This window comes from Micropterus salmoides, unplaced genomic scaffold, assembly GCF_014851395.1.
Source record: "Micropterus salmoides isolate LMB-PRFRI ecotype aquatic unplaced genomic scaffold, ASM1485139v1 Ms_hic_scaffold_7, whole genome shotgun sequence".
NCBI classification, from domain to species: domain Eukaryota; kingdom Metazoa; phylum Chordata; class Actinopteri; order Centrarchiformes; family Centrarchidae; genus Micropterus; species Micropterus salmoides.
Window position 1 is genome coordinate 9,382,510 of NW_024044459.1, and position 144,179 is coordinate 9,526,688.

At 39.2% G+C, this 144,179-nt stretch overlaps 4 protein-coding genes across 10 annotated transcripts in view; 3 read left to right on the top strand and 1 right to left on the bottom strand.

Moving 5' to 3' along the window:
* Positions 1–569: 569 nt before the first annotated feature.
* Positions 570–35,195, top strand: LOC119892024 (interleukin-8). Of its 6 annotated transcripts, none has more exons than XM_038704090.1 (5): positions 32,451–32,572; positions 33,527–33,644; positions 33,809–33,889; positions 34,423–34,482; positions 34,642–35,195. In XM_038704090.1, the coding sequence occupies exons 1-4, from the start codon at positions 32,509–32,511 to the stop codon at positions 34,478–34,480; spliced, it is 321 nt and encodes a 106-aa protein (XP_038560018.1). In that variant the 5' UTR covers positions 32,451–32,508; the 3' UTR covers positions 34,481–34,482; positions 34,642–35,195. The 6 variants fall into 6 exon arrangements, with proteins under 6 accessions (XP_038560017.1, XP_038560022.1, XP_038560018.1 ...); XM_038704092.1 differs by having other exon boundaries at positions 34,645–35,195; XM_038704089.1 differs by lacking the exons at positions 32,451–32,572; positions 34,423–34,482 and adding an exon at positions 570–701.
* A 2,491-nt stretch (positions 35,196–37,686) lies between these two features.
* cnot6l (CCR4-NOT transcription complex, subunit 6-like) lies at positions 37,687–60,794 on the bottom strand. Its single transcript, XM_038704083.1, has 12 exons — positions 60,684–60,794; positions 56,474–56,595; positions 54,895–55,081; positions 52,411–52,496; positions 52,117–52,206; positions 51,873–51,941; positions 50,230–50,387; positions 48,346–48,500; positions 47,953–48,104; positions 45,152–45,382; positions 44,619–44,821; positions 37,687–40,892 (listed from the first exon to the last, which is right to left on the bottom strand). The coding sequence occupies exons 2-12, from the start codon at positions 56,583–56,585 to the stop codon at positions 40,671–40,673; spliced, it is 1,665 nt and encodes a 554-aa protein (XP_038560011.1). The 5' UTR covers positions 56,586–56,595; positions 60,684–60,794; the 3' UTR covers positions 37,687–40,670.
* Positions 60,795–61,221: 427 nt separating this feature from the next.
* On the top strand, positions 61,222–75,304 carry mrpl1 (mitochondrial ribosomal protein L1). 2 transcript variants are annotated; one of them, XM_038704085.1, is made up of 9 exons: positions 61,222–61,361; positions 62,538–62,646; positions 62,856–63,123; positions 64,560–64,643; positions 65,767–65,838; positions 69,684–69,795; positions 69,946–70,046; positions 70,666–70,747; positions 75,144–75,304. In XM_038704085.1, the coding sequence occupies exons 1-9, from the start codon at positions 61,331–61,333 to the stop codon at positions 75,242–75,244; spliced, it is 960 nt and encodes a 319-aa protein (XP_038560013.1). In that variant the 5' UTR covers positions 61,222–61,330; the 3' UTR covers positions 75,245–75,304. The 2 variants fall into 2 exon arrangements, with proteins under 2 accessions (XP_038560013.1, XP_038560012.1); XM_038704084.1 differs by having other exon boundaries at positions 61,289–61,361; positions 62,520–62,646.
* Positions 75,305–81,484: 6,180 nt separating this feature from the next.
* The window catches only part of fras1 (Fraser extracellular matrix complex subunit 1), a 246,426-nt gene continuing 183,731 nt past the window's right edge, over positions 81,485–144,179 (top strand). Inside the window, 2 exon segments of the mRNA XM_038703512.1 lie at positions 81,485–82,058; positions 87,811–87,842. Coding sequence (XP_038559440.1) covers positions 81,971–82,058; positions 87,811–87,842 — 120 coding nt within the window. The 5' untranslated portion in view covers positions 81,485–81,970.

Consider the following 144,179-nt stretch of genomic DNA (forward strand, 5'->3'; position numbering starts at 1 on the left):
CTCAATACGTTCAACCTTAACCAAAGAGGTGTTTTAGCATTAACACTTAACACTTCTATATTTGTTGGAATACACTGACAAACGTGCCAGATGAGAAGATGTTCACATGGGTTGTTTTGCAAGGCAATGATAAAAAACTTGTTTTGTCATTTACGTTGGAGGACAAGTTGCTTGAATCGAGCCACATTTATGTCATATAAAAATGAACACTTTTGAATTGTGAATATATTGTTTACATCAACATCCATATTGTAATTTGTAATGGGAATTAAGTTTTATTTATAAGATGATGTGGATTACAATATAGACATATCTGAAAAGGAATTAATATTAGCATAAGTCAATGCAAGACAGTTCACTCAGTGTGTGCAGACAAAGAAATTAATAGATTATCAGAACAGATGTGTAGAAATAGACCCTCAGAGGGGAAGCCAAATTTAGCTCACTCAGCTGAAACCCCCTCCCAAAAATTAAGATGCTAGAATTTTTACATTTTGATGTGTTAAGACAGGAAAAGTGCAGAGTGCTTCCTACACACACTTCCTTATTTGCCGCTTTATAAACCCAGACTTGACTCCATTCACTTTCAAAGACATCACATCCTCATTGGCGCTGAAAGATCAAAACAACCGCCAACATGACAACTAAACCACTTCTCCTGGCTGCTCTGGCTCTCTGCTGCTGCATCGCCACTCTGCATGGTAAGAGATTTCCGTTACTCCAAAACAGTAAATTACATAAATAGAGTTTTCTTAAAATCAACTTGTATTTTTCTCAACTCAGTAATCCACTCGGTCGTAATTTTTCTTCTCAGTTTAGTACTTTTGTAATTTGTGCAATTAAAGTTAACGAAACAATAAGGTGTCAACTGCATTCAATGGTATTTTAGAAATTTTCAAGCTGTGCAAATATTTTTAGGCACCTTATACTGTAGTTTATATTGTTGTAACAACAGATTTTTTTACATATTAATTTTGATATCTTGGAGCAGGCAGGCAATTTGACAAAAAACCATATTATTTTCATATTCACTGTGTTCACTGACTATTTGTTTAACCTTTAATTATGTTATCTTGTTTTGTTTGACTTGGATTTATACTTTTCCTTATCCTGTCATAAAACACATCAAATTACACTACTTTTACACTACTACGCTGCTACATGTATATTAATATTAAAGTACAAAGCTTTATTAAACTTTGGTTTCATAGTTGAAAGTAAATACTGGTAGTTACATTCTGTTAAGTATTGGAGTTCTTTTTTGAACTTGGAAACCGTCATTTGACAAATATTTTTAAATCGTTTTGTCCACTTTTTTTGGAGCAATCAATCACATTTTATGGTCTTTAACAGCTAGTGAAGTTTGCTGTAAGACCACCCATTATCACATGAGCAAAGTTCCATACCCAGCTTATGCAAGCCATTTCCTTCACAACTAAGCAACGTGGTTGAAAACTCCAGAAAAAGCTACTGACTAGACCTTGAATAAAGTCAGTTGAGCCAAACTTCATTCTAATTTTCAGGGTTTCACAGGTGTAAAATGTCATGTGTTCTGAGGCTTAACAAAGTCAGACTGTTATTAAGCACCACAGACTGAGATCATAATTAAAATTTATATTTAATTTAAAATGTTCTCAGCTTCTCCCAGGCAGTGGTGTCGCTGCATACGGACGTCCTCTTCTCCCATTAACAGGCGTGTCATCCAGAAAATTGAAGTGATTCCTATTTCAGGACAATGTCGCCAGACTGAAATCATGTGAGTAGTCATAAATTATTCAAAGCACTATTTTGCTGTCAGGTTGATGTACAGTAGTTCTGAACTTTCTGCACCTCTGATGTGAGTAGAGGTGAAAGAGGTTTTGGGATCCTGAATTAAATTATACTGAATTAAAAATAGCAATATGTACAAAGTACTCCATTAATAGCAAAAACACAAGTACCATATTAAAAGCCAAATAAACCAGTGGTAGAAGAAGTACTCAGATCCTCTTTTTCAACAAGTAGCACTAACACAATGCAAAAATACTCAACTACAAGTAAAAGTATGCCCTCTGTTGGCATTATGTACTTGATATGGAGTACTTAATAATGCATAGTTTTTATATTTGGTGTGTAGTATCCTAATCTGCAATGTAACTATAACTGTTGCAGTGCAGTAAAAATGGCTATATTTCCCTCTGAATGAAGTGAAGTAGAAGTATAAAGTAGCAGAAAATGGAATAACTCAAGTTATCAACTTCAAAATGCACAGTACCACTTCAGTAAACTTGATTTAAGTTCCATTTCTGTTAAGCTTAAACATATTTTACTATAACTCTTGTTGTCAGTGGCTCTGAATGGGTGTAGCATCTAAATAGTAACTGTGAAAAAGAAAACAACTTTCCTATCACTTACCTGTGACACAAGTTTGCTCAATCATTGAGTCCAGGGTGACAATGTCTCCACTCTTATACATACAAAATGTAATCCCTCTCTTTCTCCACAGAATCACCAGGAGAAACGGCTCTAAAGTTTGTGTCAAACCAAACGAGAAGTGGATTATCGACCTGCTCTGCAATTTGCAAACGTAATTACTTGCTTTTCTTTCTATGAGTGATTGTATTCTTATACTTGATATGAACCTTTTATAGAACCAAAATTATTTCACTTGTAACAATGTCTTGTTTAGATTGGAAAAATAGTGCAGAAATGATCTGCAGAGTTATTGATTAATCAGTTAACTAAAAGGTTGTCATTAAATATCTTTGCATTTTAGACTGTATGTCAGAGAAAACCAATTTAAATAAGTCACGTTTGGCTCTTGAAATGAATTTAAATTTTTTTTCACAAGTTTCTGACATTTTAAAAATTTAGACCAAAAAATCAATGTCAATGATGGCCGGATAGTTTTTTTAGAATTCCCAAGAGCTTCATACCTAAACAATTTTGTTACATCTCTGATGTGTGACGGGATGTCACGACCCTGCGTCAAAATCTTTACTAGAATTGTCTTATATTATATATTTCCCGCTTGGATATTATCATCCCTGATCACCATACTGCACTTATGTACTGTATAATATGTTGCTTTGTGAAATATTGTTATTAATTTCATTCTTTAATGGATTTTTTTGTTTTAATTACAGGAACAATTTCACATCCAACTCAACCACTGTATCACCCACTGCTTCCACAATCAACTGATCACATTTTATAGTAACATTTGACATAGGAATGGCTTAATTTAAGTTTATCAAGCTGTGAATTTAATGTAGGAGGGCTGAGCTGCTGTCCAGCCCTTTTATTTCAAACTTTATACTATTCAACACCTTCAGTTGACAGTTTTTTTCATTACTATTAGCCTTTCTGGTGCCAGCCTTTTGGAAAAATGCTAATAATTACACAACAAGTGTAATCAGTGCTTCATCATATGCCTGAGGTAATGGCATTTAACTTTGCTGTTTTAGATGTATAATGTTTTGTTGGGGAATTCATTAAAAATACATTGTGGTACTGATACACTGATTCTACTTTAAAATAAAACACTTTAAATGTGTTTATCTTGGCATTTTTTGAAAAACCATATATGTAAATGTGATTAAATAATCAAATCAAATCCTGCTGTCCACATTGTGTTTTGATTATATTTTGGATGGTATGGAACCCCTGACGTGCTTGTGTTGTATGCTTGACTTGTATAAGAATAAATTACAAGAAGACTCAAAAATTAAGATGCTTATTTCCTCAGGAGGTGCAGAGAGTCGGCGCTTTGTGTGGAGAGATGATACAAGTGCTGCTGAGCATGTTTGGTTTCAACTAAGGTATTAAATATTAAATACATTTGTAACCTTTGTCCTCCATTCATTCATGTAAATATTATTGCTTCAATATGGCAAGAAATTCTTTTTATACATACAAATGTTGAGCTAAGTTATGGTTGAAGCCTACTTAGGGCCCTCAGGAACCACTGAGGCTGAATAAAAACCTCCTACATTCCAAATGTCAGCTGACAAAAAACCCCATCATGCTTTAAGTTGGTTGAAAATATATTTAATTTAAAAGCTCCAAAACAACGCAAAGAATTAACACGGGAAAAACACAGGAGCGACTATTGTTGAGTGAAGCAGGGTAAGCCTACGTATCGAGGAAGACCTGCGCGTCGTGAAAAGCCCAACAGGACTGTGTCATTCATCCATATTTGTATTCTCCCTATGCATCTAAAAAATATTGTTTCCTGAATATATTGCCTAGAAACTACTGGGTGAAAGCCAAGATTTGTAGTATTGCAACATTCTGTTTAAAATATTCACCATTGGGCATCGCTAAACAAAATTAGAGAGAAGAAATCATTTCCATCAAAAGAAAGTCGTGCTCTGCACAATGAAGGGACTCTGTTAATGTGGCTATGTGTAGTTTTTCAATTAAATAACTCAAATAAATCAATAAATCAAATTTTCACTGCCTTATTGTCAATGTGCTGTGGCCTCACTTAAAAAAGAACCACAAGCCTGTTTTCCTCTGCTGCTGGGAACAGCCACTATTCTCTTAATAATATGAAGGCACTGGGTCTGCATGTATCTGCATCATCATCATGCATCTCCCGAGCCTCTCTTTAAACAACAGCAACAGCACCACAGCTTCTTATCTGGCGTAAGTCTTGAATTTTTTACATGACAGGCTAACGCGGACCAGATGCTAACGTTCAAAACGTGCAAAATACTATAGTTGTAACATCATGACTTCCACATTACTTCACCAGCTGATGTGGTCCATATTACTATCCTGTGTACCACTGGTATAATGTCTCTAAGTGTTGATTTTAGCCTGCAAGAAATATAGTGGTGCAATGCTTGCCTGAAGTGAAGCAAGGCAGGTCAGCCAGCTAGGTTAGCACTGCTTATGGACTTATGGACATTTTACTGATACTCATGTATACAGCTTCTCTACTGTCTCACTCGCTGTAACTTACAGGACCCACGTAACATCCAATATGTCATGATCCTGAGCTCTGTTCTTGTTTTTTTTTGTTATTGAGTGGGGTTTGGTGTGTGCTGAATGTTAGTTCTGATCACTGCCTGTCTTCTTGTTAGTTATTTGATTATGATCGTTCTGTTTTCTGACTGTTTTGTGTTACTTTGCCTTTGTCTGTCTGTCTGTGTTGGTTATGAACCATGGTTGTCATTCTGTGGTGTTTGGTCTGGTCTGTTCTGTCTTCTTTGGAGTGTGTCTGTATCATCAGTTATTTTGTCTGCTTGGTTTGTTCTGTGCTTTGAGTATTGTTTCTGTTGGTTTCCCGTCTTAATTTTGGGTATGTGCTTGTATTAGTTATGCCCTGTTCTGTGTTGTGTTTTTGGGTTTTCACTCTGTATGCCTGTGTTACATGATTCTGACTGTTTGCCCTGTTGGCCCTGTATTTGAGTTTGGCCTGCTTGGTACCTGTCCGTGTTTCTGTCTGTTCACCATTCTGCCTGCCTGACGTAACATAGCCTTAACAATCGGCATACTGGTGTTTCTGCATTTATTGTGGGATTTCTGTATGAAAGCGGTTGTGTTGTGGATTATGCTCGCTCATGAGTTCAAGCGAGCACGCGAACGAGCACATACCTGGTTGCAATCTTAAAACCACACCGCTAGTAGCCGCTGAAAACTACATTTTTCCCCTTTAACAAATAAGATTGACTGAAAATATTCACGATACATCATGCATTTTAAAGGTTTTATCGGATTGTGCAAAATCAAATTTTCACCACACTTATTTGGCGTTTGTGATGTTTCTATAATTCCCTTTCCACATCATTATTTACAGGTTAATACGCTGAAAATATTCATGCAGCATCCTTAAGAGTTAATGTTTCCTGGGTTTGGATGCAGCGACCTGGCCTAGTTAGAAGCCGTCTAATTCAACTTATAAAGGCAGATGCAGATTTAAGTCAACAACCCTTTGTCCAAATGCTAAATGCTTTATCAGATAATCAACTGGGTGTCCTGGCCACCAAAGATTAATACCCTCATATAGCGACCACATAGCTGTAAAAATCACCTTGAATGAAAAAAAACCCCAAATGAAATCAAAACCGGTGTCAGGATGCGTGGTTGGGTGAGCAAGTTGGAGGACCCAAATGCAGAACACAAGGCTGACAGGTTCAGTTCAAGTTTAAAGAGGCAGGCAGAGAGACAGCAGGGAAAACAGAGAGACAGGCAGGCAGAGACAACAGGGGGCAAAATTAATAACCACAAACAAATACTATGACATGAACTAAGGCAAAGGACTAGGAACCAAGACATGGAACAAAAATCCAGACTCCCCAACAAGACACACAGACAGGATCCTGACAACCTGGCCAGATATTGAAAAACAGGATTTTTACATTTAGAAATCCTATGCGATGACAGCTGCACAGCAACCTCTTTGCAGAGACTGCCAAAAACTCACCATGGAAACTACAAACTCAATTTGTGTTTAACAAATAATTGAGTAATCAGTTGGACGTTATTTTTATTATCATTATTATTATTATTATTATTATTTTTGTTCCTTTTTTTTGTCTGGAGGTTGGTTATGAGCTATGCACACAATTCACCTCCTTGAGCTTTTGTTTTCTCTAGTAATCATTATAAATCATTTTATTTTAATAAAGCCAGTATAACCTAAATTTATTGATTTAAGTAACTGTTGTTCCAATCACCATGTAGTTATTACAATCTTTCTCTTTTTTGTGTTATTTCTGCAGAAATTACAATGAATAAAGCTAATCTGAGTTTGTTTCTGTCTCATTTTTTTATTTTGTTGTGATGACATGAACCTCTGTGAAATAGTTAGGACCTAGTTTGTATCCTGTGATTAAAACAAGAAAACACTTTGCTTAAACCTACATAATTTTAAATTATAATTGAGACCTCAGAGTCCAAAGATAACAAATCTGTGCAGCTGGATTTTGGGGAAAATTTGTATGAAATGCATCCCACATTATCAAACATGAGATATTTGTGATTCTCTTCCTCCAGCAGAAGTGGGCGCTCTGCACAACATTATTATATCTGTGCGGAGATGCTCTGTAGATGGCAGCATAGACTTTACAAAGAGCAGATGAAGGCAATGTAGGGATATACATTTTGACCTTTTGTGTCTTGTATCTTAGTGTTAAAATGTGTTTTAAACACATTATTAATATATAATATTTCCCCCAGGCAAAGCTGAATAAGGTATAGGCTTAAAAAAAGCAGTATACACACAGAGGTACAGACAGTGAAGGTAATGTTGGTACAGATGTTTATAGTAATAGTATAGTTTATGATAATAATCATAATAATAATTACAATATGACTAGTAACAATAATTGCAGCAGAGGGTGTCGAGCAGGAAAATGGGGGTATCAGGTGACCTGCAACTACAGGTCCAGACTCCACAGCTCTAGAGCCAGAAACACCTGCAGAAAGTGATAGGAGGAGAGAGGAGAGGGACGAGAAAGCACAAGACTACGGGAAAGGGAAGAAGTCAAGTTAGGAACATGCATTAATGGGATGACGTTGCATACAGAGGGAGAGAAAGAAGAGGAGAGAGGAGCTCAGTGCATCATGGGAAGTCCCCTGGCAGTCTAGGCCTATAGCAGCATAACTAAGGGATGGTTCAGGACTCACCTGAGCCAGCCCTAACTATAAGCTTTATCAAAGAGGAAAGTCTTAAGCCTACTCTTAAATGTGGAGATGGTGTCTGCCTCCTGAACCCAAACTGGAACCTGGTTCCACAGGAGAGGAGCTTGATAGCTGAACGCTCTGGCTCCTTTCTACTTTTGGAGACTCTAGGAACCACAAGTAACCCTGCATTCTGGGAGCGCAGTGCTCTGGTGGGGTAGTAAGGTACTATGAGCTCTTTAAGATAAGATGGTGCCTGACCATTAAGAGCTTTGTAGGTAAGAAGAATGATTTTAAATTCTGTTCTGGATTTTACTGGAAGCCAATGCAGAGAAGCTAAAACAGGAGAAATGTGATCTCTTTTCCTGGTTCCTGTCAGAACACGTGCTGCAGCATTCTGGATCAGCTAAAGAGTCTTAATGGACTTTTTCGAGCAGCCTGATAATAAGGAATTGCAGTAATCCAGCCTAGAAGTAACATATATATGGACTAGTTTTTCTGCATCATTTTTAGACAGGATGTTCCTAATTTTTGCAATATTATGAAGGTGAAAAAAGGAGGTCCTTGAAATTTGAAAGTCAAGGACCTTGCCATTTTGGTGATATAGGGGTGCCCAACATCTGATTTTACATAGAACTACCAGTTTTCTCCAAATAAGTTAATATACTGCCTATTACAATATACATTTCAACATATAAGGCTGCAAATAAACATGTAAAAAGAAAAAAGCTTTTAATAAATATGTGTGAATAAATCCAAAATCGTAACCCTAACCTTTGAGGAAATGGGGTCAGGGGGTGCGCATGTGTAGGCGCAGCGTATATGTGTAGGCTATGTTTGTGTGTAGTGGCTGGAACACTTGCTGAAGAGATGGAGTCCCAGCTGCTCTGTTTGTGCCGAGTTGTCAATATCAATGTCAATAACGATTTATTTAAATAGCACACTTAAGACAACCAAGGTTGACCAAGGTGCTTCACAGGTTAAGATACAACAATAAGACAGCAATAAAACATTATAACATACAGTATACGATATATAGTGATATTAAAATCGCCAGGAATAATAACTGACTTAACTCGAAGGAAATGCCAAAGAAAAGAGATGTGTTTTTAGCAGTGATTTAAAATTGCTCGAGATTTGGAGCAGTTCTGATGTGGACTGGCAGGTTGTTCCACAGGTTAGGGGCAGCTACACTAAAGGCTTGATTGCCTCTGGTTTTAAGTCTGCTTCTGGGTACATCCAAGAGGAGGAGACTGGCGGATCTCAGCACTCTAGCTGGAATGTGAACAGGAAGAAGCTCTGTTAAGTACAATGGAGCCAATCCATTAAGGCATTTAAAAGTTAAAAGTAAGATTTTAAAATCAATCCTGTAATGAACAGGAAGCCAGTGGAGGGAGCGCAACACAGGTCCCTCTTTTTCTTTTATGTCAGGAGGCGGGCAGCAGCATTTTGGACTAACTGCAGGCGCTGATTGGATGACTTGTCTAAGCCCACATATAAGTTACAATAGTCAAGGCAGGAAGTTCTGAAGGCATTAAACACCCTCTCTAAATCTTTATGGGGGAGATAGGCCTTTACCTTGGCTATAGTTCTCTTGGCTATAGTTCTCAACTGGAAAAAGCAAAAAGCAGTGGCGGATATCTGTTCATCAAATTTAAACGCACTATCCAATACAACACCAAGAATCCTCGCAGAGATTATTTGAACTCTAAGGGCAGCGAGAATCCACATCAAGCAGTTCAGGATGTCCAAACACTATGATCTCTGTCTTGTCTCCGTTTAGGTTGAGGAAGTTTAGGTTCATCCTTGTGTTGATGCCCTTCATACATTCAAGGATGTTTTAACATTCAGGGGCAAATAAATTTGAATATCGTCTGCAAAACAGTGGAAAGAGACCTTGTACTTCTCAAACATGGAGGACAGGGGCAGTATATATAAAGATGGGGCCTAAGACAGAACCTTGAGGGACACCACTGGTAAATGAGGCCGTCTCACCAGTACCTTTGATTCCCACACAGTTTTCCAACCGTGAAAAGAGGATTGAGTGGTCAACAGAATCAAAGGCAGCAGTGAGGTCTAAGAGCACTAGGACAGCAGAGACTCCTAAATCAACAGTAAAAATCAAGTCATTAAAAACTCTAGACCAAAGTTTCAGTGCTGTGACGGGGTTTGAAACCAGACTGGAACTTTTCATGAACAATATGATTAATTAAAAATGTTTGCAGCTGGGTAAAAAATACTTTCTCCAGGACTTTAGATAAGAAAGACAGTTTAGAGATGGGCCTGAAGTTGGAAAGGACAGAGGGATCGAGATCTTCCTTTTTTAACAGGGGCTGCACAACACCGTGTTTAAAGGCGGACGGAACATAACCAGAGACAAGACAGGTATTTATCAATGACAAAATATATGGTTTACCAGATATGTATCCAGATAGTTTCCCTCAGGAAAACCAACCCAGAGCTAACAAGTGAGTGAATATTGGACTTGAGTTTGCCAGATGGCAGAAAACATGGCTCCAAATAAATGCTAATTAAAAATTATAAAAATTAGAACATGTAAAAATGCAGTTGTTTGCTAACAAGTTCGTCAAATAAACATTCTAAGGTCAATGTGATGTTTACAGATTGTTAAATGTTAACAGAGGGCCCCAATACAAGACAATTTCGATAAAAATGATTTTGATTGGGCTTTAGTGGAGCATTTACCAAACGAATGTGTAATTAATCAAATTACAACAAGCTAATTACAACACAGACAACCTGGAGCCTTCAGGACCCTTGAGGGTCTGTGGCCCTGGGCAGTTGCTCACTTAGCCTAATTGGTAATCCATCTTCATCAGGAGCTGTGTAGCGGTCAATACCAATTATCCAGCAAGTCTAATAGGGTAAACATCGGACCTACAGATCCTTTCTCATGTACAGACAGTCCTCGATTAACAAATCTCTCTGTGTTAGTTTTCTTTCACTTTGATGGAAAAACTTCCGACTTTCTCAATCAAAAATCTAATTTTTTCAGCTGACACTTTGACACACAGAATCATGGCAGGAAAAGCACATGCGTAACAGTCCATTAATTATGGTTGCATTTCATGAGGGTGCTTCAGTTCCTGGGCCCTAGTGTGCATACAGGCTCAGTGACATGGCATACTGAGGCATGTTAATGTTGATAGTTAAACCTGTGCTTTTGTGTGAAAATGTCAACCTCCTCTTTAACCGGAGCAGAGAACTTTAAAGGTTAACTTTTAATTTAAACATGTAATTGAAATTGAAAATATTAGGATGATGAAAGCGGTGAGACTGAACCTAACAGTAAATGTGCCATAAAAAACAAAGTATCAGCTGAAATGCTGCAAAATGCTCCACAGAGCTGATGGGACTCTAAAAGTATCTTAAGAAGTGACACCTTGCATTTTGTCATATTTTTCCATTGTTAATATAAAACTACTAATTGTTGCAGATTTATTTACATTTTAAGGACTCTGCTGATCTTGGTGTGGATGCTCCAACTGTCGGTATCCAACTTCGAAATATGTTATTCCCTCTCTGCCTTCCAGCCACTCCAGTACAAAATCTACATTTTCAAACCACGGTAGGCACAATGTAGGCGGCTGCCTGCTGTACCAGTCAGCAAAAAGGGGCCCACAGTTTTTCTTTTGTTTCAGTCTAGAGACAAAACGAAATTCTGTGTTTCACACTCTTTGCCATTTGCTGTTGTATAACAGACTTGTGGTTGACACATTAAGATATTAATGATTACGTGGCATTGAAGTATAGAAGCTTTCCTGTATCTCATGAGTCAAGAATCCTGCTTGTCAACACCAACTGTAACTGACAGTTACATTGAAATAAGACAAATGACCTTTTTAGGAGCACCACAGTGTGTGGTTGGAGGTTTCCTCACAAACAAAGGAAAAGGTGGAACATTTTTAATGTAGTGAAGCCCGCTATTAACGTAAATATACAGAAACACTTAAAGTGCATCAATTGCACAATGATAAGAGCAGTTCATGGAATAACCAGGGACGTGTGGGCATGTGGAAACAGTTTCCATATTAGTGCAGTTACTGCAGGAGTTCCTCTAATGTTGTGGTATATTGCCTCAGAATCCCAATACAAAATAATAAAAAGGTTTAAGAATTAAAGTAATTTTGTCTAATGGCTTTAGACCACAAAGAAAAGTTGAGAGACATTTTTACATCCAGTGTTGCACTAAAAACATTTTGTACATCCTCAAGGTCTAACACACGTGTTGTATGCATTTTCTCCCTCATAAGATATTTGCAAATCCAATTTTTAAAAGTATTTTAATCCAGCATTGTTTACATTCATGTTAACTTGCTAGCAGTCTTCTTCTTCTTCCCTGCCTTTGCTGACAGATTGCTGTGAGTGATTGGAATGTGTATCACGTCACAGGTGGATGTGCATCTTTGTGAGTGGGCACGAGACAAGCAAAACACAAACCTATTTGCTTGTCAAAAACTCCACAGGGTCCCTTTAAACAACCTGTTTTATGTACACTTCAATTAATAGCCCTTCAATTAATAGAGTCCCAAATAGCCGGCTACCCTGTTTACTGGCCTGGTGTGGGAACACATTTTGACAAATAACCGCAGGTCTCCATTAGATGCCTGGTCTGTTTCTTGGATGTTCTTTGGATGTATAAAACCTCTTAAACCCTGCCGGGTAACTCGCTTTAGCTGCTTCTAAGCTGCCAGATCATTAATACAAATATTAATGTTTCAACGTATGATGAATATGCCAATATAAACACGCTGTTGTTTTTGTTACATTGCGGCCTACAAAATAAAAGTGCACAAGCCGTCTGTCGGAGCTAGATCAAATAAATGACGTGTATTTGATAGTATTTGATTATTTTTATACAAGTAATATTCATATTGTTTGGAATAAATAAACTGTTTCATAGTAGCCTATTTCAGTTTTGTTTAAACGGAATTAAAGGCCTGTCCCATATGGACGCCTGCCCTAAATATAGGCAGGGTCAATTCAGTGATTTTAGCAAATAAAAGCCTGGTCTATTAATCAAAGTTTTATGGTAATCATACTCTGTATTACATGACTGATACTTGTTTTTGAGGCAATTATATCGATATTTCAAAGTTAAGGATATGGGTGGATAAGGACATTTTTAATGAACACATAAATTTGTTAGTATGCGTAAGAACACACTACTTATTTGAGAGGTTGTAGAAAAAACTCTAAAATGAATCGCTGAATGTTTGAGTTGATCCTTGAATACATGGACACAAATATTGGCTTTCGGCTATAGACATGAAGCAAGTTTTAAAAAACACACACAAAGGAGATCTTCAAAGAACCAGCTTAGAGAGACCCTTGACTGGTTCCTTCAGGAACACGACACAAAGAATGCAATGTGATGGAAATTTAATATATTACTGTGTTTACTGTTTTACCTTTAACTCCTCACTATAATAGGCCAGAATAGGCCCATGTTACACTGTGTGGTGTTTGATGCTTTGAGTATGTTGCAGCCCGGTGAAAGCAGTTCCCATGGGACAATTAGCTTGTTAGAAGGTTTTTTATCTGACTGTCCTTGATAGGCCTTCATCTCAGGACAGTTGGTTTCATCTCCCTTTTTCCCTAAGACAGCAGCGTAATACCCTTAGAATAGAAAGTCACCTGTTTCTTCACAGGTTATTTGTCTTACATTATGCAGACTGGTAGCACTCTGTGTGTTTGTCTGACCCTTTGCAAAGAATAAAACCCTTATAAGATGTCTGGGTTGAAGTCTTTTTTTCTTTTATTTAAGACTCACTAAAAGAAAATTCTATTACAGCAGCTAAGCAGTTATGTTTGCAGTGCCCTCCTTAGTTGTATCTCTGAGGGAGGGCTGACCTTTCTATTCTGATGTAGAAAGTCAGGAAGTTCAAATTCAGTTGTTTCCTAGTAGACAGACTGTTTTCACTTATAGCGTACCCTAGACATGCCAATACTAGAATGCAGAGTTGGTCTATTTGGTAAGGGCTGCACTGCCTGCCATGAGGAAGTGATTGCAGATTTATTTTTCTTCCTCTGCTGGATCCTTTATTTTAGCTTCTGCAGCAACACAAAGTCTCCACATAAATCCCTTAAATTTAGACTTATACTAAAAGACAATGCAAAGTCTGTTAGTTTCATTTTACAACATTTGTCTTAAGGTCAATGTAACATTAGTCCTGTGGCAGTTTTACAAAGATATTTTAGCCTGGGCTGTAGTGTTAGGTCAGTCTTAATTTTGCTTCCAGGTTACTTGTTATAAAAACAAAAATGGAAGCACATTCGCTCCAAGCTGTCAAAAGCTTTGCAGGGTCCCTTGTTTTATGTCCACTACCTAGGAAGTATTTTTGATGTTCTTACAATGGTCTAAAAATATGCAGGAAAGAATTTAGATAAATTGAAGTATTTGTGATTGATACAAAGGACCACGTTTCACATCTTGTATTTTTTTGTGTGTTTGTTTGCCAGAGGAAATAATCCTGAGCATGACTGATGAATTACTAGAAGCACTGAGCCCTGCCTCATTACAAGGCCACAGCAGCTCTTCTCTGCTACAGGTCTGCACTGCGTTCACATTTTATACTACTGGAAGTTCTTGTGATGTTACAGTGTAAAATTACCTTGTATATTCTTCCAGAGGACTGCTGGAGTGAAGGGATCTGAGCCATTTGATGCGTTTTTTTTTGGTCAGCCATGTTTCCAGAGAATTCATGACAAAATAGTTGTACTTAAACCCGCAGTGTGGAACTTTTGTCTTTCCGTTCTGACAGTGAGAGTAATTACACAACACCGTTGACCTCCTCATGACATATAGGCCCTGCCAAGCTGAGTTGCTGCTCTCACTGCAGTTGCCAATCATCAGTCACCAATCATTGCTGGTTGGCATTAAACACATCACTACAGGTTTGCAATATCGTCTTCACAGACGCCAGATATAAAAACTCTGGTTTACTGTGAATACAGAGAGATTTACTTGGCGGTGATAGGCTTTATCAGCATTGTACTTTTTTGTCAAGGACTTGAATTGAATCCTTTTTAAATTTGGACATTGATGAGCTGGTTACTTTATTTGACTCCACGTGCACAGAAATCCTTGACTCAATAGCACCGTTTATGTACAGGAGCTCAAACTCAAATGGGGGGCCATGGCACAATGACACTACTCGTGCTTTCAGAATATTTTCAGAATCTTTGAAAAATTCCAGTCTAGTTTTAAATCTTGTCACAGTACAGAAACAGCTCTTTTAAAAGTTTTCAGTGATCTTCTTTTAATTTCTGATTCTGGTAGCTCTGCTGTGCTAGTGCTTTTAGATTTGACTGCAGCGTTCGATACGGTTGACACATTTTATTGTCCAGACCCAAGTCCTGTGCAGGCATTAAAGGCAGAGCTCTGAAGTGGTTTCAGTCATATCTGACAGACAGGTCTTTTTCTGTAAATCTCGGGCCTTTTTACTCAAACAAACAGCGGGGTGCAATTTTAGGCCGAGTCTTGTTCTCGCTGTATATGCTGCCCCTGGGATCAATCTTCCAAAAATACAACATTTCCTTTCATTGTCAGAATGGATGTCACTGAATTTTTTAAACTTAAATGACAAAAAAACTGAAGTTGTAATTTTTGGGGAGCCCGATGTCTCTGGTTTTAACATTGCTCTTGGCCCAATATCCTCAAACTGCTGCCCATTTGTAAAAAGTCTTGGTGTTTTTATTGACAGATCTTTTAAACTCGGTAAACAGATTAGCTCAGTGGTAAAAACAAGCTTCTTTCAGCTCAGACTTCTTGGGAAGGTCAAGCCTTTCCTGGCCCATAGCCAACTGGAAAAAGTTGTGCATGCCCTGATCACAAATCGCCTGGACTATTGTAACTCATTGTACTATGGCCCTGATCAGTCTTCAGTTCACCGACTACAATTAGTTCAGAATGCGGCTGCACGCCTGCTGACAGGGAAAAGGCGCAGTGACCACATCACCCCTGTACTGTCGTCTCTCCACTGGCTGCCTGTCGTTTTTAGAATCCATTTTAAGATCTTATTGTTTGTTTTTAAATCTCTTAATGGGCTGGCACCATCGTATTTATCTGATATGCTGATTTTGCACACTCCAGTCAGAGCACTTAGGTCCACTGACCAGTTGCTTTTAGACTGTCCAAGGTCCAGACTGGAAACCAGAGGGGACAGAGCTTTTTATTAAGTATAGTTTTTATCTGTTGTCCGTTTTTATTGTTTTTGGCATATTCTGTTTTAGAAGGGTTTTATTCATCTATTTATTATGCTTTTCATCTTATGCTGTTCTCTGTATCTGTACAGCACTTTGGGGCAGTTGTGACTGTTTGTAAATGTGCTATGACCTTGACCTTGACCTTGAATGTAAAAGATATTCATTTATATGTAAAAGTCCTGCACGGTAGCTTTAAGATAGTCAAAAACTAGATAGCTTTGTGCAAGTGATGAATTTAGATGTTGAACAGAAATCTGACTATAGTTAGACCTAAGCCATAGTAAAAATCTATCTTTGTGATCTCAGTGCTGGGATGACTTTAAATCTCCAGCCATTTTAGTCTGAAATTTCTTCCAGATAATCCCTCATCCACATTCAGTACATAGCCCTTTTCTTTTAAAAAGCAAATCTTTTTCCTGCTGTGCTTGTGTCAGTATTGTTCATGCATGCAGCAGGACCCTGCATCAGTTACAAGTGTACCAAAGCTTTATCAGATTTCACACTTAATAATTTGATCTCCACAGTTTCCTGTTTAGTTCTGAGTTTGTGTGAGTATCGTTTCTGTGCAAATGTATGCAAATGACTCAGGAAGTAATTAATACCGTAGAATTTTCCCTCTTTCTGTCTGCCTCTCTTTTGTTTTCAGCTACTGTCAGGTCACTGTGGCTTCTTAACACTGACTTCTCAATTGGTCACTTATAAAAATGTTAATAGAATAATTTATATTGTTATCTACTCTTGTGATGATTGTGTTTCAGTCAAGTATAAAATCAAAACTTAAAATAAAAAGAAAGCAAACTTAAAGGCAATTTTTCAATCTCTAATTTAGTGTTGATGCAAATGTATGTTTGATCTTTCTGAGAACAAGAAATGATTAACGGTGCAAACTATTTTGTGTCTACAGAACTTTGGGTGGGCCCCGTGAATTTCCTCTTTCAAAGGTTCTGAAATAGCCATCAGAAAATTACATGGATTCTCCTGAATGAGAAGCGAATGAATTTCCTCTGCCTGGGAATGACACACTCTGGCACCTGCTTAATTGTGAGCATGTGAATCAGTCATCTTCATAACAACTTAGTTGGAGATGAATATGAAAAAGATAAAAAAAATTTAACTGAGCTAATCAGTGACACTGAATATGCCTTGAAATTACCATTAAGAAACGTCCTTCTCGATGGAAATTAAGGCCATGTCTGACAGTTGGGACAGCCCAGTTGTGTTCCTTGAGTAGGTTTTTATGTGCCTCTCCACAGAGGCAGTGGACACGGGGATTGTTAGGATTTACACTTGTGCAATACTTTCTTTCAGTTCTTTATTGATTAAAAATTGAGCTCCTACCCACAAAGTCAGACATGCCGTACATGACAGTAAGTTTAGTACAGAGTCGGGGCTGGTCGAAAAATGCACCAATATGCACCTTACATGCACCTTTTCAAACTTGGCATTGTAGTATTGTGGAAATGGTCACTGTAATGCTCGAACTGCTGTGGATCCAGAAGGGCCAGGAATGCCAGCTTTTTGTGGTCAATAAAGTGGCTGGCAATCTGGTTTAGGAGGCTGTCAATTACGCTGCAGTAGAGCCACCGTACCGTACGCAGAAGTCTCCATAAGCCCTAAGGCAGTGCGGATGGCCAACCAAAGCCTGGGCTTCTTTGTAGATCCTGTCGAACATCCCTTTCTAATTGTCATTTCTCCTGTGTAGCTCATCCACTCTGGCCAGGCAGAATTGAATACCTTTGTTTTGGAGAATTCCAAAGACCCCATCCAAGTATGAGAAGATGGTGTGAAAGGTTTTCAACCAAAAACAGAAATCAAAGCTGCCATGGAGGGTGATATATCCATCCGCGCAATGGACTGTCATCATCAAACTCTGTGTGGTGGTCTACGATGTGCTCGAACACATAGGAGAGAGTTACTCTCATCTTGGAGGCTTCCTATGCCATGACAAGATTCAGAATGTGGGCATAACAGTGAATGAAGAGGGCCTGTGGAATGGTTTCCTTCACTTTTGCTTGCACTCCGTTCAACAAAGATGCCATAATGGCCACTCCATCCTAGCACTCAGCGACCACTTTCTCAAAACAGCCACGACCCCGCAAGAACTCCAGCAGCCGTACAGCTATGGCCTGTATAGCTCGTCTGTCCTCTGCCACATCGTCATACTTAAAAACACGCTCTTTCACCCCATCTTCAGTGATGAAGCGAAGCACATATGACATCTGAGCCACATTGTCATGTTGGATGTTTCATATCCAATATTCAATAGATAGGCTATTAGTTTTTTACCCAAACATGATCTTGAACATGACCGCTTTTATGATGAATCTGTCTTTGATGTGTAGAGTTATCTCCGGACATTGTGGATTTATCCTCAGCACAGAATAAAATCTACACTGTCCCTCTTTATAACACAGTGACTCTGTGGACACAAGGCAACTGTCAGGTTTGCAATGGGCTAGTTGCACTGAAACACAACAGCGTGGGCTACATTACTGCAGTAATCACTGTTTAAACTAATCTGTATAAAACTGATCAATTAACAGTAGCCTAGCCTAATCTTTCATACTGTAGTCGCACTGATTGGAACATTACTATCGTAGTTATCATGTTGGATATGAATATTTCTTAGTGAGGATGACTGTGGTGTAGCTCAGACAAATGATTGTAGCCTAGTTTAAAAGTGAGTTTTTCAGTATTAGCTGCTTAAAGTCTTAATGTGTTTTGGCAGCATTTCATTGAAATATGAAATGAGCAAGATTTTCTTAATGTAAAATAGACTAAATAGAATAAATTAATAGGCTAACCTACTGAGTTTGACTGTGACTTTACAATCACAGGTACATGAGTAGCCTAAACTGTATCTGATCTGTTTGATTATTATTTTCATGTTCAGTTATTGCCACCGACATTTTGTTCCGTCAGGTTACAGCTGAATAAATATAGCCTACCTAATTCCCCTTGTTTGCAGAGAAAGAACCCCACCACCACGCAGTTAATTAGACGTTTCAAAATGTCCCGGTTCCTCCTAACCTTCCCATTATGGATAATAACATCCCAGCGTTGTTGCTCATCCAGCTGGAGCTCTATCCTGGTGCCCCCAAATGTTTTAAGGCGAATATGTTAGGATTTGGTTTTGTGCTGTTGTTTTTCCTGTGTTTATTTGATATTGTCATGGTTTGGAGTTTTGTAGTCTAGTTTATTATTTTGGCTCATTCGCTCTAAGTTTTCTTTGTAACTGTCTTATGTCTCATCTTAGTTCTTGGTCCTGTGCTTTAGTTCATGTTTAGTGTTTTTCTTATTGGTGTATTTCTGTTTTTTCTCATTATGGTCTGTCTTAGTCCTTAGTCTTATCTCCATGTTTTAGGGTAGTCTTGTCTCCTGTTTGGTCCCGTCTCTGTCTGTGCCCTGATTTTGCTGTCTTTCCATGTTTTTGCATTTTACTTTGGTAGATCTGTCCTTGTGTGTTCTTGTGAACTTTACTGTTTATTTTGGTAACCTTCTGTACCTGGTGTCCTTGTCTAGCTTTGTCTGATTACCTGATGTATCTCAGCTGTGCTTCCCTCCCTGCTCGTTTACCTGTGTATATATTGTCCCCAGTTTTCTTCAGTCTTTGTCACGTCCTTGTATTGTCTGTATTGTGTGCATTATCTGCGTCGTCCGTGTTGAGTGTTCTGTGCCTTCCCTGCCCTTTTGGATTACTTCATTGGTTTGTACTTTGTTCACGGATTCTTCCCTTTGGATTATGTTTTGTTTGGAGTTGGAGTTCCCTTTTGTTTGAACATTTGCCGCCTCCCACTTAACGCTCCCAGTGTTAGCCTGTTTGTCTTTTTGTAAATAAATCTTTGTTTGAACTGTATCCTCCTCGCCTACATCTGCATTTGGGTCCACACCTCCGCCTTCACTCCGCCAATCATGACAGAATAGTAGCTTTCAGATGACTTAAACCATTCTGACTGTGATTGGCGGACTTAGATAAACTTCCTGAATCAGAAAATCCTGGGACCCACTTCCGGTGCCAAACAGTAAAAAATCCCAGCAGTAAAGCATTATCTCCTTTGTTGATCCTGTCATCCACCAATACTGCGTGTAATTGCTAGTATTGAAATGCCTCTCAAAAGCTTTTGTTTTCTACACCAAATTAAGCTCTGCCTGGCCTTCCTTTGCTGATTAACTCCAACTTCTCATTAAAAGTTGAAAACTTGAAAATGGCATGTGTAATAAATCTGAAAATTGTCATAAAGTTAGCAGTAACAAAGCCCACCCATTTAGAGGGAAGATATGATTGGTCAATTTTACTGTCAATTTAAATTAGTCTCTCATTGAATTACTATCACTGGGCCCTCTGTAATTTCATAGTTGGAACACTGATCTGGGAGCTGCATAGCATTTTCTTCCCAACAGCTGCAGAGTCATCAATATTCTGATTAGGTGGCAGGTTATGAGGGTGACAAAAGGCACAACTTTCATTTAACCCTTCACATTCCAACACAAACTTAATATGCAGGATTCAAGGATTTATTTCAGAAATGTTAATTTTAGATTGTCAACCTGAATCATTTTAAGGTAATAATGAATTAATAATTCTAGGTGATGATTTAAGTACTAATTACTTAATGCAGGGAATGAAATAAGTATTTGTGCTCACAAATGACCAATTAAAGGGAATGACATATCACACATCACCTACCTGCCTAGTCTGGGACATCTGACACTGCATAAAGAATATGTCTTAGGTGTCAAATGCATTTCCTACCATTACATGTCCCCTCACGCTTCTTCTTTCCGCTACTCTCCGTAGGAGGTTGCTACAGCGGATCATCAGTTTCCATCTCGTTGGAAACCTGGGCGATCTCATAATCCTCATATTTTGCCTAAATTGCACATCCCCCCTCTCTGTCCCCATATTTGTTGTTGGCCTGTACTGTCACTTATTAAATGATAAAATCTGAAACAACATATACTTAAAAATTCTTTAAAAATATTCCAGGTAGGTCTGACTTTTAGGACATCGACTGCCAGAACACCCCATGCATTATCAGTTTTTAAGCCTCGTTAACTTGATTCATGTAAAATTCAACCTTGAGCTTTTAGTGTCCTCTTTTGACCCACTAGGACCAGGATTTCAACACCAACCTGATTCCAGGGGAGTTCAGGATTTAGTGTACATGACTCAACTTATCTAAATTTAATCTTAGAATATACACCTCATTTGCATAAACGGGAACTAGAGTCTAATTAAAGGGGGGGATAAGAATCCCCTCAATAAATACTTACCAGAAAAGGATGTGGTTATCAGTCAGAGACCTCTGAGGCAAATACAGAAGTAGAGCTCTGCTCGAGTTTAGTTCTTGGTACTCTCCAGTGTCCTCCTTTTCTGTTTTCTGTTCCTGATTCTGGCTGGGTTGAACCCAAACTGTTATAATTATAGTTAGTTAGTCAAAATGTCCATTAAACTGCTTTGAAGTTGCAGCCGAACAATATTGGAGTTTTAGAGTTCTCCTATTGTGGGCTGATGCTCCATCCAGACACAACTAAAACAAGTTTTTTTTTCTCTTAAACATGATACTTTAAAAATAGTGCTTCTTACCCAGTCACCTGACTGTTTATGTAACTTTTAACTCAAGGTAAAATGCAGCAGCAGTTCCAATCAGCTACCCTACAGCAAAATGTGTAGCTTTGGCACTTTCTGCATCTGCAAGCAATTCTCAGCTTCAGATGGATGCACTATTGTGTATCAGCTTGCTGAGTTGGATACTTAACAATACTCTAGAAGACAATCAGACCTGTAAAATCCTGTTCAGTCTTTAATTAAAATATATTAGCTCAATAATTAGCTTGCCTGCAAGGCTCATTTGTCTACACCAATGTAGTGTCAATGATGTCTGAATAGGTTTTTTAGATTCCCCACGAGCTTCCTACCTGAACAACACATTTACATCTCTCATGTGCGCCAGATGTCTCAGAGACGTGGTGTAATTTTTGGGCCTGCATGGAACCTTCCATGCAAGCTATGGTCTGCTTTACTATTCAAACTCTTGCTTACCCCCTTAGAACATTTCTGAAAAAAGGAATTATTTTCTCTGCCTTTTGCCATGTGTATTTACTAGTATTTGTTGTGTCAAAAGGACGGGCTAAATGAAAGGAAGGGCTTCCTCTTGTGTAGTCAAAAACTTTACTAGAAATGTCTCATATTATATCTTTCCCACTTGGTTATTATGTAATCCCTGATCACCATAGAGCACTTATCTACTGTATCTTTTATAGCTTTCTGAAATATTGTTTTTCATTTCAGTTTTTTTTTTTGTTTTAATTACAGGAACGATTTCACATCCAACTCAACCACTGCATCAGCCACTGCTTCCACAGTCAACTTCTGATCACATTTTATAGTAACATTTGACATAGGAATGGCTTTTATGGAATTTAAAGTTTATCAAGCTGTGAATTAGCTGTAGGAGGGCTGAGCCGCTGTCCAGTTTTTTTAAACAGCCTTTGCAATCAAAATATTATACTATTCAACACCTTCAGTTGACAGTTTTGTTCCATTACTATTGACCTTTCTGATGCTATCCTTTTGGAAAATGATAATTACACAATAATTGTCTTAGTGCTTCATCATATCCATGAGGTGCTGGCTTTTAATAATAATGTACTCAAACTGTGCTGTTTTATATGTAGAATATGTTATTGCGGAATTCAGTAAGCAAGCAAAAACCCCCAAAACATTGCTGTACAGATACACTGATTCACTCTGAACTAAAATGTTTTAGATGTGTCTATGTTGGTATTTTATAAAAAAAACACAAATCTGTACTTTGAAGAAAAAACTATACCTCAGGACAGGATTGTGACAAGCTCATTTCACCATCACCATCTGGGCCAGTAATCACACGCTACAGGCCAGCCTATCAAGGCACATACCAATCGATTTTCAGCTGCAGTTTTTTGGTCTCTATTTTAAAACTGTGTTATTGGCCCAATTATCCAGCGGCCCACCAGGAAAACTCCAGGGACCCTGGAGAGCCAGTCCGCCCTTGTGGCCAGTCTGCCCTTCCAGGAATAACATCCTTGCATTCCTTGTTCTTGTCACTTTAAGATGACAGATGCCAATTACAGTTTTGAAGGACTGAATGTTGTTTTCTGTCTGTCAAACCAACTGACCTCATTCCAGCAACTTAAAAGGGCAACGGGACTTGGTTAAAAGATACTAGAAGATGTTTTGTCTCTCATCCGAGACGCCTTCGGGTATCTTTTAACCAGATCCAGTTGCACTTGATTTTAACCTTCTTTCGATATCTATGACCTGCATGACTGAAAGCCTTCACAGACTTGTGCATTAACCTTTGGTCAATATTGTAAATTAACAAAGAAGACTGACTAAAAATATTGTCACATCACCATTATCATATCAAATCATGATCATATCGTGATCATATCACCATGCATGTGAAGGTTTTATCGGATTGTGCTTATTTTCATCAGACTTATATGGAGTTTGTTGTGTTTTTGAATTCCTTTTCCACATCATTATTTACAGGTTAATACCATATACTGTTTAGGTTAATACGCTGAAAATATTCATGCAGCATCCTTAAGAGTTAATGCTTTCCAGGTTTGGTTGCAGTGACCTGGCCTACTTAGAACCCATCAAATTTAACTTGTAAAGGCAGATGCAGATTTGAATCAACAAACCCTTTGTCCAAATGCTAAAATGTTTTATCAGATACTCGTCATTTTCCCCAAAGAACATAGTTGGGTGTCTAACTGGCCATCAAAGACTAATAACCTCATGTAGCGCCCACATTGCTGTAAAATCAGCTTGAATAAAAAACACAAACAAAAACAAAACAGGGCCAGATAATTAAAAAAACAGGACCTTTACATTCAGAAATCATATGAGTTGACTAAATTTACAGTTCAAGTGGTAACTATTCGTCATCGTAATCTCTGTTGTCACATAGTTAGAACATTAATTACTGTAACTGACAGCAGCTCATGTGTGTTACCAAGATGTTTGTGCATGTGGTGTTGTACTGTTAGTGATGTCCTCTGTAATATTTCTCAGAATTTGGGGGGTTATTGACATGAAAAGTTTACATTGTAGAATAATACACATTTTCTAAAGAGTGATTCTAGTATTTAGACTAACATAACTATAAAAAGGTCCCTCAGAAATATGTTTCAGTTGTGATGGTGTCTTGGAGAAGTTAAGAGTGATGGAAGAAGAATTTAGATCCTTCACTTAAGTAAAGGTACTGATACAGCAATGTAAAAATATTCCATTACAAATAAAAGTACTGCATGAGAAATCCTACTCAAGTAAAAGTACAGAAGTATCAGTAGCAACATGTACTTAAAGTGTCAGAGTAAAAGTAATTGTTTTGTCCCTGTGACTGATTGTTAATACTGATGCAACACTGTGTACTTAAGTAGTGTAGTTACTGTTGTAGCTGGTCATGGTGTAGCTAGTTTAAACTACTTTATATTCAACTAAGTTAAATTTTGTTATTTATTTAAAGATTTTATTGGCTTCTTGTCAAAGCCAGAGAGAGTGTTTCTAAAATCCTATTTATGAAGACCAGGTAAGAGCGATTGAGAACATTTTTGGAAAAGTGAGGACAGTTCCACTTTTTCAAAGGGCTGTTTAAGGGCTGATTTTAGGGTTATGGTTATGCCAAAGAGGGCCATCACAAATACAGAAGAACAAAGGCATGTAAAAAGGGAGGATGACTAAAAGTAGGAAAATGTTTAGAATCGTGAAGAAATTGTACCTGAACTCTACCGACGACCACTTTAGTTTGTATCTTGTCAATAAAGCAAGAAAACACTTAGCTTAAACTTACAACATTTAAAATTCTACTTAAGACCTCAGAGTCTCCAAAAATAACAAATTGGTGAGGCTGAATTTAGCGGAATTTTTTAATGAAATGCATCTGGCATTATCAAACATGGGATATTTGTGATTCTTTTCCTCCAGCAGAAGAGGGCGTTCTGCATAACTTTATTATATCTGTGTGGAGATGTTCTGTAGATGGCAGCATAGACTTTACAAGCAGCAGCTGTGTAATTAATCAAATTATGACAAGCTAATTACAACACAGATGACGCCTTTAGGGCCCCGGATGGCTGTAAATGGAGGAATTTTGGAACCACCAGGACTCTTCCTAGAACTGGCCGCCCGACCCAACTGAGTGATCGGGGGAGAAACAAAATCCTCCGGTCTGATGAAACAAAGAACTCTTTGGCCTGAATGGCAAGCGTCATGTCTGGAGGAAACCAGGCACCGCTCATCACCTGGCCAATACTATCTCTACAGTGAAGCATGGTGGTGGCAGCATCATGTTGTTTGGGATGTTTTTCAGCGGCAGGTACTGGGACACTTGTCAGGATCAAGAGAAAGATGAATGTAGCAATGTACAGAGACATCCTTGATGTAAACCTGCTCCAGAGCGCTTTGGACCTCAGACTGGTGCGAAGGTTCATCTTCCAACAGGACAATGACCCTAAGCACACAGTCAAGATAAGAAAGGAGTGGCTGCAGCAGAACTCAATGAATGTCCTTGAGTGGCCAAGCCACTCAGAACAGACAGAACCTGGTTAAACATCTCTGGAGAGATCTGAAAATGGCTGTGCACTAACACACACCATTCAACCTGATGGAGCTTGAGAGGTCCTGCAAAGAAGAATGCTGTGCCAAGCTTGCAGCATCACCATTAGATTAAGTAGGCCATCCTAACTATAAACCACTGTGAATGGAGATACTCAACAGCGGCATCTGAACTCTGTAAATCAGAGACAGAGGCATGAGGTAAGAGAGCAGGGAGTGTATGTAATAAGCCTAACCCTCTAGCATCTGAAAGTGTTAATCCAAAGCTGCCTAAATTCTAAGAAGTTGCATGTTTACTTTGCACAGACTAAAGGGCAGGTTTATGTGCCTTCGGGCATTGTACAATAGGCTATGTGTGTGCAGGTTGCCTAGAGGAACTTTCAGTTCATACTTTCATTTTCTGATATTCACTGCGTTGTCTGCATCATGCAATTTGATTGATTTCAGGCAGCATCTTGGGTTTGCTTTGATGTATAGTAAAGCTGTAGTGTTGTAGAGATTGCAAGTATTACTTTGTCTCATCGTGACTTATAAGCGCCGTCTGGTGTGAGTAACATTAATCAATAAGACTTATAGTCACTCCACTACAATATCCAGATTTTCAAATCATGGTAGCACAGCGTAGGCAGCTGCCTGGTGCACCAGTCAGCAAAAAGCGGCCCACAGTTTTTCTTTTGTTTCAGTCTAGTGACAAAACGAAATTCAATGTTTCACACTGCCATTTGCTGTATAACAGACTTGTGGTTGACACATTAAGATATCAGCGATAGCTTCATCATCTCAGTCTTAACAGCTCTGGTCTATGTACAGTGGCATTGAAGTATAGAAGCTTTCCTGTATCTCATGAGTCAAGAATCCTGCTTGTCAACACCAACTGTAACTGACAGTTACATTGAAATAAGACAAATGACCTTTTTAGGAGCACCACAGTGTGTGGTTGGAGGTTTCCTCACAAACAAAGGAGAAGGTGGAACATTTTTAATGTAGTGAAGCCCGCTATTAACGTAAATATACAGAAACACTTAAAGTGCATCAATTGCACAATGAAAAGAGCAGTTCATGGAATAACCAGGGACGTGTGGGCATGTGGAAACAGTTTCCATATTAGTGCAGTTACTGCAGGAGTTCCTCTAATGTTCCCAATATAATACAAATAAATAGTACTTAAAGTTTCTGAAGTAAAGTAATTTTGTCTAATGGCTTTAGACCACAAAGTTGAGAGACACAATAACATTGATTTTGTTGAAAAAGTTATGGTGTCTTGTATTCAACTGAAAGTTGTATTTATATTCAGTGTTGCCCTTAAACACATTTTTTATATTCCCAAAGACTAACATATGCTGAATGCATTTGCTCCCTCATAAGATATTTGCAAATCTAATTTTTAAAAGTATTTTAATCCAGTATTGTTTACATTCAGGTTAACTTCTTCTTCTTCTTCCCTGCCTTTGCTGACAGATTGCTGTGAATGAAAACATTGATTGGAATATGTATCACGTCACAGATGCATGTGCATCTTTGTGAGTCGGCACGAGACAAGCAAAACACAAACCTATTTGCCCCAAGCTTGTCAAAAACTTCACAGGGTCCCTTTAAACAACCTGTTTCATGTGCACTAACTAAGTGGGTTTTAGTTTCATGTTCTCACACCTTATTTAACACTAAGCAATTAAAGTGACACACTAACCAAATAATTGCGATTGCAGTTGCCTAACACTTAATCGTACTCTGTATTACCTGACTGATACTTGTTTTTTGAGGCAAGTTTACAAAATTTGATAAGGATATATTGACTGAAGGCCATTTTTCATAAACATAATATAAACATTTAAGATAAGGATCCCTTAAATCTGTTGGTATGTGTCAATTTGGAAGGCACACACTAATTTGTCATTTAGGTATAAGAGGGAGTTTGCAAGTTCTGCGTGGGTTCACTCCAGGTGCTTCATCTTCCTCCCACCGTCCCCAGACTAGGTTAATTGGTGATTCTAAATTAACCTTAGGGGTGAGTGTGATATGTGTGGCCCTGCAATGGACTGGCGAACTGTCCATGGTGTACCCCGCTTTTTGTCTGATGTCAGCTGGGATATCTCTATTAGGTAGTTATTTATTGTGTCACACACACACTCAGCCAACAGGCACAAGAAATACTGTTGCAGCTTCTTACATTACAGTGCAAACAAATAACTTTGCCTGCTGTCCCAGGCTCTACAAATAAAATCAGCCACAGTAAATGCTCCTTCCTAAAACACAGATCAAGCTTATTACAATCATTTATCCGCAATAATTAATCAGGAATTATGGACATTTAATTGCCATTGAGGTGGCGTGGTGGTGCAGTGGTTAGCACTGTTGCCTCACAGCAAGAAAGTCGTGGGTTCAAACCGCAGTTGCACCGGCCTTTCTGTTCGGAGCTTGCATGTTCTCTCCAGGTGCTCCGGCTTCCTCCCACTGTCCAAAGACATGCTGGTTAGGTTAACTGGTGTCTCTAAATTGAGTGGTTGTCTGTCTATGTGTGGCCCCGCGATGGACTGGCAACCTTTCCAGGGTGTACCCCGACTTTTGCCCAATGTCAGATTGGCTCCAGCCCCCCCCCCCCCCCTACACAGGATAAGCGGTTGATGATGGATGGATGGATGGATAATTGCCATTGGACATTCTGCCAAGTAAGTATTAAAAAAGTGGCCCTTAATCACAGGTTTCTCTTCAGGGAGACCAGTAAACCTGTCAGTTTCTATAGCCAATGGTAATGTAGGTCAGTGTAACTTTCCACACAGAGAACTTCTGACTGAATTCTGTTTCACATAAGGCTCTATTTAGGTTAAAAGGCCATTTTTCTTTATACAACAGGAAATATTTGCACAGAGCATCATGAGTATTGCACTGTGTAATCAAAGCCGATGTTTAGCATCTAATTGCTGCCTGAAATGTGCTAGTTGTGTTTGATCCTGTTTTATCATTAATCTCCACTTCCAGCACCATTCAGCCAACGTTAAGCATTTTCTGTAGATATTTTTTATCCTCTGCAAGTAAAATTATTTCATAAGTTGTGTACTAACAATCAAATACTTAACCCCCAGCTTATCTATAATATTTCAACTGCTTGTGAATTATGCACTGCACTACAACAAAACAGACAGATAAAACACAAGGCTGAATGCAACTAAGCGGTTATGTTTATTGTATCTCTGAGGGAGGGCTGACCTTTCTATTCTGATGTAGAAACTCGGGAAATACAAAATCAGTGGTTTCCTTTTCTGGAAGACAGACTGTTTTCACTTACAGCGTACCCTAAACATGCCGATAATAGAATGCAGAGTTGGTTTATTTGGTAAGGGCTGCACTGCCTGCCATGAGGAAGTGATTGCAGTCCAGTGGCCGATTTTACAAAGATATTTTAGCCTGGTCTGTTGTGTTAGGTCAGTCTTAATTTTGCTCCCAGGTTACTTGTTTTTAAAAATAAAAATGACACTGCCTAGGAAGTACTTTTAATGTTCTTACATTGGTGCAACAAGATGCAGGGCAGAAGTAGGATGAAGTTCATGCACAAATCCTTTTCTTTTAAAAAGCAAATCTTTTTCCTGCTGTCAGTATTGCTCATCCATGCAGCATTACTCTGCATCAGTTCCAGGATTAAGTGTATAAAAGCTTTATCAGATTTCACACACTTGATACATTGCTCTCCACAGTTTCCTGTTTAGTTCTAAGTATTGTTTCTATGTAAATGTATGTGAATGACTCAGGAATTAATTAATACAGTATGTGATGGCCCTGCCTAGTTGGGTGTCAGGCAACGGCATCTCTCTGCGTAGTTGACATTTGCTGGGTTGCCTGTATGTAGTTTTGCGTAGTGGTGCAGTTTCCCCTTGTAGGCATAATAAATATGCGTATAAATAAATATGTCCTCTCCGTATTTGTCATGACCTTTGAGCCGGGTTATGACAAGTACGATTTTCCCTCTTTCTTTCTCTCTTTTCTTTTCAGCTACTGTCAGGTCACTGCGGCCTGTGTGTTTCAGTCAAGGATAAAATCAAAACTTAAAATGAAAAGAAAGTAAAAATCTAGGTCATATATCTTGTCATGTTGGTTGTGATCTGCTTTGTCATCAAGAATGAATATGATAAAATAAACAACATTTTATTAATTCAAGTGCACCTTTAAGTCATTTTTTTTTTTAAATCTCTAATTTAGTTTTGATGCAAATATTATTGCCACTCCATTAGTTGTGTGTCACCACAGCCAATCAGAAACGGATATGAAAAATGCTGATCATGACTAAAGATGAAAACTGTTGCAAAATTTTAAATGGTAATCTGAGGTCTCACATTTTTCATATGGAGCTTGTTTTGTTTCTACAGAACTTTGGGCGGGCACTGCAAAATCTGACTAAACTAGTAAATGTCATTGCAGAGGGTGGAAGGAGGTCATGGATCTACTTACACTTGAAAATGCTGACTGAGGTTCATTTTCCAAAATCATGCGTGAAAACTTTCTGTAGTTCATGAAATATTTTACTGTAAAACATTAATGCTGATTGAAACTGTAGTTGTATAAACTTAAACCTAATTCTAACTTTAATTTAAATCTGAACCAAAGTGACTATTTGATTTTATTGCAGAATGTTTTTTAAACGTATTGGTGGTACTAGACCTAAACTGTGACCTTAAATGACCCATGACTAGTTGTGACTGTAACAAGTTGACAGATTATGATCCTACAGGAACCCAGTACATTTTCAAATAAAACACTGTTACAAGATTAAAATGACATTCTATGAAATCTAAGTGTTCCACAGTGTAGCAATAAATTAATAGAAATAATAGCTTTATTTGTATTTTCAATGCAGGAAGAAAGTATGATTATGTCAGACTTGGTAAGGTTTAATTGGTGAAACTTGTGGCATCCAATGTTTTATTTCAGTAAGGCACTTGTGAAGGCTTGATTTGAATATAGAGCTGTGTGTCATCGGCGTAACAGTGAAACTGGACATTACATTTGCAGATGATGGCACCAACAGATGAAATAAACCACAGAATTTAACCCTGGGGGGCACCATAGAGCATGTCGCCATAGAGCATCTAGGCCAAATATCGGATACATTTCATACCCTTACATGTCCCCTCGCACATTTTCTTTTGGCTGTGTCCCATAGGGGGTAGCCACAGTGGATCGTCAGTTTCCATCTGGGTGGGAACCTGGGTGATCTCATGATTCTCATATTAGTTGCACCTCCCCCTCTCTATCCCCATATTTCTTATTGGCCTGTTCAATTATTAAATACTTACTTGACCCCAACCTGATCCCAGAGGAGTTCAGTGTACATGACTTGTCTTATCGAAATTTAATCTGAGAATATACATCTAATTTGCATAAACAGGAACTAGAGTCTAATTTGGGGGCTAATTAGTTAGTTAATTACTTACCAGAAAAGGATGTGGTTGTCAGGGACCTCCAAGGTAAATACAGAAGTAGAGCTCTGCTTGAGTTTAGTTCTTGGTCCTCCTAAATGTTTTCTGTTCCTGATTCTGGCTGGGTTGAACCCAAAGTGTTGAAATTATAGTTAGTCAAAATGTCCTTAAATCTGCTTTGGAGTTGCCTACAATATTGCAGGATTAGAGTTTCTCCTGTGCTGATGCTCCATCTAGAAAAAAAATAATATCAGTTTTGTTTTCTCTTAAACATGATACTTTAGAAATAGTGCTTCTCACACAGTAACGTGACTGTTTATGTAACTTTTAACTGAAGGTAACTGCAGCAGTTCAGTTCAGCGACGCTCCAGACAAATGTGCACTTTCTGCATCTGCAAGCAATTCTCAGATACAAAAGGATGCACTATTGTGTATCAGTTTTATCAGAGTTGGATACTTACAATACTGTAGAAGACAATTAGATCTGTAAAACCCTGTTCAGTTTTATATTAAAATATAAAACCACCTTCAGATGTAATGCATCTTGTGCCTACATTGCATTCTGGTCTGTTTGTTCAGTGTCTTATGTCTGTGTGGTGTACTCGCCAAACATGGCAGGGATAACAGGTATTTGGTCTATCTGGCAGGTACCTTGGCATCAGTTTTAGTCACCACATCAAAGATATCCACAGATGCAGATACGTTAACTCAAGACGCTTTCAGTCAAACCACACCTCCTGCTTCTCCTGTACCGTGGTATCATTGAACCCATCCTCCTGTACTGTGCTACCTGCTTCTCCCTCGCCAATAGAAACAAGCTCCTTAAAACCATTAACACTTCCTCACTTCCCAGCATGCCAGACATCATTGACACCACCGCCCTCTCAAACCATGATTCACTCAGGACGCAGATACAGACAGCCTTTCTACAAAAAAGCACGCCTTGGGAAATATTTTGTACCCTGTGCTGTAAGAGCATTAAATTCACAGACAAATCCATTATATTTTGTTGCAGCTGCCACTCCTGTGTAATATATGTTCATATGTGTATATGTATTGCATTGCATTGTATGCATGTATTATCCGTGCTGAAGGTTGCTCTCAGTGAAAACAAATTTCCTCCACTGAGGGCAATAAAGAATGAATCTGAATCTGAACTTATCAGACTCAACCACAACAAGCTAAATGTTCGGCTGATTATGCCACATTTTTGAGATATAAAAATTAACACGTTTTAATTGTGAATATGTTGTTTACGTCAATGTCCAATTTGTAATGTTATTTCTAAAAGTTAAAACATTCTAAAAGTTAAAACATATCAAAAGTGATGTATAATAATAAAGACATATGTGAAAAGCAATTATTAATCAATGCCAGAAAGTCAGTGTGTGCAGACAAAACAATGAGTAGATCAGAATATGTCTGTAATAACAGACCTTCAGAGGGGAACCCAAAATTAGCTCACTCAGCAGAACCCCCCCCCCCCCTCCCCCCCAACACCACCAAAAAAATATGATGTGTTAAGACAGGAAAAGTTTCAGTGCTTCCTACACACACTTCTTTATTTGCCGCTATATAAACCCGGGTTCGACTGCATTCACTCTCAAATACTCACATCCTCATTGGTGCTGAAAGATCAAAACAACCACCAAGATGACGACTAAACCCCTTCTCCTGGCTGCTTTGGCTCTCTGCTGCTGCATCGCCACTCTGCATGGTAACAAATTTTATTTTATATTACTCACATAATTAGATTAAAATGAAGTCTTGTTTTTTTCTCAACTCATTAATACAGTGCATTGTATTTCTTCTTCTCAGTTTAGTATTTTTGTAATTTGTGCAACTAAAGTGAACGAAACAATAAGTTATCATCTGCATACAATGATATTTTGCTCATTTTCAAGCCAGACATTAAGTGCCCAAATATTTTTAGGGACCTTATAATAACTATTTTATATTGCTTCAACACCAGATTTTTTCAATATATTCATTTAGATATCTTACGGCATCCAGGCAATTTGACAAAAACTAATTTTATTTTTCGGTAACAATTGTCTCATATTTTTCATATTCACTGTGTTCCAATTTGTTGTCCTATTTTAATGTTAAATAATTTTATCTTGTTTCATTTGACCTGTTTTATACTTACTATACTCATTATCCTGTCATGAAACACATCAAACTGCAGTACTTTAATAATAATTTAATGTATATTAATAATAAAGTATACAGCTTTATTAAACTTTTAGTTTTATAGTTGAAAGTTAATACTGGTAGTTACATTCTGCTGTGTGACAAACATTTTAAAATCTTAACCCAAGGTTCACATACTTGCTATTTCTGGAGCTTTAATCAACATGGTCTTTCTCAGTTGGTGAAGTTCGCTGTAAGACCACCCATTATCACATGAGCGAAGTTCCATACCCAGCTCATGTGAGCTGTTTCCTTGACATCTAAGCAAACTCCGTCCATTCAGGAAAACTGTGAGATGCGGTTGAAAGCTCCAGAAAAAGCTACTCACTAGACCTTGAGTTAAGTCAAACCTCATTCTAATTTTCCGGGTTTCTCACGTGTAAAATGTATGTTCATTCTGAGGATTAACAAAGTCAGACTATTATTGAACACCACAGACTGAGATCATAATTAAACATTTTATTTAAAATGTTCCCAGCTTCTCCCAGGCAGTGGTGTCGCTGCATACGGACGACCTCTTCTCCCATTAACAGGAGGGCCATCCAGAAAATTGAAGTGATTCCTATTTCAGGACAATGTCGCCAGACTGAAATCATGTGAGTAGTCTAACTAACACAATGCAAAAATACTCCTCTAGTAACTTTTCAAATCGTAACTTCTATCACTCACCTGTGACACAAGTTTACTCAATCATTAAATCCAGGGTGAGAATGTCTCCACTCTTATTCATACAATATGTAATCCCTCTCTTTCTCCACAGAGTCACCAGGAAAAATGGCTCTAAAGTTTGTGTCAAACCAAATGAGAAGTGGATCAACGTCCTGCTCACCGAATTGCAAACGTAAGTACTTGCTTTTTCTATGAGTTATTGTATTCTTATACTTCATATGAACCTTTTATAGAATCAAAACTATTTCACTTGTAACAATATCTTGTGTAGACTGGGAAAAATAGGGCAGAAATGATCTACAGAGCAATTAATTAGTCAGTTGAGTAAAAGTTTTTCATTTAATGTCTTTGCATTTAGGCTGTAGGTCAGACAAAACCATTTTATAAAAGTCAAGATTGGTTTTTTGAAATTGAAATTGTTTCCTAAGTTTCTGACATTTTAAACAATTACATAAAAAAATAAACGACAGAATTATTGATAATGAAAATAACCATGCAGACCTAAACTGAAGCTAATTTTAAGCTTTCCATCATCAACAGAGAAATGGACAAAAGTTTTGTAGTTTGGAGACACTATTATCTTTTGTCTCAGACTCTTTGTATTACCTAGTCTCATTTGTCGTGGGAAAATCTCTGAAAAAAGGAATAATTTCCTCTGCCTTGGCATGACAATGTGTATTTACTGGTATTTTATTGTGTCTGAAGGTTGGGCTGTATCAAAGGAAGGGCTTCCTCTTGTGTTGGTCGTCAGTTATTGCGATAATGGTAGTAAAACCTAGAATCGTATTATATTCTATATTTCCCACTTGGTTATTATGTCATCCCTGATCACCATACAGCACTTATCTAATGATTATTTTATTGATTTCTGAATTAGTGTTATTCATTTCAGTCTCTAATGGATTTTCTTGTTTTTTATTATAGCAGGAATTTGATCTCCAGCTCAACCACCACATCACCCACTGCTTCCACAATCAACTTCTGATCACATTTAGTAACATTTGACATAGCAATGGCTTCATTTAAGTTTAGCAAGCTGTTCATTAACTGTAGGAGTCCAGTTTTATAAACAATCTTTGTAATTCAAATGTTATACTATTTAACACCTTGAGTAGACAGTTTTCTTGAATCTGTTGGCCTTTATGGTGCTATCATTTTGGAAAAAATGCTAATAATTACACAATAATTGTCCTAGTGCTTAGGTACTGACAATTATTACAGCAATTAAACTGTACTGTGTTAGATGTATGATGTGTTATTGGAGAATTCATTAAGCAAGCAAAAAAAACAAAACATTATTGCTGTACAGAACCTTTTAAATGTGTTTATGTTGACATTTCGTTGTCAGAAACCACAAATATGTACTGTGAAGTAAAATCTGTGATGTGTTTTCCTGTAAATGTGACTAAATAATGTAAATGAAATCCTGCTGTCCACATTGTATTTTGATTAAATTTTGGATGGTATGGAACCCCAGACGTGCTTGTGTTGTATCCTTGACTTATAAGAATAAAAGCACAGACAAGACTCAAAAATTACATGTTTATTGCCTCAGGAGATGTAGAGAGTTGGGGCTTTTTGTGGAGAGATGATACAAGTGCTGTTGAGCATGTTGGATTTCAACTAAGGTGCAACCTTTCACATATTAAATACAGCTGTAGCCTTTGTAGAAGTCCTCCATTCATTGATGTAAATATCACTACTTCAATACGGCAAGAAATTCTTTTTATACATACAAGTGTTGAGCCAAGTGATTGTTGAAGCCTACGTAGGGCCCTCAGGAACCACTGAGGCTGAAAAATCTCCTACATCCCAAATGTCAGCTGAGAAAAAAACCCATCCTGCTGCAAGTTGATGGAAATGCATTTCATTTAAAAGCTCCAAAACACTGCACAAACACTGCACAAACACTGGCTCCTAGAATTTCCAACATGCTGCTCAATAGTCTTTAATTAGACCCCATCTTGTTTCAAATCCCACACCTCCAGTTTGCAAAGCAGGCTTTCTGTTAAAAATGTTGAGTCTCTTATCTTTTCTTCTCTTAGAAAAAGCTCCCTCCAGAGCCAAAGATTATTAAATTATACCGCTGATTATAAACACTGAGTAGTGTGATGAGTGTAAACTGAACTTCATATGTAAAATCAGGGTTAGAGAAAGGTGCAATATAAATATTAATAAGTAATGAGGTAATTTAGTGTTTTTCAATGATTTTAAAACTTTTTTTTTTAATCTATTAATTCTTTTCTACAGGTTTTTCGTGAGGAAAATTCCAATTGGAGAACACAAAGTGATTTTACACCTACAACGTTCAGCTGTAACTCAGTTTTTATAACACAAGTCAACAGGACCTCTACAAAGGATAGATCTGGATTTTCCTTTTTTGTCAGAGGAAAACAACAAAGTCAGCACTGCCACCTAAATTAGACAAGATGCATGCTTTGACTAATTTTAGCAGCTCTCCACCAGAATGTTTTCCTGCCAACAAAACCCTCACTGGCTGCTTCCTCCTGTCTGCGGTGGAGGCTGGTTGGATTGAAAACGAATGTGGTGAAAAGCTGCAAGTCTGTAATCTGGTAACAGAAACTCAACATTGGCGGTACATATAACAGCTTTAAGTGCAGTTGTTTAAAATCCTCTTAGGAAAAAATGTAGCACCTTTGTTGGTGACTGCTGGTGGCTGAGGATCCTCACCCAGTTTCTCTTAATTTACTAAACATGAATAAAACTAAACTGCTTAAACGTTCAAATACTTTAGATATGTATCTTTCCATCCAGGAACAACAGCCTTGCATTCCTTGTTCTCATAAGACAACAGATGCCAATTACAATTTTGAAGGAAGAACAGAAAACTGAAAATGTTTTTCAACTGTCAAACCGACTGACCACAGCAATTAACCAGTGCATTAACCTGTGGTCAGTATAGTAAATTAACAAAGAAAATTTACTGAAAATATTCACGATACAACATGCAATCTTGAAGGTTGTATCAGATTGTGCAAAATCTAGTTTTCATCAAACTTATATGGAGTTTGTTGTGTTTTTGAATTCCTTTTCCACATCATTATTTACAGGTTAATACACTGAAAAGAGTTAATGTTTCCCGGTTTGGATGCAACAACCTGCGCTAGCTAGAGCCTGTCAAATTCAACGTGTAAAGGCAGATTTCAGTCAACAAACCCTTTGTCCAAATGCTAAACGCTTTATCAGATAATCCTCATTTTCCCACAGCTGGGTGTCCTATTGGCCGCCAAAGATTATTTACCTTATGGAGTGACCACACTGCTGTAAAATCAGCTTAAATGAAAAAAACCTGAAAACAAAACGGGGCCAGATATTTAAAAACAAGACTTTGACATTCAGAAATCACATGCGATGACGGCTGTACAGCAACCTCTTTGCAGAGAAAATTTGCTAAAAACTCACCAGGGAAACCACAAACAAGTGAGCATTTTAAGATATCTGGTAGAAATGACCGATTTATCCTTGATGTTATGGATACAAAAAACAAAAAACAGATTTCTCAGTTTCATCCCCAAAAGTTGGTTCATGAAGGACTGGAGGGATGAAAGGATGGATGGATGGCTGGATGATGGCGCTGGGTTAATCTCTGAGCGTCTTGGTCTCATGGGCAGTGCTGCTGTTGGAGAAATTGTACAAACTAGGCACGTTGTTTGTAGAAAAAGTATGTGAGGAGCGCTCTACAGAGACAAAATTAACAGGTCGAGTGCTTATAGGTGGTAGTGACTTGCTGGATATTATTGTGGAAAAAGTAAAAGAAGTGGCTGTGGATACTGGATGATGTATGTGAAGAGAGATATGAAAGGGATTTTTGTGAAAACTCAGAGGGAAACATCAAGTATAAAGAGGAATAAACCAAAATAATTATGATTTAGCATCATGTCAGAACGTGAAACGCTTTGAGCGGACATGTAGATGTGCACTGGAGAAATAAAAGCCATCAAGACAAACTGCTTTTAAACCTAGAACATTTATCTTTTTTTTCTCAAAAACTTGTTAATACTGAATTGTACAAAGTACCAATTGAAAGACTGCGTGTTAGAGACAGAAAATGCCCATAGTTCAAAAACAAAGTTGGACAGAGATGTGGAGGTGGTACTGTATTCACATATGAGATCTTAGTGCACCGAAAGAAGAAAAAAGTACAAGTACAACTTAGATTTGTGAGAAAAAATACGCCCCTTTATCAGAGAAAGGTATATTCCCCTCACAGATGTGAAAGATGCCCCATCATCAAAGGCAATTTAATATCTGTACAGCTGTTGTACAAAATCAGAAAACCCAGTAAGGTGATTTTAGGAGTGAAGTATAGGCCTCAAAATGCTCATAAAGACAGACTTCATCAACTCCACCAAAACTGGAGGGGTATCCATTAGCGTTAGCGTCAAATCATGTGCAAATGAAGCAAAGCTGATGCTGCCCGTCCAGGCCGGTAAAACTGATCTGACTGCGGTTTAAAGCTGAGGTTACAGGTGCTCACAGCATTCATCCCAAAGTTATGGCTTTTCTTTTCAAATACTGAACAGAACAAATGCTTGGACTAATTTAACTAACTGAATCTCAAAAAGTCAGAGTTTACTAGACACTACAATGGGAAATGGGTCGGATATGTTGAACACTGAGTGCATGTGCAGGCAGCCATTTTTGAGTCCTCCTGCATAGAAAGGGCTGGGTATCAAACCTCAATATCAATGTGTCTGTTACACTAAGTATCGAAAAATGTCAAGCACTGAAAGTTGGCGTCAAATGTCTAATTACAATTGTAATCTTTTAAAAGAATTCTACAGTCAGATTGAACTTGACTGAAATCTAAATTTTGCCAATTACACACACACGCACATGCATTTTTTTTTTTTGAGCCTCTCAAAAACATTACAACAAAACCAAATTAAAACTCCAAAGTGTCTTTAAATAAAGTTTATCCGGACACTTTTTACACCTTGTGACGACTCAAAAATATGACAACTTTGAATTTCCCAAGTTATTCTTTTTAAGAATGGAGCAAAAGAGCAAAAGCTGTTTTATCAAAAATGCACAAAGACGAGGGACTTCTACAACAACAACATATATGTATGTCAGTACATACATTACCTGTGCTTATATAGGATTTTCAGAACAATAGCTTCCTGTTTGGTTTTGCTTATACGATGTGACTCTGAGAGTTTGAGAGGTACTGCTGGATGCATAGCATAGCCCTGAGTTACAACTTACATAAAGGGCTATTAGTTCTATCCATCTGACACAAATATACAAAGTTTACACAGGAATCTGGCTTTAAGAGGCTCCAACAACCAATTTCATAGTGAGCCTTTGGGAAATACATTCGGCTCCTGGTCACAAATCATTAGCAGATTCTTCTCAGGAGGTTTTTTTCTCTGGCACCAGTAAATAATATTATCTTCTTATTGACCGAGCATAAGTAATTCTGGGGAGATTCTTTGGCTAATCAGGTGATGGGAAACGGGACGATCAAGATTCTTTTAAGACCGTAGGTGTTCAAAAGCATGACTTCAAAAGCTAAAAGTTTAAAGCACATTGTCAATGTCAGGATTGTGTTGCAAATATATTTCATGTCTTAAAATATTTTTTCATTTAGCCTGAATTAATTGTCATAGTGCTGCAGAGAACTCACGAGTTGCATCTTTTAAACTACAGTGAGAATGAATCGTCTGAGCGGAACACCTCTGCAAGTAAAATATTTAGCAGTGATCAAAGAGAGGTACAAGACCAGTACTATGGAAAAAGAAATTCATAGGCGCGAATGCAGCAACTCAGTAACATCCGCGCAGCACCGTGAGGTGGCTTTCAGGTTGAGATTTGCAACTTGACAAGAAGGATAAGTCAGGTGACATCCTTTTCCACTATTTAAAAATAAGCCCAGTCAACATAATCCCAAATAATATGGAAATGTGATCCAGAAAAAACTTTGGTAGCACATGGGATACTATCCATTATTTTCCACTATAAATAAAGTGTCAATCTGAAAGCCCCCTAAAACAATCTGTAGTCAATATTATCAGTGCTGTTTTGTGACCCGCACCAGTGACATGAGATGATTCATGTTCTAGTTCCTTATGAAACACATCAAGTTAGTGTTAACAGTGACGTTACATTACTTTTAAAACGCCCTCTTAGTCCTTTTTAATCTTTAAAATTGCAGATAATTACTCACATGTATCTGAATTAAGTATTTTGATGTTTATTGGCTGATCAAAATAGAAAATATGGACCTGTGTTTATATAAATGACGAATGATGTAAACAAACCTTTCATATCCTCATAAAACTTTCCTAACTTAAATTCAGTTGTTTGTAGTGCTACTCCTTTTATTAAAATACCTGTCAAGTTAGTTTGGGAGTGATAGCGGTCCAGTTGTATAGATTTTAACACAACATGCATGTTGTGATGCAGCATTAACATTATGTTGTGTTTTTACTCTAAAAATATTATTTCACAGCTGTGTGAAATGAGAAAATAAACACCAAATGAAATTTAGCTAATCTGCACACATTTGTGTAGGAGATTTATCTTTAAAAAGTTGATAGTATTAGTTAAGGTTTGTTGTTGTAGGAGCAGAATCTACAAGCGGTCATCATACCTAAGGCAAAAAAAAACAACATTTGACATTGGGGGTTACCATAGCAACCTCACCCCAAGCCCAACATTTGGTATCAAGCCTTTTCAAGGGGAGAAAGAAAAAATGAAATAAAACATTTACAGTGTGCAAAAACACAAAAAGGAGCAACAAACGGGCGAATACTTCACTCCTTTTGGATAGGTGGGTCTTAGGGTTGGAGGGGTCAGATGGTGTCTGAGTTTGAACATGATCGGTAACCTGTACAGGGTCCTGTATAAAGCTGGAGGGGGGGGGGGGGGGGGGGGGGCAGTGTTTGAAGGTGGGGTAAGAAGGGTGGGTAGGGCTCTCTCAGGCTGCACTACCTGTGGACCGGCAGGTGCAGCCCGTTGAGGGGGTTGAGCGGGTGGGACAGGGGAGGCTGCAGCTCCAGCTGGGCCAACAGGGAGAAGTGGTCCGAGGGGATGTGGGGGTGGGGGCAGCCGGTGATGTTGTTGTCGATGAGCCACTGGCTGTCCAGCGGTCCCAGCAGGCCCAGGACACTCATGTGAGTCTTGGAGAAGAAGATGTAGTCGATCACACCCTGCAGATACAAAGACATCATGTGATATAAATTTGAGGGCAGGTCATTCAAATTTAATATATTCTGAGTTGCGGTGGAAATGTATTCGCATCAGTGAGTATCGCAAAACTGGTGATGAAAAGTTCTGTTAATTTCATGAAAAAAAAATGTATTTGACAAAATATGGTAAACATTTCGAATATATTTTTTAAATTTTATCTTAAGGGGAAAGTCTGGGGAAATGTGCTTATTCACATTCAGCCAATAATTAGATGAGACACCACTTTGATTTATGTACGCCAAACCTGAAACTACAGCCAGGAGACTGTGATGCGATGCGGTAAACGCGGACGGAATCGGGGGAATTTGATAATAAAAATGGAATCAGCTGTTAAACGTGACATGTCACGGAATCTGCCAAAATGCGGTTGCAATTTATAAAAATCAGGGTTTTCCCTAGAATTATATGCGTCTGATTCACAGCACGTAAAAACTATACTGCGATGTTTTGGTGTCATTTACGTGTCATTTACAAGCACCCTGATTCTCTCCTCTGCTCTCTCTGTTGATTTACCACCAAGAGAGGATACACGCACACACAGAGAGACACAGACAGACGTGGTCATATCGAGGTCAGCGTGCTAGATACCTAGAGCTCATCCCTTCAACACACTCTCAAAAGTGCAACCACATTGGAAGATGAAAGACCTTCTTTTAGACAGACTACGTGCAAGACACGGCCTTATTGAAGACTTTGTGGCTGTGTGGGCGGACTCAGATATTCCATTAGAAAAAATCGAAATCTACATCAAGTAGCTTAGGGTGGCTGTTCTGCAGAAGTTCTGTGGGAATAAATGATAATCAAGAAATAACCTATTTAATAGGGGATGATTTATTTGTCTATATAATAATTACACGTACATTTGAACATTTCTATATGCCCATTTGTTTTGATACATTGATATTTATAACATTTGTAATATTTTTTCTTATTGAGTTGTTGAAATTGTATTCATTCACCACATCATTACACACTCTTTCTGATGATAAAATCTGTTTAAATTGAAAACACACAATTCAGAAAAATTAAAAATGAACAGTATTTTGTTATTTTAACACTTTGGATTTTGTATGGATTATGCAAACGTGATATTACGTTTATTAGTGAGCTTTAGAGGCGCTGGTAGGCCGATGCCGTTGCCTTGTTTGTCAGGCTGGTATACGAAGGGTTAATGTTTACATCAAGGAATAAAACCAGGTCAGTAGTAGCTAAGTAATTTTAATCTACACCTGCTAATAATGTTGTTGACTGAAGCATAAGCCCACTGAATATTTCCATACCAGAAAACTTGGTGCTCTCTGCACTTTGGATGGTGGATGTATGCACACTGAGCTTGACTCATTTCATTTGCATCTCTTACCATTCATTAGTCATCCAATGTGTTCATTTGTTTACACTAAAGTAAACAAAAACTCATTGATGATGCATCTGTGCAACTCAGTGTAGTCAAGGAAATCAGTGTTTCTGTTAGACCGTCTATATGTTAGAGGTTTGTCTAAGACAGTTGGGGAAGTCCATTAATACTAATGTAAAAGTTCAGGTGCAGAAAAAAACAGTCAAACGCCTGCATGACTCATTTGGAACCAGAAACCACAAGGCAAATGCAGATTCAAATACCGGATAGATGTGCTTGGTTTTCTAAAGGGTAAATCATTGCTCACACACTGCAATGTTCAGAGCTTTCCATTCCCACTAGGATCACCCACAGCAAAACCACTCATAATGATATAAAACATCCCACATGTATGAAATTATGTTATGGCAATTACTGCATCACATCAGCTAGATTCGGTTTTCTGAACACTTACTGTTGAACAGTACACGTCCTTTAACTTGATGCCTTGATGATAAACTTATTTATTTACAATTACACTGGGCCTCCAAGCTTTTCCAAGCTCACATTTTTGTAAATATTTGATTATATCTTTTCATGTGACCTCACTGAAGAAATGACGCAACAATGTAAAGTATTGAGAGTCTACAGCTTGTATAAGAGTGTAAATTTGCTGTCCCCTCAAAATAACACATCACACAGCCATTAATGTCTAAACTGCTGGCAACAAAAGTGAGTACACTCCTAAGCGAAAATGTTCAAATTGGGCCCAATTAGCCATTTTCCCTCCCTGGTGTCATGTGACTCGTTAGTGTTACAAGGTCTCGGGTGTGAATGGGGAGCAGGTGTGTTAAATGTGGTGTTATCGCTCTCACACTCCCTCATACTGTTCAATGGAAGTTCAACATGGCACCTCATGGCAAAGAACTCTCTGAGGATCTGAAAAAAAGGATGGTAGCTCTGAGTGAAGATGGCCTGGGCTATAAGAAGATTGCCAAGACCCTGAAACTGAGCTTCAGCAACAGGACAGGTTCCACTCAGAACAGGCCTCGCCATGGTCGACCAAAAAAGTTGAGTGCACGTGCATGTGCTCAGCGTCATATCTAGAGGTTGTCAGTGGGAAATAGACGTATGAGTACTGCCAGCATTGCTGCATAGGTTGAAGGGGTGGTGGGTCAGCCTGTCAGTGCTCAGACCACATGCCGCACATTGCATCAAATTGGTCTGCATGGCTGTCGTCCCAGAAGGAAGCCTCTTCTAAATATGATGCACAAGAAAGCCCGCAAACAGTTTGCTGAAGACAAGCAGACTAAGGACATGGATTACTGGAACCATGTCCTGTGGTCTGATGAGACCAAGACAAACTTATTTGGTTCAGATTTTGTCAAGCGTGTGTTGCGGCAACCAGGTGAGGAGCACAAAAAGAAGTGTGTCTTGACTACATTCACGCATAGTGGTGGGAGTGTCACGGTCTGGGGCTGCATGAGTGCTGGGGAGTTCATTGAGGGAACGATGATCCCCCTCCCTTCAGAGACTGGGCCGCAGGGCAGTCTTCCAACATGATAATGACCCCAAACACACCTCCATGATGACCACTGCCTTGCTAAAGAAGCTGAGGGTAAAGGTGATGGACTGGCCAAGCATGTCTCCAGACCTAAATCGTATTGAGCATCTGGGGGACATCCTCAAACGGAAGGTGGAGGAGCGCAAGGGCTCTAACATCTACCAGCTCTGTAATGTCGTCATGGAGGAGTGGAAGAGGTCTCCAGTGGCAACCTGTGAAGCTCTGGTGAACTCCATGCCCAAGAGGATTAAGGCAGTGCTGGAAAATAATTGTGGCCACACAAAAACTTGACACTTTATGCCCAATTTGGACATTTTCACTTGGGGGTGTGCTCACTTTTGTTGCCAGCGGTTTAGACATTAATGGCTGCGTGATGTGTTGTTTTGAGGGGATGGCAAATTTACACTGTTATACAAGCTGTACACTTACTATTTTACATTGTAGCAAAGTGTCATTTCTCCAGTTTTACACTTGAAAAGATATAATCAAATATTTACAACAATGTGTGGGGTATACTCACTTTTGTGAGATACTGTATTTTTTTAATTGTTCCAGGCAGTAAAAATTTGAGAATCTATTAGTAGACTTTTTGAAAATTTCTTGAGCTGTGTAATTCACCCAAGTTGTGCAAGTTTCAAGAGTCTGTTGCTACCTTACCGAAATGGAGACCAGTAGCAGTCTATAATAGAAGGAGAAATAGATCCACGTCTAAAGTGGTACCGCCTGCATTGGAAAATAAGCAGCAAATTAGGTATTGAAAACTTGCTAACACACAGAGGAGGTTTTTACCTTAAAGTCATATGTGTAGTTGGTGTAAGGCATCAGATTGCTGTCATAGGCGCTCTTCAGCTGGAAGCTGTGTGAGATGCTTCCATCAGAGTTGCCGTTTTTGCCGTTGCAGTTGAAGTTGGTCAGACATTCATTATATCGTAGCTCCTTGAAGTCCTTGTGGTTCTCGGCCACTCCTCCGTTGCTCAGGTATTCCACCACACCTGGATCATACAAAGGTAAAATTTTGTTGTAAAGGTGCACCATGACATTAATGGAGAACATCCATCCTATTTTATAAAACCCTGTCTGTGTTTATCTTTATGCATATACAGTATAGTGTCCAGCTGCATCATTTATGAGACTAAACACTACATTAGTTTGGGAGAATCACACTGTGCAAATAACATTATTTCATACAGATTTATCCAACAATGACACCATAAAACAAACGCACAACTAAATTTGGTGCAACATAAATTGAAGAGGACTGAGAGACTGAGTGTGAGACTGAAATGTTAAAAAAAGACTCCTGGAAAGTGAGATAATCCCACCGGAGTCGGGCAGCGAGTTGAGGTCAGCACACATGACGATGGGGATGGAGGATGGGTCGGAGGAGGTCGGTGAACCATTCGCAGCAGAGCCTGAGGCCCTCTCAGCGATGCTCTTCAGCTCCGACAAGAACATCATAGTTTGGATCAACTTGACGTCCGAGTACTCTGGATCCCAGTGCATGTGGGCGTTGGCAACCAGTATCAGCTGCCTCTCCTGTGGTGGTTTCATGCCTGAAAACAAAGACGAAAAAAAAGAGGTCAAATGTTTAAAAAACTGTTTAGGTGAGATAAAATAAACCTACAAGGGATTATAGAAATGTCATAACCTAAACCACAAGCAAACAAAAAAATTACAAGAGTGAAAACTTTTTATTAAAACCCCCAAACCACCAAATTAAACCTGACCATGGACTTATTTTGGTTACAGAAAAGTACAAAGCTCTGATGTAACTTGAGAAACTAAAGAAGTGCTGAGATAGTAAAATCACATAATAAAAAGGAAGAGAGAGACTTACAGAGCATGAGTGAACTAGAGTTACTGTCCTGCAGTTACACTTCTGTCGACCAGTCAAGTTGCAGTTTACATCCATGTCTGTCCAGACTCATAAAATATGTAGTGACCACTTGCATAAAAATGTATAAAGTGTATTTTATGGCCAAATGTGTAGTTTTCACTATATTGATGATACATGACTTGAATATACATTGTTAATGATAGATAGATAGATAGATAGATAGATGGACAGATGTATTGATAGATAGATAGTTGTTGAGGAAAGCCTGTACCGTGCTAGTTATTGTTTATTCATTGTGCCGCCCCACTCAGTGACCTTAGACAAAAGCATCGCCTATTCAGTGTTTGACCAACAGTGAAATATGGTCACAATCTCCCATTTTTGTCATCACTTCATCGCGGTCTCCCATGAAACTTCTGCGTGAAATTTTGTTATAATTACTGCAATTACTGCTTGAGTTAGTTGAACGTGTATGTTAAGGTCATTTTGATATCAGTGACATTAAACCTTTGACAACTAAAATTTAATCCGTTCGTCCTTGAGCCCAAGTGGACGTTTGTGATAAATTTTAAGAATTTTTTTCAGATTCTCGGAGATTAGGTCTGGGGTGTTTCGTCAACGTAATCGATTACGTAAATACGTCGACTCGCATTACATGCCTTCAAGTATTGCTGCATGCGGTTTTAGCAGGGATTCCCCGGGATGAGGTCCAGACAAGACCGCGCTTTCGCTTTCTGTTTGGGAGTATTAATAGCTTCACTGCAGCACAACTGATGCTGATACTGATTAAGTATCCCGGAGCACTGACAAATTGTGTTTACTTTCTGTCCCCACACAAGCACGGTACATTATCAGCACGAGGACACGTGGTCCGTTAAGATGTATTTCTTTGTTGCCTTCATGTTAAAAGTAATTTCTGCCACACTGCTGCCATGGTAACGTAACATTACGCTGTGTGTCATCTAATGTTCGGCCGTTTCAGACAATCTGTGACTGTCAGCACTGTCTGTGAATCATTTTATTAATATTATTATGTTATTTTCTTTGCCCCACACTGATGCAGAAATACATTTAATTATCCTACTGTATATTACTCAATATTGAAATAAATCCATGTCAAAAACATTTAAAGTTTTAAGTAGCCTAATTAATGTCTTATTGTCATATCAGTGAGGAGGAAATTGGATTCATTTTAAGATATGTTGCTATTCTCATTATTCGAATGTGCTTCATCAGCATGATTGAATAAAATATTGATTTATTGATTAGACATGTTTTTGATATTTATTTTGGATAAATTGGTATGATAATTGAGTAAAAGGCAACTTTTTTTTCATTTAGAATACACAAAATTAGTCGTTAGATATCAACTAATCAAAAAATAATCGTTATGTACAGCCCTATCTGAGACATCACAAGAATGAGATGGAGGGACATAAAATAGAAAATCCCCGGAGGCAGTTCTACTGAACATGTACGGCCACGGTTAAATACATGGAGCAAAGCTGTGTTGCGTGTCACTAACTACAAAGTTTAATCAATGGACTGACAAATACTCATACATTCAAACCACAACAAAAGATATTCGTGAAACAGATATTATTTTAGAAGTATATTTTCATAACCAACCCATATATTCTGTACATTTATTTATATATATAACATACTGATCCCTCCACTGAATGACATCTAGTGGATTCTGTTGACTTTTAATCACAGTCACTAGTGACACCTAGTGGCAAAAATACATTTTCCTGTATTACTTTTATTTACTTGGCAAACCCATAATTTTGGATTTCTGGTTAGAAGCTGACTGCAATGTTGTTCATTTATTTTTGGCTACACTATATTGCAACAGTGCCACCGAGGATCCATATATATATTGTGCATTAATGAAAAACCTGTGTATGGTCTTTTTAATGGTTGAACTTAAGAAGTACAAATGTGTGGGGGTCGGTTCACATGTATAGTAAATATTTCCTTGATTGATAAATCTACATGTGCCGAAACTATTATTTGGTTTATTGTTCAACAGAAAACCATTTTGATTATCGATTTATCATTAATTTATCAGCTTCTGAATCGCATTTCTTGTGTTACATCATTGGAAATTGAATATGTTTTGATGGTGGGACGTTGACTGGAAAAACAAGCAATGGAGACGTTGACCCGAAGGTCTGTGAACTTTTTCACTTGTTTCTGGGAAGCTGGAAGCACTTGGAGGCCTGAAAAGTGTTGCACTGGATTACGGTACAACAAGACAAGGGAGTGTGTGTCTGTTCTTACCATCAGAGAACATGTCCTTGTTGACCTCTAGCAGCACGGCCACCCCGATGTTGTCTTTGGTCATCACTCTGTTCAGCATGACCTCTGAGCCCTCAGAGTTCGCCATGGCCACCTGGTTGAACTCCACAGTGTGTTTCTGGACCAAAGTGAACCTGCAAAAACATCCACAAAGCGGCATAAAAATCAATGCAGGACTTTGAAAACTCAGTTAAATTTATGATGTAAACACATGAATGAAAAGTCAGTTTCGCATCAACTTCTGTAAAGCTCCACCGCTCTAAATGTCACTTAGCTCAAACAGAAAACATTCTCAGAAATCCAAACAATACAACAACCTACACACAAATGTACTCAATAAGGCATGTTCTGTAAAGTGTAAAAAGTAAAACTCACTTCTCTGTCTTGAAGAACACAGCACAGCCGTCAACATGTTTCCTCTCCTGCTCAGAAACCAGTTTGGCACGAGACTTTGGACAGAAGTAGCCATCGTAGCCACGCTCCTTTAGCGTTTCCAGAAACAAGGTGTAGTACTGCTCTGTCTCCACCTCCTACAGAGACAAACAACGAAAGAAATGCAATCAAAAAAAAAGTCAATGAAATCTATGTATGAAAGTGTTACTAACTGTGACACTAGAGTGAGAGCAACTATCAGCCAAATATAAATAGCACATATAAAATCCCCAGTTCACCAGATGAGGTTACTGCATCTTGATGCCTTAACATAAAAGTAAAAAACAAACAAACTCTCTCTCATGGGAAAGACTAACCAAGGTCAACTGAGATTTGTTAAACATGAATCGCATACCAAGGATGACTGGCTGTTCTCATTTCCACATGTCAGTTCTCTCAACCGGATCTTTCTTCTTTGAATATTCATCATTTAAAAACAATGTTCCTGTTTTTTTCATACAAAAATCCACAATATCTCTATAACTTTCCATTTCAAAGATGGATTTTGGGTTTTGTCCAAGCCCATGTAGCACATGTTGTAAAGAACTTTCCATTTTGATATAGTTTAGTTAACAGCTTAATAATTCGATTTCCACTAAACCCTGCCCAAAAATAACATCTTATGAGAATAAATAGAAGTGAAGTTGTAAAATATAATAATTGGCAATACTGTTGTTATACATTCATGCCAATAAAGCAGTTTCTCTGTTTTTCTCCCTTTTCCCTGATTTTCTGAACTTCTGAAAATTCAAAAATATTCCCAAATGTCTTTGAAGCATCCTGGTAATTTGTAAGACAGTTAAAGAGACTGGTGAATTTTGGAAGTGATATTAGCAGGAAATAAGGATATTAGCGGGAAAACAAACAAACTAAACTGAGGACAGGTAATCAGTAATGTTTACCTCTTTATCTATTTGACAATGACTTGCTTGTGTTGAAGGGGAATGGTTGGATATTCTGGACTTACTTGAGGACTTGATAGCCGCTGCTCTCCACAGAGCACAAATAATTACGGCACTGACGCGACTAAACGGCTCAATAAATCAGCCTCATGCTCTACTAAAACGGACGTTCTGAGTGAATCATCCTCGCTTGGCTGTTAGAAGTCACTGTATAGGCAGGTGGTGGGTCACAAGTGAGATTGAGCAAGAATGTAAACTGCTACAATCACATCCAGTCAAAATCAAGTACATTTTAGCTTTAAAAAAAGCAAACACTCTCTCTTCTACTCTAAAAAAGTTGTAAAAGTTGTTTGGTCCAGTGACACATTCATTTAGCCATGCCAGCGTCACGGCATGGCAGAGCATCCCCGCAAAATTCGATGAAGGCCAATCAGGTAAAGTTATGTAACGTTAAACTATAATTTGAATTTAAGTTAAATAGGCTACAGCTGTTTAGCGCATGGAAGCCGTTGCCATGGTAACTATCCATAGAGCACCTGCGATTTACTCATAGAGCACCTGCGATTTACTCACAGAGCGCTTGTCTCCTGTCTATTCACCTGAGAAGAGCAGAGCAACCCCGCGGGGCCGAGCGACTACGTTGTGATTTTAAGAACATTCCTCAGATCGACATCTTCCCCATTACTGATCAGCATGCAGTGTGTAGCTATCCACTTCGCTATGGCATTTGATCGCTTGTCTTGCTTTTGTTTATCTGCTTCTCCCAGACTCTGCATCCAGCGTAGTCTGCCGAAGCCTCCCTCTGCTGCTAGTTTGGGTGGGTGATTTGCAGGCTGATCAACATCCCACCCCACCTGTGAGCCATGGTTTGAGTGTATGTGTATTCAGAGCCAGTGAGCAATGGACTTTCAAATTCATCATTTACCTGCAGGCTGATGATGTCGGCGTCACAGCTGGTGATTTCCTCCATGATGCCTTTCTTCCGATACTCCCAGTTGAGGGCCCATGATGGACAGTAGCCGTATAGCTGTCGCGTGGCGTACTTATCACACAGCACGTTGTAGCACATGACCGTGAACACAGCTGCAGGAGAGGACGGAGAGGAGAGACCACCAAACAGAATCCTCAGAAATAAGCACAGCAATAATCAAAGCCAACACAGGGAAGTTTCTACATAAATCAGTGTTTTGGAGGTACAATGGAAACCACCTCCCATCAAAAGAAAATGTCTTTTACAGGCAAGTCCAAATAATCCAATAGTCCAGAGTTCAATAAAAACACCACTCTAATGTCTGTACATTAGATGGAACTGGATTTTGTTTTAAACCCATTTTACCTACAGTGTGATATGAAAAAGAGAAAATAAAGGCTTATCCAAGAAAAAAAACATTGTTTTATTTATTAAATCATTCATTTTTGACCTTAAAAAAAAATCTTCTGCGCCATCCCCTTGTTTTAACAGCATGTTTCTCATTTTTGGCTCCGTGTAAACGTATGAATGGACTGCCCCCACAACTGAAACACACACAAGGGCCATTTTTATATTTTGGACATGCAAACAGCTTTTTGTCCGCTTTTTTCGCCTGTCGTACTGTTGTACTTCCAGGTATTTCTATTTGTAAGTATTGTGATGATGAGTGTCTCCCCTGTAATGTACAGTGCTGTGAAAAAGAGCAACATCCCAGGAACAATTAAGTCTAACTAACTAACTAACTAATTAGTGTTGTTTAAATGGGCTTTATAAATAAAGGACGAGGCTGTGAGTGAGTTTCATCCTACTTGGCAACTAAGTGAAACTCTACACCCTCTTACATCAATGCTTTTTAGCATTCTTCCCAAAAAATGGGAATATCAGACAGTCTAGTATTCGTGTTTTTAATAATAACATTTAATTCCAGTTCCCATTTTTCCTTAATATAGTCTGTGTTTTGTGGAGCGTCAGATGTCAGCCTTTTGTATATGTGAGATATGTGTGGTTTTTTTGGCAAGTGCTTCTCCAGTACAGTGAGAAAATATTCTATTTAGTATGGGCCTTTGCTGACCATCTCCTGTTCTTTATGGTTCGTGATATAGTGTCTTATCTGGAAGTACCTATAGAGGGAGGTTAAATTGTTCTTGGAAATTGGAAAAAGATTTGAATACTGTTGCTGGTGATTTTAATATTTCAGACAATCCATCTGACATTGGTAGTTGATTAGTGCTATTTCCTCTTCTACCACCTCAGGTTTCTCTTGAGTTAACTTGAGAGCCATTAGTGGTTTCTGACCACCAGGTTGGGAACCACTGGTTTAAGAGACAACATGCTTTACTAAAATTGCTATCAGTAAACAAATCACTGACCATCACAGTTTCATTTGTGCAGAAAGAGAAACAGTGTTTCAGTAAGTGGAGATACGATGCCACAATTGGAGATTTAAGTTGATGAAAGAAGTGACATTTCATATAAAAATCTAGCCTGATGCAGCTTAATTGAAAACAAATATGCATCTCACCTAGACACACACAATCTCTACTCCAACGGAAAGTTCAAGGTATAACCTGCAGTCACTCTGACCCCGATGAACGTACCTGTGGGAATCATTTGGTCTCGCTCTTTCAGAGTGATCCAAGGTCTTTGAGGGAGCTGTTCTGGGTGCACTGGAAACAGGGCAGTGCAGGGAGAAATTAAGGATAAGCTTCTTTGTGACAAAACACAATGGTACACCTGCTATGATATACCAGCGTTGCTCAGGTTTACAATAAACTGCTGTTTAAATATGCATGAGTTCCAATAAATGGTTGTGTGGTAAGGTGAAGCGACTCAGCCATTTACCTGCTAGATTGTCAAGCATGTAGTTCAAAAGCTTTCTGGTTCCGTCCGGCTCCTGGTACAGATTGAGGATGTCTTGGGACAAAGGGTTTCCTGCAAAATGACCAGATAATAAATTTTAAACTATATATAAAAATGGAAAGCTGTAAACTCACACGTTTGCCTTAATTTACCAGCCACTTCAGTTTTAAGTATCCACAATAGTGGGATAGTGGAAATCTAAAACTGTCAGAATTTAATTTAAACTAAACAACTGAGTTCTTGGTCTGAATGGTAGTAATAAAAGAAAAGCCTCACCTTTGAGCCCCAGGGTTTGTAGCTGGAAAAGCCTCCCAAGTTCATAAGGCAGAACTCGTAAAAGATTGTTGTTTAAAAGCAATTCCCTGCAAAAAAAAAATAGGACAAAAATCTCAGTATTTTGTGTCTAAGTCTTTTCTTTCTCTCACAAACTTTCTCCTACAGCGCGGTAATTCCTTGTCAAAACCTCTTCGACCACTTTGTCATTTGTTGTCACTTCAGTTACGTCTTCCCTATCGTTGCTTGTCATCTTCGACGTTGTTTGTTTTGAAGCGAGCTGCTTTTGTGAGCCTCGCAGGATAGCTATTCTCACCCACACATTTTATAATCTTCCTCTTTCTCCTGAGTGTTTGATCACCGTGTTTTAATCAAGTTTTTGAGAACTTTTCTTCTATGCTTTGGGATTGTTTGGAACGTAATCCCTTGAATGAGCCCAAAGAATAATTCATTTTTCAAAATATGCACTGTTAATTTAAGTGAAAGCTTTGTACAAATTAAGTCATAACAAGATTCAGTCCTGTGTGTAAACTTCAAACAGGTGGACAAATGTCAGCAAATAGGCTAACTGGATTATCCAAACACTGCATGCTTTCAAAGCACAGACAAATGACATAACATTTATTGTTATTATTTGTTACATTCGACCATGCACACATTTCATCTGAAATTCATACATGGTTTCAATGATACAGTCAGTGTTTACAGTTTGAATTGCATCTTTGTCATTTATTTCAAAGAATATTTGCACAAGTCTGTCTTAAAATAATGATGGCTCCTCCTGTTCATTTAGAGATCCTTTGCTAATGTGCTTGCAATGTAAGTGATCAGAGACAAAATCCAGTGTTCTTGCTCTGCAGTTTATAGCAAACTATATTGAATTTCCAGAAAATAAACTACGTAACAACATAGATCCCTACTGCGATGCAATATTACATACTGTGTACTGTGATTGTATCTTACAATAAATTTACCCATCCACTAAAGCTCTGTGACAAAACCTAATGGTATGTAAGTTTTTCTTTCCATATTTAAAAAGCCTGTTTTGAGTATCCAGGATATACCATCTCTTATTGGAGACCAGGGCTGCATGATTAATCAAATCACAATCGCGATGTTGTCATGTCATAACTGCAAAAAGTGTGCGACTTAATAAAACAGAAAAGGTGTGTGCGCTGCAGTCTGCTCATTATCTCCGCCCACACTGGGCTCTAGCATGTGCCTCTACAAACAGATAAGCCTACGAGCAATCAGAAAAATGATTTATGAGCAGAGCAACTTTTAAGACAACAACCTACCAAAACCCCCTTCCCCGCCCCGCTGCTAACCGTTCAAAACATAGTCAGACTGGTCACCGGAGCAACGAGAGAAATGCCGGTGCTCCGGTCGCTCTGTGACAGAGACAGACAGACGTCATCGGCAGCTGAAGCGGTAAGACAGAAGAAAACAGGGACAAGATAAGGAAGGCTTGGTTTTGGCTTGCTGGCCATCTAATGTTAGCTGTGGTGGTGTCTTTAGTTGTTCAACATGTTCAACTTTTCATAAAGCCGACATGCTTGTCAGTCACTTTTCGTCAACCGACCACAGCCTGGATGGGGCGGGGGGGCATTAAAAATATTTTGACATAGTACTACAGCAAACTTTCAAATGTTGAACAATATGATTATTGACAAGTTAGTACTTGGCATTAACCAATTAGATACACATGTAGTGACTTTTGCTTGCACGAGGATTTAATAAATAAAAACAACCCACAGAAATAAAACTGGATTTAATGTTCAACTAGTAGTAAAATAGTATACTATTATATGAAATTATAATGAATATAGTAATGAATATTATTGTTATACTAACAGTAAACTATTAACTGAACATTATACACTTTATTTAATGTTATAATATTATACTAATACACTCATGTACAGTTCCTCCTCCAGGTTGTGGATAGTGTTTCTGCAGTGGACAGATGTGAATTTAGCAAAAGGATGTGTGGTGTATGGTTGTGTCAGGATGTCAGTGTGCCAATACTTGCTCCTTCTAGCCGCCTCCTCCGTAGAGCAACACGCTCCCCTTGTTCTATTTTACATCTGTTTTACTACTTATTGTTATAAATATTGTTTATCGTAACTTTGTTTAAGTTGAGAAATTCACATTTCAAAATGTCAGTGTTTGTGCATTTTCCTTGAAAATTAAACAAGCAGAGTCATAATACCATTTGTTCAATATTATTGGCATGCACCTGCAAATCGCAATATTGTCCACTATAATTGCAATATGACTCTTTCTCAAAATCGTGCATTCCTAATGGAGACACAGTTAAAGGATGAACACCGTGTATTTCATGCAGGCTGCTGCTGTAATGAAGCTCGCCGTTCTAATAAATTCAGTCTGCCCATGTTTTCACTACACTGTGTGCACTGATGTTCCTAAAAGTATCTCAGGACTCTCCTGACCAGGACCAACAAAAATGATTTTTGGACAGCATACCTGAGAGAGACCATGTTGCCCAGTTCGGCGGGTAGGCTGCGGAGCTTGTTTGATGACAGGTTCAGGTAGACCAGGTTGGGCAGCTTGGCGATGTCCGGCGGGATTCGGGTCAGGTTGTTGTCATTGATGTGCAGCGCCGTCAGGTGGGTGAGCGTCCATAACGAGGTGCTCAGACTCCTCACCCGCCCTGTGTCAAAACAAACACAGGTAACAGTTACAACAGATGGTCTTTACAAAGATGTATCACTTTGAGATCACATTAGAAAAACACTTGATTGTATATCTGAGCTTTGTGATCAATCAAACCAAGGGGAAAAAAACTTTGTTAACAAGACTTCTGTTGAAAACTGATGTCAATATTGATATTTTTTGATTTGTTGTTTGCTTTAAACCATTTCTTTTCAGGCTGGAAATTCACACAAAATAGCACTTAGACCATCATGTCACACTAAAACCAGACTAACTGAATTCAACAGAATGACCCAATATTAATAGAGGACTCTGGGGCCCATTACTGCAGTGTAATAAAGAATTTACAGAAAAAAGACAGCTGAATTAAACCAGATGAAAAAACAAACCATTCATTTCTAGACTGTTCTTCTGTAGCTTCGATCAGGAAGAAACCTACATCATTTCACTGACTGACCCATATCTAATAAGTATAGATAAAAGTTTAAATAAAATAAAACAGAGACCTGATGACCACCTGGCTGCATGTTATTAACTTTTAATCAGGCAGAGAAAGTTTGTTGACCATTAACACTCTGTTTTCAGTTTCACATTCATCCAGCTATGAACTCCTAACCCAAGAAGCCCTGTGAATCTGTCCGAAGTTGTCAAGAGACATCTGAGGGTTTGGGGTCTAAAGAGTTTCAATTATGTGGTTTACAGATCACATCTTAATTATAAGTCCTTTAACCAACAGTATCATGTCAGGAAATGTGTCTTTTCAGGAAATGTGTCTTTTCAGCTGGGCAGATCAATTATTACTATTGACTAATTTTTATGATTAACTAACTAATTGTTAGATTGGTATATAAAATGTCAGAAAATAACAAAAAATGCCCATCTTTTTTTCCCTATAAATCAGTTTCGCTTGATTATCAAAACTGTTGCAGATTAATTTTCTCTTGATTAATGGCTTAATCGTTTTTAGCTCCACTTTACTAGTGCTAGTTTCTGCAACGGCAGAAATGAGAAATTACAGATCAGCTTTAGTTTAGTTTGCACACAGTGAATACAGTGCGAAACACGTAGGAGACCAGTATGAGAACTGCCATACTGGTTTTTAAACACATTTTCTGACATACTGTTCTATTTTGACTCTCACCGGGATGTTGACGTAAAGTATTTTTTCAATTGTATTATTTTCATCTGATACACTAACAGCAACAATATTTTGCTGTTTTGTTAATGTTGTAATAGTGCACAGAATGTATTGTAGTGGTTTTTAATCCTGTGGCCCAGGACTCTTCTGGTTTACTTCTATTTGTTTAGGTGCAGATTTACACCTGAGCTTCAAGGCCTCAGCTGGAGTGTTTTTATGGAAGCAGACCCAGAGGGAGTTGGTTAGACTGACCAGATATCTCCAGCTCGGCCCAGTAAGACTTTTTCCCATTGGCCGCATCCTCGGCTGACATGATGGTGTAACATCTGCGGGGATCTGGAGGATCATATTTTTCCTTTGGCATACCTGTTAATCTAAAAAACAAAGCAAAGAACAGAGATTTTACTTTAAATTCACACACCAAGAAACAGTCATTAGCTGGCACTGAGGTGGCAGCTACTTATCCTGCAAAAAGCAGGACGACTCTATAGACAAATAATCAAACAAATAATAAAAGAATGAATAAAACGCCATAAAAGGTGTTACAGTTCTCATAGTTAAGGCTTCCTTCTGGAGTTTTAGACCTGTAGCAGCCCTATGGAGCTTTTTTTTCTATGAGTGAATACCTGTTTTGTTTATCTTGCGCATCTCGCATGAGGATGCATGCAGGTGACGAGAAACACAACCCTACTGGCGGTGTCACTATTCGTGTCACTAACACGCCAGGATACGCTTCAATGTGGCAGCACAAGTAAAGAAGACAGCAGGTTAGATAACACAGATGTAAACAAGGCTGATTTTAAATACTTTCTAAAATGTTGGCTTTCCAAATGTTTTATGATGAGGGAAATGCACTCAGCGTGTTTGTTAGACCTCAATGATGCACACAGTGTGTTTCGGTGGGTAACCCTGAATGTAACAACTTCGGTTTTGTTTATGAGACATCTCCACGGGGCTCCTTTAAATAAAGGAATAAAGGTAACAAGGATCAGGTAGAAATGGTAAAATAATTCTAACCATTCTAAAGCTTAATAAAAAAAGACAATTACAATTAAAAAATACAAATACAAAGACAATTAATAAATAACTTTTAAATTCATTTAAAACTACATATAAATAAATAAAATTGTGATACTTGGTAAGTGATCAAAATATTTTTGGATTCTGTATTAAATAATATGTTTGTTTGTTTCTAGGTAAATCTTTTTTTTTGATCAATCTGCCAATTATTTTCTTGATTATTATACTGATAACTGATTTAGTCTGTAAAATGTAATAAAAATGTCCATCACAGTTTTCCAGAACCATAAACATCTTCAAATTGCCTATTTTGTCCAACTAACAGTCAAACCCCCAAATATATTTAATTTACAGTGACAGAGAAAAGCAGCAAATCCTCACATTGGAGAAGTTGGAAGTTATTAATAAAGTGTTTCTGATTAGTATTCTGTCGAACAACTAATTGAACAATCAACTAATTGTCACTTCCTCTCCTAACTGTGGTGTGTTTTAAAATATACTGTGTGTTTTAATTTGGATCTGTGCTTTTCTCTACGGCAAATACTATTCTTTGCGAGTCATCCAGCACCAAGAAATACAACTGAGTTCTTGCATAAAAAACCGAGTTCAGATGAGTGTGAAACGGACCCATGTTTCTTCTCACACAGATCAGTAACATCCACCAACAGTGATCAGTCGTGGCTTAGATGTCACATTTTTTTCTCCAAGCCCCCAAAATTCTACAGCCACATGCAAAATTCTTCCCAACGTACACATCAACCACATAAATGACTGTCTGCCTTTTCAAGTGGCTGGAGGAGTTAAGCACCTCAGCAGCCTCAGACAAAGTTTACCGGCATGCGGCTGCTGGGTGGAGGTGATTTTCCGCTCCAAAACCACAGAGAAAACACCTGGAGGACAGTTACGACACGCTGCAATGAAAACCGACGTCTATATAAAGAGCTGAGGCGCTGATGTCATACGTTTAATCATCAATATGATGGTGTTCAGCCCGTGATTTTAGGAATTCATTTGGACAGTGTAAGCTTAATCAAGGTAGAGAACTAATTCTGTGAGACGATCAGAAAAATAAACTTTTCATCTACACGGCAGCTGGTTGATTTTAAAAATTGATGCCAACACTTTCAATATTAACAAACAGCTGGAACTTTAGTGCTGAATCCAGACCTCCACTCCAAAAGCAGAGTCTCAAATAACAATCAACACTCAACACATGCTGGGCATTCATCAGGTCCTATGTGATCTCAGCCCTCAATATCTTCATGCAAAATTCATTATTCTAAATTAATTTTGTCTGTAATCTCTGAAGAGTGCTACAAGACGCGTTTCTGGTCTGAATCGGGACTTTGGCCGACTTCTCAAACTTTTTCTTGCCAAACATTTTCAGTTTTAATAATGCATGGCTGAGTTGTTTGTTTGATATATGAGTTGATACGTTGTCTTTAATAGGACTTTCAGTGAAATCATATCATGATGAGCATCAACAGATGTTACTAATTTAAAAATTCTGTCGTCTGAACTAATAATTTCAGATAGAGAATTTATTAGTCCCAATGGAAATTAAAGTGCCAATGCAGCATGACATTGTACTAATAAACCAAACTACCAAATATAAACCAACAAACTTTGGGGCTTGTACAGTGTATAACAGTGGGACTGAACATCAGTTTGACCATTTTACATGTAGCTTTGTACACATTTGGCTCACATTACTGGAGAAATATTCTTATTGAGATTGTGCTACAGATTTAAACCCTATCGCCAAGCTTAACCAGAAACAAAAACTACATAAAGAGCTTCCACCTGTATATCCCAGTTGTTGAACTTTAAAGGGCAGAGGACAGAAATAAATCTGACCAAGCAAAGCATGCGCATTTTAGCCTTCAACAGAACTTTCATCTAAAGCTTTAACTAAACGGAAGCAGGTCTGGAAACTTCTTTGCAATTTTGTCTACAGCCCTATGCTTTAAAAAACAGAAACCAAAAAAAAGGGGATGTATGTAATATTACTCTTTGGGAAAGCATGTTAAGACATTATAATAAAAGATACATTGCTGTTATTAACACACTTTGTGTAGCCTAAACATAATGAATGTATTCAAAAAGAAACATATACTGCTAAAGTGAGATAAATTTGTATAATATCTATGTTATGATATAAGACAAGCTACCACCTTAGAGTTCGATTAACGCAATCAATTAAAAGGCTTAAAAGTTCATGTTAAGTGACAAGGTGTCCTGAGTGTTCTTGCTGCATACAATGAAAAATAAATGCCTTTGGTTATCTTATCAGCTTTACTAAATTTTCCTCAGAACACCATGAGTAATGCTTGAAAGCAGTATGCACATGCGGGGAAAAAAAGTTACTCAGTCAGAGATATAAGAATTTCATATGTGGTGAACATCCCATTAGCAACCATGCAATGCTGTCCTTTAGAGGCTGCAGGAAGTCTTCTCAGAAAGCACCCAGCTTGCAGCAGGAGCGGGCAGGTTATTAAAACTCCCCTGCTGTCAGTCTGCTGCCCATACAGGTCAGCTAAACATGCATGCCTCAGGGACACATATAGTACAGGTGTATTATTGCATGACCTGTTATTATCCACTAACTTCTGAACACCATGCATCATATGAGCTAAAGAAGTGTGCAAAAGGGGAGCTGAGTGCATGATATTATGCTTCCAGCCGCCACGAGGTTAGCTGGGGGTGAACAAGTTTGGATAAGACTTACATAACCTGTTTACAAGCGACTGGGTCACAAGTAAGCGGCAACAGCGGTTGCAGACAGATACACGGCCTGCTGGCATTGGTTCATATCATAACCATATGGAGAAAGGCACGAAACGAAAGTTGCAGCGGAGACTTTCATCACATGCCTGAGATGATGTCAACATTTCTCCTGTGGTTGTCACAGATAACCTAAATATTACAGTAATCCCTGAATCTGTTGCTTTGGAAACTGTGGAGTTATTATTTTAACAAGGCGGGAGTTTTTGTAAATGGAAACAATGTGGCGATGGCAACTCCGCAAACAGCTGAGAGGCGCGTATCCAAACATAGCTTTAATGTCAAAAGTGACAAGCACGTAACGTTACACAGACGGGCCCGTTCAGGAGAAGTTCGGCCCACCGCTCCCCAGCTGTCACACCTGACGACGAGGTAAACACGCCCTCTGGATGCGTCTACTTCTGCATTTCAAAATGTCAAAACTATTAAAATATCGTCGAAATGGAGCATGGACATGTGAACCGCCCGGCGAGCTTGAAGCACGGCGCTGGATTTGTTTGGCTAGCGGCTGCAGGGCGCACGCCGCCCGGGCTCACCGAGGCGGACTGCCGGGGAGACGGAGTTTGTGCATATGGAAGCGGATTTAGCTTACGATTTAACCCGAGACAGCCTAGACAGGGTGTCCGCAGCATAAGAGCAAAGTCGGCATTGACATTACCTTCATTCGGGGGCAGTAGAAGACGATTTATAGAGGGAATTGGTAGAGACATGCAGACACGGCTGTTGAACCCGTTTAGACCCTGAACGTCTCGGAAACAGAAGGAAGAACAACAAACGCGGCTTCCGCTCGTATCCGTCCGCACACAGCAGGCACCCCCGTAGTTTTTCTGTCATCAAGTCACGGGAAAATGTTTCTAAACCGACTTTTAACATTAAAAATGAAATAAAACACAAGACGCTGTTCAAAAAAGCCGTAGTTTACTATACTATGAATCATATTGTGAATAAAGCGGTTTTTTAACAAACTACAATTAAATCGCAGTTTAGTATAATATAGAGAGCTACATAGAGTGCAGAGTATCAGTTCATGTTTAATTTAAATATTTATAAGCCTCTTGAAAATTCGGCATGCCGTTATTCCAGCAACGACATTTTCTTGTTCAATCAAATTTTAGTAATAAAACAGGGGAAGATTGGTAGTATATCAAACACGTGATTAACAATCCTATATTTAAGTAGTATTCAATGTGCGTTTAAGTATTTACTAATAGGTTAGGTAATTTATAGGTTGCAGGGTTTCATTTGCCATGTGGAACTGTTCAGTGTGGCTCGTTGTTTTCTGACGGACCGGAGGTATTCCCAGATATGGCAACTTGCACGCGGAGTGTGTGGAAAGGTCAGTTGTTTATTATAATTTCCTTTCTTCTAACTGGCAGTCAAAAAGCAGGCGATGTGTTTGTTAAGAGAAATACATGCTAATTCTCACCGTCTTCCTGTTTGGTTTCTTGTTTCGGTTAAAGAGGCTTGTTAGTTTGCCTGCGGTTCTGCTCGCTAGCCCTCAAATACATACAGCAAACCACATAGCAAATATGTGTAATTTTAATGTCCACTTGCGTATTGATTAACTCCACAGATGGAGCAGCATTATTTAAGAGTGTGTCTGCATTATTGAGATTCTCCGTTTAATTCGGCTATAATGTAATTAACAAGGAAGGTTTTAATTACGGAATTATTTTCGCTCTTTGCTGAGCGTCCTTGAACCAAAACACATCTTGGTGGGTAACGTTAGCGATGAGAAGTGCTAACGAGTTCAAAAAGTCTTAATTAAGGTAAATGAATATGTTGCTTTGTGGATCATATGTATGCCGAATCAGCTGAGTTAACGTAAATGATTCAATTAACATTTGTGCTCCTGTCTATGCTTATAAGAAAAGGCATGTTTAACTGAAAGATTTCTGAACGCAATTTCGTGCAAAAAACCCCCAAACGGTGTAAGGGACTGTATACTGTTGAACACATAAGGTGAAGGACCACAGAGCAGTAACAGAGAGAGCTGTATCTTCAAATCAGTTAAACTTTGCACACTTTGCCTGCCCGGGCCTAACCACAACACTTCTATTACAGACTACACGACTACAGACTATACGAGAATGATAATGATATTTGGTGTGCTTTTGATGGTAAAACAGAGCCTTTAATACAGGGGGAAAGTTCACACAAGCTTTACATTTGCATGAGCTCGCTGTCACCTTGATAAAATAATATTGACACTGACAGTTTTTCCTCCACAAGCAGTTAGCAAATTATTCCAGTTTCATGCAAATAACATGCGGTCTGCTTCACTTTGCCAGAGATAAGCACTGATGCATACACTTTGCAGAGCGCATAAACTACTCGGTTTATGCAAAATGCTAAATGAAAAGGTATTTTATAATGTCAGAAAACATTTTCAAACTCTGGTTCATGTTGTGTCACACAAAGAGAGAACGGTATCTGTCTGAGTTAAATGGCAGTCATCAGCTGTACCCCGTGTCTGTTTTTGTTTGTTATGCAGCTTTTTTCCCTTTTCCAGTTTTAGCAGGATGCCAGAGGCAGCTGCTGAGAGCCGGCAGCCCCGCCTACAAAGGCGTCTCACAGACTGCACCGAGGAATCTACCTGCCAGGACTTTCGCGGCTGTTAGGTGAGTTTACAAACCTTAGGAAAACCAGCGTTAAAGATCCTCATTAACAGAGGACTTTCTGACTTTTTAGAGCTGTTTGCCAACATCATTTTGCTTCACCATCCCAACAGTTGCCTACTAGAACCAATTTGTTCATGTGAACCATAAAGACTATCGAGATCGATGACCCAAATATTTCTCAGTTTAACATCTCACTTATTGTTTGTCAGGCCACTAAAGAAAGACAAGAAAGAGGACACAGGTAAGGAGGAGAAGATACAAAAGAGAGTCATCGATGACAAAGACAGACATAAGCCTTATGGCAAGACGGCGTGGGCGCCTGTGGATGACGTGTACATTATGAGGTACTACCCCAGGACGATCTATGACGCAGCAGATGCCATTGACATGCTGAAGAAGTTTCAGGCGTTGGATTTCACTCCCCACAAGCAGCCAGTTTACATCGATCTGAGGCTAAACATGAAACTGGAGAAAAAGGTAACATCACCGCAGCTGTGTTCTTCTCTAGAAAAGAAGTGGTTCTTAATACGTGTTGTCCAACCACGTCACAAATCAAAAGTATTTCCTGTTATGAGCTGCCACACTGGAACATGGAACGAATAGGGAGGAAACAAAATATCATTCAACTTAGAGCTTTCTATAGCTGAGCATTTTTGCTGCTAATATGATTCTCGCATCAAATCCTTAGTTGAGGATCCTCGCACTTGCACGTGGGTAGATTTTCTTCTTAGTAGGATGCAATTTTGTGAACATCTGCCTGTCTAAATGCAGATAAAAACTAGAGTGTGACTGATAAATTGCCAAGGCTCATATGCACTCAGTTATTATTTATTCACAGCTAGCTAAAACGAATGCAGTCTAATACAACAGTCCTGCAGTAAATCCTCCTTCCTGAAGGTGAAAATTTTCAGTTTGTGTTAAAACTGTTTTAGAGATGTCTTTATTCTGTATGGTCACTTTGGAGGATGTAAGTTGTAGTGCTGTTGAACTGTATTACATTGTACAGAGAGGTGTTTCTGTTATTTAACCTACCCTCATTGATATAAATGGGGTGGACAAAATAATAGAAACACCTGTCAGGTCAGGCTATAATTTTAATATAAGTAAATCCAGATTATAAGGCCAAGATTGAAAAATCAAACCCAAATACACCCACATTAAAAATAACAAAAGAGCTCTTCAAATTACTATGGAACATTTGGGCTGTATAGCTCAATTGTCACGTCTGTATTGCTATGAATTTTGCATCTGAACATTTGGATTCAACTTCAACGTTTTTAATCACTGCTGCATCCCAGAATTGACTGGCTGCTTTTTTTTTTTAACCATCTAGCTGGATCCTCAGAGTAGAACAGGACATCCCTGTAACGGTTGATCACCTGCCAATGTGTCTGTTAAACACTTTTTGTATTATTTATATATATTATAGCAGTCAGACTTGGCACACTTGTTTTTATTTAGTTTTTTCCCCCCGCTGTTACGCCTCACCTCCACAAATCTGAGTGATATTTAGCATCCGTCTTTGCAACATGAGCAGTTTTGGTTAATCGGCAACAACAGTGTAACACAAGGGACTGAAAACCTAATGAGTGAGTTTCTTCATTACAAGACTACAGAGCTGCTTTGGTGTCCAGACAGTCCACATGAGATAGACTTACTTACTACTTAGTCTTACTCTCATCCGTCTGTCTCCACAGAACTAAGCAGAACCAATGTTCCTATGCATAATAAATTAAGAACACTCCAGTGGAAAGTGGTGGTGGAATAGATTTAATAATAGATTATCTAAGCCTGGTGTATGATTGACATCCCTCTTTTTATATAGTGTTTTCTCCCAAATCCTTTATTTGCTGGAGCATAGTCAGTGTAGATAACGAGAGTAATTTAATCATTTTATTTTTTTCTCCTCACAGAAAAAAGTGGATCCCTTCGTCAGCACGGTGCACTTACCGCACCCCTTCAAGACACAGATGAACAAAGTTTTAGTTTTTACTGAGGTAAAAAAAACAACTTTAATTCATTTTTTAAAATCTTCCCTTTCAGCCTCACTGAATCTTAATTTAATAGGCAATTGATTGCCTCCTGTTGATGAATTGCTTTAATATTGTTGGAACATGATTCAGATGTGTAGCAGCAGAACCTTTTTAATTTGTCACGTTCGTAATGAATGGTACGGAAGCCCTAAGGCGGCCATCGATTCATATTTTTATTTTACTCCGTTTTCTCGTGATAACGGGATAATTATTTCATGATCTCGAAATAACAAACCATAGCTGAATACAGGTATCGGCAGGTGCGTTTCTTTACGATAATTATGTGTCAGTTTGCTGAGTCAGCATTTAGCTCACTTGGTAGAGTGTAGGACTTGCAACCATCTCTGCAAAGTTTTTTTATTCTTCTTTTGTGTTTGTTTTTTAATCATTCTCTTCAACAAAGTTCTTATCAAGAGATTCAGGGGAATCCAATCATTTCCCGCCCGGAAATGTGTAGTTAAATGGATTCCCCTGAATGATGGGTGAATGAAGTCCATAGGTTGATGAATGTGGACCAATCGCCGGGATGCGCACACTCCAGCACGTGATTGAGAGCATGTGAATCAGTCATCTTCATAACAACTTTGTTGAAGAGGAATATGAAAGTTTTTTTTTTTTTTTTTAAGTTGGTCTTCAATGAGGATTGAACTCACAATCTTAAGACTGAGTCGTGTACCTTACCCACTGAGCTAATCAGTGACACTAAAACCACCTTGAAATTACCATTAAGAAACATTCTTGCCAACCCCTGCGTTAAACTGCTGTTTACAGTAACCTGCTGGACTGTTTTGTTATCTCGAGATCACAAGATAATTATCTCGTTATCACGGGAAAACGGAGTAAAATAAAGATATGAATCGATGGCTGCTTAGGGCTTCCGTAGAATGGTCTCCTGTAGCGACTGCTTAGATCACAGAAACCCACAAGTGGGATTTGATTAATATTCCTGTCGAGCAGCACAGGTTGTGGGTTGTAACTTGGATGCGCATGTTAATGACCGTAATGACTGACACTGGTGGGGTCTGCCAGACTTTGCCACACCCAAATCAGATTTAAATGGGTAACGTTGCCTTTGTTTTCTCTGAAGGATGCTAATCAAGCTAAAGTTGCCCAGGAGAACGGAGCTGTGTTTGCTGGAGGAACAGAGCTCATACAGCCGGTGAGTTGGTTAAACAACCTCTGTGGAATACTAGCGACGTATTAGCTTGTTACAAAAGATGTTTTCCAAATCAACAACTCCAATCTGAGTTAAAAATGAACAAAATCAAGCATTAAAGGTTTTCTATTATAAACTCAGCAAAAAAAGAAACGTCCTCTGACTTTCAACTGTTTTTTCTTTCAGTAAACTTAATGTGTGTAAATATTTGTATGAACACTAAAAGAGTCAACACCATAAGACATAAACGAAAAATGTTTCACAGACATGTGACTAACAGAAAGAGAATAATCTGTCCCTGAATGAAGGGAGGCTCAAAATCAAAAGTGCCAGTCAGTATCTGGTGTGGCCACCAGCTGCTTGAAGTACTGCAGTGCATCTCCTCCTCATGGACTGGACCAGATTTGTCAGTTCTTGCTGTGAGATGTTACCCCACTCTTCCACCAAGGCACTTGCAAGTTCCTGGACATTTCTGGGGGGAATGGCCCTAGCCCTCACCCTGCGATCCAACAGGTCCCAGACGTGCTCAATGGGATTGAGATCCGGGCTCTTCGCTGGCCATGGCAGAACACTGACATTGCTGTCATGCAGAAACTCACGCACAGAACGAGCAGTATGGCTGGTGGCATTGTCCTGCTGGAGGATCATCTCCGGATGAGCATGCATAAAGGGTACCACATGAGGGAGGAGGATGTCTTCCCTGTACCGCAAGGCATTGAGATTGCCTGCAATGACAACAAGCTCAGTCCGATGGTGATGTGATATACCGCCCCAGACCATGACGGACCCCCCACCTCCAAATCGATCCCGCTCCAGAGTACAGGCCTCGGTGTAACGCTCATTCCTTCGACGATAAACACGAATCCGTCCATCACCCCTGGTGAGACAAAACCGTGACTCATCAGTGAAGAGCACTTTTTGCCATTCCTGTCTGGTCCAGCGAAGGTGGGTTTGTGCCCATAGGCGGCGTTGGTGCTGGTGATGTCTGGTAAGGACCTGCCTTACAACAGGCCTACAAGCCCTCAGTCCAGCCTCTCTCAGCCTATTGCGGACAGTCTGAGCACTGATGGAGGGATTGTGTGTTCCTGGTGTGACTCGGGCAGTTGTTGTGGCCATCCTGTACCTGTCACGCAGGTGTGATATTCGGATATACCGATCCTGTGCAGGTGTTGTTACACGTGGTCTTCCACTGCGAGGATGATCAGCTGTCCTTCCTGTCTCCCTGTAGCGCTGTCGTAGGCGTCTCACAGTGTGGACATGGCAATTTATTGCCCTGGCCACATCAGCAGTCCTCATGCTTCCCTGCAGCATGCCTAATGCACATTCACGCAGATGAGCAGGGACCCTGGGCATCTTTCTTTGGGTGTTTTTCACAGTCGGTAGACAAGTCTCTTTAGTGTCCTGCGTTTTTAGAACTGTGACCTTAAGTGCCTACTCTCTGTAAGCTGTTAAGGTCTTAATGACCATTCCACAGGTGCATGTTAATTAATTGATTATGGTAAATTGAACATGCATGGAAAACATTGTTTAAACCCTTTACAATGAAGATCTGTAAAGTTGTTTGGATTTTTATAACATTATTGTTGAAATACACAGTCCTGAAAAAGGGACGTTTCTTTTTTTGCTGAGTTTACATTTGAAGACTTTTCAAACAGTAGAGAATAGACCATCAGTTTGTTTAATTTTAAATGCAAACACTTGCTATTGTGTTTCACATTCACACAGGTAAACATACTGAAACGTCTGAGCTGTGCAGTTAAGGTTGTAATGCTTTGACTTAAACCTTGTCTACACCGGACTGGCTAGTTGACACTGACAGAGTGACTGCAGCTGCTGCTTTTGTTGCTTGGTCGGTATAGACCATGTAAGGCTTCATGGTGGCGATTTCTGGGGCAGTGTGTATGTTAAGGACTTTATTTTTACCTCAAGAACAATTATTCACGCACAGTGTTGGGCAAGTGTTACACAGAATTTGTAATATATTCCTTTAAAAAAGTAATAATATTACTTAATACTGTGTGATAAAAGTAAGTAGATACATTACTCATTATGTTACGTTACTACTGTTACTTTCCAGTGTTTCCCACAGAATGCAGTCATGAGAGAGAGAGAGAGAGGAGTTGCTGCACGAATATATGCACCTCAATACGGCTCCTCAATCAAATGCTATTTTAAATATGCCTAGTAAGAAAAAAAAAAAAAAAAAAAAAAAAAGACTATCCATTATCTGGTGACGTTTATAATTATGGGAAACGCTGCTCTCACTACCACACCCCCACATTTCTTTACACCTCCGGCTGAAATAAAAACAAATAAACTAGGTATCCCAACTATTGAACTACTGTTTTTCTGCACATGTAGCCTATTTATATGAGCAGTATTCAGTACTTTTACAAAACGTTACGTTAACGCCACACTCTCCCGTCGAGTCCAAGCATCAGTTGCAGTAGCTGCCGGAGTTTCATTCTGTAAGTTTCACATTTTTGTGCTGCTTCAGAAGATGCTTCAATAAATTAAATGTAGAATTGTTTGCGATTGAAAGCTTTTTGCAGGTTGCACAGTTTAAAATAGACAACAATGTTCTTTGCATCTTAGACTGTGACACAGTAATGGCAGTAACTACTCACAGCTGTGGAAAGAACGCCTCGTTCTCCTTTCTTCCTTTAACAGCTGACATGAACAACAAAGTCCGGTGCAGCATAGCTGCTGCATGAACGTGCATTCACGTCAAGGATGGTGTGTTCGGTAATGCAGTAACGCAGCCTTACTGATTAGTTAACTTATTAGTTACACTGCTAGATACTGGGAAAAGTAATAATATTACAGTAACGCGTTACTGCCCAACACTGGTCACGCAACAGTGAAACAAAAAACACCAAGCACGAAAAGACAACTTAAAAAATGTGAAAATATAAAATCTGTGGACACAATAATAGAAACATGTTGCGTCACAGTAGCTGCAATAAACTAATTTGTTGATGCTGATAGTATTTTGTTTTTGCTTAGACGGTTTAATATCTAAACATATTTCAACTTGATGTCAATTTTTAAGGCTATAAGTTTCTTTTGTTGTTAAATTAGGGCTGGACGATATGGCCAAAAATGTTATCACGATAAAAAGTTTCATATCTTTTGATATCGATAATTGGTTAATGGTAATGGTTAATTGTGGTTTAAACTCGTCTTTATGGTCAACACTTGATGCCAAACAGTGGATCACTTCACAAATCTGAGGTAGAACATTCAAAACAATTATGATAAAATCTTTTTCAACACACATGCATGAGTAAAATTAAGTAAAAGATTTTTTTTCAGTCCTTTTTCCTCAACAAAATAACCATCTTAATAAACAATTAAGTCATAATTCCTTTATGATTCAAGTGAATAAAATCAAACATTTATTGAATATTTATTGTATATTATTAGTTTATATTGTTATTGATTGAAATTTCTTTGTCTTTGAGTCACCTTCAGCTAATGGTTCACCTGCATTTATGGCAGCACCTACTGTAGATCACATTTACAAAGGCTGCTACACAATTTGTGTTTCTGCCTTAATGAAGATTTGGCAACTAAAATAGGTACAAAGAAGCCAGATAGCTGCCATGTTCCCATCCTTTGTTTTTTGGCTGCAGAACAGGATCGGAATTTTTTTTCAGAAAATCAAACAGGAAAGACAAATAAATTAGTTACCCATGGTGCACACCTGATAATGTGCACACGCATCAGCTTCAATCTGTCTGTCCATTCATTGTGTGCAGTTCAGGCTCTCTGTCTGTATTTGTATCTAAATGTCATGTCTCCCCGCAGGAGTCTTTAAAGTTTAACCAGATTTTATTCATTTCCAGATCTTAGATGACGAGATTTCAGCAGACTTCTATGTAGCAGTGCCAGATATCCTGCCGAAGCTCGTGCCGCTGAAAAACAAATTGAGGAAGAAGTTTCCTAAGAGCAAGAGAGGTAAGCTGAGGGTCAAAACAGAATGTCACCTTAGTGTGTCTTGCCAAATTAAAACTTAACTTGCAAGGTTAACTGAACTAGGTTAAATATCTAGAGTGTAAACTTACTCAAGGCTATCAGTGCTGATCACTTCTTTTCCCTGTCTCACAGGCTCAGTCGGCATCCACATTCCCAAGATGTTGGAGTTGTTTAAAACCGGTCATGAGTACATGGTGGAGAGCGACTGCTACGTCAGGACCCAGATAGCCATGGTACGTCTCAACAAATGGGTGCAGAGCCTAGCACTGAGTGGGATTATTACAGCTGATAGTGATATCTGAGAAAAGCTATGTGAAGGTGTGAATCTCTCTTTCAACAAGAGGAGGCCTTCAATGTCCAGGGAAGAGACCATTTTACATTTTAAATGCTGCAAGTTAAAGTGGTCAAAGTTAAGAATTAAATCCTGATTAAAAAAAGTTTGTATTCCTAACAGGAAACTGGAAAATAAAATCTGTGCTCCCTGTGGAAGACTGTGGGAAATGGGGTGTATTTAGGCATGAAAATCAGCGTTGGCATCTTGTTGTGTCCCCGTGTGTGTGCTTCTACAGCTTCCACCTGGCTACATTTTGAATTGCCAAAGATCATAAAGTCCTTTTTAAATGGCTGAAAATGATGAAAATACAACCTCACAAGTTCCATTTGGAGGCAGCACATCGTTGTTTTGTGTTGTAAAAATGGGGAAAAAAACAGGAGATTACAGAAACAGAAAATGTAGCTCTGAGACAAACATTTCAACAATAGAAAGAGAAAAACGAAATATTGTATAAAATACATTTTGTGTAGTTACAGTAGTAAGATTTTATCTCATCCTATTTTCTCTTCCCTGCACAGCTCGACATGCCCAAAGAACACATCTTTGCCAACCTGCAAACTATCCTGGCTGATGTTTGCTCCCACCGACCAGCCAGTACGGGTATGTTCATCAAAACCAGCCAATCATCACAACACACTAGTTCAAGCACTGACTTAAAATGATTTGACAGCTGCTCTTCTGTCAGCAGCAGCTGACAAACTCTATCCAACTGTTTTCACAACTCTTCAGGATATGATGGCACATAGTTGATTTGATTTTTTTTTTTTTTTATTAGTAAAATGGTAGTTGGAAAGAACTTTTTCAAAATGTGTCAACTTTTATCTGCTGGCTAGGTTTGATCTCCCTCCCTGGTTCAGTTTACAGCTCTGTAGTTTGTATACTAGTAGAGACTACAGCAACCTTTTTTCCAGGCGTATTGTGTTTTTAACTTTCTTGTTTGTTTTTTTTACCTCATATTTGTAGCCCTTTCCTGTAGTTACTAGACTGTATTTATACATTAGAGCAAACTGGTGGGTGGAACTCATAGCTAGCTGTGCTTCATGTGGATCCAGAGGTGGAGAATTTAGCCCGACTAACTAACTTTGCTGGTTTGACTGACTTGCACAATAAATTACTATAAACTTTACAACCATTCAAGTTAACTTGCAGGTTCCAGGTCTGGAACTTTTACCCACAATGTTTTTTAAAAACACGTGGATTGATGCATTTAAGGGAACATGTTTTATCCCATTTATTAAATTATCTCTTTGTTGACTGTTCCAGGCATCCACTGCTTTGGTTTCCATTCATTTCTGAACACATTCATCAGTGAACATAAACTACATTTGTTTGTGTCAGAATAACGTTATTGCCATGATGTTTCAAATCAATCTGCATTTAGATTGCACTACCACACATCACTAATGTAACACTGGCAAAAATAATGCAAACTTTATGATCCCCGTGATGGATCACACAACAGGAGTCTGCTAATTGATTTTCATAATGTACACAATGAATGGAAAGGTAATAGCTGCCTGCAGTGGTGGGACAAATAAATGGAACTATCTGGAACTGTATTGCTTGCATTTAAAGATGATAAGAAAAATGATACATGGTTTGTAGTCAAGAAAAACTAAAACCTTTTTAAAACATCGGTACGGCCCTTTAAACACTGAATGAAAATTACCCCGGAGTCGAAGTAAGAAATTCTGGCTGTTCAGTGTGTTTGAGTTAATTCTGATCTTCTGTACATTTGCTTCACTTTGCATACAATAATAAGATGCAGAGCATAATCATCAGCTAATGGACCCTCGTTAGAGGGAGAGGCTTAAATGATCTAAAATCTAATAGATTCTGAGCTTGCTAAATAAAATGTCATTAACAGTTCCCCCACTGAAGTAAACTGCAGAGCTTTCAGAAACACTGATTGCGGACGCTTTAAAACCAGTGGCCCTTTGTGCCCTGGAACTTATCATATCAAGAACTCTTTACTTTCCCATTTATCTTGGATTTCTCTCTTGAGGCCCATATTGCCACTCAGGCATTTGTCTCTTCAGCAGACGACTGACCACTAATTGGTTTTCTTATTAGTTTTACAGCCATCTTTCATTGCGTTTTACATAGACTGTTGAAGGCTGTTTACACACGGAGTTCATTTGTGAGTGTTTACTGCTGTTTTGTTGTGGGTTTCACTTGAATGCTCCTCATCAACAAAGTGAAGTGGCGTGTAACTTTGTTTCAACAAAATTGGTGCCCATTTTGCTGTACGCAGGAAAATTGTGTAGACCTATGTACTGTATGGGTGGGCAGAACCACGTGCTCATGGCTGAATGGGGCAAGACTTCTTCTAAGGGTCGCTAAGTTGTTACAGTTAAGTGCCAATGTTTCCAACAGCAATTGTCGTAGGAAAACAAATTCCATCAAGGCTTGAACATTGTATGAGTGTCACTAATAACTTTGTCATAACATGCACACTTTCTCTTCATGTAGAGGTACAGATTATGTTCCAACCATACACATCCATCCACACTTTGTATTAAGTCTCCTCGTACAGGTTGACGTCAGTACAGTTGCTTGCATCACGATCATATGATCACTCATGTTTGGATATTCATATCGCCAAATTTTTATCCAAATGGCTGTCAGATTTAAACTGAACCTTGTGTGTGAAAGCATACTAACACTGTATGTGGTACATTGTATCCTCCTGGCGCCTGTGAAAACAGACATTTTTTAGGCTTTAATGTGAAATGCAGCACAAACAGCAAAAAACATGAACACATTCATATCAAAAGAAGGTTAAAATCAAGGGCAACAGGACATGTTTGAAGGTACTAAAAGACGTTTTGTACCTCATCCAATCCATGCAGTTCAGAACTGAAGTCTCTTGGATGAGGGACGAAATGTCTTCCAGTACCTTCAAACATGTCCTGTTGCCCTTGATTTTACCCTTCTTTGGATTACTATGACCTGGATGACATGAGAACCTTCACAGACATCGATACATTCATGGTGATAATCTTATCTATATGTATTCTTCTGCCCGATAAAAGATCTGCTTGCAAATCACAATTTTTTTTCTGTGTACCCTGGGATTTTATGAGCCTAAATATAAATCAAAATCATAAAATTAGAAAGCACTTGGAGAGCGTGAAGCTCCACCAAGGCTGAACATTCTCCGGTTGTTTTTATATTGATAACAGATGCAATAGAGAATTTTTTATATTTATTTATTTATTTATTATTTTTTTATTATTTAAGTTCCAAAACCTCCCAAGGTTAAAAACCCTTCAGAAATGAGTCAAAAACCAATCGCCTCTTTCTTGACCTATGGCCTAAAGTCCACCAACTTTCATTAAAAAAAAATTGTTTGAGATGTCATGCTGATTATCAAACAAACAAATCAGCAGAACCAAAAAGAACTTCCTAGACAGATGTCTGAACTTTTTCACTTTGCTTTAGAGCAAAGGGAACCAGCAGCAGGTCTGTGACTGCACCCGCAGCAGATGTTTTTATTTAAAGTGCTCACTATAAACCTTTTGTGCAGTTTTGTCCTGAATGATCACTGTGGGACTAACCCTGGAAGTGTTAATGCTCTGCTGAACCCGCCCGGCTACAGAAAGCATCCTCAGTGCTACAGTAGCGGAGCGGAAACAACTTTCTCAGTGCCTCATTCCAACTCTGTAATTTTCATCACCGAGCAGCTTTCGGCGATGAAGGCGGTGCGTCGGGCCGAGCCACCTGGGCTTTTCTGAACTCTGTCAGCAAAGAGTCTTTGAGTTTATGCCAGCAAACATTATGCAGCAGTTCAACTCTCTTACAAGAGGCGCACAAGGACTCTGGGCAGAATTTAATTTCCTCTGCACCCAGAAGTCAAGGATCAGAAGATGTGAATATACTTATAGTTAACTTGAATTAGCCGCATCAGTAGCTCAAGCTTTTTCCCTTCATGTCTTTTAAAGAGTCATTTGGACCGAAGCTTATGGCCACTGCGTGGGCAGAAACAAGAAGAAACTTCACAGATAAATGCTTAAAACTCAGAAAAGAATGCGGAAATGCAACCAGTGGGTGGGGGAAAGAAAAACCCCAAGGGGCTTACAGAAATTATTCATGACAAAAGCACAACCATATGCTGATTAATAAAGACCTTACTGCAGAAAATAATGCTGAAATAACTATTCATAAGTAAGTTAAAAGTAAATTCATGAGAGAAATAAAAGACTGCAGGGAATTCATGCATGTTTTCAAATAAAAGCGAGACAGAGGATGTGTGAGAGAGATTGAAGGCAGCTGTTAGCATAATCTCCCACAAACATAAACATTTTCAAGCTTCCTTTTTTGTTTTCAGCTGTTATCCAGGGAGACTCTGGCTGTTTTAAGTTCTAAATAACTTCCCGCAACATATATTGTCTTGTTCTTGTATAAAACTGCTCCATGTCAGGTGTAGAAAAGTTTATCAGGTCTAGTATTAGAAGTTAGGTATTGTTCAGTCAGTCATGTTCACTTCACATGATGGAGGTTAATAATAAATTGTGTGGTATTGCTATTTATTTTTTTATTTTTTTACAGACAAATTAAATTATTATTTTTTTCAAATTAATTCTACCGCTGTAGAGCCTATTCTCAGTTTATGTGCTCCAGAGGCTTCAGGTTTTCACATCACTTGTGAGAACGGTCTTCTAGCATCAAAACATCCAAGTGAATTTTTTTTTTTGTGAATTAGTTGGTGGGTTCTTTATTGAAAAGTGATTTATTCTGCAGATGTGATTAGTAGAGACTGGTAGAATTGACTGAAATGTAAATAAACTTTGTTTGAATAGTGCTTTTATTCACAGAAGTCACAAAGTGCTTTACAAAAATATTAAAAACAAAAACAGAGGATAAAATGACCACCTTCAATGTCTTCTCACATTTCCTGCTTTTGACTTCACACGTCACTTTTTCAACACATTAAAACAAGCTCTTAATGATGACTCGCTTTAAACCTTTTCTCTCCTCGTCTTCCTCCCCTCAGGACCTTTCATCAAGCGGGCTATCATCGCCAGTCACACCAGTGAAGCTCTGTGGTTCAAGAGTGAAGACTTTTTACCAAAACCAGCAGAGGAGAAGGACTGACCTGTCTGTCTCAGATTGTAAATATTCACTGTATTGAATAAAGTATTTGTTCTGACTTTGGCTCGTGGGTACAAGTAGCTATTCTTTTAAAAAGATCCCAGGAGAGTAAAATGAGGACAACACATAGAAGGTGACCTGGAGAGAAAAGTGACTTTTATAAATAATCACCCACTACAGCCCATAAATCAGTTGATACTTTTATTGTTTTACAGGACATCTAGAGGTCCATAAAAGGTTTTAGGATGTTACCTGAAGTAATACTTGTAAAAGTGTTTAAAATCCAGCTAAAATGTATTCAAAGTGTTTATTTAAGAGGTTTTGGCTTTTCAGTTCCAATGAAGATAAATGTTATTGCTACATCGTAAAATAATATTTCAGACAATTGTGTTGCGTGTTGCCCCCATGCTCAAAGCCAGCTCCATAAATAAATTGTTTCCCCAGTGTGTTGCGGAAGAACTTGACTGGCCTACACTGAGGCCTGACCTCAGTCCCATCCAACACCTTTCAGAGTTTGCAGTATAGAAAAGTATGTAATTTGGTGTTAGTAATTTATATATATATAAATAAAAAGAATATCAAATATAGAGTATCAAAATATTTGTTTGCAGACTATTCCCCCCCTTTGTCTAAAATATAAAATTCTTTCAATTGCATTTACTCATAGCATCAAAATAACCAAATATTAAGCTTGTTTGAACATTTCTGAATCATGTAGTCATCATAAAAGTAAACAGACTCTTTTCTGCATAAACCATACATTATGGCTGCGTTCAATGTCCCAATAAGTAAACAAGGCTGCGCAGAGGCAGTGAAAATTACAATACAAAATTATTTATTCATTATATTGAGGGGATCAGTTATAACACTTGTAATTTCACCAATCAGGAACACGTTACAAACCCCCTGATTCGCTCTGCACATGCTCAGTTTAGCCCTTTTTCCACAGGGGGAAAAGTGGTACCCTGTGGAAGCCACAGCCAATTTTTAGAAGGAAATGCATAATTTTGAGGTAAAGTGTTTTTTTTACATTATTGCCTGTTATGTGGTTAAACTCATCAAACTTTTTCATTGCGTTTATTGTGCGTGTTTTTCACGCAAGTTCTAATGTTTTAGCTGTAAGATAAATGGTCCAAGAGTCTGGGTTAGCTGCATTTATGTTTTCTTTGAATGTCTGTATGTGACACACACACACACACACACACACACAGTAATGTTTTGTTGAGTTATTATGTTCAAATGTGTTTTTCATCCTTTATTCAAATATTGAAAAGAATTGGGGGGGGGGAGAGCGGCTGACATGCGGCGAGGTGCCACGGGACTTGAACACAGTCTAGACTTGAACATTGGGTGCATGCACTAGCAGTAAGCTAACTGGTTCCCCGCATTTGCGCATATTATGTTCCTAAGATTTGCACATCATGTTCACTACTATGACTGACAGTAAATAAGCTACTTGGATCACCTCTACACACACACAAGGCACACCAATTTTGTGATTTTAAGTAAATAGAAACCTTTCAATATCAAGTTTTTCTCATATTCCTTATTACATGTTACATTTTACCCAAGGGTATGTTATGGCTAACCCAGACTATGGGGTGAATTGTAACATTTTACTCCTTGTCTTTGAAACTAAACCATGCATTTTCTGTCTGTTGCAGAGACACATCAGACACATATAACTAGTTTGAAGTAGATTTTGAACGCACTTCTTAAAGTCTTAAAAGAGCTCAAAGATAGAGACAGAAATTTCCAAAATGTTCCAACCATCCCCAATCTCTCCTACATCCTCTTTGTGCAGTGATATTTGACAGTGGAACACGTCCAACTTTCTGTGTAGGAGTGAGGACTGAAAGGCCACAGTGGTTTGACATTAATTGATTAGCACGGGCTACAGTAGCCTAACTAGCTACAATCCTCTGGCATGTGTTTGGCAATATAAAAGCAATTAATTTGCATAAACAACTAGCTATTTGTATTCAGATGTCAAATATGGTTTGAATTTGGTGAGTCTGGAAAAGTATGGAATTTTAAAATGGAAAATGTGCAACAACCCTGACCTTTGGAATGAACCGGAAGGCCGAATGTGAGCCCGACCTTATCATTCAATCAGTGTTGGACCTCCCTAATGCTCTGGGGGAGCAAAAATCTGCAGTCAGGTTCCAAAATCTGTTGGAAAGCCTGAAACCAGAAGAGTAGAGGCTGCTGTAAGCAGATAAATGCACGTTGATGTAAAATTACTACTAATGTCTACAGCAATTGGTGTAGTACTGCCATCCAAACACCAGGAGGCAGTATTGACACAGCCTTTGCTGCTGACCCCTGTTGAAACTGGATTCAGGGTTCCCTGCAACCTGTTGCAGCTAAAATCATCAGAAATATGACAATTGTCACCAAAGAACGTTTGATTTTCTCTTCTCTCCACATATTTTACTCAGTAATCCATAAAGGCATGTGGAACTAACACTGAATAACTGGATTACAGTATGTGAGTGTGCACAGTGCCTCCCTTTGACATTTTGAAGGCTTGTTGGATTTGAGGAAGACAAATGAGATCTGAAAATGACTGAATGGCCTTGAAAGGTTCTCATCAGCACAAACCCATTGATGGAGTTGGATAATGTTGATTAGACCTAGCAGCCTAGGTCTAAAAGGGATTTCACCGGCAATTTCTTCACAATTAAAACTGAAGCATGTGTGAAATCTTAAGTCCCCCAAAATGCAACAATTAAGTAAACATTTGATTAATTGTAGTCATTGAGGATACGCTCCACCAGCAGTTTTTCCTGCATTGAATGGTATCTTTATTGGACCATCAAATATAATTCAGGCTTATAATTAGAAGCCTGAAGCTAAACTGGTGAATTTAAGCTTTAAGTGAAAACACATGTTTATATTAGCCTAATGCTCTTGTAAATGTCTCCCCACCCTGATAAGGCCAATATTTGCTCTTACTAAAAACCCAAAAGCATTATTTCTGTATTCACTGTGGTTCCACTCAACTTCAGGAGTTAGTGTAAGCTGCTAACAACATACAGTGTGTGTTTGGGAAGGTAACAAATTATATTTGATGTCCCAAACCACAGCGAGAGTTGAGATGTCTCTTCAAACTGTGTGTGTGTCGAATTAGTGAAGCCAATTACACATCCATCCTCTGATGCTGTGCAGGTTGATATTCAGTGTAAGATGGAGATAAGTTGGAACTTTTATTGGACCCTGTGGGGAAATCAGGCTGTTGCAGCAGCTAATGTAATAGGATTTGGCAGTGGAGAGGAGAGAAAAGACACTATTGAAAGAGGCAATGAAAATTATGGAAATAGTAAAAATTGTGAAACTGACTTTAATGAGTTTCCTGTTTACAAGCAGGATCTTTAAAAAGTTATGCTGCCGTTTTAACACATATAGGCCTGTATTCTTCTATGCTTGCAATCTGTCCATAATATTGTAATGACGTCTTTTACATGTCTGGCTGTATTGAAAAGCCCTTTGAGGCAAATTTTTGATTTTGGACAATATAACATTTATTTGTTTTGTTGTGTGTGTGTATGTGTGTGTATAATTCCATATATAATATATAATACCTGACATATTTGACCTTTGACCTCTGCGTGGACAAAAGAAAATTGTTTAATAAATGTTAGAGTCATTTTTAAGTCAGTTTTGTTGTTAATTGCAGCCCAAATTTTGCTTGCCACTGTTACCTTAATTTCAAGTACAATAAATAAATAAATAAATAAATAAGTAAATAAATAAAGGAAAGTAAATAATAATGATAAACAAGTGCGGCCATATACATGTAAATGTGCACATTTAGAAATGTTAACAAATATATAAAGTGTTCCTTTCCTGAACAGATTTGGTGCTATGACCACTAAGGTTATAATAATGTAAGACTTTTGCCTTCCTTTTTCCTCTCCTCCCTTTCACCTTATTTACCCTTCCCTCCCCACACACGATCTCCCTCAAGATTACCTAGCCTTTGAGAAACACATTATCACAAAAAATAATTTGATAGTAATCATTTTGGTCAACATTACTTTCAATCACACAAATAAAAAGCACAATGATTGATATAAAAGGAAAACGGTACAGGATCCATCTCAGTGATTGGCCGGAGCTCTTGAATCCAACATGAATAACTTTATACCTAATTGATGTCATTTATCTTTGTATTATTAGTGTGATGTGTGTCTCTACGTTTTTTCTAAATTGTGTTAATCACAGACCGGAAGTCAGTTGTTATTTTGTTTTTTTTTAATTATTAAATCTTCCACTGGGTCCTGGTTATAAATAGTTGCAGGGTTCAGACAGCACCATTGAAGAAGCAGAAAGAAAGCTTGTTCAAAGGAAAAACTTATTCTGATCTCTGTTTTTGGCAGAGGACAAAAGGGCTGAGTGGAGATCAGGTTACTGCCACGTGACACTGAGGAATCTCAGTCCTGCACTCCCTCTGATTAAACATTACACTCACAGACAGAGCTGCAGACATCCTATAATACTACTTTAGAGGGATAATATACAGACATCAGCTGAATTAAACACCCTGTAGCTACAAAGGATGAAAAATAAGTCCACCAGAAATCAGACTGTAACACAATGTTATTAATATACAATAAGTTCACTGGAAAAGCTCTACAAAGTCCCTGTAGGATTATTATAGTGACACCCCTGAGTAACATTACACTAAGTAAAGAATACTTAAACTCACAATTAAATGTATGCCGAATATTGTTTTATGAAAACATAATATTAAGTAAGATAAAGTAACCATAACCTGCCACCAAGGGTGTATAATGATATAAAGAGGATAAAACTATAAAGTAAGTTACTATAAACTCAATATTAAAACATTTTAAAAGACAAAAGTAACAATGAATATAAAAAATATAGAATAAATGTTTATGTTTAATGTTGTGTGTTTAATAAATTAACTGTTAAAGCCCTTTATCAGTTCAATATCATCAGTTTCTCCCAAACATGTTTCTATTGAGTTTGAACTTCTGCAGTTACTATTACTAATAGAAGCTTAATGGGAGTTTTGCAGTGATGATTCATGAAATAAAACCTACCATCAGGTGACCACAACAAACCCTATACAGAGTCCCTATAGGATTATTAAAGTGATACCTTAGAATATAACATATCAAGTGCAGAAATGGATATCATTGCTCTAATAACACAATGTAATGAAGCAATGTGTGATAAAATATGTTTGAGCATGTTAAAGTCACTTTTAACAAATCTGTAGTTCCCCGTCTGCAAAACTAAGATTTCCGGCTGTAAATTTGACTGAAGTCCAAACGCTCTTCATGACCAATTTCCCCCAAAACTAACGTCCACACATACAGTAATGCTGATACCTTGAATGAAAAAGGAATTCATCTGGGAAGCTTACAGTGAAACAAAAAAAGAGAGTAAGGCCACCACAAAAACTCTCCAAACTCCTTCTAAGTGAATATATGGTGAATATGTCAATGAGCTGTGAGGAGTTCAACCAAAGAGGGATTTTCACCTCTCAGATTGTTTTAACACCTACTGGAGACATGAGACTGTCCAGTATTGTGCAAGGTTACAAAAAACGATTTTATGCAAATAATTTAGTTTTCAAAACCTGGTAATTATCTTGTGAGCACTTATTTGTATTGGAGGGTCCCAACCCACTGGTTTGGAACCACGTTCTCACCATTTGAATAATTTTGAATAATATATGACACCTAACGTTAAACACTCACTAAGGAATTCAGATACATATGTAGGAATATGATAAGAATATCATGAGGAGATAAAGTCACCATAAACTCCCTGTAGCATTAAAAATGATAAACAGGGGATACAAACACCATAAAGTACGTTTGGTCACTATAAACACATCATAAAAACTTAAAAAGTGAGTATTGAGTACCACAGACACACTAAAGTTCCCTAAAACTATATATCAGCACTCCAGAGACACTGTGGGGAAAAAAATAAGAATTTATTATTTTTGCAAACCTCAGATTCCCAGCTGTAAAATTGGATTAAAATGATAAATCCCTCTGATTATTTTACATTCATTCGTCACAAACTTGCTCTCCAAAATCCGAATTCTCTCCCTTAATCCCCAAGGAGTCCCCATCATGTGAGATTATGATATCTGCGAGGTGGGTGGTGGAGTGGGGTGGGGTGGGGGGGTGCAGCAGAGGAGAGGTGGGACGTCCTCCTGGAGAGAGAGAGAAGGGGAGGAAGAAGAAGAAGAAAAGTGGGAGTGGGGGGTTCGGGGCGGACAAGAAGACCGCTGCACAAGTGACTTCAAACACCGCGCAACATTCGCTGCAGGAGCGCTGAAGGTCCGACCGTCTCCGTCTCTCGTCGTCATGTGGCTCGGCTTTTAAAAGCGTCCCGGCTCCTGCCTCTGCTGTTGGGGAGAGGACAAACCACCCTGCACCTGGTGTTCTTTTGGCAGAGTTGTGCGCCAACTGGTGTCTGCCAAAGCAGTGAGACGGCACGAGGTGGTGGATACTTCTCCTGGTTTCGGGACTGCGCCGCATTCCAGCCCGGAGCGCAGCGCTCAGGAGTCGGACCCAGTGCGCTCAGTCTCTCCGCTCCTGCTCCTCTTAAAGATTTTTCCAGGTTGTTTTCACATACATCGGGACATCAGCAATGCAGAGTGAGAACTGCCTTCATTTGCGCTAGAGAGATAGACCTCAACACATCGCGCGTTTCCCCACCTGACTGGATTTGGATTTAATGCCCTTTTTGGTTCCGACCATGAGTGGATGGTGGATATTTGTTGGCGCTCTGGCGGGGCTTCTCACCGTACCCCGTGGGATACATGGTTGGTATTTTTGGTATCATTTCACCAAACCAGTTATTCGGGTTGTTATGTGGGTCAGGGGTTACCAGGGACCACCATGAACACTCAAATTAGTGACACAGTCCGCAAATCTAATCAGATTTAGTTCCATATTCACTACTTTTTCAGCACTGAATCATAAATCAATCCAGGCTGCACACTGAAATATTGAAGGGGAATGAAACTTGTGGCCACAATTGCCATCTACCTTGAAAATTTGGAACGATTTCCTTTTATCCAGGCAACAGTGAACAATGAAATATCCTATATTCCTCAAGTTGCGGGGGGCATCCTTGAACTCCCTCAACGATCCTTTTTTGGGATCCCCTGAGCTGGTTATTGTTTCCCAGGGAAAAGGGCAGAGACTTAAATTTCTGCCATTCCAGCTTCAGGATTTTCAGAGTTTTAAAGTAGTGAATTTTGCAGACAAGTATTCATCATCGAGAGAGCGAGAGTTTTTACTGTTGCTGAGAAAGCCATTGCCATACTCAGATTAGTGAAATCCCCTTTGTGTTTACACACAAAGCATTGATTAGGTGATTTGTGGGTGAACAGCTGTGATATATTTGGTTGAAAAGTTTTTAAAGTTACATATGTTGTTTCAACAGCATTTCAGTGACTATATTTCAATGTGGAAATACCATTGAAATGCTGTTTTAACAAAATTGTATGTATCCTGGAGGGGTAAAAAAATTTATTTAGCAAAATGAACACAAAGTCTTCACATTTCTTGGTCTGCAGATCTCTTAAGTTCTTGGTGAGATAGCAGGGAAGTCAAACGTCAAACATCAACGTCGGTTTGAGAAAGTAATTCAAAGAAGATGCAGTCTGGAACAAGTTCATTAACCTGCTTCAAAAATACAATATTTATGCTGTGATAATCTACTAGGTGAGTGAGACTGTATTCTGCTCCATAGATGATAATTCTGTAGATGCTCACAGTCACATTCAACAAACTGCAAAGGAGACTTAATAGATAAGCAAGATGTTTATCTGTTCTGCTTTTTCACTGTCTTTAATATCTCAACACATCTCTGAATCTGATCCTGCTCATGGCCACTCTACCCCTTAAATATTCATTACACTGCATGAAGTCTAAAAGATCTGCTCATGCACAGCTACAGTATTCCCATCAGTGGAGTTATAATGCATAAGACTGTCAGGAGCAGAATCTAAAGCAGGTTACTGAACTGACCCAGTCCATACCAAACTCAGGCCTGTTACTATCAAAGCCCGGTTGCTGTGGGAAAGAGTCAGCTGCATGTTGAAATGTGGAACGTGGAAGTTTCTCTGCTCACATGCAGGAGCAGAACCTGACTTCAGACTTTCTAACAAAATCATTAGTCCTCTCCTCATCTCGGCATGCATCCAATGTGCTTGGCAGCACTTGCTTCAATAAAATTCTAACTTTTATAAAGCAACATACTCCTTTGCCTCCTTGCGTTGAGAAGAGAGCATGTTGGCGTTGGCAAGCAGAGCAGAATAGTTATAAAAGTTGAAATGTTATCGACATTAAGTGCTGCTCTGTGAATTGGATGGATGCTGAGATGGAGAGAGGACTTTGTCGACTTTAGTTTGGAGTAGATGAGCTTACCTCACATGCTGCTTTTCAGTTAAGATTTCTTTACAGTCTGCTGAATGTGGCTGTGAGATCTGGAGAATTATTACCCCTGACCAAACCAGATTACAGTTGACCTAGGACATTATTTTTGGTTGATAATGTTTTTGAGGCAAGTAACTGAACTTATTCCAGCAATGGTATTCTTTAAATTAGACTTTCTCAACTGTCCATGAAGCTTGATTGCACTTCTATCCCACGAAGCACTGATCTGATGATTTGCAGGTCCAAAGATGTCTAAATTTTGACAACATAAGGTCTTTTAAAAGTCTAGGATACATACAATTGTTGCTGCAACAGCATTTAAATATCCACTTGATTAAAGCAAATCTGACACTACTTCTACTACTTCTTAATTAAGCCCAGTTTTAACACAGTTTAGTTTTTTCACCTGCCAACAAATCAATGCTTTCTGGGATACAAAAACAAGAGTGCAGTGCTGTTTTCCCTGCATCATAAATAGTTAAATATTCACTTGATTGAAGGAAATCTGACACTACTTCATTATTCCATTTCTCAAAATAGAAAAATGTGGTAAAATATGTGTAAGCCTACATATTTTCTCATTTTTGTGATGTTCTTTGATGCCTATTTCTTTTATGGCTGAAAAGGAACAACTCCAAGATGATGATGAAAGTCATTTAGACCATGATTATTCCGAGCTGGTGAGGCATTAAGCCTTGATCACAAGAAAGTAGTGTTTGATATCTCCCGATTCTGTTAAAGAATCATCTTGTGAAAAGGGCTTTACATTTCTAGAATTCTCTATAAGTTATTTCCTCGCCCAAGCAATGTTACAGTGCAAACACGAAGGAGTATGTGGAATGAGAGTTAATCCAAAAAAGGACAGAGGCATTGTTGCTGCTTTTGGTTTAAAAGCTTAGCTTCAAACTGCTGTCCTTTTTTTGGAGTAACTCCATAGTTAGTTCAACACATGTATGTTGAACATTTGTACTCTTTAACTACGGTAAATTACATCTACACTTAAGTATACAAAACTACTGTATTATGAGGCCAAGATGTTTTGGCAGAAGCTGAAGCTGAAATCACCTTGTTAGTGTGTAAAGTTGTGTCAGAAATCCCCACTCGCATATTTGCGCAACACAATCTAAATATAATCACCCTTTTTAAAAATCTGAAAACAAGGTTAGACTGAATTCACACTCACTCTTTGATAAAATGACACACTCACACTAACATTTGTTAGTGACTGACCCCTCAGAGTGAGCAGTGTTAATAATTGTTTAAATCTCAACCGTTAATTGCTTTCTGGAAACAGTTTTCTTTAGCAGCTGAACAGTAATGTAAAACCACTTCTGTATGCCCCGCCAACTGATTAAACTGCCAGATTATATTTTGTAGTGTACTTTTCTCCCATATGGAGAGATAAAGAGACAATAGCGTGAAGCAGCAGCATAAACAGACTCGCTCTGGGGCATTTTGTGTGAGAATACAACAGTAACTCTACTCTTGTTGTGTGGACTGGGACCAATTTGGTAAATGTTTACCTCTAGCTGTAGGCTACTCTCCCTTGAGGCGTCTCAGCTTTCTCCAGTCTGATTTTGTGAGGCTCAGACCTCAAGCTGTGCTGAGGCACGTGTCCATCTGTCTGTGTTTTCTTAACATTTAGCCCTCAAATTGAACCGAGATAATCATCAGCACCCTGCCATTTCAATCTAAAGGTTGCATATTTTCTGGTTTTCAAATTTCTGGAAGACCCAATGGCTACACTGAATTAAAATGTGGGTAAATGCTTTAAAGTGGTCATATTATGTTAATTTTCAGGTTCAAAAAATTATTTTAGGGTTTGTACCCTTGTAGATTTACATGTATTTGAGTCATACTGCACGTTACTGCAGCTCCTCTTTTCACCCTGTGTGTTGAACGCTTCGTTTTAGCTATGAAGTGATGCATCTTACCTCTACAGGATCTTTGTTGGGAGTTGCACATGCAAAGTTCCTATTTAAGGACTACTAGCCAATCAGAAGCAGAGTAGGGCGGGTCATGAAAAGCCTCTTCGGTTCAGCTGTAAATGTTCCCCTTACCACTTTAGCAACATGGACTAGAGCAAGATTTTCAGAGTGGTGAGTTATTAATCTGTAACAAATGTATCTTTCATCCATAAAGTTTTGACTGAGCTCGGTCTCTACATCACAGTAACAACTTTATGTCCATTGACTGCCTGGAGGGTAGCTAATGTTTGGAAGGGAGAGGGCGTCTTGTTACTGTGCTGCAGCTCAGTGTGTTTTACCACCGGTGTTTTTAAGGCCGTGTCGGACTAGCAGCTTGGCGAGCATTATGACGTGCATTTTGCTATGTCATCACAGGGCTCAAAGGGAAAAGGCTGGACTACAAACAAGCTGTTTCCAGGCAGTTCAGAGTAGTGCTTTGTGTGGGACTTTGGGCTTGGACTGGACTGGACTTTGGGCTTTTTCACTATGCAAACCTATGACAATAAAGGAGAGGGAAAAAGCCAACAAGCATAATATGACCTCTTTAATTTAAGGAGTTGGAAGACAAAATAAGAGATATAATACTGATTGGGAGTGGTTATGTCAGGTGAACCCTCAGGTCAAGTCTTTATAAAGACAGTGTTAGGTTAAGGATGGAGTTTGCATGTTCTCCTGGTGTCTGTTTGGGTTCTCTTCAGGTGCTCTTGCTTCCTCCCACTGTCCAAAGACATGCGTAGGTTAATTGGCGACTCTAAGTGGCCCTTAGTGAAGGGTTGTTTGTCTTTGTGTCACCTCTAAATTACTTTTGTGGCGAAATTTGCCATGCATATTTGTACAAAAGGCTATGTATCATTGCTAGCTGGGTAATGAATAGCATGCTGATGGTCTGGTTTCTTTGAATCTGCCTGCTTTTGTGATATTTGATGGCACAAGGAGACTTGTGTTAGCTGAACACTGCTTGGTAGCTTTGGCTTTGGAAGGCAGTGGTGTAGCTAAAGAAAGAGTTGGGTCTGATAAGTTCTGGTAAGCACATTGTTGAGCCATCTCATTGTTGTGGATGGAACTAATTAAAACACAGATTTTTGAATATTTTCCCCATCTGATACATGCACACACTCTTCTCATGGTGGAGGGCTTTTGATACCAAAGATTGTGGGTTGTCTCACAGTTGTGTGTCAGATGTTATATATTAACCTGTAAAGTGTGCAGGGACTTTATGGGTGGGCACTTTAAATAAACTGAAGTTAAAAAATCTGAGGTTTTACTAGAAGTGAGGATCGGATCTAGACTGATGTTGTCTGGACATATGAGCACGCCTGTGACATTCAAGTAAAAAATTCCAGTCAGGGTAGTAGAGCTAGCTAGCATAATTTATCTTAGCCTCAGCAGTTACAATGTACTATTGTTTAATCAACTAAGTGTGTGCTTGGACAAGGGTTACATTCAGAGGAGGTTTGCATGTTTAAGTTCATAAGTGGGTTAATGTAGGGATTTACATTCTTGTCAGATGGTAGTAGATATATAATGGCACAGCCTGATATCTGTTAAACTGTATCTACTGCTCAGCCAAATCCCAAAGTCAAGACAATGGTGGCCATTGTAGTACATCTCAGACTCAGACTAAGCTAGACTTTCAGGCTTAGCTCAACATTGATGATTTGACAATGATTAGAGACAATCAGGATTGTTCAACTGTTTCCTGGGGTTAGTCTATAACTGCAACAAAGGGAGGGCTTCTTCATTCAACATTTGTGATACTGTAATAATAAAATCTGAATCCCTGTAAGATGAGACCTTTTTACAGTGTGCTGCTTTGTGACTGAGCTTCAGGTCAGGGAGATTTTGGACATTTGTTCCTGGATTATTCTCCCATTGGGATTCAGAATCTGTTTATTCACCTGACATTTTTCTCTGTGTTATAGAGACGTATTGACCCCTTTCAGAGTTTGACTGTATGCTTGACACTAAGGACTTACAGGAACTCACATCCAAGAGTTTGAAGGCAATTTATTCGTCATCTTTCATGTGGCTGATCTGCTGTTTGACCCGAGTGTCTGCAGGAATTACAGTGACAGATTTACATAATCCATAACAAAAAAAGTGTGATCATGACTAGACTCTAATGCTGTCTTTCTTTCTTTTCCCGCCTTTATCTTTATCCTAGGAGCTTGTATCTACGAGGGATCGCTGTATGCGGTAGGTGCACCCATCCTTTCTTGTCCTATTTTATCTCTCTAGTATCACTGGTTAAAATTTCCTGCTGGCGGCTCACAGAATTAGGATTTTCAGGCCTGTTTGGGAAGTCTGATGGGTATTTGCTCATGTATTATTCACAGGGGACATTACCAGGTTAGTATGACGGACAGTTGAAGCCGTTAAGTGGTTGTATGTGCAGAGATTGGTGGTAAAAGGCATATGTATTATCAGTAGGGATTGCTGCACATCCTCTGCTGTCTGAGATGTAGCCGAGAAGATGTGTCTCATCTATAATGCATGCCTCATACTGACTTTGTGGATGATAATGGTGAGGAGAGAGCATGATGCAGCTTGGCGCAGCCCTGCCTGCTAAAAGAAGAGCTTTATTGGTTCTGCTGAGTGTTGGTGAACATTCAGGGTTGCGCTCTGAGATGTGCTTTTGTTTTATGTTCTTTAAACTCTGCTCCGGGATCCTCATATCCTGGCTTGAAACTTTTTTTTAATCTGTAAAGTTGTCGTGTTTGGTTCGAGGCATTGACAGAAAAGAAGTCGACTTGTTTCCCTGCGCATACTACTATGAGCATTTACACTTTGGATGCACGTTTGAGCTGGAGATAACAGTCAGTATATGCCAATATATATTTTTAGATGTTTAGAACATATGCAGAACATGGACAGAATCAAAGAAAATTAACATTTATCCAAATTTTTCAAAATGTTTAATATTGCCCACCTCACCACTACAGTTTGCCAATATTGTGATCTTATTTGATATCAGCTGTCAACCGTCATCTGTTGCCAATTGGATGGAATCTTCTGTGACTGCAGCTACATGAAAAAGCTGTCTGAAGAGTCTCAAGTGAAGTTACACTTTTCTTTGAACATTTTATTTATCTAGCCAGTTGTCCAACTAAGTTTTATATCAATAAATAATTCAGAATTTCTGTACCAAAGAAGAGGTGTGATGGTGTGTAACTTTGCCTTAAAGATCTGCTAATCCTAAAAGAAATATGTAAATCAGATTTAAGAGAGAGATTTTCTGCCCAAAGGAGGGAAAAAAACTTTCAACACCAGCACGTTATACTTTGAGGTGACTCCGATGTGTCTGTCCCCTTTTTGTTGGTCGAACCTAAGTAAAAATGAAGGAAATTTTCTGCTGTGCACTTTACAAAAACACCACTTGTGTCTCGCAACAACTGATAATCTCTCCTAAAAAGCCTTAAACGTGGTTCACAGCTGTAGAGTTGTAGTTCCCAGGCAGAATAATGACAAACTCCGGCTTCGTTCCTGCTGTGTTACCAGCATAATTACAGTAAAACTTAAAACGGGGAGCAGTAACTAACATACAACAACCTCCAATTCTGTAAACATACCTGAACACATCCTGAACACAAAGGGGACAGTTGTTGGAGGGAGGATGTGAAGACAGAAAATGGTTCAGTCAGTGTTTTTGGAGGGAAGAGGGGGAGGGAGGAGAGGTAGTGGAAGAGAAGGGAAAGGAGGGGGGTTTGTGGGAAAAAAGAGAGGGCAGGGAGACAGGTGGGATGTCCCTGCATGTTTGAACACAGTCGGGACAAGGCCCTTCTGGAGTTCAAAGTGAAGAACCCCCCCCACCCCCACCCCGCCACCAACACCTGTGGGCAGATAGGAACAAATGGAAAATAAAGAAAGACAGATTAAAGTGCAGGTCTCAATAGAGGCCCTCAGGCATCCCTGTGTGGTTTAGGTCTGTGGTGAAAATAATCAGAATAGCACAACAGCCTTCTCACACATGATCAGTTTTTTCTTTCTTCTTTTTCCAGACTATTTAAGTAGCTTTGGTGTTCAGCTTGATTTATACTAATAATAACTCAATCCATGACCAAAGACTGGTCTGATCATCCTTCAAAGTTAAATATTAAAAAAGACATAAAGGCACAATTATGTATGTGAGATGACAAGCTTTTAAAACCACCGGTTTTATGCATGTCAGGGCAGTGAAAGAGTATTTCCCCATTCTTCTCTATAGCATGATTAAAATGTTTCCACAACTGAAAATGTTTATTTCTATTTCCACACTTCTCCGTAGTGTGTATGAACGCTGGTGTGTGTTCACCTCATATATAGCTGCGCACTGTTGTTCTTTTATTAACCCTGTCTGCAAATATGTGTGGCCCAGTCAGTCTGTGTACATGCCCTTCAGGAACCAGGTTTTCTTGGCCATGTATACGGCTAAACAATAATCTAATTGGCTTTTTACATACACATGTGCATGACAAAGACTTACGACAGGGAAAGTAACAGTGGAACGGGAGAAGCCAAGACGGACTCAGGTCTTCTGCCACTAATGCAGTTAATATCAGTGGGCCATGCTCTCAAAAAAAGGTACGTTGTACAGGAGAAAGCTGATTACTGACCTGCTGCCTGCATATTTGGATTTACAGTAACCAGGTTACTACAGTGCATGTAAACACATTATCCGATTACCTGCCAAACCTGGCTTCTCTGAATAACCTAAATGTAAATGCACATTCACTGATTGAAAAGAAAAGAAAATATGGGCTCACAGATGGCTGGGAAGATGCAGACAGTATGGTCTGTTTTGCATTAAAGTTAAGTTTTTATTCATATCACAGCACAGTCTTAGTCAAGACTACACTTACCACCTCATCCTACCAAAGCAAACAAGTTTATAATGGATCTTTTGACAGCAGCCATATGGGAAATAGGATCGAGGAACTGTTCAAACTCCAAGGCAGCTAATCAGAAATGCCAAAAATCTATCAGATTGTCAAACATCCAGGATGTTACATGTTCAGGCAATTAATCAGGCATTGTGGAGTCCTAAAACAGAACCTCATACTACAGCTAATCTGGTGGAACTAATAATTTTCATAGACAAATGTTATGTTCTTTGTATTCTTTAAAAAAACTGCTAATCACCCTGGATTTACATCAGTGTGAGTTTCAATGGAGATTTGTGGAAGTGGAATTTCTTCTCTGTCAAGACAAAACATTTGTGGGTTCTGCTTTTTTAGGAATTCATTAGAAAGAAGTACAAGAAGACCCATATTGATCCAAGCAATTGTGATTTGTACATGTGGTACAGTGTGTGAAATGGATTAAAAGCCGTGAGGTTCAGACACTGAAGAGCAAGTTCCCACATTTTCGCAGAGAGTCTATAGTTCCCAGGGTTGGAGCTGTTTGGATTTAACTTCTACTGAGAAGTTGCAGAGGCCAGGGGTAGACCTTAAATCATTCACCAGTCAGCTGTCTCCCAGTTCCATCCCTGTAACCTGATGAATCTCATCACACCCACAGAGAGCTGTGCTCAAAGGAACCTGTATCATCTGGTTGTTAACAGAGGTCTTCAGTGATGTCACCCTCAGGTCATCCTAAACACCACAACCTCATCAGCTCATGTCAGCTCGGATGCTTACATCATGTACCATATGTGACTGCTAGTGGTGGAAGAAGCTCTCAAATTCTTTACATAGAGAGCAGGAAAAGTCTCAGTTTGGAACTTTGCAGTGAGATATGTTGAGTACACTGTTTCATTAAATTTTTTAAGTGATTAATTTGCAGCCATTTTTAACTGAGGGGCCAACTTTTCTAGTTCGGACTCATTCATCTTGCTAACTACCCTATATTAAATACTATAACTAATAATACTTTTAATTATCGATTAATCATTTACCCTACAAAATGTCCAAACTAACTTATTGGGAACACATCCAATATCCCAATCAGCAAAAAAGAGAATACAGTCAAAGTACAGCAATATGTTCAGCTTGACCAGGTGCATCAAGGCTGTATAAGTCACTAAATAAGTTATAAAATACACAGTTGTCATCAAACCATAATGTGGCTTTTTAGAGAACAAAGTTATCTTATCTTTATAATTTGTCATGTTTTTGTATAATTTTAATCTGTTTGGTTAGAAGCAGCCTTGAGATAAATGCCGTGGAGTAAAAAGTGCAAAATGTCTCTCCAAAACGTAGTGATGGAGTAGAAAGCACCAATACCTCAAAGTGCACTGAAGTACTTGTTGCAGTATCCTCCTCCTCCAATCTGGAACCCATGCTGTCCATTGCTTTTACCAAGCGGCTGTACAGTTTAAAGCGTGTTCTACATGCGTCCTGACAGATTGAAATAACTCCAGACTTATTGCAGCTGTGCAGTGCGCCACCAGGCTTGACATGCTGCTGAAATACAGCATATACTTTGCAGTGAAGGACAGCAGGGCTTGGCAACATGCAGCACCATGTCCAAATATATCACCTGCCCCTCAAGGCTTGAATTCCTGGCATTGCAAGTCGCCGTTTCTGTAGGAATCAAAATGTAGGGCACCTCTAGAATAGCACCTTTAGGACACAGGTCCAGGCAGAAATGCCAAGATTTACAAAGAAGCAGAGCTGGGAATTAGCAAAGCATTAACCTGTACATAGCTGAGACAGTGTTTGTAGTTTAATGCGTTGGTACCACTCCAAACCCCTCAAGCACACCAGCTCTCACTCATTACAATATGAGCAAATTTGTTAATGCCAAGTGTGTCATCTGGGTGATTAGATGTACAGTTACTGCTACATATGTCATGGAGAGAAGGTTTCTTCTTGTCCTGACTGGTCCCAATTAATTTCCTCTTTTCTCATCCAAATCCTGCCACTTTTACTCCAGAGTCATTTTTCTCTCACACTGAGCACTGATTGAGAAGCTCTAACCCAAAGAACCCCTGATAACCAGTTCTTAATTGTGAACTGCTCATAAAGACATTTTTTCGAGAAAGGCCTGTGACCACATTTCCAATTATGCACACATCAATGCACATGTATGGTGTTTACAACACGGAGAACCATAAAAGGTAATGAAATTCGCTGCTGTGCTCTTAGAAGTTTTTTTATTTTGTCTTTTTGAACCACTGTCATATCTCTGAAGTGCCTTAAGCACAGTTCTCAGTTGTAGTTGTGGTTAGTGTTAAGCCTATATGTCTATCTGTGTATGACATTTTCCTGAATTTATGAGCAAATACTCACACATCATTTTCATTTGCTGGAATGGCGGCAGCATTTAAAATAACACTAATTCCTCCGAGTTCCTGTGAACGTTTACGTTCTGAAAAAGACAACATGATATAATACCACTGCTATCCCACAAAATCATGTCACCATGTAGTTGTGGTTGTGTAATTGATACTACAGGCAGAGGTGTCATGTTTATCAAAGTAATGGACAAGTGGAGTCCTGGTAGTCTAGGGGTTTAAGACTCTGGCCTTGTAATCAGAACATTGCTGGTTTGAGTTGGCCTGGGGACATTTCATATGTTATCCCCCATCTCTCTCTCTCTCTCTCTCTCTCTCTCTCTCTCTCTCTCTCTCTCTCTCTCTCTCTGTCCTTGTTTGCTTTGAGCTCTCGTTGGCCTCCTATCAATTAGGGCTAAATTGCCCCCAAAATACTTCCCATGATGGCCAGCTTTCACTCTGCCTTCGATGTTGTCATACAATACATTCTACAAACTAGCTCAAGCATAACTAGACCCGTAAACCATGACCGCTTATACCTTGTCAAGTGTGCTAGTTTAACACATGATTACCGTAAAACGTCAATTAATAGCCGAGTCCCAAATAGCCGCCTACCTCGTTTACTGGCCTGGTGTGGGAACATATTTTGACAAATAAACGCAGGTCTCCATTAAACGCCTGGTCTGGTTTTCATAAGTTATTTTATTAAGTTATTTGGATGTATTAAACCTCTTAAACCCTGCTTTAGCTGCTTCTAAGCTGCTTAGATCGTTTATACAAACTTATGATCAATATGTCAATACAAACATGGTACACATCGTTAGAGCTGTTAGATTCTCCACAATTCAATCGTTCAGTTCAAAATGAAAAAAAACAAATGCATAACTGATACCATCAACCTTGCTCTGTTTGGAACTGTGAGCTGCGCTTTATCAGAGGTGCTAAAGTTAACATGTATGTGTGGTGAGATTTCTGCCTGATCAGAAGTGTTTTCAGTTAGTTTCATTTTCCAAATGGTCTGAATGGATATTACTTCCAGCAGAGCAATAACGTAATGCACATAGGAGTATAGGGTAGGTAGATTAAAAAATTCTTCAGAGTTCTCATTAAATGATGACATTATTCTCGTAATATTGTTTATATTTTCTCGACACGTCAGAGAATACAGATATGTGGGAGAGATTCTGAATGTGCCGAAAGTTTTGAACATGAGCAGAAAACCTGCTGAATCAGAGGAGCTATTAAAGTGCAGGAATTTATAACTGAATTAAAATTAATTAATTTCTCAGTGAGGTGAAAAGGTGCCACATGCACTTTTAAAGAGGTTACTTCCCCAAACAAAGACACAAAAGAGGAGGGAAGACTGAATCAAGCCAGAAGATGTCGACTCAGCAGAGATAATATTCCGAGAACAGTTGATCTAAAGGAAAAAAATATCTAGAAGCAATACAGAACGCCTTATATTCTTAGATTTTGTCACCTGCAACATGAATTTTGTGTTTCCCTTCACATAAATAAAGCAGAAAAATTCACCAGAATGCAGGAAATTAAGTGTTTAATGCTCAAACATTTCATATAATTCAGCACTGAAGATTTCTTAAAAACAGTATTAAAATCTCGACTCAATCTTGTGTCTTGTCTCGTGAGCCAAGTGTCTCGCCACATCCCTAATCTTTAACGTTCTTAAAATTATTTTTAGCAGCCCTGATTATTTTGCATCATTGTACCACTATTCATAAGTAAACCTCCATATGTAATTTGCAGCACCTGAAATACAGCTTGCAGTGCACCAAGGTGATCTCTCAGGAAAATAGCTTTGTGGAACATTTCTAGTCACCATCAGAAAAACAATCTCAGCAGTATGTCTGATTGCAGCAGCGGCCCGACATGCTTCACAGCTTTAGTTTGACTTAAAAAAAGAAGAAAAAAATCAGCTCAAACTCAAATTAAAAGGCAAATACAGTTAGCTCTTTTGAAAGAGCCGAATCTCTGACTTCCTCTGTGCTGAGTAGTAATATCATCAGCACGGGTATTCATATCCATCGACATTGTGCCCATTGGGGTTTGGTGGTGAAGTATGACATTAAAAGCACTAATAGGATCTGACTGCTGTTGGACAGAATATTTATATTAGCGGAAACTGCCTTTTCCAAGGCTCCTTGGTGGATTAACGCTCAAGCTGTAGTGATAATTCCTCTATGACGACCGAGTCGCTGCTGACTGGTGTTCACGCTGCGGTTCCCCCCCGTGGGGACGACCCATGTGATCAGACGAAAAGCCAAATCAGACCGCATGTACCCCCTGCGGGATGAGACACGCACCACAGGCCCACTTCAAGCCTGCAGGAGGGAGCTGAGAGGAGGAAGACAGAAGAATACTGAAACTGGAAGAACATTGGGGACAAGAGGCAAAACAGAAATAGGGTTAAGAAAAAATGTGAGGGATGAAAATGGATGTCTGACAGCTAGGGCCCGACCTCACCTCAGTCTGTGTCAGCATTTTCCTCTTTCAGCTTGATAAGGAATTCTGGACAGGTAGGGTGGCCTGACAGCAGAGCGGGGGGGGGGACGCCAACTGCAAACTAAATGGGATGAACAGTGCGGTAGCTCTGACTCAGTGACTCTGATCTTCTTGTATGATCAAGTGGCGTTTTCTTGATACTTGTGACACCACCCTTATGATGCCTGATGACGCCCCAAGACCAAAAACATAGCATTTTTGTTGCACAAACTTTGTGTCACTGTGCAGGAATCCAGGTTTCAAAGTTTGTTTTTGCATAATTTATTTTTGCATTGTGTTTTACCCACAGACACCAACTGTGCGTGTGTGCGTTAGACTCTACTTAATATATGATTTTGCAAACATTTCCAATATGGCAATATCCGTATTGTGATATTATTAGTCAGTGAAAGAGTGCATCTTTTATTAGACAAATAATGTCACAGGTTTGGCTTTTGGTTTTTGGAGATAGATTACTCTCAGTTAATCAAAGCTCAGTGAATCATTAGTGGCCGGACTTAGAGATTGTTATCTGTCAGAGCTTCAGATTCTGTGCCCTCAGTTTTCTCGCCATTTAAACTTTTGACTCAGTAGGAGGTTGTTTGTGTTTGGTGGTCAGCATCAACATGACATCAAAAAAACTTCAAGCACACAGTGAAGTTCAGTCAGGGACATGCTGTGCTGCATCTTCATCTGCTGCCACTGTTCCAGTCAGGTCAAGGATAAAGGCTTGTTTTGAGTAGCAGACTGTAAAAACTGCAGTTAGTTTTTTACAAATGCTTATTATGTAGTTTTATTTGTTAGATTGTGAAGCCTGATGTCTCCAAATTAACCCCCACTCCAAACCCAGCACTTGCCTCTCCTCCTCGTTTATGCCTTTGAGGTTTTCTCTGCTACTGTGTGAAGTTCCCGTCATAATGAAGTGAGCGCTGGCCTCACTGATACTAGGAGAATAGGGGGTTTTCAGAGGCACTGTGGCCCAGGACACACTGAAATAGATCATTTCAGGACATGCCATTCGTGGCTGTACCACATCTGAATTATTAAGAGGCACGAGGCTGTGAAGCGCCTACACTGGCTGCTCTTTTCAAGATGCTTTTAAAGCTAAACAGCTTCTTGCATCTTGAATCCCTCCGTACTCCTGAGCCAGAGCGGCAGTTTCCCATTTGTTTTGCTCGAGGGAGAAACTTATATAGTGCAGTAAAGAAACAGTGCCGTGAGACTTACTCAGGAAGGCACTACAGGTTACAATTTTTAAAATCTTATAAAAGAATTATAATTAGGACATGAAAATGGCAGATTTATGCAGGTAAATGTGAACAAAACTACCATGGGGAATTGAACCCAGATCTGTCACACCACCATATCCACTGTGACATCACACCCCAACTCAAGTGGGAGCCACTGGGAAAGTAAAGCTATGCAGAAATAACTTAAACCTGCAGTCTTTCTAACTGCCAGTAGGTGGCGACTCCTCTGGTTGCAAAAAGAAGTCAGATTCCATTAGAAATAATGATAAAATGACCTTACTTCACACCTGATTTATTACCTCAGCAAACATTTTCGTAATAAATTTATGATCTCAATCGTTTGTTTCAAGACTTCTTCAATACAACATGATTTTCATTTACTATTAAATGAACATCTAAATTTAGCTCTAACTTTAAATTGGAAACTATTGATTATCCAATTTAGAGAAAATAGATGATAAAGAAGAGTATGCCTAAGGAATACTTTGTGATTGACAAGTTGCTACTATGGTGACCTGTCAATCGGGCTAGAGGCATCTCCTTTCCACTGCACTGTTTAAATTTAAAGCGTTATTTAGTCTGCTGTTAATTTTGCCGGTAAGTACATTTTGTTTTTAGCTAGCCAAAATTCACAGTTAAATTCACAGTTAAAAGTGAATTACAGATGCACCTTACCAACCAAACTAGCTAGCTCCACCGTCTCATCCAAATATCATCACATCCAGTTCCTAGTTGCGAAAAATCAACATGATGGCGACCAAAATGCCAAAATCGAGGCTTCAAAACGGCAGTCCACAAACCAATGGGTGACAGTGACTATGTGCACTTCTTTTATACAGTCTGTGGTTCAACCATAAAACATACAGAGGAATGGGATAATGTGTCTTCAGGACACATTCAGGATTATGAAAACCAACGAAACATGTAAACATGTGAGTATAATTGTAGATGTTGTAATTTCACACAGATCAAAATGCAAGGACCACTTGGGAGGCTTAATGATGTGAACGTAGCATATAGTTGTTACAGATTAAGTGATGTAGCAAGGAGAACATCATCTGATTGGGCTAATGGGTAACGAGCCCCGGGAAGAAAGTGTTGTGTTATGTGTGTCCATGAGAAGCCTGGAGACAGGCGGAGAGGTGCACAAGTGGGTAATGAGAGGGTGAATGGACGTGTAGAAGGTAGTGTAAGACCATGTACAGACGGAAAGCAGCACTGCATTTTAATAAAATGCAAGGGGCTTTGTTTGTGCATACGTGTTGCTACATGTACAGATGAGAAGAGTTTGATCCAGGAAGTGCAGTTTGAAGGCTTATTAGATGGGAAAAACAGAGGCAGGATTTTATACCCCATTTACTAAAGGTGGAGTTACTGTAGTTCATTGCATGCCCGTCATGCTGCAGAGTAATCGACCAGACATGTGTACACTTACTTGTATTTTATTGGCCAGCAATGTGTTGCCAGATTTATTTATTAGTTTTTTTACCAGAGCCCTCAGTGTTTGGGACCCCTGCTGTTGTGGTAGTGGCGCAGTTGTGGTACTGAAATGAAATAGCTTTTTTTTAGTGCAGTGCTAATGTTGGTCTGACCGTTGCCTTAGGGGATGGAGAAAGAGGAAAGCTAAGACAAAGGGAAAAAGAAAAAGGATGGGTTTATAAGGTACAAGTCGGCTTTGTTTGATTAAAATCATTAATCAGAGTATTGGAAATAATTTCCCCATATTTCATGAAACAACCCCTTAGAGGGCCTTCTATTTGCCACTGTCCCACGCCTCAGCAGTGCTGCTGGGGCTGAATGAGAGCTCCCCATGCTTCCTCGACTGGAACTAAGCCCCCCCCCAGCTCTCTGCAGACATGCAGTGCTGTGGAGGACTGGAGTGAAGCGTTGCAACCTTTGGCAAACACCCAGCTACCGGGCTAATGGGCAAACAAACAAGCTAGCTTCTCCCATTTCTCATCTACCGCCCTACCCCCCAACTCTGATCCCCCCTGACCCTCCGAGCCATCCGGCGGTGGCTTTGACAGTTTCCTTGCTGAAGGTCTGTGAGGTCGTCAGTCTTTTGTCAGTCACTTCATTCAGAGTGTTTGATTCGCGGCTCGCCATTCAAGCCAGTTTGCCTCTTATCTGTAAATACCAGCATGCGGCCCCTGAGCCCTGGTTTGTCTTTCTTGCTCCACTTTTCCTTCTGTCTGTGCCTGCAGGCTCTTGGAGCTACAAGTGTTTAGACAGAGAAGGGTTGAACTGAGCCAAATCTTTGTCCCCGTCGGCTTAGGCGGCCGTGTTCACACACGCTGCAGATGACAAACCTGACAGGGTTCATTTTTTCAGCTTCATCCCTGGGTTTCCCTTCTGTTTTCAATTCTGAATATAGGAGGAAGAAAGAGTACATCTTCAGGGAGAACTGCTTAAAAAATTTATTCTGTTATATCCATAATAAAGGACTGACGGAATTCAAATGGCTATGAGGAATGAGAGCACATGAGGGAGTGTTGCACATTTTGGAGATATTTACTGATTCTCTTGAGTTACAAAATTATTTCATTATAAAAGTTCCAACATTCTGTGAGGCCACAAAATCAATCTCTGATGTATCTGTTCAGAAGCACCTTGAGATTTAAACGTTGTTCAAAATTAATGTCATTCATGCACAAAGTTTATACCAGTTTTCTTTGTCATCTGGAAGACAAGATATTCTAATCAGTCCTTTAGATCTTTTGCAGAATAATAGAAAAATAATAACTAAAAGCTCCATGAATATAACTACAACATGTGAATTAAGCTTCATGCACATGTGCATAAAACCTGACAGTAACCCTCAACATTCACACCACAAGGATTTGAAGTCCTCGCAATGTACTTGAAGTCTTTGTACTGTGTTATCTGGCCTGCTGGATTTTGTACATTTTCAGAAGAAATGAGGGCCTTTATGCTCAGAATTGTGAATTTTGAAGTTGTTATTTTTTGTTTCTGCTGAATGTTTGACATAAATGTTTAACTGCAAGAAGTACCCCACAAATTAAAGCTGAAAATACACAAAAAAATACACATTTTAAAGTTAAAGGTTAAAATGTAATAATAATACAGTTATGCACTTTCTCCATTACTATGCATTTGTCAAATGCAGGTGTTTGGAAGTGAATTGTGGTCTTTGCTTCTTCGACTGCTATTGAGAAAGGCAGTGAATCTACGGCTCCTTCAGTGAAGCAGCCCTAAAAGAGAGAGACTATTCAGCTGACTTTCTCTCGATGTTGAAGATAAAAAGTCATTTATGTGTCAGCAGCCTCTTTTCCATATTCCACCGTCCTCTTACAGCAACTCCCTGCCCCTTCAAATCAGCTCTGATTTCATGTGAAATTCTCCACAGCACTTCACACACTACCCATGGCACAATCAGATGACCAGTCAGCTGACAGCGCTGACAGGATCCATGCTGAGAAGATGTGGAAGGACAGTGATGTTCTGAGTTCAGGGTCTACCCTCCTCATCACTTCTGCCCTCTTCCTCCTCTACCCTCGAGAGCTATCATCTAAACTATTTGTCAGTTGTCAAAATGTCAACAACTTCAACAAGTTGTCATACATAACGGGCGAAATAGGTTGTTTATCAGTGCCTTCCAAAATAAACTATATAGCAGTTAAGAAAACGAGTCATATGAACGCTTGAGTTGCCCAAACATTACCATAAAAATATTAATCATGCTTTAATTGCTACAAGTGAATATTGTAGAAAAGCAAATTAAATATGTCGACAGCAGATACTTTTGCTGATACGTCCAGTTTCCTCATTATGTTGACAAAAATGTAATCCAAACGTAATAAAGATCTTTGGCATTAGACAATATTGATGTTCTGATGAATCGACTAATCTGTTAGAATATCAAGACAGTTTTTCTTAAATGATGCAAACCTGCAGTTCAGACATGAACCTTTGTTAATGTGGTGGTTTTTATCATCTTACTTATCAAAGTGATAATTGCCACACCTGGCGCTGGCAACAGATGCCAATAGACGTTCAGTCTACTGTGATTCATCTTTGTAGCACGGTGTATAACCTCTTTCACTTAGTGTTTGCATTATTTATATTTCTAATTAAGTCTAACTAAGTCTGAGTCTGACTTTTTCCAAACAATTGAAATTAAATCTGTGGCCAGCACCTCCAATTGATCACCAGTCATTTAAATGTTTTAAAATCAATCAAATAGCTGTTTTTAGGTGTCAGATTCATACCGAGGAACCACTGCTGTACATTAGATACTGTACAAGGGAGTACAAAAACGGCCACTTATTGATGTGGAAATTTCACTTTCTCTTCCAGACATGAATAGATAATCAGATGTCTACCTTAATTCTCATCTCACACTTTTTAAATGTCCAAATACACGGCAGGAAAAGCCTTAGTGTAATATTCCCCAAGATTTGAATCTAACAGTAATTGTGCCCCAGTCTGTCAGAGAGAGTTTTATGAGTGCAGTATGATTATCTGGGTCTCTGCTCATTACCCTGCACTGTTAACCTTTTACCAAAAGGAGCTCGGTGGAATCGCAGCCCGTAAGATAAAGCAGATGATGACAGTTGGAGATGGATGTTTGCCTCAGGGTAACTTGTCGGGAGCCAGACCCAGCCTGTCGATGACTTCATTTCCCCTGCTTACCTGAGCACCTCTGCCTCCCTCAGCAGGAAACAAAGCAAGTTCCCGCTCTGTTTGACCCCACAGGATGCTGCGATTAACTCAAGCGTACAAATCTTGGCTCCCTGCCTGACTGATAAGAAAGGAAGAAAATATAAACTGTTGGATTGTTGAGGAGGGGATTGATCTCTTTCACTTCCTGGCACTTACTTGAAGCGGTAGATGAGATTTGTGTTTATTCATGATTGGCAAGTAAATATGATTTCATCTCTACTGGCCTTCCACTGACTATTTTTTTTTTTTTTACATCCTTCCGTGAATTAAGAGTATTGAGTTTAGCAAGTTCATAATGTCTGTATTTGCATTTCCCACCCTTCCACACTCAAAGTTGAGATTTCGGAACAAAAACCTTTATTTATTCTACAGAGATGGACTTGGCACAGAGATTTGTTTTCATCTACCGAGAATAGTGCTGTCAGAAACCACCCCTTCTCTCATTCACTATTCCCTACATAATAAACCAAGAGTTTACCCTATAGTGAGCAGTAACAAGATATTTTGGGCACTTATATAATATTAATTATAAGGACTTTGCACTGACATGTGTAGTGTTACATAACCTTTAATTTCACATCTATCAAAGGCAAAGCATTATGAGATTGTTAGCAAAAAGGTATTGTACAGAGACATATGGACATGACATTTTTGTGTCACTGAGGCAATATATCATAGCTAAATTTTACACTGAGAATTTAGATACTCAGATGTCGGCAAGTAATAATAGTTCAGTAGGAATAAAATAGGAAGTGATTTCAGACTCCCTAAAGTTTAAAGCCTCATCAGGGGAGCTAGGTGCTATAATGTTTATTACAACCCAAGATTCCTAAGTGTTTAAGGGAACCAATAACAGTGAGATGATTTTTCTATTCTTAGAACCTCACAAGAATGAAAAGTTGCAATCTAAACATTGTCCTGAACTTTGCTTTTCCCTTTAGGAAAGCTGATGGGGTCATTTTCTGGGAAGCATTAACGTACTCATTTGATTTCATTGCTGGCCTCTAGATTTTGTTCACTATAAGTACCCACACTACTAAGTTAAATAGAAATCAGGCCAGTAGTTGTTGATATATCGAACTCTTGACTAAAACTTGACTAATTGCCTAACCTACCTGCTTGGCTTGCGCTGTTTGCAGGGCAAAAGTCATATAGACACAATTAGTTTTAGATGTTTTAGATGTTATGTAAAAACATTTTTAATGACTACATTTTAATATGTTGAGACCTGCCCAAATTCAGTCCAGTTTAAAGTTAGGCATCCAGATGTATTTTGACCTGCAAATTACCAAATCAATACATTCTGTCGAATAACGACAAACATTGCCATCATCACTAACCTCTGCTATTATGAGTGCTTCTATTTTATTTGTTGGTGAACAGTGATTTATGATTTACTAGATATTTTTTAGGGTTTCAACCTCAGCTTACTTTCAAAGCTATGTAATAGTTTTAGACATGTTGCAACTGTTACAAAATGCCCTTTCAATGACTTTTCCTAATGAGACATGTCTTTTCATACAAGCACGATTAGATTTTCAAAATGACAGGAGGAAACACTTCTAATATTCACCTTTGTCCGTTGATACCCTATAATGCATTGACCTTTTCCTATGAAAAGGCACTTGATGCGTCTTAAACCGAGCCAGCTAAAGCTGACCGTGCACTCTCTTGTCTGTTTGAATGATCTTTGCCCTCTAGTTACAGAAAGAACATGCCTTGACTCGCTTTATTACAGGCCAGTCTGAGGTAGAGACTAAAAGTCTCTGTCCCTTTGTTTTGCCTGTGAAAGGAACTTATTTGACAGAAGTTAACATAATGTGAGGCCTCGAGCCTCTTTAGGTGACTTGATAGTTTGACCTAAGGCGGTAGTTCACTGAAAATATTAAAACAGAAAACATGAGGTATCACAATTGACCCTTCGCTAAGCCACGCCCCAAATACGCAATCACAGCGCATTATACGACTCTCTCTAACTGAGGTCCGACACTTTCATGGCTGCGCTCCATTGCCTCGTATGCAAAAGAAGCTCTTTTCTAGCTCTACTCAAAGACCTGGGGTGTAATAATGACAATCGCTGCCCAGGAAGGTTGAAAGGAAGACGTACGATTTATTCCCTTTCCAAAACCAACCACAAAAAACAAATCCAGAATAATGTAGGCTGTGGATTGTTCCTAATGTTATGTTAGTTAGCTAACATTAGCTAACTTACTACTGAATGTAAAGTTATAAAGCCCTACTGTTCTTTAATGATTGTAATAGTGAATTGAGACCTACCCAGGTGTACAGGAACAGTGTTGATCCTTAATATTGTTGTCCTCTTTCTCAATAGTCAGGTAATATGGTGGTTCACTTTTACACTGTTAGGCTTAAGTTTTGTTCTCATCACTTTGAGTCAGTTTGACAGCCTTAATACAACCTTCAAATGCACAATGCCACTGCAAAAATGTGCTTCTTTCTGGGATCACTTTTTCCAACAAATTTGACAATATTTCTCCGGGGAGTGAAGCAATAGACAGTGGCAGCGCAGGTCGGACTTAGCAACAGTAACTAAGGGGGGGGCATGGCTTAGCGAAGGGTCAATTGCAAATAATTCCATAAAATTGGATCTATAACCCAGAGTTTATTGGAGAGAACAAGAGCTGACACTGTGTTTGACCCTGGCCATATGGTTTATTGTTGGTGTAGAGAGAGAGAGAGAGAGCAAACGATGTGTGACGGAATGAGGACATTAAACATTTATTTTAGCTGTCGCCTCATTGTCCAGACAACGTGGCTCTTCTGTCTTTGTCATTATTTTGGGCTGTAAAGAGCATGAGATTTGTGTGATGGCGGCTGCGACAAAAGGACGTCTTTTAAGTTCCTGTGAGTGGAACTTAAAAGCAAACTGAGAAGTTGCCTGCACATCGTTAGGGGAGTTTGCTGTGTAAGCATCTAGTTCATGCCTTTTACTTGGGTACAGTGTGTAAAACAATGGGAATGTCTCACAGGTGTATGCCTAAATGTGATAACCAGTTTACTCTCTGAAGCAGCAGGAAAGGCATGAACAGTTGCTTGGAGCCAGAACGTGGGATGAATTTTTGATGAGCTGCTGTGCACGAGGGGGACACTGTAATTGTTTGCTCTGATTCGTGGAAGGAACATCAAATGATTTCATTGCAATTAGACCGTGGTGTGAAGCTGCGCAGCTCTTATCGCAGCATTTATGTAATAGGGGAAAATTACATTTACATGTCCCATTTTTCCTGCTTTGTTGCCTTGGCTGAGTCAGCTGTCCTGCTTGGTGACACCCTCTGGGCGTTTGACAGCTCTCTCTGGTGGCCTGTCAGGGTTTTATTGAGGGTTTCTACCCTTGTGACGTTGCTGCACGGCGGGGTGTCCTTCCTTTTAATGCCGGAGAGACAGGCAAACAAAGTCCGGACTGGAGGAAAGGGCCCAACAATTAGGGGTTTATAGTTTGGTGGTCTGGTGCATCAAGTTTTTAATTTCATTAAACCCCAGTAAGAGTCTGCAAGAATTGCAATATTGATTTGGTCATGCCATAGAGGGCCCTTGAGAAGTCTTTCTATTTTAAAGGGAGAGATCAGAAAAGTCAGTAGTTCATAAACTTAGTATATGGACTTCTTGTATGGTAGAATACTGGAAAGAATAATATAAAAAATAATAATAAATGGTTGGTGAAGAAACAGTCTCACCACAATGCTCGTTACAGGCACAAGAACTAGCTACCAAATTAACCGTGTAGTGAGATTGTTTCCTCAGTTGTTTCCAAGGTTCAGACTGAACTTTGGACTTCACTGTAGAGTGATTTTGTTGCAAATTTTTTTGAATTATTTATTTTATGGTTCAGTTTCCATCTGCACCTAACAGATAATCTGATGGATTTATGAAATAAAAGAATAAAATAAAGAGGCCTAAATAATGATGAAATTAAACTCTTCTGACCAACGTTTTCTGGAGACATTTTAGAAGTGCCTAAAGGACTCCTGAGGGTCCATGGTGCTCAGTTAGGAAACCACTTTGTTGCTACTTCATGCAGAAATGAATGCGATGGAGCATAAACGGCCAAAACGACTGCGTGGTCGCATGATGGGTTATGTTTTTTTCTTGCTGATGCAACATGGAGGCCTGAATTTACCCACAGTGACAATAAAGTGCTGCAGTTTACAGGAGCGTGGTTATCATGGGAACATCAGAGAACATCCGAAGCCACACGAAAAGCATGGAAAATACCTCACAAGGAGGACCTGTGCTGGGACTGACGTCTTGGTGGATGAAAATGCAGCAACAACCTGTACAACAATGAACGATGGCCACACATTAAGTCTTGTCATGATGACACCCTTCCCAGATGACAGATTTACAGTTAAATATGCCACACTTGTATCACCTGCACTGTAAAAACATTTTCCTTGTCACTAGGCATCTTGTAAATTTTACTGCCTCTCCCTGTGTCATGTCATAAAGTAAAGAAACCATTTAACAACAGGTTCGCTTTCCACCAAATCGCCAGTTAATTCTCAACTCTCTCAGCTTTACATGGGCGCTGCTGCAGATTATATGGGGTACGTTATGAAGGCAAAAGCTGTGGTGAACTTGAAAGAGGGAGGCCCTATTCTTGTCTCCACGGGGTTAAAATGCCACCAATAAGCCTGGAGGGACAATAATAGCAGGCAATTACTGCTACCCAGCATCCCGTGCCTCCCACGTCTGAGCACAACAACACTGGCATCCTTTATCTTGTCCACTGGAAATAGCACAGTGCTCGCTTTGCCTCCTGCTCACTTTTCGGCCTCAGCAGACCCTAGAGCCTCTGCTAGTGACGGGTGTGGAAAGGTAAACACAGTATCGCAGCTCCCCATCGCCTCCTTGCCGCCTCCTACCTTCCCTCCCAGGCACAGAGGCCCAGCAATCATTAATCTAGAGTATAAACAGTGCCACAACATCGACAGGCAAGTTCGGTTTCCTGCAATACCCCATCTTCTTATGCTCCTCATGCTTTCCCACTTTGTGCTTCTTCACTCCTCCACCACCCCTTCTCTTCGGGACTTTAAATAAATTACTTGAATGAATCGATGAATGAATGAACTGAGTTGTTATTTAATTCCTGTCTCTTGAGTATAAAGTGGTTGTGAGTATTTCATAATTTTTTTGCATTATTAAAATGTTACATTTAAAGGTATTTGTTCCACCTTTTTGTGGGTGTGGGTCTTGGGGGTCTGGTAAAGTCCTCCCCTCACTCCAACTAATTCCATCATGTACCAGTTTTTCTGTAATCAAATGTTACTCTTTGGAAATGCTTAAAGCAGATGTAGTGTTAATGCGTGACATCCTATAAACACAGTCCCCAGGGCCCTAAACAACATAGGACACATACTAGGAGGGATTTTAAGTTGTACCTACAGAGATTTCACAGCACGAGAGCTGCAAACAGCCACTTTAACTCTCAATGCTGCAATTAGTGTTCAGAGTGCTGCAGCGGAGCGGCAGTGATATAATGTCTGGCGTCGCTGATGCTGCCGCGCAACATCTGGACCTGTGCGCCTCTGAAGTCGACTCCACTGTAATTTGTGAGGGAACGGCAGTAAAAACAAGGTGAGTTGCACCGCCTGGAAAAAGACAAGAGGTTGGGCTTCTCGTTATCTGTCATTAGTCGGCTAAGCCATTCATCTCTCTGGCATGTGTGGATGAAAAATACAGGTCGGCAGTATCCTGGAGAGCCCAGGAGATGTCTGTAACACTGGTGAGAAAGAGCTATGCCTGTTTAGATGAGGGGGAAGTGCATTTGGGGCTGAAACAATAAAAGAGTGGTAGTCCAAGGGCAAATAGGCCACAGAGACTTGAATCGCTGGATTTCTGCTTTATGTTCTCAAATGTATTTTTGGAAGAACTGCAATTAATGCTACAGAGGTATTGATCCTGCTGATCTGTATCAGAGGCCTTTTACAGGCTGCTTCAGGTCTTAATGAAGAGCGTGCATAGTAGCAGTGGTGTCCTTGTTTTGGCATTGGTGACCGGGGTCTCATGGAGACCATTATTTTGGAGGCAGTGGATAGAGAAAGAGACTTACATGGCTGCTTTTCTGTCAACAGGGACTTATTCTGAGTTGTCATAAATATATCTGTCTTCACTCAACAGCCAAGAAGAGACCCCTGTTTGAAAGCTGAATGAAAGCTGTTAGTTGATTCATACATTTTACAGGTCCAAAGAAGGAGTTCTAAGGTGATACTGGAGCTGCTTTCTGAGGTCAGGAACCCACTGTGACTTTGATGCAGTTGATTTCAGAAGCTGATGCCACAAACACGCATGCGGCAAAACACCTCACTTCACTTTAGGGGGGGAAAAATCTCATATATGTTAAACACTTGCATAACAGTGACAGTTCTAACAGTTAAAGTTCACTCAGATATACAAAATTCAGCTTTTTAAAAGCCTTTTGTCAGATGGGAAAAAACAAAGCCATTCATGACTGACAACAGTTATCTGTATTTGTGTTTAAACCATAATGGACTAAAATTACAGACTTAGAGTCCAAAAAGCTACACACAAAGACACACCGTTCACATGTGTTAGTGTGTGGATTATTTTGACTGGCTCATACCTGGTAGTATATATGAGTATAAAGCAGCAAAGTTTTAAATAAGACCCCTGTTCATCTGCTCCTCATTTACTTCCTGGGGTGTTAAGAAGTGTTGTTCAATATGAGTGCAAGGTTTCGCCCTTTTTCTCAAACCAATGAAACTGTGTTCCTAAGAAACAAAGCCCTGAATTGTCTCTCTCTGGTGTATCACGCTTCTTGATTTGCTCTTTCATTTCGTTCCTAATATGCACTCATTCTTTTACAAGTCTCAAATGGATCGTTAAGGAAAAAACATCTCGGAAGTCTATCAACAGTCTCTGAGTGTATCCATTTGCAGAATAGATATCAGTGGCATTGAACACTTTGAACGCCACAAATGCAAATATACAGCCTAATTTTATGTTTATTTTCTCCTAAGGGAGTTGAGAAGAGGGATTCTGATGTAATGATCCTAAATTAAAGAAAAGCGATCAAGAAAAGGGGATGTGAAACAATAGATTCTTCAGTGCCGCCCCCTAAAACTCATCTTTATGGACAGATTTTAACAGTGTAACGAGTGCTGAATTTTCAGTTTTACTCCTTAACATCCCTGTAAGATGAGCAATAAAAACAAAATCAATTTCTGACTTTTATTTTATTGCTTATATTGTTAGTTTTGAATAAGTTCTGTTTTACTGGCTGTAAAGCACTTTGTAGCTCTGCTCTGGAAAGTTTACCACAAATGAGGTTTACTCTTATTAGTATCAGTGTTTGTGCAAGCTGGGGCATTAACAAACACAGACATTGTGATTTGGGATTAGTCTTTAAGTGTAGAGTAAGCAAAAAATAAAAATGCAGGAGGCAAATATCATTTATAGAATTCATCCACAGGATTTTCTTAGTTTAGATGCTTGTCTCGACAGATTCGCCAGGCAAACCTTCGATTCTCGCGGCATGTTTCAGCTGTGCACCAAAGCTCAGGGCAGTAAAACGTCCTCCTCGCATTAAATAACTGCCCTCTGTGACCTCCGGAGAGGCCAGCGTTGACACAGTTTGGCTCACACAAAAGACCAGTTGAATGGCACAGGTGAAAATGGGGCAGCTTTGGATTTTATTGAGTGCAACCATCTATGCAGAGACACAGAGGGAGGAGGAGGGGAGGCCACTTGTTGTTTTCTTTTCACAGGAATGGGGTCTTGTTAGAGGGCAGTAATGCTTTAACTGTCAGATTAGGATGTCCAACCTGTGGCCCAAAGCCTCTTAAGTGGGGAAAGCTCCGTACTTTGTCACGTATCCGACCATACCAATGGTGATTTGGAATGATTAGTGAGGCAGCAATGGGGTTAAAGGTCAGAGAGGGACTGTCCTGGAGCTGTAGGGGATACAGATTCATCCCTTACAGCAGACCCTGTTGTCATATTGATTAATGCAGCCTACAGGATATGTTTGGTAATATTTCTAAATTTCTCTTACTGTGAACAAATTTGATGAAAAGACCAACAAAAGTGTTCTGTGTATCGAAACCTGATATATCTTATTCCTCTTGGCCATAGAGCTCCATTCTTCTACTAAAACTAATGAAAACACATCAACGAGCCACACAGTTGCACTGGATGATATGTTCCTTCATTACCACGAACACACACACACAAACTTAATTTTGACTCAGTCCCACATACACCGTTATGGGCAGTTCATAGACTAAACACCTTTTTATAGATAGTAGTTTGACAAAAAAATGTTTTTACTCAAGATCCACTTACTATCTTTTACCTGGAAACCTGGAAGAAATACCTAAAGCCTTTTTAAAAAAAAGCCCCCACTTGTTTTTTTTGCCCAGGTTCTGTCTGCAGCTGTCTCACTGCAGCAGTACTTCTAATTCAGCTTAATAAGGTATTGATCAGGTGTTGATGGAGCATGCCAGGACACATCAAAGCTGTCATAAAGAATCACTGATATTCCACAAAATATTGATCTTTGAGCTCCTCCGGTAGCGGCTTGGGATATTGTTATTATTATGAGTTATTGAAGGGGATAAATCTGTATCGTTTGCACTGTTCAGTTTGCAAATGGAGTGAATATTTTCCTCAAGACCTTTTTGAGATGAGAATATGTCTGTTTCAAACTTAATTCAAACTTGATAAATAGTTTGTAAAAGGATATCATAAGTTAAATTTTAAACAGAAACTGTTAAACTTCTGTTCATGGCTGTATTTGCATCCTAAAGGTCTGCAGTCTCTTCATAAAGCTGTGCAAAGCAGATGAGTTGGTTTGCAGGTAGCACAAACTTGGTGGCCATTAGACATGAGTGTATAACTTGTGTTTACTTCCCAGTTGAAGAAGGAAGGGTCGTCTTTAGTTACAGGATGCATTGTTTTTGCAGGATCAATATTGCAGTTGCTATGAAAGCTGCTTCGGTGAATTAGTGTGTATATATGATGGGAAAGGAATGAAGCCTGGTAGAAGTGGACTGTGCTGCAGTGCTGAAGTACTGGAATTTACATTTCCTGCAAGGCAGTATTTGACTCCAAATGGGTTGAACTTGATTTCACACAGTTTTTGCACATTTGGGCAAAATTTCTTGTATCTCTGTTTTTGGTGTTGTTTGTTTTTCTTGGGCCCAAGTGTACAATATGGACAGGAAGCGTTTGTAAAAAGTAACAATCCAGTTTATCTATTCAATTTCTATTCAAAGAAACTATGCAATCATGAGATCTTGCTTGAAGTTTTACAGGAAACCAGCAGAGAGAGCAGGTCAGAAACACACAGATGAGGCACCAAGGCTCACTGGCAAAAGTGCTCCACAAAGCACCAGACACTGACAATCTGGCAAAGACTGTCACGAAAACCCGGGGTTTAAATTCAGAAGAGCTTAATTACTGGGATGTGCTTCAGGTGCGCAAGTAATCACAAGTGCAGAGTACATTGGTTGACCTGAGGAGAGTTGAAAAGCACCCCTTCACAGAGACAACAGACAGGGCACAAGTGAGGGGGAGAGGCACGGCAGAAACACAAGGACATGGAGGAAAAGTACCGCTGACCATGACAGTTTGTGTTAAGACAACATTAAACACGGAAGCCTGTGAGGAGCATTTCCATTTGAGCCGTCATCTTGAGTAAACTTTAAAAGGAGAGAGGCGGTTGTAGAAAAACATGTTTATGCTTAGCTGAAGCTCTCTTTGCTCGCTCACTTCAAGTCACTCTGAACATGAGTATCTATCAGCTAAGTGCCTCAAATGTAAATGTGAAAGATTTAACAAGAAAGGGCTTCCTCTTTGTAGCTCTGCAGTATATGGAAATACAGGACTGGGATTATAAATTATTCATGTTTCCCTTCAAACTAAGAAGCTTGAAAAACTGAGATTTTTTTTTCTTCTCTTTAGACATTATATCGCTTTGATTCAGATTCGAACAGCCTTTAATTTCAGCTGCAAAAAAGCTATAAAACGTACAGTCTCCTTATAGTGTTCTTGTGAAGATCAATCGATCCTGTTGAAGATTGGTGAGCGTCCGTTTAATCACTTTTCACGTGTTTGAGTGGGATGAAGTCGGCACCGTGTACTTTATGATGACTGATCCTCTTGGGGTATTTTCTCTTCAACTCTATAATTACATAGTACCCGTTCCAAGTCCTGTGCTCCGATGGGAATCAGAGCACTGCAGGGCAGGAAGTTTTTAAGCAGAAAGTATAGACCAGGCACTGATGAGTCAGCCATGACCCTGAGGCTGCCGCTTCTCTTGTAAATTAGCCTTAAGACGTCTGGAGCCTCCCTTCCCCACAGCGCCTGATGACGATGGGACATAAATGAGCGCTGAGGTGCCTGAGGCCTGCCTCATACAAAAGACTCCACAGTTACAAGGACAAAAAAAGGTCTTGATTTGTGTGAGCTCTTTATTTTATTTCAGTAAAAGTGAACAAAATGTATAATCAAGGATCAAAATTACTAGTACTAGTACTCATAGTGAAAAGACTATTAGTGTTTAGTTTCCATACTTTCAAATCATTTGAAGAAACAAAGAGGTGAAAAAGAAAGGAAGGGCAAAAAACCCTCCAAACATTAAGTTAACGTACTCATAGTGAAAAGAGTGTTGAGTGAAATCCTTGTATCAAAGAAGGTGAGGAAGAATAAATAAGAGAAGGAAGCAAAAAAGGAAAGGCTGAAGAAAGAAAATGAAACATCTTTAAAGCTGAAAGTAGCACTTCACTGGCTTTCCTCTCTTCTCCTCTTCTGTCCAACCGGTGGTGGGAAACAAACTCAAATCCTTTCACTAAAGTGTCAATACAACATGGAACAATGCGAAAGCAATGTGAAAGCCTTATATGCAGAATGTTACTTTAATGAGAATAAATAAGTTTTTGCAGTAAAATGCATTCATATAGGAAAACTTGAACTTCTCCGAGCAAAGAAGAATCTTCCAGAGCAATTCTGCTATTGTGTGAAAACTTTTTATCTCCAGTTTTGAGGATTTTCATGCTTTTACATCAGTTGAACAAACAAAGAAGGACGAGAGGCAGGAAGTAAGTATAAAAGAAAGAGAGAGAAAGAAAGTAGTTGCTTGAGGATTTGTCATGCTTTCAGATTAGTTGAAGGAAAAAAAGACGGGTGGAAGGAAAGAAAGGAAAGAAATGAAGGAAGCAGGCAAGCCATGAACTTGAACCATGTGTAAAGCTGAAGGTAACACTTCATTGGCTTTCCTCTTTCCACTCTCCAAAGCCCCTGCAGGGAGGGAAGGATTAGGGAACTTAACCAGGCCTGAGCACCAACAGGAGTCTTGGATAGGAGCGCTGGGAGGAGGAAACGGGGTGTTTTTGCTGCTTGGACCTTCAGCTGTACTTTGTGTGTGTCTAAAGTCAAGTGAATGAGGCAGGAGTTTTTTTTCTTCTCCCTTTGTGCTCCCTGTGCTCGAGCAGTTTGTGACGGCAGAAAAAGCATAGACCACATATCCTTTTTGTCCTGATCAGACAAGACTCTGCTTCTCTTTCCTCTTGCCGTATTAGAGTGATGCTGTTTTTCAGGTCGAAAAAATAAAAGACAGATTTATTTTTCTCCCCTCAAATTAAATAACTCATTATGAATTATACAAGATGTTTCTTTTTCTTTTATCTCTATTAAAGAAGAAAAAGACACAAAAAGGAAAGGATGAAACTAAGGGTGAGATAGAAGGAAAGAAGAAAAGATAGAAGGGAAGAGTGTAGGAAGTAAATAGGAAACGAAAGGAGAGAAAGAAGAAAAAAATGAAGCGAGTGCAGGAAGACAAAAAAAGGAAGGAAAGGAAGTAGGAATGAAGAAAATAAGAAAAGTGCTGGAATGAGAGAAGCAGAGAAAAAAGGGAAGTGAAAAAAAAATAAGCAGAGAATGATATTCAAAAGTAAGAAAATTAAATAAGCAAAGAAAATATGAGAGATAAGGGGGGGGATACAGAAAGGAAGAAGGAGAAATGTGAATGAAACAGAAGAAAGGAGACAATGAAGGAAATAAGTGAGGAAAGTAGAGAAAGGAAAAAGCAAGGAAAAAGGGGAATGAAAATTATCAGGAGAGGAGAGAAAGAAGAAAAAGATAAAGAAAAAAATATAACAGAAGGAAATTATCCAGGAAAAGACTGAAGGAGGGAAGAAGGTAGATAAGGAAAATGGTGAGTAGCATTGAAAGGAGACAAATCAGGAAGGAAAAATATATGTTGTATAAGCTACTGTGTTTTGAATGTAAAATGTGAATGTTAATTGCTTGTAGTACTGGATGAATATGAAGTCACATCTTTAGTTTGATTACTATGAACAGAATGTTTATATTTTCACTCAGAAGCTGTGCAGAACACTGACTGCAGCTTTGTGTCTTTTTGTCGCTCCAATGCCACCGTCTCTCCGCAGGCTGATCATTGTCTGACAAGGACTCGCCTCTATAACTGTCAGAGCTCTTGAATAACTCGACGGTGACCTTCACAAACCGCATCAGGCTGAAACAATGGAGCTCCATTAGTGCTGTACATCAACAGAGTGTCAGAGAGGAAGAGCAGGCGGAGGAGGATTGTGGAGCGCTGACAGTGAAACTCTACATTTTTTGTTTCGAGGTCCAGATGGATTCACTGCCACACCAAGGATGCAGCTTATAAGAAAAGAAGTTAAAAAACTGCTTGCAGAAATACCATCCAAAATAACTAATTGACAAGTTCATTCAAAGTTAAAGGAGTCAGATAGTGAACTGACTATATCAGGAGTCAAAGTCATTGCTGAGGCCTTGAATCTCAATCTGTGGCGTCAGATTTGATGTTCAACATTAGATCCTAAAATCTCAACATAAAGGTGTGGCTCCCCATTCTTCCCATTTCCAAGCAAGGCCAGACACAAAGGAAATACAAATTAGCAGTTATTAACCTCAGAGATGAGCAGTGCCCAAAACAACCACTGAAACACTAAGAAACTGAAAACTTTCCTAAACCAAAAACAGAAAATAAACAAAAGACAAAGCTCTAAAGCAGGCTTCTAATACCAAAAATAGGAGAAAAAGGGTGCAAACAAAAAAGAGCTTCTCACTCCTACTAAACTGCTAGTAACCTGCACGACAAAGCTACAACAAAGAAAATATACAATTAGCAAACAAAATGGCTAAAGTGCAATTTATACTTCTGCGTCAAATTGACGGCGTAGCCTCTGTGTAGCCCCCGTCACCTACGGCGTAGCCTGATGTGCACCTCCTCAAAAATGTAAGTACACGTCGAGGCCGACAGGAAGTGCCCGTGCTTTGAAGTAACTTTTACTAACAGCCAAAACAGCGGCTAAAACACGGTGGATCACATTATTTGACCGACACAACCCGAGCAAAATTACTTGTTTCACTATCAGAATGTGATCCATTCAGTCGATAACATTTGAAAAAGGCTATTCTTTCTTTACTTCTGTTCTACTTCACATTTCTCTTCTTGACTCTTTTCTCCTCTTACCTTCAGTTCATCACTCTTTGCTTTTTGTTTCAATTATTGTTTCTTATATTGAAAGCAAATGGTGTTCCACTAATCCGGAAGACTCTCTTTTCATCTGGCAAGAGTAGTAGTCTTAAAACATAGAGGAAGGCCCTCCGTAATGCCAGGACAGCCTATTACTCATCTTTAATAGAGGAAAATAAGAACAACCCCAGGTTTCCTTTCAACACTGTAGCCAGGCTGATAGAGAGTCACAGCTCTATTGAGCCAAGTATTGCTATAGCCCTCAGCAGTAATGACTTCATGAGCTTCTTTAATGACAAATTTTAATTATTAGAAACAAAATTCATCAGCTCCTGCCCTCATCCGGTTTATATGAAACTCAGGAACCTTGCAGACAGCTGTGAAATAGTATTTAGACTGTTTTTTCCCCATCAATCGTCACCAACTAACTTAAATGGTGTCTTCATCTAAACCATCAACCTGTCTGTGGGATCCCATCCTTTTCTCCCTTAAGTATACTTTATTGCTAATATGTACTTATACATCAGTAAATATGTGACTTTCAGTGGAATATTTTTACACTGTTAGTAGTTTTGCTTCCTTCACCACTGACAGTATATAAAGATGCCTGGCTGACAGGGAAATAAACAGGCCTGTCCAAGGAGCCTTGTGTGTCGTTAATACTCATCTTACTCAACATCATCGTAACGCAGGTTCGGCTCTGATCCAAGCACCAGCCTCTCTTCTGTCTGAAGAATTAGCAACATCAGGGAAGACACGGTCGAAGAAAGCGCTCTTTCATTTCACCTTGTATTCATCGCACACTTGGGAGGACAAAGGGATGTTCGTGGATGAGCTCCGACCAAAAAACCTGGCTGTCGGAGAGCAGAGGCCGTGAATGAGGCCTTTGTGCTCTGGGACTCCTCCCAGCGACCAAACAGCTCAGAGAAACACGCTTTTGTCTAGCCTCATTTGTTCCCCTTTTGGCTTTAGAGTGACTCTGCTGTCCCTGTAAAAGCTTTACGGCGTCGGTCCTCTCCTGGAAGCCAGAGCCAAGATGCAGCTCCTTTAAAGGGGATGCAGTACCAACATCTACCCCAACAACACATTCGCACCTACCCTCCCTGCCTGCACACACACACACACACACACACACACACACACACACACACGGCATAATGAAATTCAAGTGTGGCTGATCCACAAGGCTCTGGCTTTGTAAGGAGGCTTTGAACTTGCACTGATTGACAGAAGGAATTCACTTTTTTGTTTACACCCACAGCACTGCCTCGTCTTTGGAGTCCATTCACCCCCACCACCTTCTCTCCTTGGAGTATGAGGGGAGAGGACTGGAGGAGGGGGAGAAAGCAGAGGAGGAATTTGTGCAAACATGGTCCTGTCTGAGCTCATATCAGTGACTGGCCTTTGATTTTGGTTCTTTAACTAAGGCTAGAGATGTGTTGCTGTTCACACTCCATGCTGAGGAGCTCATCGGAGAAAGCAGAATGTCTAATTGGAAGCTGAAATCAGGCTGTAATTACATCACTGGGTTGTGATATAATTATTGGCAGAAATGCAGTCTTGTACTCAGTTAATTAGGTTTTGTTCTGGTGGAGTTTGTATTCATTGGGACTGTAACTAGGGATTATCTTCATTACTCATTAATGTATCCATCTATATTTGTATCGATTAATTGTTGTTTTGTTTACAAATTGTCCAAAAAATACTGGAAATGCATGTTTGCACAGACTCCAAGGTGACATCAAATTGCTTGTTTACCTTGACCAACAGTCAAAAATACAAAGATAATACAGAGAAAAGCAGCTAATTTGGACATTTTAGAAGGTGGTACCAGATCATAATTGGCATATTAGTTTGCAAATTAGTGAAATGATTACTAAAAAGTTAATTTTTTTGAGTTTGTTTCAAAAGAATTTTTTATTCACTAACAATGAATGAAATGACTGTGAACGTGGTTCTTTTACTCATACTTTGGATTTTACCGCCCATTTAGCATAACTAAATGGCAGACAAACAAAGTTAGCAAGCAACTGGTGAAGAAAGTGAATTTTGGACTGAGATTGTGACGTTGCTCCGTGTCTGCTGGATGTGTAATAAAGCATCAGTTTGCTAGCATGTTAGTCATATCAAGTTTTTAAAGCAACATTAGGTAATGTTTTGGGGTTTTTTGGCGATTCGATGCCCCTACGGTTTCAGAGTGCTATCATGTTTGTTATGATTACATGTTTTGTGATAAACAATTTTGTTAAGTTAGCTTCGTCTTATAGCTAGCTTACCGAATAGTCTTGTTGGTGTGGGATGTGGTGCTGTAAAGCATTACGGCTTTCTCGCAATAGGTTTGCTGTCTGGGATTCCAGTGCTATAGCAATACCAGGCACTCCGGTTCTGTAGTGGCAATGACGCCATTCTCCCTATCACAAGTCAGTGTACCATCAAAATGATTTGGCTGTTATTTTAAGATAAAATTACTACATAGTGTTGCTTTAAGTTGATTACATGTCACAGTTATCTGTCTGTCAAGTTGCGTAAAAAAAATCAATGAATGTAGCTTTAACATTAAATAGGCCTATAAGCTAGAAAGACTTGTGAGATGTGTCAAATGATGGTTTCCAAGGTCCAGAATTAACTTTCAAGGTCATTAAAGCAATTTTATTGTGTCACAGATTCAAAGCATGCTTGTTTGAGATTAACTCAGCATATCAGCGATTGTGCCAAAGTGTCCTGCAGTGATTGTACATATATTGTTTTATTCAAGTATATTTCAACAAAAGCTACATCTAGTGGGCTTGATTCAACTTTAGGTTTTTATTCTTGCCTTTTTATTTAACTTTTTCCCCCTCTTCATGACACTAATGCAGAGCATCAGAATCATTCTGGCTGTGGTCCAAAAATCCATCTGTAGCACATCCTGGTTGTTTTTGTATTTCACTGTGGGCCAATGTGTTTTGGCCTTTACAGAATCTAAATCATGTAAGCCTCTCACGTAGCTGAATGTTCTGTGAGTTTTCACTTTCTGCACAGCTGGTGGTCTTCTCCTCGGCTTTAATTACTTCCCTAAAGTAGCACTTCCCAGAAATGCTGCTGTTTCCCCTATCGACAGGTTAACTTCCAGTGAAGTTTTGCCCTTCACTGATGTGGATGAGATGAGGGCTGCAGCACGTCGGCGCTTGGCAGGGATGCCCTGAGTTTGTCCTGAACGTTGCCAGATGGAGGAGATTTTTAACCTTTGTTTCACAGATTTGCAGAGCACATAAGCTCTGCTTCACACTGACACTTAAAGTCAGTTACAGAGACTCATACCTGGCAGCCATCTGGAGCAGTGGGGTTTTTTTGTCAAGGGACAGCAGTGAGTGCAGCAGTGTGGATAAGAAAAGAGCCTGAAGCTGTTTGGCCAGTTAGTGAGTTATGTAGACTAGTCTGCTTCAGGGCTGGGGAGTCAAAAGTGCATGTTAGGTCATTGACATGGACATTTTTTGTTTCTGATTGGCTGTAGCAACAAGACTAATGCTTAATGCTTGCTTATCGGAAAACAACTGCATAAACATACACACAAACATAACTTGATGTAAATTTGATCTGCATACTAGCTCCAAAACTTTCAGCTTCCTCTTATGGTCTTCATCAGCAGATTGGTTAGTTTTCATGGACGCTGCTCAGTTGTCATCACACAACGAAGTATGGGACTTCAGTAAGTGGGCCTTGAATTTAATTATTTTGTTACACTAAGGTCAAGAAAGAACTACTTTACTTTCGAAAGTGGCCGAGAACAGACTTGATGTGTTTTCACATATCAAGACGTTCTTTGTCAGGTGTTAAAGTTTACTAAAGTTTACAACAGAGTCGTCACAGTGGATGGTTTCACAGGTGTCATTTTTCAATTAATTTTTAATTCATTTTAAATGTTTATTTCTGTAAAACCCAGTACATTTGGCCAATTTCAGTACTACAAAATAGAGTAACATTTATGTTTAGTTACAAGTTAATAAATATGCGGCTACAATTGGAGTCAATATGAAGTTTCCGTTTTCTGACATGTAGAACACAAAATTATGCGAGATTTGTCAGAATACGGGGGAAAACGAAGGTGCCAACAAAAAAAATAATGGCCTCCCAGTATGAAAGGATTTTTGGTTGAAAACTTAAAAGAAGGAAAATAGGGAGCTGGACTTTGAGAGTCTGTTGAAACTGTTGAAATTCGCAGCAGGATTGACAGCAGGTTCACACTCACAACCAGTGTTTAATGGAGCTTTGTTTGTCTATGTCTTGGCTGAATCTCTGTTGCTACACAAACTTGTCAAACAGCTATTTTTACTTATGGAAATGGAAAATATGGACAGTTTCACAGTTTTTGTCCTTTTTGGACCACATAGCCATAGATAAGATCCAAAGACGGACAACCCAAAGATGCTTTTAAATTCTGTAACACCATATTACTGTTGTTAAAGATGTTCTGGGAGATCACCCACCTGCTGAGAGGAGCCCAGTTTACATATCTGAACTACATCTTGATCAACCAATGATTAGGTGCCTGTCTTAAGGGGTCTTTGGCGGTCATTTTTGTTTGGTAGCTCAGATTCTCCTTGGTGGCGCATGAGCATCCAGTCTGTCTGTCACATTTATGCTACCTGCTGCACCTTCTCACTGGCCGTTTATCCCCCCGGCGGGCCCAGAGGCCTCCGAAATATACTGCAGTCACCTGTCACGAAGCCTCTGGTGTGGAGATGATTTCTGCACGCTTGGCTGCTTCCACCCACTCTTTCACGCCGTCTGTCCTGCACTTTCCTCCCACAGAGAGGTCATTGTTACTGCAATTTCAGCCACCTCTCCTGTCAGCATAGAAAATGTAAGAAACGGTGAAGGTGCTGTGAGGAACAACAGGTGGATACCTGCCACATCAGCCTCTTTTTCAAACAGCAGGAAACGATATGAGTGGGTGACTTCCACATTCCTGCCTCCCTCTGGGATAATTGTTTGTCTCCGTGTGTCCTGCATCCTGGGTTTGTGTTATGCATTGGTAGAGCAGCAGAAGAACTTACCCCTTTACTTAAAGCTACACAAGTAAATATTTTTACATTAACAAAGGATCAAATCACTATGTGTAATGTGAAAGGAGTCACTCCAAGTGAAAAACTCATAGAAAATTATCTCCTTACCTTCAGTGTTCCTCAGCTCTCCAGAGAATTTTAGCGTCAACCTTATTTCTAGTAAAATCTCACTGTCACTACCTGCCCATCACAAAACTGCAGAGCGAGAAAGTTAATGATGGGCTGGTGAAAAAAGTGGAACATCAAGAACCTAATAACACAGACATACTTCTCAGGAGTTGGTGGAGACCAAACAGGACAAACCTCGCCAGGTGGCCAGAAACACGACTCCAAATGAATGCTAATGTACCAAATGTATAAAATGACAGTGTAAATGGTTTTATAGCTTTGTTACACTAACCCATAAATAATAGTAGCGATACCACATAGGCAAACAAGTAAAGGCTAGCATTCAAAAGTCAACTAAAAGGAAAGAATAATAAGGAGGAAAATATTATAATAATACTCATAGTGAAGGAGAGAGTTTAGTTTCACTGTCCGTATGAAACCTTTTATGTCCAGTTTTAGGGATTTCCATCTGTCAGCAGAGCTGAAATAGGAAAAGGAAGGAAAGACATAAGGAAATAAAGAATAAAGGGAATTAAGAAAGAATGAAGGGAAAGAAGGTAGAAGGAAAGGAACAATGAATGAAGGAAAGAAATGAGGGTCAATGAGAGACACATTTGGAAAGCTCTTGGTATATAGAGGCAGCCCATTCAGTGATATTTTCAACTTTTCTTAATTGTAAAATCTGAAACTGCAAAGTAATCAGTAAAGCCGAAATTGTACTTTCCATGTCCGCTTAGCTGTGAGATGCACATTTCATAATGAAAGCATGTGTGCATACAGCTGAAGATGTAAGACTGTGTGTGGACTGCATGCACCAACAAAACATGTGTGACGTCTATGTATTCAAACTGCTAATGCAGTATAAACACAATTGCATGTACACTATCTGTGCCTTCAAACTAGCTGTCATATTAAAAGTTTAAAATTTCTCTCTGAAATGCGAAATGGAAAAAGTAGAAACTCTCCCAATATGGAAACCAGCACCTCAAAACTGTACTGAGTAAACATACTTCATGTCCACCTCTGCCTATAGATTGATATTTATGTACATATATCTATTTATAACCACAGACGTGATACGAGGGTGTAATGCTCGATGGAAGTGATTACTCAGCCTGTGTGTGAATGTCACGCCCCTTCGTCTTTCTCACCACACACACTTCTCAATGAAGAATTAGATATAAGCCGGTGTGTGGGGACTGCGAGCCATCGCTCCTTCACTTTTCATCCTTCTCCTACATCTCCCCTCCCTCCCCCTCCTCTCCCTCACCCCTCCTCTCCCTGCCCAGATCATCCCGAGGGGAAAGTCGAGGTGGGGGGGGAATGCTGGCGTCAGGAGTTCCCCCTCAGCTCAGGCTGAAACGCTGTACTGCGGTGCCACATTGAGCGCTCTGACATTAATAAATAATTACCTTGTTAGATTTGGGATATTAGTGTAATCACAGTAAACAGATGAGACGTAACTGAGCAGACTGTCAGCCTCAAGAGTCCTCTACGCTGCGTCTGTTACAAAACACAGGGTTCAATTTGGAGGGTTATGCTTTATAGCACTACGCAGGAGGAGAGCGCCGTTGTGCCTCAGCAAATGGAGCTCTGGTGACAATTTCAAGTTGTTGTGTGTCCTCTTCAGGGATGGCAAAAGGAGGGGCAGGGATGAGTTTTAAGAGAATTTTTTATGTGTGTATGCAGGTTTGATAAGTGCTATATAGATAAACTTCATTATTATCATTTATCTTCAAACTCTGTCTTGAAAAAGCTGCTCCACATACTCTGTTTGGGGATCTGATAGACATGGAAATACTAACAGCATATTGTTCCAAAATATACTGTTACTCCATTTGGTTGCTCTAATTATGTCAAGATTTCATCAACAATTAAATGCTCAAATCTCTGGTGACATTTTAAAAATGCTCCATGTAGCCTACCACCTTTAACTGCATCAGAGGGAGTCAGCTTTTGGAGAAGCACATTCCTACTAAGGAACATTAGAGAGGCCCAAAAGCGTTAGATACCTTCCTCCTTCCTCCCTGAACTTCACCACATCCTGGCAGATGAGAACATTTCCACTCGCCTCTTTGATTTTTTTTTTCATCTTTTCCTATTCACGGCAGTTCTGCTCATTTAAAAGCCCAATTTATTCCTCAGCAGAAGTTGAAAGAAGACTTTCCCCCCTCAGAGCTTTTTCCCCCCAATGTGAGAGTGTTTTTTTCTGAAGAGAAGGAGGAGGCTTTCATGAAAGAAAGACAAATCTCAGCTCGTCAGCTTGATTATGGTGACACCCACCTGGGGTCGAGAACTGTGGTTTTTCCAAGAGCTAGATCTCGTTCACCTAGGCGCGCTGATGTGCAGAGCTGTGAGGTTGTAAGAAATGATGTACAACAGGGAGAAAGTTGTTCAGCAGAGGGTTACGATGATGAATGTGGCTTTGTCAGAGGTGTTTAAGGAATGTTTATGGTTTTGTGTGTCTGGTAGATTAAATGCGAGCACTGGGTCAGACGTGTAGTTCTGTTTAACAGTAGGTACAGCCCACTGTGTCTGGCAGCTCGCTTTTTCTTCCAGAAGCCACACAACAAATTGTCATGTACTCCAGGTACCAAGAAAAATGAGTGGTCATCAGAAGCTGCTGGCATGTGGCACAGAGTTGAGTGATGATTTTTCCAAAACTCCGGAGCTGGATTCTAAAGATCAATTTCCTTTGGAGCCACCAGGGCAGCCCGGAACAGAAAAACCCTGTCAGGGAGTCAGAGAGCCGTGACTGGAATCTGTTCATGTCTGAGGACAGGAATGTGTGAAAAGAAACATTTTTGATTTGCATCAGGTCTCATGCATGAAAACGGTTACGTCGAAACTTATCTCAGACAATGCAGTTTGGCCCGACTGCTGTAGCTCCTCTGTGACTGGACTGATAACGTGTTGATGAGCATGTCTGGAAGCTGTGAAACATCTTAACGTTCCGCAAAAAGAACAGCGAATGAATTCGCACTCAGTTCATGAAAGCTTTTACTTTTGCCCTTAAACACTCCAGCTTTCACTGCACAGAAAGAAAAGAAAGAAACTGCATCAATACACTGGAAAAACAAAATTGTACTGTGTTGGCAAAATGTCATGCCATTATTGTGCAACTACACGCTTCTCCATAGCCGTGAAATTATGTTTTTCATTCAAACCAGTAAGTAAAGGTATCCACAGTGAAAGCATCTCTCATCTATGGAGAAGTATTTATACCACACTTACAGCAAATCCTGCAAACTGAACTACAAAAAAAGAGTGTTTGTCGTTCCCTTCTTGCATGACTCATGTGAACGTCTGATCTGTAACCTGCCTGTTTCAGGTTTGGTTAGGTTTAGGGACAAAAACGTCTTGGTTAGCAACCTGTGTCAAAGTCATGTTTGTTGACCCAACCATCTGCACCGACCTGCTCTTTTGAGGCTTTGCAGCAGTATAACAGTGGCATGCTACTTTCACCTTTTGTTCCTCAGAGATCACAAGGCCAGAAGAGGTCAATTGTCAGATAAACATAAACAGTTTTATATATATAATAAGGTTTTTAGTGAGGAAAGTCAAGAAGATGAATCCATTACATGTCCTGCGTTCAAAATTTAAGTAAAAATATTTGCAGTATTTGAAGTATCAAAAGTGAACAACTATGACCAAATACTATAAAACCAAAAAACAAATATTACACCAGATCCAGCAAAGAAAAGATTCAAGTGTGGGCAGCACTTAAATTAAAAATGGCACAAAACATTAATTGTTTTCCATTGGATGAGGTGATTAATGGCTCTTCTGGAACTCCTCAGTCACCAGAGTGGCACTCTTTAGCATTTCCTGATTATTCCTGAGTGTGTGAAATCAGTCAAGTCTGACAGTCTGATCAGACACAGTTCTTCATGCAGGAAGAAAGAAGATGAGCTGCTGTTGTTCACTTGAAATAATGAGTTTTTGTTGAAATAAGATTAATGTATCCAGTCCGGTCTGTGGTAACAACACTGAACTTCCGACCTTTTTGTTGCTTTTCTCTTTCACTCTGCTCTATTGGCCATTTTTTTGTACGTATTAAACTCTATGTGGGCGTTTTTCAGTATTTTGCAACAAACAAGCTTTCTGCATACAAAACTGTTTAAAATGACATGAGGATATTTATATTGTCTTTGCTGTGGAGATGACGCTCTCATATTGATTTTTCTCTCTGAGTCTGAAAGAGAGTTTATGGCCTCGGTTGTAGGCTGCAGGAGCAGAGACCAACATGACGCTGCTAACTCTGCACGGCAATTGTTTACATATTTCACATAACTTCTGCTGTTGTGCCTCCCGGCCCCTGCTGCGCCTCTCAAAACCCCTCACCAGGGGCAAAATATCCAATAGCTGCTCTGTCAGTCTGCATCTGTTTGATAACACAAGAAATTACAGCTTTCTGCCTGTCTGCCCTTCTGAGTGAGATTTCTCTGTTTTGACAGGCTGTGGACAGAGCTGTACTGCTGCTCTGTGTTTACTGTGTGTGCATGGCAGGAAGAACTTGTCTCACCTTGATTTATTCATTGATTTGCTGACAAATGTGCAGTTGACATTTAGCCATTTGGAAGGACCATGTATAAGTGATCTTGCATGCTTTAGCCTAGTGAATGAATGAATTATGTTTTTATTTTTGTGTCATACCACTGAAATGGCCCATGCCACTGCCACATTACATGTGACGCAATAAGTAGCACATATGAATTAACATAAAATGCTGCATAACAACATTATGTTATATATTATATTACAATATTTCGAGTAATATTATAGGAATTAAAGGGATAGAAGGTGATTTTAATCTAATGCACTTTTTGTTAAATTCAGCGAATATTTCCTCACAGTTTGCTAGCTCTCCGTTTTGTGCGAGCTTTGAAAAACAATCAAGTTTTCCTATACAGCTCTTGTTCTGTAAGTTGAAAACAATGAAAGTGGTGTGGACCTTGCCACACAACATTGTTCCAGTCATTCAGCAACAGGTGGCGTTAATACTCGTGCACAGGAGTGATGGGGGGAGGGAGGCAGTGGGTAGTCATAGTTTTGAGGAATATTAAGTCATAATCATATGAGAAAAAGTCAAAATCCTGAGAATAAAGTTGTAGTTTTACAAGAAAAGTCATATTCCCATAAAGCAATGAAATAACAGAAGACATTAAAATTATATACACAGGATCATACACAGCATCAAATATAGCATAAAAAATCCCTTTTATGTGTGAAAAAACAGCACCCCCCCAAAAAAGGAGAAGATAAAGTGCTGTAAAGAGGCTGTGCGGGAGGTTGAAAGGCAAATTAATTTCAGTGCTAAACCCACATTTGATTATTTATATTCTGAGTTTTGGCTTATTCCACACATCAGTGGCAGACATTTCTTCCAACAACTGAAAAACTTTAATGAATCCAATCGAAATCCTCATATATACTTCACATTACATTTTAAAGTGGTTTAAGATTGATTTCCTTCATTCCAGGCAGCCACTGGTGTCAGTTGTTTTTCAGTACACTCTGTGATTGAGTACACTCTGAGACGTGAAACTTTATCTCAGTGTAGCCGGTTTCTAGTTTTCCGTGCGTCGTGTTACGAAGAGGAGGCGCTGACCGGGATATCTTTGGAGGCGATCTCCGTTTATTCTCTCTCTGACAACAGATGTAAATACACAATCCTCTGGTCAATTGTCATGTTACAACTTCAGCCCCTCTTCCATGAAGTAGAAGAAAAATCAATAAAATAGTGAAGTGTAGTAAATCAATAAAATACAACTAGGGAAACATACCTGACAACAGATGTACATACACAATCCTCCGGTCAATTGTCATGTTACAACTTCAGCCCCTACACAAGTTAAATGACATGGGAATATATTAGTATACTACACAAGTTTAAGCTAGTAGGCTAAAACACATAATATATGGTTGCTAAGCAGCTTTCCTCTTCCATGAAGTAGAACAAAAGGGAAGAGGCAAGGGCGGGAGACCCCGTTTATAGAGGGGGGTCCCCTGAAAGTGAACGTAGGAGTACAGAAAATAAATCACAAATGTTCCTCATATATTGACACAGGAGATCTAACACGTCAGGTGATAACTATTTACATAGAATATTGTGTAATTATAATATTACTTATTTGACTCTGTTATATCAGTGAATGTCATCGGCTGCCTTTGCAGTTTCTCAAGGTAATTGTCGTGTCGTAAGTCAGATGGTGTTTTAAAAACTGTCACTCTTGGTGCATTCAGGGATGCTCTTGCAGGACTTGCAGTGCAGGAATATAACTCCACACCATTCTTCCCATCATAATATACATTTTGTCTTCTGAATTGGATTTTCTGTCGAAGTTCTGAAATGTTAATTGGCTTTTTTTCCATTTGTCCTAAATGGTTTCTCGTTGTAAATGTGCAACACATTATGCTGAAATATGATGCAGGAAGACAGATTTTGTAGTTCAACTATGAAGAAACACTGCTGTGGTCCTGGTTTGAGTCGTTGCCATGCACCCATGAAGCAAACAGCCTGTATGAGATTTAATCAACGGCGCATGGATGTTGTGATCCCTCACTGAAGGACATGTCCCTTGTTGTTGGTTCCTGAAGTGCAGACTAATGCCAGTTTTCATCACAGTGTCCATTCGCTCCCTGCTGTCCTCACGGTGGCATTTGGAGCATGTGTGGCACATGCTTCTGCAGTGAGCACCACCTGTCAGAGTAACATCACAGAGTCAATTCTGCTCCAGCTGTTGGGCATGGTGTGGCAACCGCTGTCTGGAAATTACAACAAGTAGATTATTGAATGGTAACAATGAATTAAACAACGTCCAGGAGTATCATATACAATAGCCACAACATAATGGCAAACAAGAAAGTTGGATTTCAACAAAAAAAATTTTGATTAATCAAATACTATATTATTTTTCAATTAACCATATATTCTTTAAAAGATTAGGTAATAATAAAAAAAAACTATTACAAGTTCCCAGAGACAAAGTAGTTTGTTTTGTTTGACCAACAGTTCAAAACTGAAAGATATTCAATTTACAATGTCAACGACAAAAGCTGAAACCACCAAATAATTAATCACTTTATCAAAATTGTTGTCTGTTGACTGACTAATTGATTATTTGGTTAATGGTTTCAGCTTTTCATGGAAGATTAAAGTGATGTGCTGTTTTGTTTAAAATATCAGATATCACTCAGTTTGTATCCTCCACCTCTGATTGGATTAGGGTTCCTCCCTGACAAGCTACAAAAGTAATCTTCTGAAGTATTAATTGTTTGACGGTTTTGTCACTTTCAAAATTGTGAAATTTGAGTGTTTATATGAGGGAAGTTCAGGTTGTTAGAAAATCTGTTATATGATTATCAGAGATTTAAAGTATGTGAGTACACTCACTGTTGGTTATTTTACCCCTTAGTTCTAATAAAGGGAAATGTTATTGTCACGGCATACAATGATATTTTAGTAATTCTTTTCTTTCAACTTCATGGCAACAGTTCCTTGTTTCAACATGACAATGCCTCCTTGCATAAAGCCAGGACCATAAAGAAATGGTTTTCCCAGTTTGGTGTGAAAGAACATGACTGGCCTGCACAGAGCCTTGACCTCAACCCCATCCAACACCTTTGGGATGAACTGGAACACAGACTGTGAGCCAGACCTGATCACCCAACGTCAGGGTCAACCCTCACTGATTCTCTTGTGGCTAAATGGGCATCAATCCCATAAACATGGTGGAAAGCCTGAAACCAGAAAAGTGGAGGCTGTCATAGCAGCAGATTCATGCCCATGTACAGTAAAATATGGATGTAACGTTTGCATGTCCACATACCATGTAGTTTAGTAGAAACAGAAATAATGTTTTGCAGAAAGGAAAGGTGTTAATGGAAGTGTGTGTATATGCTATTTTGTTGCAGTGATGTAGAATTAGATGACAAGGTGAGAAAGTCATCTTTGATCTCATCTTGTCTTTATGCTGTTTCTCACTTGAGTGCCTCAGGATTCCTTGTGGGCCACTTTTGGGTTTATGCTTTACAGATGTTGCCTTGCCTGCTTACATGTTTTATGATGTAGCCACTTTTTACTTCACGCTTTCCCAAATTCATGCTGCTCCATCTCCAAAAGAAACTGCAAAGACAAATCATGTTGTGCTTTCTTTTCATCCGTCAAAAACTGCACCCCACTAATGAGGCTTTTGAAGGACACTGTGGAGATTTTTGCAGCATTCAGTATAACAATTTACTACTAGCAGTACTGATGCTGGATACACACTCGAGGTGACAGACTGGATGAATATGAATAGTGGATTTAAATGCCCTTGATCTAAATAACAAGAAAAAGGCCTATTGGAACCCAATAGCATTAATGATGCTCAAATGATTTTTAATATGCTTCCACCCACCTCAAACTGGTTCGTCAGGTAAAATGTAAAAATTACTCTTTACTCTCTGTTCAAAGCTACACTTCCGTTTATGCCATCGTAGTTACAGTACCCACCTACACTGTCATGACATGAAGATGGAAAGTATCATCCAGACTTAATGGAAACAGGATGACAACATGACAGCTTTGTCTCTGAATTGTCCTGCAAGAGGTATACATCCTCAAATGACCTGAATGTCTTCAAAAACAATCTCTTCAAGAGTGGTGAAAGATGCCACTTACCCAAGTAATCTATGCATCGTGTAATTTGTATAAAACATTTATCTGAAAAGTAACTAGTAATTATAGATTTCAAGTAAATGCAGGTCAGAAAATAGCTGCATTTATCCAATGCTTTTATCCAAGCTTTATATAAAGGCATTATCCAACGCACTTTAAATAGAATTTAGCCTCTCATTCACCCACCTTAAAATCTAAACCATCTCTCAATGGTACATCAGATGCTTATTCATTGCAATGACCTTTAACTTTCAAATGTAAAATGCATTTCTTCAAAAGGTACATTTCAGTTCAAGACATCTCTCTCTCTCTGTCCAGTTTTAACAGAAGCATTATTTCTCCTGCATTAGTTAGAAATCACCTGTCTTCAAAATAGACTCTGCAGCAGTGATGGAAGAAGCACTCTGCAGAAGTGATACTGCAGCGTAAAAATACCCTATTACAAATAAAAGTCCTGTCATCATATTTTACTCAAAACAACATTCAGTAAAACATCAGTCAAATGTACCTAAGTACCACAAGACACACACTTCTCAATCTCAAATATTACTAAAAATATCAGCAAGTCGAACTTTCTGTTACGGTTAGTGATTGGCGGACCCAAGAGCGGACACAGAGCACAGCAGGCGAGGTAAAAGTCGATAAGAGATGGTGAGATAGTGGAGCTAGCGAAATCAAGAGGCAGGCAGGCTTGAAACAGCATGGTCTGATATTGGATGTCGTAAAACAGGCGGGGACTCACAGGAGTCTTGAGGTAACAGAAGTTACTCGAAGCACAGGAGTGAATCACAAAAAAAAGCTACAGGAAAAACACTACTGAGCGAATGACCAGAGGTACACTACCACTTGAGGTTAGCAACAATCTGGAGAAAAGTCACAGGAAACCAGGAGTATTAGAGCAGGATGTTGATGGGTAGATTGGTACCAGGTGTGCCATTCAGCCAGGTGACCAGAATGAAGCCAACACACACACACACACACACACACCGACAGAGGGGGAAAAAAAGGAATACAGGCAATACACAGAAGCACCCAGAATCACAGCACTGGCTGTGACACTTTCAGTAGAATGAAACTTTCAATTTCAACTTTCAGTTTGAGTTGGTATGAGGAATATCTCAAGCAGCTGTTGTTGTTCACTTTGAACAGAAGGATGTTCAATAACTGTGCAACTTAGACAGCATGGCCTACTGTTTCTAGATGTCAGTGATGACCTCTGGCCTTTTCATATAACTCATTGAGTGATGGATGGAACGGCACTGTGGTATCCATTGGTTAATGGGAAGACAAACAACAGCATGAGATTACAGCATATCGCCTTAACCCAGCATAGATAGTGTAATGGGTTGTGAAAATGAAAGCTCTTTTTTTACTCTCTCTAGTTAAATATATAACAATATATGAGATTTTTATAATATGATGCAAAGTAACTAGTAACTACAGCTGTCAGATAAATACAGTGGAATAGAAAATGCATTAATTTCCTCTAAGGTGTTGCGTAAAGGTTGAGTAAATATACTTAGTTGCTTTCCGCCTCTGCTCCACATGCCAAAAATTCTGACTGAACAGAGAATGGATTTCCAACCATCTTCCTCCCTCCTCCCTTCATTGCTTCTATCCATGTGGCAGAAAAACATTTTAACCAAGACGGATAAATACAGTACAGCACATTGGCTGTTTCCTTTTATGAGGGCACCAATATTTGGCTTGCAGTATCATGTTTGCTGCTGCGATGTAGGCCACGCCATGAGCAGCTATCATCTGATTCATAATGTCTGCCTGCCTGCCGCTGTCGCCTGCTAATCGGCGCCAGGAATGTTTTACTCCGCTGACGGCTGTTATAAATCCAGCTTTTGTGTGAACATGCACATTTCAACACTTACAAGACATTTTGGCATATACATATGAATCTATCTGCCCAAATAGCTCATTGCCTGGTGACTTTAACCGCCCAGATATTCAATTACAAAGTGAAAGTTAAAATAGCTGCTGCACATTATTCATGGCGCCCGGCTGCAGCTGTTTTTTTGCCAGTGCCTGGAAAATCTTTGCCACCAAAATAATCTGGGTTGGAGGCAGAGGGACAGTATGTGGAGTCATCACAGAGCTTTACTAAATATGGACGGGGCTGTCATAGATTCACACGAGCACCTGCTCATGCCAGCAGCAGCACTACCCTGCAGCGGGATGAGAAGTTCCGCTAACCATATTAGCACACCGGTTTCACATGAAAACAAAGTGTAGACAGAGGAACGATGCACAAGAAGAGATAAGATGAAATTCTTAAGCATGTCAAAGACACAACTGGACTACACAACAGAACACAGCTTTGAAAAAGACACCTGTCAAACCAAACTCCTGTTTTAAAGTTTACTGTTTTAAGAGAGAGTCTATTGATCTGACAGATAAAGGACAGCATTATTAAACAGCATGAAAGTAAAAGCAGAGTCATTTTAGGACAGCAGAGCAACTTCCTGTCTGCTACCCAAAATCTGATCGCACCGTATCCCACCTGAGTCACACACCCCTTCTCCCATGTCCTCCTTCTCTGCTGGCACTAATATGCTCTAATTTGTTCCTGTCTTGAAGTAAAAATATCCCTTCCACCCTCTCTTCTCAGCTCTTTATTTCCTTAGCCAGCACTTTTCTGCTGTTCTTGAGGGTCACAGGAGTGTTGTGTTTCACCTATTGTCAGGACACAATGGTGGTGACTCTGACTTGCGGCCTCCTTACTATTGATCGTATGTAAAGTGAGTGGGACAGAAATTTCTTAGTGTACCATTCAAGGGCGTCACTTTTTGTTGAAAAGGTGGGGACATAGGGGGTCAGATAAGGATTGTGAAGAGACACTTAATTCGCAAGAAATCACAAAATGCGATTCTAGGCTAATGAGAATGAGACGAAAAGATCATTAAACAGTGTTTTAAAGATATCCTCAAAGCCCAGATATGAGCAGGGGGCCCAGGAAATTTGATCATTAAACACTTCATTTCCTGCATTCTGGTGAAAGTTTCTGCACTAATTTATAGTGGAAATGTTTCTATTTATAGAAGAAAGAAGAAAACACAAAATATATCAATTCAGTTCAATCTCCCTCATTTGCCACCACTGAGGTGCTTTTGAGCAAGGCCCATAACCCCAACTGCTCCAGTGGAGCTGCAGATTAAGCTGTGGTTGTACTTTCAGGTGTGACTGTGTAAATGCAATCAGGGTCTTCCTGCAAAAGAGAGGCTTCCTCTCAGTGAAGCTCCCCTGAATAAATATATCTATGTCTGTGCATTCTGTGTTGCTCTCAGATCTGGTCTCCTGAATGTTGTCACTGCAAGATATTTTAGAACCTTTTTTTTTTAACAAATTATATAATTATGATAAATAATAAAAGTGGTGGGGACATGTTCCCCAGCGTCCCCGGTGTAAATGACACCTATGGTACCATTACACTTTTGTACACTGGATTTTCATTCCAAATTTAGCTTCAGTTTCTGCTGCGCAATTTAACTTAAAGTTCTATTAAGGCATTCTTTCTTGGTCAAAAATGCCGCATGCTGCTGCTGGAAACAAGGTTGATGAGAGCAAAAGTATAATCTAAAAGAGGCTAAAAAGCTCCATAGAGCTGCAGAGTTGGTATTCAGTCTGTGGCTTTGCCACTATGAGCATCATATTTCACAGTATATTAATATAAATGATATTTATATGTGGAACTTTTAAAGAGAAAGACAAACAATTTGTCCTTAGTTTAACGGGACATTATCATTGTTGAGCATGGATTGTGACACAGTTTAGGAAAGCCTCCCCAAAATAGTCAGAAGGCAAGGATCCAACACTCTCTCACACAAGCATTGTGAAAACCATTTTTTATTCTGGTAGGGATCCTAAAGTTTCTAAAGATTACGAATGTGCTGTGCTTAAGTGCAGTAAAAGAAGAATACATTGACGCACAAAACATCTAGATTTGTTGTAATCTTGTACTTGAATCTCTCACTAATAATAAGTGTGATGTGCGTATGTGTCGTTGGAAATTTGAGGGGATCGTCCAAGTTGGAATGCAGCATGTGAGTATTTATATGGCTGCACCACTGAATCAAACGGATGTCTTGGTTTATAGATGTTTCAATCTTAACACTGAAACTGTATCTACAGTGGGAAGTTGACATGTTGGTTTTAAATATTTCAGGTGCATATTCATCTTGTCTCTGCTGTTACATTCAAGAGACCTGACTCTCAGATACATAATACTGAATTGCTCATTCAGGCTTTCCCCTAGTGGTGAAGTTCTTCTCCTGTATGTTATAGAGTAAAACAAAATGCCACTGCTGCCAAAAATCTAAACAAAAAAATGTTGACATTTACAGGTAGAGTTAAAGATTCATGGAAAGAATTCTCTAGAGAGATACAGGCTTGGGTAACCCCTCTGTTCTCTGATTTAGGATTCTCTTTATTGCTCAGGAATTGCATGTTTAGGTTGAACGTATATTATGTGTATTGCATCGACCTGCTGTTTCAACTGAGTGATGCCGAAAGAGGAAAGACTCCAGCTGAGTAACAGTTGTACCACTGACAAAGGCCATGAATTTATCATGATTTTCTTCATCAAGTCTAAGATCTAAAGGGAGATAATAATTATTTTAGTGCTAGAGTCTTAGATAATTTTGCTTTATGTTTAGGAGAGAGCACATCCTCTTAATCATATATTTTAAAAGCCCTCTCGGTGCTTTATGAAGATTAGGAGATGTTTACGTTATGAAACAACTGAGTTTGATTAGATCTTTATGAGTTTAACTATTATCTATTAGGTTTTGTTCAAGCAGCCTGTCCAAGATCAGAGTATATTATATCAGTATATTACTGTAGGTTTATACTACGTGGTGTATTTGTATATATTATGTTATGGCTAAAGCAAGTTTAAGCTTTGTAAGGGATTCATGTCTGCTAGTAATTAAGTGTTTTTGTCTATGTGACAAATTTGTATGTGGGCTACAAACTAAAATAATGTATCAATATATATATATTAAATAATAACTCTGTGACATGAAAACCTTAGGTAATAATAAGTCTGGTGATTTTCTATATAGTTCTTTTTGTCATGAAAAGACCAAAGCCAACAATAAATTGATCCTACCAACAAATATTGTTCATGTATCCAAAGCCTCTATGCCATAGAGCTCCGTTGTTGTCCAGAACTATTTAAAACACATTAGTGAGCCACGCCGTTGCACTGGATGACATGTTCCCTCATTACCATGAACACACACACTGTAGTATATTTGGCTGAATCCCACAAACACCGTCCTGCTGGCTCAAATCCTCACTAGAGCACCAAATGTGGATTCATCTGCCCCTGAAAATAGTTAAATACAAAACTGTTCCTCCTGTTCAAGTAACATTTACTAAAAACTACAGTGGCCATTTGTTTAACAAAATAACTAAGCGTTTAATTTTTAAAAAGACTATTTATGAGATGTTTTTTTTTTTTTTAAATGTACGTCTTTGGTAGAAACTATTGGCTTGGAGTAGAGAGCCACAGACAAAGTAGTGAAGTCAGAAATTACTGAGACGAACTTACACATTGTTGTTTCTTCTTTTTTTATGGGATTTGTTGACAGTAAGAAAAATATAGAATAACACCAGCCTTTTCCTTTAAATGCTCTAAAAGCTCAAAAGGCTGTTTGAGTAACATTTGAGTTAGGTTTTGTCCACTTATTTCTACATGTAATAAGCAATTATGAGACTGTTGAGAGAATTTACTAAAAAGCTCTAACTTCAGAGAGCCCGAGTTCCTCACAATGGAAAACATGTGTTCGATTTGTGCCAGTACCTCCTTCAACTATGAACAGGATTCTTTGCCAGTTCTCTTTGGGTCTGAAGCCAGAAAAAGCCCTAAAGGTTCCTTGAATTTCCTGTAGTATTTTGATAAGTATCTTAAAGTAATGCCATGTCATCTTCGCTGGCTGATTCACCCTGCGGGCTGGATGCTCACTTGACAAGTGACGACTGCAAATTGCTCTCTGAGCGGTATTGATTGGAGGCAATGACCTTTTTATAGAGTTAGCCCCTTAAAGGTGATTGGACTGATGCAGACACTTGACTTCTTCTTCGAGCCTTTAGGGGCAGTTACACAGGAAGTCCACATGTCAATCATTTCTAACCCTGGTGTAAAGATTTATCTGCTTCAGGTTCTCTGCAGGTCAGTGGGAAGCTTAATAATCATTTATCTCAAGTAAAAGTTGTAACCTTTTTTTTTGGTAAACCTTATTCTTACTCCAAATATTTTTAATCCATCCTAGCAGCATGGTGTGAGGATCTGTTTGTTGGTCGGTCCACCGCTGTCCAGTATCTCAACAATTACTGGATGGATTTGTGGTGCCCACAGAATGAACCCTAAGTACTCAATCTGATCCCCTGCCACCAGGAGGTTTATATTTGTGGTGATTATCACTTTGGTGATTTCTTAACTTTTCATTTAGCGCCATTATCAGATAAAAACTTCAATTTGTGATTGAGCAGGTGATTTCGGTTTAACTCAAGTTGCAAGTATTGATGGGCATCTCCTTGTGCAGCACCACAACCACAACGTCTTCACCCTTTTACCAATGTCAACTCCATCGCTTGCTTGTTGATGTTAGAATGTCAGCGCTTGCGGGTGTAGATAGTATGTGTACCTGCAGTCTTGGGTAGTACAAACGAGCCATCCCATCAACACCAATAACGGTATTCTCCTTCATGGACAATTTCTCACAAGCTGGTATGGTTGAGATGTTGGTTGGTCGGTTCGTTCAAAAAACTAACCACTTTGCAATTCCTCCAGTTTGCATTCATTCAATACGAGACCCCTCTTAAGAATATGTGAAGTTCATATTTCAACTTATCTTTATCAACCCCTCAGGATCACAGATCAAAACAAATCAACTGGACTCAAACTCACCCTCGTCCTGATTCCATCCCACTGCACCCAGATCTATAGTGGCTTTACGGCCTGTGACGGTGCAGAAATTACAGGGCCGCAGCAGTCATGCGTCGTCCTCGTCATAATTGCAGCTGTCAGATCTGTTTCATGATGTCTTTTGCCAAATAATTACCCCAGCGTTGTGCTCACTAGGGGCTGAGAAAGCACACGGTAGACTACGTCTTGGCTCTTGCTTCTCAGCTATGTCATTCAACACAACACAGTTTGTTGGCCGACTACCCTCAATAAAGACTTTAGGAGCCGGTTCTTGTGACGTAAAAGTACCTCGGATCAAAGCTGCAGAAGTCCTACTTTTCACTGTGTGCTCGCAGAGCAACAGCTGCACCTTTTCTCAGCCTGCGGGGAAGAATAAAACAAGTACTCCCTGCTTGTTATGTCATCACACGCTAATAAATGCATATATCTTATCTTTATTCTGACAGCTAGATATCAGTGCATATGTGTAGCATATTAAAACACGGGAGTGGATGTAGAAAACATTAAAACAAAAGACAATGTATCCAGGGATGAAACTAATGTTTTTATTGCCTGCATTTTAATGCTTTACTTCTTAAGATAAACAACAGAAGTTTCAGAAGACTTTGCTCAGTTATTAAATTAAATATACAATTCAGATCAATATTTGTGTGCATATTTAGGTGACGTGCATGAGAGGGAATTACTAATGTAAAAATCTATAGGTTTAGGCTTTTGGTTTAATTTATTTTAGACGTGTAAATGATGCCAAGTGAGAAAAGAAATATGAAATACAACTTGTTCTGCTGATTCATATAAGCCACAGGAGTCTTATGGGGGAAAAAATACAATCAAATGCCCCAAAATTGAGAGAAATACAAACAGGATACAGACACAGGAGACCTATGCTGAAAGTCACATCTAGACTCAACACAAATAAAAAGATTCAAATGACTGAAATGAAAATAAGAAGAATCGTTCTGGAAAATGAAAAACGGCTAACCTAGCTTTCAAAAGAAGTTCTGATGTTGAAATAGTTGAATCAAGGTAGGGCTTTTGTATTTTAAGGAGCAGCTTTTTAATAATGATAATGATCTAAGCAGAAAAACCTGGGAACATTTTTTTTTTTCTCTAGATTGCAACGCCAGGAATCTTCCCTGAGGAAACGTCCTGAGTGTGCATCTAAAATCATCTTACATCTGGTAATTTCTCACTACAAACCTGAACAATGTTTTTCTCTAGAGTGTCAGATGAATCTGTAGCTTTTGCGCTCTTTTACAGATGAGATGAGATGAGATAAGATCAGAGGAGATGAGAAGATGATATCAGATCAGATGAACTTTATTGATCCCTGAGGGGAAACTGGGTCATTACAGCAGCAAGGAACAGAGGTGTAGCTTGGAGAGCATAGTCAATAAAGTCAAAAGGATGGAAATTAAAAAAAACTATTAAAGATGATAGGATCTGTCTACTCCAGCACGTCTCCAGGATGTCTAGAAAAAGATTATTGGGTGACTGTTCAGAGTTTGACACATGCAGGCACATCATTTTGCAGGTGAAGAATGTTTCTATTAATACAATGTGTTGCATTAGGTAGGTGTTTGTGTACACTAAATCCATGTAGTTAGTAGAGAATGTCAACATTTCAGAACAATTTAGAAACATTTAGAGATATATACAGTAATTAATTATTGGATGGATACACTGTATCATTGTGTCACACTCATCAGATTTTTTAAGGGTTTTTGAAGTTTTAACAATCTGAATCATAAAACTGTTTCCATTTCATGGTCTGACATCCTTTCACTCACTTGGTTACATTTTTCTCCAAAATCACAATGGGAAAATCACTTTCCATTTGAAATTTTAAAAAGTACATTATCTTGCTCCATTTACCAGATTTTTCTCTTCTTGAATGATTCAGCCGTTTGGTTGGACAGTTGGTGTCAGCGGTAAGCTGGTCTGCTGTTTTAATCCCTGAAGTCAGGAACAGGAGGAGTCCTGATAGAGTGTATGAATGTGAACGCAGCAACTGATGCAAATGTTCCTGCAGTGAGAGCGTGAATTAATGATTTTAACACCATTAGTTGCGACCATTAAATCTTCATGAGGCAACTTGACACGATGATGGCCCCTGCTGACAGCAAACTGAATGTGTCTGAATTTTGAAGTCACAAAGTCTGGAGTGGAAGTGGTGAAGAGGTTCAACCATTATTTAGGAGACACTTTTCCATGCACTTTAAGATTTAAACAAAATTTCCACCAGTGATCAAATTGGCATCTGAATTTTAATTAGACAAAGCAGGTAGATCTGCTGGCTTTCAGTTAGCATGCATGGATGTTCTCACCTGCTGCAGTCTCAAGGTTTTTTGGGGGGTGATTGCAGGGGAAAATCCACTGTAAACTAAAATGCTGTTCATTTTTGCAGTCAGATCCTGGGGATGCTTCAGACACTAAATGATAGAAGAACTCCTGGAACTGTGATTTGTTTTGGATGTGGAGACATTTTATTTTGTCACATTCAAATCAAACTTAAGCCAAAATATTTAGAACCCACAGGCTCATTAAAATCATCAACATCAACAATAATTTGATGACAAAACTACTTCAGCTCAAGGTCCACTTACCTGCTTCTTTACTGAAGAGCGTGGTCTTCCAATTTGAGAGCATGACATGTTGATTTCAGGTTCAGATGTTGTAATGCTTTCCCTCAAAACCCTGCCTGCCAGTACTCAAACAGACCATGCTTGCGCTTACATTTGCTCTGCTTCTGCTCAAGTTTTGTGCTTGAACTCAGATATATTGATGCTTGCTTTGCACAGATTTTCCTGCTCTCCAGCTTCAGGCCTTCTCCTCGCGTTCAGGCTGTTTTTGTGCCATCGTGGAATGTTCGCACTCAGATTTCTGCCCTGCTCTCAGTTTTTGTGCAATAACCCTGTCAAGATCCCCCAAACAATAGAATGCCAGGTGTAGCGTTGACCAATAAAATAATCCCTGTCTCATTGCCTGTTCGTTCTCTTTATTTCTTAGACTGTCCCAGATTAATTCACTCCTGCTCTGCACGGCTTTATAATGTACTTCCCTTACTTTGTTTTTGGAATAAAAGGACAGTTTTTACATGAACCAGTGCCTGTGCTATAATAGTCACATACTGTGTAATTCTACCTGTATAGCACATTGGCCTCCCATCATTGAGCAGGGGCAGAAAATGTTGTATTGTTTGTGACTCAGTCTTTGTAAATAGGGTTATTGCACAAATATTTGAGATCAGAGCAGAAATCTGAGAGCAAACATTTCACGTGTGGAACAGTCAACTAATCATTTTAAGTCATTTATAAAAGAAAATCCCAAACATATGCAGGTTCCAGCTTCTCCTGTGAGGACTTGTAGCTTTTGTCATTGTTATGAACTCTATTTCTTTGAGTGTTTTAACAGTTTTTCAGACAAAACAAGCAACTGGAACATGGCACCTGTGGCTCTGGTGAGTTTGATGGCCACATTTTAAAGTAATTCACTGATTTGTCAAAAAAGAATCATCGATGGATTAACCAAATCAGTAGCCCTGATTTAATGTCAATGGACAGACTCCAAACGTGTGTCCACTTGTACTGTATAGACCCGGAATAAAAATCTGGTCCCCACAATCACAAAAAATCAGGATTTAACACTTGGTTTTAGGGTAAGGTTAGAATTAAGTTATAGGGGACATCGCCAAAGACGGAATTTGCAACGTCTTCCCTAAGTAACAAAAAGGGTTTGGATTTCCCTACCAGCACAATACTGGAAATGTTCAATTGTGATAACGTACTTGAATTATCTGTCACCTCGGGGGCAAAGCTGCATCTCACACACACACACACACACACACACACACACACACACACACACACACACACACAGCAGTAGCCACCAGCACTCCTGTTAACACCAGTACACAGCTTGGTGCTTGTAACATCATGTCTTGTACAAACTGCAGAAGTATCTTGTCGGCGATGGCAGGGGGTGTTTGCTGTCTCTGTGTGTGTATAGGTGTGAGTGTGTTTGTTTATGAGGAAGACAGGCAGGGGATTCTGCAATGGGCTCCAACTCAAAAAAAATAAAATAATAAAAAGTAGACAAAACCTCCCCTAAAGGAAGATCCTGCCTGGGTCTGAGCTGCTGAGCACAAAACCCAATTATAGAGCAGAGAGAAGGGAGATTGGATTATACACAAACACATAATACACACACGCACATCAGTCCATGCACACACCATTTAGCTTTTTTTAACAGTAGCTGTGCTCCACTTATCCTAATCAAGCCACTAATAGCACACACAGGAGGAATACCAGGGTGCGTATGTGCTTGTTTGTGTGGTTTCTGGTAAAAATGTCTTCTGTAAATGGTTAAGCTCTCACAGCTAGCAAATATACACACTCCCCCCCTCTGTGCAGGTTGTTTTGTGGTTTGAAAAGTGAAATGTATGGTAATGTGGTAATGCCGAGCATATGTAGTTAATCCTTTTAGTGGTTTCCTGTGAAGACTCTTGGCTCTTTCTCTCTGTCGCTGTGTTTGTACGTTTCTCTTTAACAAACAAGTAACTAACAGGTGCAGCTTTCCATCATGCCGATATTCACTAGCTGGTCTGTAGTAGTAAGGGGATTGGATAACTATTTAAAAATATGTCTGTGCACAGTTGTCCACATCAATTCTCCTCGGGCACATCAATTCATTAGTAGTCATAGTAAAGGTCCAGTCATATCAGCATTTAAAACAGTCTCATTTCATGGCAATTTCAATGGAATATTCAGGGCATTAAGTTTATTTTGCATAAATATTTTCTGTTGAATTCGACTTTAATTAACTTGGACAGTCAAATTCCCACTGATGACCAATAGCAAACTGTCATGACAGAGCTGACCTTGAAAGCCAGAGTACTATGGTTGAGAAGCTATCATAGTTTGTTAGCTGTGTAGCAATATTTGCTTTAAATTAACCCACCTCCGTCGGACTATAAACTGCACCCATGAAGAGTGACATTTTTTTTGACAGTTATGAGAAAGGAGTAGATGGTAAAAGCATCCAGCTATGTCAGGCTAGCTAGTTAGCAGTTAGCTGACCAGCTACACTAGTTCACCATCTAGCCCTGCTAGTAATCACTTTGTCACCAAGCTTCTAGCACGACCTTTTTTGCAAAATCTGCAGAAGTATAGAACTGTCAAATTAGTCAAAAATCAACATTAAGTTGCCTTAGGAATGAAAAGACAGTAATTAATCTAGTGGAATTTAAGTAAGTAAAATACATGTAAACAATAGCCCAACAGTAAGCTAACCATTAGAACGTAGGCCCACAGTATATTGTAATGGCTATAGCTAGCTTAGCTGTATAGGCCTACTGATTGCAGATGATATGTAAATTTTTCAGTTAAATTACCAGACAATTTACAGGATACATAACTACTGTGTGTATAATGCAATCAAATCAACGCCATCACAAACAACAAATGGATGAATTGGTTGAATCAACACTTTTTTGACAAAACAGAATCATGCAGGTTTTGGAAAGAGAACTGCAGGGAAACAGATCAGAGAAGTTAAAACATTTTAAAGGTTTACTCTCAATGATATCCCCCATGTTTCTCAACACATGTTTCTCAACACAGGAGTGTCCTGGATAACTTTAAACTACTATCTGCTAACTATCTGTGTGTTTACTTTCATTCAGAGCATTTAGTCACATTCAGGAAAAGGACACCATAGTTATTCACATGATCCAAAATTTGATATTTAAAACCAAACTAAACATTTGTCCAAACTGCTGATTTTTTCCAAGATAACTAGAAAGCAACAAGTGGCACAGCAACAATCCATGTGAAAAAAACATACATAGGCCTAACCTCTAAAATCCTGGCTGCATCATAAAAGTCAGGATGAGAGGAAGGGAGATTATTACTTTATGTTTGAGTGCAGTGTACTTGCACCCCTGTGTGAGCTTACTGACCCACAGGCAGTGTTGGTGTATCTGTGCGTTTGTGTTTTACTGCGACTTTGAGTGAATTTTCAGTGTGTGTGCAGTTTGCGACTCTAGGCTTAACTCTGCTCTAATCGCCTTCTCCTGCTCTGCACACACTCCCACACATATAGTAAATGGCATATGTTATTTTTGTTGCGTAGCTCAGAGGGAAGAGCCTGGTGCTAAAGTAGATGATGGCACCCCCCCCCCCCCCCCCACACACACACACAGATGAGGATGTATGGATTACCACAGGGGCAACTCCTTGACAGCTTTAGTGGCCAAAGGGAACCTGACACAGGAAACAAGGCATACTGCTGTCTGAATGAGAAGAGCAGCAGCTGTGTGTGTGTGTGTGGGATGGGTGGATGATCTGTCTAGTCATTTCACACCCATAAAGAGTGATGTGCAAACCTCCTGTGCATGTTTTACGAGCTTTACATTTAGTTTTTATCATCTGCTACTTCTTGAACTGGCTACATCCTATTCCTGGGAGCAGATACACGTAGCTATTTTTTTTAAACTAAACTACTGCTGCACTTTTACACCCTAAAAATGTTGCAATGTTAATAAACTGCCAGGAGGTACAAGGAGCAGGCTGGTGTCTACTTTTGTCTAAACAGGACACTTAGAAGCACAGTTACACACAGAGTGTCAGCCTGTTCAGTCCACTACACGCAATGCTTTGGTAAAGCAAGGAAGGTGGGACATGTGCATCCATTATTTTATGGCTGATGGTGATATCAGAGTACATCTAGAAGGCTCCCTGACATCATAAATTAGGGTGACACCAGAGTAGAAACCAGAGTGACTATTTCAAACACTGAATGGTGGAACAATGAGGCTATTTGACCAGTTCTTGTTTGTTTAAGACATAATATAGTGTTATAGTGTTTCAGATGTCATAGGAGAATATGGGATTACAAATACAGCACTGCATGATATGGAGTGTGTTCTTTAAAATAACACTAAGCACCAATTTCATGCAAAAAAAAAGTAAAAAGTAAAAAAAAAACCACTACCAGCCTTCAAAAGTTCTCAGCATACAGGAAGCAATGTGTGGCGACCATAACTGCTAAATGTTTAAGTACCATGAGATGTTGTTCCTCTAATGGCTGCTAGATGACTGGCTCTGACTGTAGTGAAAACCACCAAATCCTCAAGTCATTTCTTTTCACGACAGGTTCGGCTCTTAATAGCTGGCTTGACTTCTAAAATTTTTCTGTAAAATTTATTTTTGCAATCTGCAACTTTATAACACTTCTATATAATTTTAAGCATCGCTCAGCTGTAAAAACAAACAGACTTTTAACACTAAAACACATGCTCAACATTACACAGCTCTTATGTGGGAAATATTTGTGTTTAGCGTCCGAACGATCACTAGAGACTAGGAAATGAAGTCTTGAATGGAATACCCTGGCTGCTGGATATTAGAGTTAACAGTCTCTCTCATTCATCCGTCATGCTAAATTTGTGTGCAACGTCTTTGCTTGCTGATCTTAAATGTGATGTGTGCATTGTGGCTTCATTTGTAATGGGTCTGTCATGTTCGAACAGAATCAACAATTAACTATTTCATTTCAGCGACGTTTGTGTGAAAGCCAAAAGTCCCGCCGCGCAGATCAACCTAGCTGTGCCCCGTGTTACAGATTTCATATCTAAAAGGTGCAGAGATGAGCAAAATGTTTTAAATGTCACAATTATGTTGGATGCTGACAAAATATGCAAGAAACTCAACATTAACCTTTTGCACCCAGAGTTTACATGGTGTTACAAAGAGAGAAAAGGACATTGGCACACAAAACTAACGACACTGGCTTAACAATTAACAGCAAAAAAATAGCTTATTTAGTATAGTGCAGCCTGTGTTTGGAGTTAAACCTTGGCTGGAAAAGTGCAACAGGACTCTGGTCAGTAGCCAGTATGCATGTGAGCTTGAGTGCCAGCTTGTAATCCTGCCAACAGGACATCCTCTGACCTTTCCCCTTTTCTTCTGTCTGATGGGTCTGAAGTTACAGGAGCAGTTTCATGAAACATTATCCAGCTGGTATTTCTCCCAACAGGATTGCTGTTGTGTTGTGTTGCAGCTCTGTTCACAGCTGCCCCAAATTAAATCTGGTTACAGATTCATAAGCTCCCCGGAAGAAATCAGAGGCATCAAAATGGGTCAGAAATCACTCGTCGTTAATTTTTAACTCAGGTGGAGAACAGTGACTTAGAAACTTGCTCAGCTCTAGTTACATTGTAGCTGGAAGATGGAGAGCTGCTATCTGCATCACCTGACTTTGACCACGCCTGAGTGGTGGTGATGCATTATTGAAAGCCATACTCATGTGCATGTGAATGTGAGGACCGAGTCAGACCTGCAGGTGAATCCCAGTAGTGCCATTCGCCTTTAGTGCATCATCTTCCTTGTGTTCAGGAACATACTGCTGATAAAACAATAACAGAGGGAGTTCAAAGGCTTGCTCACAAAGCTATCTATATATATGAATTATTGACCTTTTGTTTTCATAGCCTAAAAGCTCTTGTTCCTTTCTTATAGTAATAGACTGTTGCTTGCAAAGATGTTTGGTGTTGGAGGTGAAACATGTGAGCTGGGGGGGGACAATGATGTGTCTGCAGTGTGAGAGAAGGCCGAATGCTGTGGGCTGGCAGGAGCAACAAAACAGGAACAAA

Excerpts from the sequence above, each read along its gene's own strand:
- LOC119892024 (XM_038704089.1), top strand. The coding sequence starts at position 638 with ATGACAACTAAACCACTTCTCCTGGCTGCTCTGGCTCTCTGCTGCTGC. Across the intron at positions 702-33,526 it reads CTGCATCGCCACTCTGCATG|CTTCTCCCAGGCAGTGGTGT; the intron begins GTAAGAGATTTC and ends AAATGTTCCCAG. Across the intron at positions 33,890-34,641 it reads CTGCTCACCGAATTGCAAAC|CAGGAATTTGATCTCCAGCT; the intron begins GTAAGTACTTGC and ends TTTTTATTATAG.
- mrpl1 (XM_038704084.1), top strand. The coding sequence starts at position 61,331 with ATGGCAACTTGCACGCGGAGTGTGTGGAAAG. Across the intron at positions 65,839-69,683 it reads GAACAGAGCTCATACAGCCG|ATCTTAGATGACGAGATTTC; the intron begins GTGAGTTGGTTA and ends ATTCATTTCCAG. Across the intron at positions 69,796-69,945 it reads GTTTCCTAAGAGCAAGAGAG|GCTCAGTCGGCATCCACATT; the intron begins GTAAGCTGAGGG and ends CCTGTCTCACAG.
- cnot6l (XM_038704083.1), bottom strand. The coding sequence starts at position 56,585 with ATGCCAAAGGAAAAATATGATCCTCCAGATCCCCGCAGATGTTACACC. Across the intron at positions 52,207-52,410 it reads ACAAACCCTGGGGCTCAAAG|GAAACCCTTTGTCCCAAGAC; the intron begins GTGAGGCTTTTC and ends GTCATTTTGCAG. Across the intron at positions 48,501-50,229 it reads CCGACATCATCAGCCTGCAG|GAGGTGGAGACAGAGCAGTA; the intron begins GTAAATGATGAA and ends TTGTCTCTGTAG.